Source organism: Fistularia commersonii, chromosome 26 (assembly GCF_037954325.1).
Source record: "Fistularia commersonii isolate RoL2024-O1a breed Wild chromosome 26, RoL_Fcom_v1.0, whole genome shotgun sequence".
In the NCBI taxonomy this organism is placed as follows: Eukaryota; Metazoa; Chordata; class Actinopteri; order Syngnathiformes; family Fistulariidae; genus Fistularia; species Fistularia commersonii.
The window spans coordinates 1,272,211-1,414,123 of record NC_141309.1 but is presented as its reverse complement, the minus strand read 5'-3'; the positions used below and the strand labels follow the sequence as shown (position 1 = coordinate 1,414,123).

At 45.6% G+C, this 141,913-nt stretch overlaps 9 protein-coding genes across 12 annotated transcripts in view; 6 read left to right on the top strand and 3 right to left on the bottom strand.

Annotated features, from left to right (window-relative positions):
* smyd1b (SET and MYND domain containing 1b) overlaps nt 1–4,118 on the top strand; it is a 5,937-nt gene extending 1,819 nt beyond the window's left edge. For 2 of the 3 annotated variants that reach the window (XM_086173379.1, XM_086173378.1), the window contains 7 exons: nt 323–453; nt 579–617; nt 1,066–1,261; nt 1,789–1,881; nt 1,949–2,112; nt 2,184–2,352; nt 2,432–4,118. In XM_086173379.1, coding sequence (XP_086029505.1) covers nt 323–453; nt 579–617; nt 1,066–1,261; nt 1,789–1,881; nt 1,949–2,112; nt 2,184–2,352; nt 2,432–2,596 — 957 coding nt within the window. In that variant the 3' untranslated portion in view covers nt 2,597–4,118. The remainder of the gene's footprint in view (nt 1–322; nt 454–578; nt 618–1,065; nt 1,262–1,788; nt 1,882–1,948; nt 2,113–2,183; nt 2,353–2,431) is intronic. The other variant, XM_086173380.1, reaches the window with a different exon arrangement.
* LOC147218214 (fatty acid-binding protein, liver-type-like) lies at nt 2,502–3,594 on the bottom strand. The gene is made up of 3 exons (XM_086173384.1): nt 3,528–3,594; nt 3,281–3,453; nt 2,502–3,196 (listed from the first exon to the last, which is right to left on the bottom strand). Exons 1-3 carry the CDS (start codon nt 3,592–3,594, stop codon nt 3,047–3,049), a joined length of 390 nt encoding a protein of 129 aa, XP_086029510.1. The 3' UTR covers nt 2,502–3,046.
* A 385-nt stretch (nt 4,119–4,503) lies between the features above and the next one.
* On the bottom strand, nt 4,504–5,874 carry LOC147218212 (isotocin-neurophysin IT 1-like). The gene is made up of 3 exons (XM_086173383.1): nt 5,613–5,874; nt 5,325–5,529; nt 4,504–4,810 (listed from the first exon to the last, which is right to left on the bottom strand). The coding sequence occupies exons 1-3, from the start codon at nt 5,730–5,732 to the stop codon at nt 4,665–4,667; spliced, it is 471 nt and encodes a 156-aa protein (XP_086029509.1). The 5' UTR covers nt 5,733–5,874; the 3' UTR covers nt 4,504–4,664.
* Nucleotides 5,875–11,524: 5,650 nt separating this feature from the next.
* Nucleotides 11,525–19,673, top strand: znf366 (zinc finger protein 366). The gene is made up of 8 exons (XM_086174312.1): nt 11,525–11,630; nt 11,906–12,014; nt 12,946–13,954; nt 14,031–14,198; nt 14,717–14,867; nt 15,913–16,104; nt 17,863–18,037; nt 18,115–19,673. The coding sequence occupies exons 3-8, from the start codon at nt 12,954–12,956 to the stop codon at nt 18,717–18,719; spliced, it is 2,292 nt and encodes a 763-aa protein (XP_086030438.1). The 5' UTR covers nt 11,525–11,630; nt 11,906–12,014; nt 12,946–12,953; the 3' UTR covers nt 18,720–19,673.
* Nucleotides 19,674–24,232: 4,559 nt separating this feature from the next.
* On the top strand, nt 24,233–35,138 carry mrps27 (mitochondrial ribosomal protein S27). The gene is made up of 11 exons (XM_086173375.1): nt 24,233–24,323; nt 24,556–24,633; nt 25,954–26,024; nt 26,186–26,244; nt 26,770–26,884; nt 28,956–29,034; nt 30,203–30,318; nt 31,845–31,947; nt 32,021–32,163; nt 33,471–33,623; nt 34,775–35,138. The coding sequence occupies exons 1-11, from the start codon at nt 24,251–24,253 to the stop codon at nt 35,021–35,023; spliced, it is 1,239 nt and encodes a 412-aa protein (XP_086029501.1). The 5' UTR covers nt 24,233–24,250; the 3' UTR covers nt 35,024–35,138.
* Nucleotides 35,139–46,781: 11,643 nt separating this feature from the next.
* ptger4a (prostaglandin E receptor 4 (subtype EP4) a) lies at nt 46,782–53,146 on the top strand. The gene is made up of 2 exons (XM_086173374.1): nt 46,782–47,684; nt 50,096–53,146. Exons 1-2 carry the CDS (start codon nt 46,914–46,916, stop codon nt 50,606–50,608), a joined length of 1,284 nt encoding a protein of 427 aa, XP_086029500.1. The 5' UTR covers nt 46,782–46,913; the 3' UTR covers nt 50,609–53,146.
* A 17,996-nt stretch (nt 53,147–71,142) lies between these two features.
* Nucleotides 71,143–99,997, top strand: loxhd1b (lipoxygenase homology PLAT domains 1b). Its single transcript, XM_086174372.1, has 43 exons — nt 71,143–71,217; nt 71,317–71,431; nt 73,447–73,561; nt 73,649–73,660; nt 73,774–73,854; nt 73,924–74,108; nt 74,638–74,736; nt 74,816–74,964; nt 76,593–76,716; nt 76,876–76,985; nt 79,789–80,065; nt 83,064–83,224; nt 83,323–83,409; nt 85,027–85,162; nt 86,707–86,861; nt 86,929–87,089; nt 87,160–87,236; nt 87,310–87,506; nt 88,053–88,245; nt 89,820–89,980; nt 90,041–90,356; nt 90,444–90,595; nt 91,602–91,732; nt 91,804–91,943; nt 92,017–92,121; nt 92,199–92,327; nt 92,396–92,560; nt 93,830–94,011; nt 94,089–94,205; nt 94,278–94,440; nt 94,883–95,037; nt 95,123–95,332; nt 95,392–95,515; nt 95,699–95,907; nt 95,992–96,177; nt 96,246–96,373; nt 96,447–96,564; nt 96,667–96,844; nt 96,920–97,105; nt 97,231–97,401; nt 97,493–97,625; nt 98,168–98,323; nt 99,139–99,997. Exons 1-43 carry the CDS (start codon nt 71,143–71,145, stop codon nt 99,617–99,619), a joined length of 6,705 nt encoding a protein of 2,234 aa, XP_086030498.1. The 3' UTR covers nt 99,620–99,997.
* Nucleotides 99,998–100,743: 746 nt separating this feature from the next.
* ark2cb (arkadia (RNF111) C-terminal like ring finger ubiquitin ligase 2Cb) lies at nt 100,744–112,705 on the bottom strand. Of its 2 annotated transcripts, XM_086173373.1 has the most exons (8): nt 112,506–112,705; nt 108,562–108,886; nt 108,340–108,468; nt 106,824–106,953; nt 106,575–106,679; nt 106,154–106,249; nt 105,766–105,869; nt 100,744–104,349 (listed from the first exon to the last, which is right to left on the bottom strand). In XM_086173373.1, the coding sequence occupies exons 1-8, from the start codon at nt 112,564–112,566 to the stop codon at nt 104,232–104,234; spliced, it is 1,068 nt and encodes a 355-aa protein (XP_086029499.1). In that variant the 5' UTR covers nt 112,567–112,705; the 3' UTR covers nt 100,744–104,231. The 2 variants fall into 2 exon arrangements, 1 of the variants encoding a protein (XP_086029499.1); XR_015108766.1 differs by lacking the exons at nt 100,744–104,349; nt 105,766–105,869; nt 106,154–106,249; ... (2 more) ...; nt 108,340–108,468; nt 108,562–108,886 and adding an exon at nt 110,270–111,556.
* Nucleotides 112,706–118,433: 5,728 nt separating this feature from the next.
* LOC147218206 (ATP synthase F(1) complex subunit alpha, mitochondrial-like) lies at nt 118,434–123,976 on the top strand. The gene is made up of 11 exons (XM_086173372.1): nt 118,434–118,569; nt 119,036–119,111; nt 119,751–119,920; nt 120,007–120,180; nt 120,861–121,027; nt 121,113–121,413; nt 122,008–122,232; nt 122,315–122,422; nt 122,499–122,643; nt 123,316–123,466; nt 123,564–123,976. The coding sequence occupies exons 1-11, from the start codon at nt 118,510–118,512 to the stop codon at nt 123,640–123,642; spliced, it is 1,656 nt and encodes a 551-aa protein (XP_086029498.1). The 5' UTR covers nt 118,434–118,509; the 3' UTR covers nt 123,643–123,976.
* The last annotated feature ends 17,937 nt before the right edge of the window (nt 123,977–141,913 follow it).

The following is a 141,913-nucleotide window of genomic DNA, read 5'->3' as shown; positions in this document are numbered from 1 at the left end:
AATCCTCCCTGACGCTGCTGTTTGCTCCATCAAAAGGAAGGAACCCATTTAATCCTCCTTATCAACAGGAAATCCACCGTTCTTCTTGACGGCAAGAGTTCTAACGCGAAAACTCGATAACAGCTGGAACAGAGTCTAGCGATCAATCGCTAAACGTTAAATATTGACCGACGTGTCGAAGGTGACCTAAGGAGGTGACGAGATAGACTTGTATGTTTAAAGGTCGGGACCATAAATCAACCGAGCGCGTTGTGTTCGGAGATCTTAAACGACGTTTGACCGCTTCCTACGGAAATGACCATGATTGTGTTCCAACGTCCAGATCAACTGCAACGGCTTCACGGTTAGCGACCAGCGGGGCCTGCAGGCGGTGGGCGTGGGCCTTTTCCCAAACCTGTGTCTGGTCAACCACGACTGCTGGCCGAACTGCACCGTCATCCTCAACCACGGCAAGTGAGTTCAACAACATGACACGGGATGTCCGAAAGGGTGTTTTTCTTACATATTCCCATCGTGTGTGTGTGTGTGTGTACGTGAGTGTGTGTTGAGCGTAAACCCGCTTCCTGTTTGTCTTTCAGTCAATCCGCTGTGAATACTATGTATCATTCTCAACGGAGGTGCGTTACGCCCCAAAAAAGGGAAATCTCTAATGTGTGTCACCTGTTTCCAACGTCCCGTCACGACTCATCAGCACCACCTAACCTTCTCTCCACCCCCCCCACGCCGCTGACAGCCTGCGAGGAACGTGTCATCGCGTGTCGCTTGAATGCCCTAACATAGTTTAGCGTCCACAAAGACGCCTCATTCTCCGCGGCAGCTTCACCACGCACTCGTAACCCGGATCAGCATCCATCCAGACCCCCCCTAAACGCCCATCCCTTAAACCATGTGTCCACACAAAAGTGAACCCGAAGTGAACCTGGTGTGTCACTTTTGCAGGCGGCCCTTGTGTGCTCCACAGAGTGCAGCTCTAACAGACCTAATCTGATGACGCGTCCTCCTTCCGGTTCCGAAATAAGAGGGATGTAAAGGTTCGAATCAACCGGGTTTCTTCCTCGTCCTCAGGATCGAGCTGCGGGCCTTGAGCAAGATCCCGGAAGGCGAGGAGCTCACCGTGGCCTACGTGGACTTCCTGAATTTGTCCGAGGAGAGACGGCGGCTCCTGAGGACGCAGTACTTCTTCGAGTGCACGTGCGAACACTGCAAGAACGGCATCAAGGACGACGTGAAACTGGGAGGCAGGGAAGTGGACGGAGTCAAGGTTTGTGTTTTCTCTCTTTGTGTTTGTGAGATTGTGCTTTCCCTTCGGTACTCCAGACGAGGTCGCACCTCGATGTAGTCCTAACGGCGACTTTTCAGGTCAAAGATAATCCGCGGTGGCTTCTTCGCTTCACCTAAACAATCCCCCAACTTGTTTTTGTCGACGCTTTGGCTCCCTGTTCTCGCTTTTCCCGTGCAGGGAGGTTCATCTGGCCCTCTTTTCAGTTGGACAACAGTTCCACATCCTGTCTCCATGCTGTGCTTGTCACAAGAGTCGTAACCCCCGCAGCGCTTATCGTGGATTCTTTGAATAAGTAACCCCAAGCATCGTAAAAATAACGCAGATTGATTCGGTTTATAAGATTATAATTGTCAGCGGATCAAAGATCTCAAGGTTAAAGATAAAGTAATCGGACCTTTCACCTTTATTGGTCTATTAAAGGCCTAATTTCTCTGACACGTTGCGGTGGACACTAAACAGTTTACATTAATGTCGCTTCGCCTGTCCTTCCTCTTTGCTTCTGGAAGCCGTCCGACGAGCAGGTCAAAGAAGCTACCGATCATTGCATCGAAATGCTGGAGAAGTTGGAGGAGGCTCGCTTGAAAGGCGACTACCACGAGGTGACGCAACGGTAGCAGATCTCAAATGTTACAAAACGGCCTTTTCTCACAGTACTCTGCTCTCCAGGTGGTGAAAATCAGCAGAGGGTGTATTGAGAAAACCGAGCCGGTGTTGGCCGATACTCACATCTACCTGCTGAGGATGTGGAGCACCCTGAGCGAGGTGCAGGCGTACCTGCAGTACTTCGAGGACGCCGCCGAGTACTCCCGCAAAATGGTGGAGGGATACATGTGAGTACGGCGTCGCGGTATCGGCCGAATGCAGAAACGTTGCTTACGGCGTCGCCTCCCGCGCCCTTCAGGAAACTTTACCACCCGAACAACGCCGCTCTGGGCATGGCTGCGATGAGGGCCGGGGTCAACCACTGGCAGGCCGGGCTCATAGAGGTGGGCCACGGGATGATCTGCAAAGCCTACGCCATTCTCATGGTCACCCACGGCCCCACGCACCCAATCACCAAGGATCTGGAGGTAACCCCAGTTAGTTCCTGCCGCCACCATGTGGCCAGATGCTGAAATGTTGACCTTTACGGTCCTTCTGTTTCCACAGGCAATGCGCATGCAGACGGAGATGGAGCTGAGGATGTTCAAACAGAACGAGTACGTTTACCACAGTATGAGGGAGGCGGCGCTGAAGAACCGGCCGATGACCATGATGCACGAACCCAAGTCGGTGGAGGACGGCATCAAGAACCTCTTCCACCGGAGGAAATAAGCCCCGGTGGACCGGCTGACGCTGAAGACCACCCACCCCTCACAGAGAGTCCACCATCTGGATTTGAGTCAGTGAAAGATACCAGACCTGCGCTTTGCCAAGAGCTATTTGTTTTGGCCGGAGTTCCACAACTCAAACAGTTTCATCCTTGAGGTATTAAGTTGTAAATTTCAGCCTCGGGGACACCCGTGTTCTGCCAGCCGAAACATTTAAACCGGAGACGGTCAAACGGCTGAGTGGTCAGGTAATTCGTCGAAAAGTTCCGGGTGCGACACGCGGATTCATCACGCCGGGAGACGAGGTCGGTCGGTGTGAAAACAACAGAAAGAGAGTGGTTTTCAAAAAAAAACAGTGTTTATTATCCCAAGTGCAGAACATCAGATCCTCTTGCTAATCCTTTTGTACACAATTCCACCGAGTGTCATTGTCTGGGAGGGGAGAAGGTCAGGGTTAGATGAAGGTGGCGGAAAAAAAAAAAAAAAAACTGGCAGAGAAGCAGCAACTCACATTTACAATCGTGTTCCCGTCCACCATCTCGGTGACCGACTCCATTCCCTTCAGGGAAACTCTCAGCTTTTTGCCTTCACGCCGGGCGACCCCCTTCAGAGAAGGACGTCGAGAGCCGAACGTCAGAGAGAAAAAATCATCACCACGATAGTTTGATTTCAGATCCTAAGCGCTCACCTTGACCTTCTCCCCGGTGATGGTTTCCATCTCGGTCTCCTCACCGACGGTGAAGGAGTTGAGGAGGACGTTGGTGCCGGTCGTGACGGTCACTTTGAAGTTGTCGCCGTTCTCCTCGATCTCAGTAACGCTTTTGATGTCCTTGCCTTTCTGAATGAGCTCATCCGGGACACCTGATTCACGGAGACAGCCGGTGGAATTCGGACGTTCGGCCGATGACGCGCGGCGCGGAAAAGCGGTCACTCACCGATCGCCTTCATGAAAGGCTCAAAGTTCTCCTGCGACTCCAGTTGGTACTTCCCAGAGAAAGACATGGCGCCAGACACCGAAGGTGAAGCTACATCTGCTTCTCGCCAATCTTATACCCTCAAAACCCCCGGCGGTGCAATCATTAACCGCAGGTGTTTCCAATTGATGCCGGTCCGGCCCACTCGCGCAAGCAGAGTTCATCAATGATAAGACAATCTGAGAGATAGCTGCAGGGTTGCCTGGTTAGCGCCGCGTATCCTGCGACACGGATGATCTCCAAGCGGGGTTAGCGGTCACGCCTGACGTGCACGGAAACAGAATAACGGCAAAGCGCAGGACGAGTTTTCTTCGTCTCATCCTTCTTCACGCGAATCCACGTTTACATCTGGCGCACCTTTACTTTTCACAGATGCCCGACCGATCGCTTTTGAGATTAATAAATAAACAGAGGTGATAACTCACATTTTTCTTCCTCCTATTAACCTCTAATCTTGACATTTATGACACTTGTATTTGGCAAACATACGAACTCACCGAGCATCACTTTTAATGTGTTTGAGCTTTTAAAATAAAATGTTCCCGACCCCGTCCGGCAGCAGCGGCTCAATCATTCCCCGGTGTGATTTCAGAGTGTTAACTTGCTCGTTCTTGTGCCGCACTCGGTGTTCTCCTTCCGGGAGCCACGGTTCAAACCCGAGGTGAGCAATCTCTGGTCAAAGGTGACGACGGCCCGGCGGAGATAATCATCTCCGCACACGCAACGGTGACATCGTGTCCTCTGGATTGTCATCAAACGCACAGACGCGGGACGAGATCCTCCGGACTCACACAGTGGTCTACAAAAGGATTATGCAAAGCCGGACGGGCGATACGAAGGTATCTGCATCTGATAAGGTTTGTGCTGACTTGCGGGCGAATGATCTCACGGGTTCTCCCGAGGTCAGGTTGACGATCAAAGACCGACAGCACGAGCGTTTCAGATTCCCTCAGAACTTTATTTCATGCAGGTGATTTGGACAGCCGCGGTCAGGATTCTCCCCCGATATGGTGCATAAAAATATTCTGACGAAGGGGGGAGGAGCCGGACGAGAGCGAGAACCTCCGCGTTGTCGGGCTCCTTGGTGTCGGGCGCAGCTCATTGGTGGATTCGATGAGGAGATGCGTGACCGGCCAACTGCAGGAGCCTTAGGATGATGTCACTCGGGTCGCCGCCGTCGTATTGGCCGGCCTGGTCGTCTCCATCGGCTTCGATGAGGCAGGATTGGTCCGACACGCAGCTTTCTGGGGTACAAAGGCGGATCTCCGTTACGAGGGCGGTCAACACTGATGCCGGCTTTGGTGAACTCGCCAAGTGGCTACTGAGAACTCACTTCGACAAGAAAGCATTCATGCAGCTGTTCTCTCTGTTGTTTACGTATCTGGACAATTAAAGGTCTCCGATGAACCTCCTGCTTTTGGACTATCCGAGATAAAGAAGGGGGACAGCATGGAGAGTCCACACAAGAGAGCTTCCAGTTGGAATCCAACTGGACGTTCTTGCTGTGGGGTGGAATCGATAACCACTGTGCTACCGAGTCGCCCCGACAAGAAAGCATACAATTCGAGATACCATTGGAGCGTCCACACAAGAGAGCTTCTAGTTGGAATCCAACTGAACCGTCATGCTGTGGGGTGGGAACGATAACCACCGCGCTACCGAGTCGCCCCGACAAGAAAGCATACAACTCGAGATACCTACATCACTATTGGTTCCCAGGAAGGTTGAAATAACACATCAAGGGGTCAAAGTTCTGACCTGCATCGCAGCAGACACCTGAGGCGGCGCAGCGTCCGCCTTCAGATCCACAAGGCCGCCCTCCGGCCTGGCATGGGGTGAGGAGGTAGTTCTCCTCCAGGCAGTGGGCGGATTCCGGGGAGCCCAGCAAGCAGCCGATGCCTTCTCCGCAGCAGATGTTGGGGCCGAAGCAGTGGCCCCGGTCCCCAGGGCCACAGGACATGCACTGCAGGAGAAAGATCAAATTGAAATTACGGTTAGATGTTAGTCCATTCAGAGATGCGGGCCACACCTTCTGAAGAGACTCACCTTGCGAAGCGGGCCGTCGATGAGGGAGCGTTTCCCCCCGATGGGACAGTTGGAGATGTAGCATGCCGAGCAGGCGGACAGGACGAACAGCAGACACAAGGACACCGCGGTTCCGGTCATCTCGGCTGAGGAGGCGGGAGAAAGACGGATGGGCACGGCGGCGGCACGGTGGAAATCAGCGTCAAAGTCGGGATACTCCCTTGCTGCTAAGCTAGCTGGCGATGAGGTGTTTCGGGCGGCTGTCCGGATGGATGTTCTTGCACCGTGCCGACGACTCGCCTTAAGTACTTCCAAGGCTTCTTTCGGGAGTGACGTAGAAATCCAAAAGCCACTTAAAGGTGTCTAATGAGGCCATCGTAGCCGCCGACGTTGCCCTCGGCGATGACTCCGACCACTCTGCGGGTCAAAGGGCCGGCGGTTTCTGCGGCCTGGTTAGAGGGCGGTGCGTGACTGTGCATGCCCGACGTGACTGGAAGTCGGAGAGGCCGTGAAGAAGAGGAAGGTGAGGTGAAATTATGAAAAGCAGGGAGGGACGTCACAGTGGCAGAACTGTGATCTGTAATTAATGGAAAGCATATTTTAGGGCGACTGGGTTTTCAAATGGCGATTAGATTCAAGCTCAAAGCAGTGCGACACTGGTGCATGGAAAGGTACACGGACGGGTACAACCATACCTTCGATCTCGTTCGTCCTCTTAGAGGTCATTTTTACATCTTCTGCCGCTGGGAAGCAGCTTATTGGCCGGTGGATGAGCAGTTCCTCGCTGGTCCATCCCAAGGAAGGTCACCCCTTTCGACTTTAGTCACTTTCGTTCTGCAGGGACTTTTTGACAGTTCCTTTAACTTTTTTGGGAAGGTTTATCTGTCCACTCAGACAGCAGAGAAACCAGGACCCTCAGCTTCAAGAAGAACCAGTTGGGCTCCCACTCCAAAGCAGGGTCTTTTTCGGGTGCCATAGGAACTCGTATGACATAAGTGCCTTGTGATTGGTGTAACTGATCAGCGGCACCCAGATACTTCCTGCAAACCCTCAGGGCGCCATCTTAAAAAAAATCTGGGGTTGGCTAATGGCGGGGCGCTTCACACTTCTTTGCAGTGTAGGGAGAAAATAAAAACACTTCAGCCCATCTGACAGTCCACTGGCTGAAGGGTTCTCCTGCAGGAGGGGACTTCCTGGAACGGAACTCCAACAGGACAGTTCTTGCTTTTGAGTTCGTAGAATTATGTGGTCCAAAAGTGGCCATGGTCATGTGGTCCCGATTCGCAGGGGGGCAGGATGCATTTACGCCCCTTCGGAAATAATACATGTACAACAACATGGTCTCCTCTTGTGTAGTGTCATGCAAGGTGGCAACAAGACCATCGGGAGCAACTGGGTGGTTCAGTTCTTTGCCCAGGAACATCAGTTCGAGCTAAGGATCAAACCTCCAACCTTCCCTTTGGATGAACGCCTGCTAGACCAGCAGAGCCACAGCTGCTGCTTCACCCAAAGAAGTTCTCCGTTGCACTCCAAAGACTCTGAAGGCTTCATGGTGATCGGACGCCTCACCATGGTCCTACCACGTTGCCAGACCGGTCTTCTGTAAAAAATGAGTGGCCTTCTGAGACGACTACATCGAGTAGTTTGGGCTGGTTAGACGGGTTAACAGCGCGACATCGCGGTGGTGAGAGCTTCTGCCTCGCAGCAAGGAGGTCCTCGGGTGGAGTCTACATGTTCTTCTTGTGAGGTTCCCACAGGTTCTCTACTTTTTTGCAAAAGTAGAGAGTCCAAAGACATACAGGAGGTTGATAAGAGACCCTCAATGGTCCAGATGTTTGAATGAGAGGGGGAATGGTTGTATGTCTATGTTTTCCTGTGATTGTGAACCCCTCCTCTCGTCCAATGAGAATCAACGAACGAATGAATGAAAACAGTGCTAAAATGAGTACAACAGTCAAAAGAAGTAAAAGGGGCCTTTGGATTTGAAGCCACGTTGATGGTTTGGCAGTTCTATCTACTCAGAATTTGATGTTTGTAACCACATAAATAATGATGTTGAACAAAATGTTCAAACGCACACCCACACATACACCTAATTTCCTCTCTTTATTTATAAACCGCTTAATCTCTCACATGAATGGGAGCACACATTCTGGCAGGTCCGAGGTTAATTGGCTTCATCTGCTAATTAGCGGCGCTAACGCTCGGCCGCTACGCAGATCACGGTTTCGCTGTTTTAATGATATGAGTTCAATTACAGCCGCCGACTTGTGATTCATGACTGCCACCTCACCCCGATCTGCGGCGTTGTCGGGGAGGTGTGTGTGCGCTGACGTCAGTGTCAAAAGACTGGGTTTGGACTTGGAGGTACCTCCATCGGGAAGTTGACTGCAAAGATCGACCGGTCCAGGCGATGGAGCGTCACCTCTCCGACCTTTGTGGACGGATTCCCTGTTTCGAACCTTCGCTGAACATCACCTGAGTCCCCAAAAGTATTGGTCTCTTCTCCTATCCCTGTCATCATTCAGCTTCCAGGCTTCAGAGTCTGTCTTCTCACTTTTGTCCTCGTGACACACTATGCTATGCTATGCTAGGACTCACTTAGTGAGTCCAGACCAGAAAAAAAAGAAAGTCAGATCTTTTCCACATTAAATTCTGCTTCCGCATGAAAACAGGATCACGTCAACTAAGGAATATTGGTGTCGTCGTGACGTGTTGATCCATGGAGGGACCGAGATGTGACGAGAACATCTGACTCTTCAACATAAAGCTGACATCCAGCTCTGATTTGGGCAAGATTCTTCAGTCACGATCGATATGATCAGGCCTTTTTTGTCAAGTCGAGTCAGGCTTTATTTACGTGGTGCCGAATCACAACCCGGAGGTCTGATGACGCTTGTCTGGACCACATGCTTGGAGACCATCTACAGAAAGCCAACATTCCTGGAGGAAACACTGGCTTTTTACCGATGCAGAAACCTCAGGGGAGACCTGGCTCAATGCCGACGGCCTTCTGCCTTGACCGGTTAGGGTAGAAAAACAGGAGGGAGAAGGACAGAGGGATAGAACACAAGAGTGTGATGGAGACAGAAGGTCTATTGTCAGTAACAACAGCAGTGCTAACAGCTAAATGCTTCCAGCTTCTTCCTCTTTTCCTTTGGTCATACATGTCCTGCCCCCCGGTGAAAAAGTCTTCTCTCCTTTTGGTCTTTTCCTTTCAGGGGTCGCCACAACGAATCAACCTTCTCTCACACCAACTCACTTCATATCCTCTCTTGCAACATCCGTCTTCCTCTGGACCTCCAATTCCTCCTCTGTACATGACCCAACCATCTCAGCTGAACTTCTCTCCAGAACATCTAACATGATGGACTCATTCCTGATCCTCTCCATCCTGGTCACTCCCAAAGAGAACCTCAAGATCTTCATATCTGCGACCTCCAGCTCTGCTACCTGTCTTTTGGTTATTGTCACTGTTTGTAGATCATCTCACCACCGTCTCCTCCACCTTTCCTTTCTGATAGTCTTCTATCTGATAGGAACCCCTGACACTTTTCTCCACCCGTTCCAACCTGCTTGAACCTCTTGTACGTTGGTGAAAGGTGGTGTCTGAGGCCCCTCCTCTGTTCAGAGATGGTTTTTCTGTTTAGACAAAGATGGCTTCTTGGAGTCCTCTCTCCGACCATCTGATCAACAGTTTTAGGGTGCATTTTTTCACTGAAGTGAATGAGTAAGCGAGTCCATGAAAGAGTTCTAATGGCAGGTACTTGATGTCTTCTGAACCCAACATTCCTGGTTGGACTCCCGGCTCCTCCCGGCCTGTCCAAGTGTTGCTGAACGAGACACCGAACCCAAAAGTGCTTCCTTAGCTGCCTCCTGCTCACGATGGGTTAAACCAGGGCTGCCCACACTTTTTCGCCTTGTGAGCTACTTTTCAAATGACCATGTGAAAATGAACTACCTCCACTAAAAATGCTGAATATATATTTAGTGAGTATACTTAACACAAGTTATGTTTGGGGATCTTGCATAACTCTTATGGCCCACTACAACAGAGTGCTTTTTTGGTAAATATGTTATTCTGATGACTTGAATGGAGTCTGCAGCATAGTTGAAGTTAGCTGCGAGAAAAATGACTGCTGTCCTGACAGCTGGGATTTTAGTTCCTTCACCTTTCTCCTTCTCAACTCACTTTTCTGAGGGAAGTTGGTGTCGTAGTTTTTATGAACGGTCTGAAAATGCCGCTCCGCATTTCCCTTTTTTGGTATAACAATGGCAGACCGGCGCATTTTCAAAATGGCAATAAAAAAAAAGTCCACCTCCCATCCCGTTTTAGTCTTTTTACTTACCGCTCATTTTTACACCCTTATGTTTAGAAGACATAAATTGGAGGCTAACTCGCTAGCTAGCTTGCTAGAACGCATTCTATGTGCACATGCGCTGTGACAGAAAAGGTCCGATTGGACGGACCGACTGTCAGTCAAGTGACAAATTTAATAACGAGGATGATAGGCTGACGTCTACGTTTTAACGCCGTGCGATCTACACACACTACCTTTGCGATCGACCGGGAGTTAAATTTGACCGATGCGCTCTACGTGTTACTGAATGTGACGGTCATTTCTGATCCTGTAAGATTCAAAGGTTTTGTAAAATCTCAGTCTCAGTCTCTAAAAACTAGTCTTTAGGTGTGGAGGTAACACTTGTCCATCGGTTTTTCTAAGATAATATAAGATAAACTTCATCGGTCTTTCCAGGTCTTTCCTACCTGAGGCTGTCAGACTTTTTAATTCCTCTTCCTGCGGCCGAAGGGAATATTCAAACCTTTGTACTTTTTAAGACCTTAAAACACTTTATAGCCTTGGCTTTGACACTTTATAGTTTTATTTGTATTTCTTATTCTCCCTCCTACCTAATATTATTTATCATTGTTATGTTTCGCTTGAAACTCTGGCATAACAATTTCCTTCGGGATAAGATAAGATAAGATAAGATAAGATAAGATAAGATAAGATAAGATAAGATAAGATAAGATAAGATAAGATAAGATAAGAACAACTTTATTAATCCCGAAGGAAATTGTTGTGCCAGAGTTACAGAAAATATTACAGTAATAAATGAAAAAGGCAGAATTAGAAATAAAAATAAACTATAAACTATAAAGTGTCTCCGTGAAACTATAAAGTGTCTTAGTAAACAAGTGATAAAACTATAAGTGTCTTAGTAACAAGTGAGGTAAGGAGTGCACAATAGTATGATAAAGGAAAAATTGTTGTGTAGCTGTCATGAAATGATAAATAAAGTTGTTCTTATTCTTATTGATCCTCGTTGGGGAAACTCTTTTGTCACAGCTGTGTGAGTTATAAGTTTCAATAGATAAATAAATGAATTGAAATAGACAGACGATGAATAAATACACAGCGGAGAGAACAATAACCACAACAACAACATCATGGATGAGAATGAACAGAATGGAAAAAAAAGAAATTAAGGGTGAAAATAGACCTGAAATAAACGTCAACATAGACGGAGCGATAATAGAAATGACAAGATTGAAATGAATCAACAAAAACAGGCAGGACGCGAGTCGGTTGAAAGCAATCGGGTTAAAAAAAGCGTGTCGTCCAGCCTGGAGGTTCAGTTCTGGTCAGAAGAAGCGTCGGCCGTCAGGGAAGGAAGGCAGCTTCAGGAGGTGAACAGGTGACGTCCAGCTTCAAACCGCTTTCCTGCAGAGCGCGGCCTGCTCGCACCTCCTAGTGGTGGAAACCGTCTCCAAATTCCATTATTTTCTTCTGACCCTCTCCATGTGCTACACACACACACACACACACACACACACACACACATGGAGAAGGTTCACAGGAACGCAAAAGCTCTTTCCAGCCGCTCACACTTCACTGCTGGAGGAACGATCTAGATCTTTCTTTGGACGTGAGGAGCACTTCATCTTCTGCAGTGAAGTAACTGCCTTCCAGGAGCTTTGATTCTCCTCCTTCCATCTGAAGAATGCTGGTTTTGAAACTGCATATCTTTAAGACGGTAATCTCCTTCTCCATCACCGCCCTTCACCTCGCCGTGCTCGGGAAACACTTTTCCCCGACAAACATCGAATCTCGCCTTCCCGGCATTCCTCCAAAAGCCGTGCAAATCCCTTTTTCATCGAGAAACGGAGATGTCTATCTAGTGTTTCCTTATTTTTCTGCAGGAAGGCACAAGGCTTGTTGACTTCCTCTCCCCTCCCTTCCTTCCTTCTCTCCGAAGGTACTCATCTGAAAAATGAGAACAAAGTGATTGTTCCTGTTCTCTTTCTTAAGTCACTTCAAATGCTCTCCGCGGATGGGCAGCTCATTGTCAGGAAGGTCGCGGTGCGAGCAGGAGGGGAGAGAAGCTGCAGCAGCATCACAAAATAAAAACACTCAACTGGTAAGTCTCACACACACACACAGCTGCAGGCTCGTGCCTCACACACACACACACACACGCCGCCGAGGTGAGGAGAGGCAGTCTGTTTTGATAGTTTTTGGAATGCGTGGAAAAGCGGCGGCTGGTTTGTCGGCGGTGCACCTTGCACGAAAATCTCAGGAGGTGAGGAAGGTGGCGGCGAAGACGCGTGCGCTAGCTTGAAATAATCACACTCTGCATTTTTAAAAGATGCACAAAAGTATTCAAGTGAGGTGGAGATATCCCGTCCACGTCGTCATCCTCGGGGGAGGAGGTTAACTGACAGCTACACGGCTGGGATAGAATTCAGTATTTTGGTCGTTTGTTGCGGCTTTTCAATTTAAAACGCTGCGTCTTCCTGGATTTGTCTCGAAGAAAAATCGTTTTTTTTTTTGGTGTCGGTTTGAAAGAGAAGTCATGGGGACGCTCTCTGCATCTCTGCACAGCAACCAGAAGAACTTCCCGTGGTTCTACATCTCGCTTTATCGCCGAGGGCTGATCTATAAACAGGACCGGGCCTATTTTAAATATCATGCAGAACATAGATAGTTCCCCACCGGCCGCCGCTGTCTTCTCATTCACGTTCTTCATGAGCGCTGCAAGCAGAGAGGAGGCCGGCGGTCGGACGGATGTGTTGGAAATTTGAAATTGATTCCGCCATCTTGCGTGTACGGGTTTATACCGATAAAGACGGAGAAGGGCGAACCTTTCGGTGACGGAAACAGAAAAGGTGAGCCGGGTAGAGAAAGAGAGACGGAGAAGTGAAAAGGATGTGGGTGGAAAGGACGAGCCTGAGCAGACGACTTCCTAATTTCAAGAAGGGACGTGTCGAGGGGGAAGAAGACGCAGGTTTCAGGTTCAGATCCGATCCAGCTAACGGTTAGCACACCTCACGTTCGCCGTGTCTCCTCAGAGAGGAAGATGGAGGCGGACTCTGCGAATCCCTCGCCGCCGCCGTCGTCGTCGAGGAGTCCCGATCTCAGAGAGGAGCTTCCTCCGCCGCCTCGCCGCAGCTTCTATCTGACTCCGCCTCCGCTCCTCATCAAACCCCCGAAGTTCTCCCCTTCCGGGTCTCCGAGCGGCGAACCCTACGCCGCGCTGGGGCCGCCCGACTTCTTCCCCGCGCTCGGCGCCGCTTACATCCAAAAGGAGGGATCCCAGAAACGCAAAACCGCTCCTTTCAAAGCGGACGCCGGCGGGGACGAGAGTCCCGACGGAGTTGCCGAGGAGCGAGAGGACGGCGGGAGGACGGCGGATTCCTCACGCTTTCCGCTCTTCTTCCCGTCTCGCCCGGTTCCCCCGAAGCCCGTCCCCGGTATGATCGAGCTCAACAGGCTTCAGCTGCACCACCGGTCCCTGATGAGCCTCCCGGTGCAGGTGAAACAGGAGCCCCTCAGCCCGACCCCCGTCTGGCCACGCTCGCCTCTCCTCCTCCACCCTCCCTATTTCCCACCGCTCCACCACAGCCTCCTGCCGTACCCCTTCTTCATGCCGGGGCCCGTGATGCACCTCTCCCCCGGCCCCTTCTATCCAAGAGAGGAGCTCGGACGGCGCGCCTCGGCTAACGCGCCTCCCCGCGGCGGGGCGAGCGGCGCCGAGAAGCTCGGTCTGAGCGTCCACGTGGACGAGAGCTACTACGTGGACGTCGGCGGCGACCAGAAACGCTGGAAGTGTCGCATGTGCGAGAAGTCCTACACCTCCAAGTACAACCTGGTCACGCATATCTTGGGGCACAACGGCATCAAGCCGCACGGATGCCACCTGTGCGGGAAGCTGTTCAAGCAGCTGAGCCACCTGCACACACACCTGCTCACACACCAGGGGATGCGTCCGCACAAGTGCCAGGTGTGTCACAAGGCCTTCACCCAAACCAGCCACCTGAAGAGACACATGATGCAGCACAGCGACGTGAAGCCGTACAGGTAGATGTTTGGCGATGCCTTTCTTTGTTTTTGGGACCGCGCTTTATTTCCCGTATTAACCGCCTTGGTCCTCCAGCTGCAGCGTTTGCGGCCGGGGGTTCGCCTACCCCAGCGAGCTGCGCGCCCACGAACTCAAGCACGAGAAAGGCCAGGAGAACGTCTGCGTGGAGTGCGGCTTGGATTTCCCCACGCTGGCCCAGCTCAAGAGGCACCTGACGGCCCACCGCGGCCCCACGCTGTACAGGTGAGCGCGCAGAAGGTCCAAGATGTCATTCAGGAGAGCTCGTCCAAAGCCGATGGAAGGGCGACCGCTAACTCCGTCCATGCGGGCGCCGTCCTTGAGAAAGTAGTCACATTCACACCGACCGACACGCGTGTACGTCCCTGAACTCGGGACAATGGCGGTCAACCAGACAAAAGGAGGCTTTTTAGAAAGCGGAAGCGACGTTCTCCGAAGGTGAAACCGAAAGACATACCGGTAAAACAAGAGGACGTGCAGAAAGTGGACGATAACAAATAAAGGGCACGAGTGATTTTGGGTTCAGCGACGGCGTACGAACTGTACCCTATTCTTCTGGTCACCGGGAAGTGGTTACGGCGCAGCACTCGACACATTGGAAATCCATTGTTTTCTTTTGATTGACGCAGTTACGCGAGCGGCGCAAAAGGGTGGGCGCGAGGCTGCGCCTCTCGCAAGGCGCTCAGTTAAACAAACAAACAACCCTCTCTTTGTTTTTCCCGCCATACCTGATGCGCCCGCAGGTGCTCGGAGTGCCAGAAGACCTTCCAGTACCCGAGTCAGCTCCAGAATCACATGATGAAGCACAAGGACATCAGGCCGTACATCTGCAGCGAGTGCGGCATGGAGTTCATCCAGTCGCACCACCTGAAGCAGCACACGCTCACGCATAAAGTAGGTCTGACTTTTTTGGGGGGCGTCCGGCATCTTTCCCGTCACGTCCCGACGATTCCACGTTTTGGTTATTCAGTAAACCCTTGTTTATCGCGGAGGTTACGTTCCAAAAAGAACCCGTGATAGGGAAAGTCCGTGAAGTAGAAACCTTTATTTTGTTTTTTTACGATTATTATACAATGAAATACTCTATTATACATTGAAAAGAAAGAACAAACCATTTTACAGGCTCAATCATTTGTTTCACAAATAAAAGTACTGTACTTTAGAAACGCTTTTTCTTAACAAATAACTTCTGTACTGTACTGTCAAATAATAATTTTAATCATCAATGTGAACAGAAGGCTTCAAATGGCGGAGATTAGCTCCGCCCACCGCGACCCAAGTAATTGGATTAAACGGCAGAAAATTAAAAATGATTATGAAAAAAAGTGTGGACAGTTGCAACCCTTTTTGCATCCTTATTAAACCTTATCGCTGCTGTCGTCCTTATGTTTGTTTCTTCCTTCTTTATGGAACGAACGGAAGATTCATTCATTCCGTAATGCCGACCTACAGCCGCATAGCTTTTAGCTTCCCTTAGCATGTCCAGAAGTTTAACTTTATCTGCGATAGATAGCATCTTCCGCTGCCTTTTGAGCCCTGCAAGGTGCTTTTGTCGCTCCAGACCGTTTTGTCAACATTATGGGTTTTAGAGAAACTCGAAATCGCGGGAGAATTTGCATGTACGTCGTGTAAATTTGTCAAGCTGTTTTACGTACGTGTACATATTAAACTGCAACGTTATTGACGCACCGGTAGAGAAGAAGCGGAGTGACTTTTTAGCCAATCAGAATGCAGAACACAATGCACCATGCAAATCCGTGAGGTAGCGAAACCGTGAAAAGTAAACCGCGTTATAGCGAGGGATCACTGTAGAGGGTTATTCAAAGAGACGGTAATGGTGGATTTCATTGACGTTTAATTCAGTTAAAGACACGTCTGGAGACGGAAGTTGAGCGGAAGGCTTCCTCTTTCTCACGCTTCACGTTTGGTCCTCACACAGGGGGTGAAGGAGCACAAGTGTCGCATCTGCGGCCGTGAATTCACGCTGTTGGCCAACATGAAGCGCCACGTCCTCATCCACACCAACATACGGGCCTACCAGTGCCACAAGTGTTTCAAGAGCTTTGTCCAAAAGCAGACTCTCAAGGCTCACATGATTGTCCACTCCGACATCAAGCCTTATAAATGCAAGGTTGGTTCGGAAGTTTGTGAAACGTGCTTTTTTTTCGAACCCGTGGGCAGCTGCCTTGGCCGGTTTTCTAAGTGGCTACTTCCTGGCCGCCGATGAGACTTTCTGTCATGACAGCTCCGCTCGGCCGGAAAGGAAAAAAAAAAGGTTGAGACAAAACAGATCTTCGGCCAAGAATAGGCACCCCGCAGCAGAGAGGGGCGAGTAATCCTCGATGAAACAGCCGCTGTGGTTACGAGTTGCAAAGAGCCGCGAGGTGAGGGGTGCATCTCCAGAGCGAGACACTGCAGACGGCTGCAGACGGCTGCTTCGGCCGGGTCGCAAAAATCCGTTTATCAGACAAAACTTTCTTCTTGCGTCGCCACTTTCTCGAAAAGCCTTGACGTCGGGAAGCCGATAAGCGGCGTGTTTTGAAGGGGAAAAGGAAACACTTTGGCATGGCGCAGGACATGTATGACTTTTTGCGTCTCTGTAAAAGCGTCGCCATCTGCAAGACGTGTTTCCTTTCCCTAAAAGTGAGAGCCGCCGCTCTGCCGAGGCGGGCGTCCGCGAAAGTGTAACTCCGCCCGACTTGCCCGGACAATCGCGCGGACACGTCCAATATCGTGAGACTACCAGATAAGGCTCGGTCCATATCAGTCACGGCCAAAGAAGCTGGAGTTATTGCTGCTGCAAAGGGCTTTCTCTGAAATACATGTTTGGGTAAAAAAGCCCCGAACCGCCTGCGAAAAGCGCACAATATTTAAGCGCTGCTGCTATTAAAGGACTTCCTCGCCGCTCTGCGGTGTCTGTTTTGACCTTGACGGTTGGAGGGGCTGAGACGATGACCAGATAGAAAAGAGGGTTTTGGCAGCCGGTGCCTCCTTGTTCGTAGGAAGGATATCGCCGCACAATCTGCCTCTCTAACAATGGCCTCCAGCCTCCCCGGAGAACAAGGCCCGCAAATAGATTTCATCTCGCTTTCTCTGCTGCTGGAGGGAGCTTCCTGTTTTCTCACGGTCCTCTTGGACAGTTTAGAGTCCCTCTCTCCTCCTGAAGGAAAGGACCACCCTAATAAAAAAGAATGGAGAGGAAGGACAGCGGAGGAGTTGCCCTTCCCTGTTCTGTTGCTTCCTCTCTCCCTCCGTCCCTCTGTTTTTCTTGTGTATGTGCTGATGAGAGAGAGAGAAAGGAAGGGGGGACGGGGAGGAAAGGAGGAAAACAAGGACAGCGGGGTGTATCTGGATTCCTCCGCATTCATTCATGATTACGTGTCGCACTACAACTGGATTCTATCATAATTAGTCATCTGGCAGAAAGGGAGAAATAATACGAGCTGGATGTTTCTGTTTCCTCGAATAGAATTTACTACGGCCGCTCCGCCGCGGCCACGACGCAGGCCGGTGTTTTAGTTTTAACGTTTCGTTTTCACCCGGCTTTTTGGCCCCCGCTGAAGGGGATGCACCCCGAGACCCTTCTGAAGGCCAAGACCAGAACCTGCAAGAAGCGGGAGAAGCCCTCGCTTTCCACAATCGATTGGCTTTTATGCAGTCGTGACTTGTATGCTCGTAGCCCGCAGGAGGCAAAAGCTGTCCTGCTTTTTCTGGGGCCTCCAATGTGAAAGCAAAAGGGAGCGGTACTTTCTGAATCCCTGGTATAGCGGAAGAGTCCTTATCAAGGACTAGCCATGACCTGGACGATTGAGAACCCCCATAGAGATCTTTTAAATTCTGCATCGCATGTCTTGCCTGTCCCATCCCGCTCTCTGTGTTTGCCTCTCAGCTTTGCGGCAAAGAGTTCAACAGGATGCACAACCTGATGGGCCACATGCACCTCCATTCGGACAGCAAGCCGTTCAAGTGCCTGTACTGCCCGAGCAAGTTCACGCTGAAGGGCAACCTCACCAGGCACATGAAGGTCAAACACGGGGTGATGGACAGAGGACTTGACGAACGGCGTAAGGACGCATCGCACACCGGAGGCTGCGCTCGTGGGTGCGAAACCCTCAATTCAATGTTGTATTTTTGATTTCAGTGTTCAGGCAAAGGGGGAGATTCTGCCTGTCCAGTCCGATGCGTCTGCTGACCCACTTCAGCCAAAAGGAGCCGTTTGATCTCTCCCAGAAGCCGCCGGGGCTCCCCAGCCTTCATCTACCTCAGTCCGACGGCGAGAGCATACCCGGGAGCTCGTGCCAGGAAGAGGACGAGGAGAGCTTGTACAGAAGGAGCCAGTTCAGCCCCGAGGTGGACCAACACGAGCCGGCCGGCGAGGGCCACTACATCCCGGATCTGGTGCAGAGGGGGCAGGGGTCCCCGACCGAGCCGAGGCGAGGTGAAGAGGAGGAAGAGGAGGAGAAAGAGATGTACAGAGATGACCGGATTTGCAAGAGGGAGTCAGCCGGACCCGCGAGTGAGCCGGAAGAGTCGCCAGACCTGGACGACGACTCCGACTTGGAGCGAGGCGACCGCCGGGAGCCCGATCTGGACTCAGAGAAGCAGCAGAAAACCTTTCTAAGTGGACTTTTGGAGCCTGGGGTAAAGATAGCGGAGGGGAGCCACGGTAGGCTACATACGGGTGCAGGAATGAAAGTTATGTGTCCCAAGGAGGAGGAGGAATGGAAGACACAACAAAAGGAATGAAAAAAAATAAAGGTGCAGGTTTTGGAGAATGTGGAGGTGGGGGGCCGGGGGTGGGGGGTGGACAGGAAAGAGGATATGAAGGAGACACTCCCTCAAGGAGAGAGGAGAACGTTTCATTGTCATGAGGTGATGAGGAGGAGGGTGTTTGGGAAGTGCAACTTCTAGAGCACCAGTAAAATCTGCCTATCATATTTACCATTGAATTAAAAGCTGTGAAAAAGAATCGGCGAGAGTATACGCTGGGGTGGACGTCTCACACACACACACACACACACACACACACACACACACACACACACACATGGCTGGGAACTACTCAGTGAGCTCTTGTAAATAAGATGCCAAATCTATATTTGATATCTTAGGACACAGAATGGCGCCCGTAGTGAGACTTGAAATTCTTCACATTGGGGTTTTAAATTATATTCAAATGAGGAATTGTGAACTTTAAAACAGTTTGTTTTTGTTTGTTTTTTTTTGGAGGGGGGGGGGGGGGGGGGGCGTGTCAAGACAACTCTGATTTTATTTATATGCCGCCAAATCACAACCCAGCGGTCTGATGACCCTTCTGGTCCGGACCGCCACCCTTTTAGATGATCTGGATCGGCGCATCCCGCCTCGATGCGGGCGTTCTTCTGCCTCCACCGAGCCAGAAGGACGGAGAAGGAGACGGGAGGGTCGGGAAGGACGTGCACAAATGATGCTAATAATAACAGTAGCGCTAACAGTTATACAATAGCTGAAATGATACAATAATAGCTTTAATATCCATGAGGGAAATAACAACGGCGTGCGCTCTGCGTTTGCTTTTTCTCTTTCCCAAAAGAAAAAAAAAAAGCTGGACTCGTCGGATAAATCCGCCGCTGTGACGAACTGTGATTTTTGCATTGCTTTGTCTTCCGTCGGTCAGATATGTTTCTGCTCAGTGTAACTGCATACGGAAATAAAAGCTGAATTGCATGAACCTGCGCGGATCCGACCTGGAGTTTGTCAGCGAGGTCCCGACGGACGGCGGTGACTTTCCGTGAGCTCGTCTTTCTCCGCCGGCTGCTCTTTCAAAGCAGAGGAAAAGGAAAACACCTCTGTCCTTCTCTCTTTCAGGCCGCGATCAAACGGCGGCGGCTGACGCAGCGGGAGGTCCAGACAAAAGCCTCTCATTGTTTTTGTTCTTTGCAGAGACTCTCTTTGTGGCACTTTCAGCACAATTAGTCACTATTCTGAAATCGAGATCGCGTTATTAACGTTTGGCATCAGTGGCGTGTGATTCAACCGTCTGATCCATCGAGAGACGGCATTTAACACACACACATGACACACACACACTCTGGCGTGGTTCTTCCATGAGGTGAGTCCCTTGTTAGCGAGAAGCTTATCCAGATAGTAGCTTTCACAAAGTGGAGATTCATTCATTCATTCATCCATCCATTATGAAGGTTCACCCTGGATGAATCCATGACGGGACGACATGGAACGTGGAGACTTGCAACCGTTCACTCCTTCATTCACACATTTTGCCGTTCGGCGCCGTGAGCGGAGGCGGCCTGCAGCGGAACTTTGTCTATTTAAGTTTGCGTCTTCTTAATTTTTTTTTTTTAAGTATTTTTACTAGTAAATCATTTTAATTGTAAAGTATTTTTCTACACCTGTTCCACTTTGCTTGTTATTTATTCCCCTATATTGCTAAATATGAGAGACTTTTTTTTTTTGTTCAAGATTCTACTTTTTCGAGAGTTTATTTATTTTCTTTATTTTTTTACGTATATTTTCAGCTTGTCTTGTCCTTGTGTGTGTTGCCGCTGCTGCAAAGCATTTTCCCAAGCATGGGATCATGAAAGTACATCTCATCTCATCATCTGGACAATTCCACAGGTCCGGTGAAGCTTCTGCATGTGTTTGGACTGTGGGAGGAACCTGGAGAACCCGGAGGAACCTGGAGGAACCCCCACGTGGAGAACGTGGACACAGATTTTGACCATTGTTTAGCATTTGTTTTCTCGGGTTCGGAGATTAGAACAGAAATAGTTCGACTCTGAATGCCTTCATGTCATTTAATTCTGTGTGTGTGTGTGTGTGTGTGTGTGTGTGTGTGTCTGATAAAATGCAGAAGAGCAGCTTCTCTTTTTGTAACAGCGGCGACCACCGTGCGCTAAAAGGGCGAAACTGCAAACAGTTTGGGGAAGTTCTCACATCCTCCTCTCCTTTCCTTATCCTTACCTGTGTGTTTCAATCCTCGCTTCGGAGAGGAAGCGCGGTGCGGATGCACTTCGTGTATCACTGCTATCTTTGTTAGCGCCATGTTGAGAAGTAGAACCGCTCCCAGCCGTCGCAGAAGGTGCCTCTTCCACTCCCGGGGTCGTTTAAAAGAACTGAAACCTCAGAGATCATGAGAGAGTCAAACACACAAAGGAGAACAGGTATTTCCCATCAGAAGAAAAATGCTTTTCGGACGGAAAAACGAACCTGTACTTTTATAAAACAAAAGCCGACGGTGCGGATTATAACCAATGAATGCACTTGTATGTTAGTTTCAACCTCGATCTGCAACATTATGATGCTAATAATCTGCAATACACATAAAATCACCTGAAAACTGCAACAAGTATTTTAATCCAGGTAGCTTTGGATCTCTACATGGCTCCGTGGTGATGAGGACGTTGCAGCTGGTCCTGCCACGGCACTAAATAACAGTTTTCAGATATATATGGCAGGATACGTATGGACACTTTAGTAGACACACTGGATGTGAAAGCTAAGTGGCAACTGGAATCTAATGCCGTGATTGCTGATGGAGAATGGGAGAGTTCTTGGTTGCCATGGCAAAAATGTTTAAGCAGCCCAACATGAAGGGAGTTCAGCTGGAAGTTTAGAATAAGGTATTTTAAAACTCCCTTGATAATAGCGTCTTATGATAATAACTGTTCTCCCCTGTGTTGGAGAGGCTGCGGCGTAACGGGGGACTTTTCCCACATTTTTTGGGACTGCCCTAAACTGATGAAATTCTGGGAAGAGGTAAAAAAAAAAACAAATAAGTGAGATTTTAAAATTAAATAGACCAATTGATCCACAGCAATTTATTATGGGTACAGCATCAACAAGCGATTTAAGGAAAAACCAGGTGTTTACGCTTAGAGTTCTTCTATTAATTGCACATAAAATGATCCCAGTAAACTGGCTCAAACCCCACAAACCTACTGGACCAGTGGCGTCAGAGGCTTAAGGACCCATTAAAAAAGATTTGGAGAGTTGAAGATATTATCTCTATTTGACTGAGTTAGATGTTTTTTTTTGGTTTTTTTTGGTGTTTATTTTTTTATTTTTTTTTATTTTTTTATTTTTCGCGTGCTAGAGAGGAAATAAGTGACCTATAAAGAATATAGTATAATGTGCATCTTGTTATGAGGTTTTGTAAGAATGTGTGTGACTCTGTTAAGGAACCTGTTCTAATAAATGTTCAAAACAAAAAAAAAAAAACAGTTTTGCAGACATTAAAATAAATGCAAAATATATGGGGGAGAAAGAAAAAAGAATAGCGGTGTGATTCCGACACCGAGCATCCTGGGGTTTTGCATCATTCTGACCGTCTGCTAATGTTTGCAGGTGAGCTAATATGTCCATTTCGGCAAAAGACGCCGCCTGAACGTTACCTTCAGAGGGCCTTTTTGCCACGTTTATCTGCTTTTTTCGAAATGACGCCGCATTTCTCCCTCATTTCTCCCATGTTTGCAGACACAACAACGCCGGGGAGCAGAAAAGGACGATGCACGACAGAATAAATGATTTGACATTTCCTGTCATGACTGCATTCGGTTGAATTGTAAAATAAATATATCTTTAAACGAGGAAGACGGCACTATCGCGTCCAACAATATTTACATTGCACGCTTTATACTGTGGATTCCTGGAAATATTAACAGTTTATGTGGAAATGTTTATTTCCTTTGACTTCTCTCCAGTGCAGGTAAGAGCTTCCTGTTTTGCTGGTCAGAGAGCAAACCAGAGGGTGCTAAAATTCTTCCATGTTTTGTTTAACAAAAGTGTCCCACCCCAGATTCAACCTGTCACCTCCTTTGACCCAGAGCCAAAGAGCTGTGCTGTGATTGCAGCACAGGGCCGTCCTCCGCTGCAGTGACGGAGAACAAAAACACCGGCTGGTTTGAAGGACAACACTGCCCCGCTATGCACCAGATAAACAGATTTGTGTTCAAAAAAAAAAAAAACCCAAACAAATTTGGATTTCTAAACAACATAATCAAATATCTATCATTTGATTTATGGTCACATTATTATTTGGAGTTTTTTTCTGCAGTTTTTATGACCACACAGATTTAATGTCCAGACAGAAAGCAGTCTTCCTCAGAACTTCTCTGGGCTTTTAGTGCAGCAAAAAGCCTGAGGGCTTCTGTTCCTGTGCAGCTTGGCAGCACCGTACCTGCTGAAACAGCGCCACCTTCCGTCTCACATCCAATACTGCTCTCTTTTATTTTCAATAAAAATAAAAATAAAAATAAAAATAAAAATAAAAATAAAAATAAAAATAAAAATTAAAATTAAAATTAAAATAAAATAAAATGTAAAACAGAAATAATAATAATAATCAAATAGAAAAGAAAGTATATATTTCTTATATCAATAGTTCTAAGATTTATTTTATTTTCTATTTAAGAACTGACTTAGTTCATATTCAGCCTTACTAAATGTTAAATACAGTCTGATTTCGTTTTATTTTGTCCTTCGTTTTTCTGTTATTGTTTGTTTGTGGCAATTTAGAAAAGGTCGGTGCAGGAATGACATGCTGACAAAGCATTAAATGGTTAAAAGGTTAGTTCAAATAGGATTGAAACATGCTCTACTGTTGTGTAATGTCAACCACAGTCAAAACACTGCCCAAAAAATGTTTTTGGCAAATGTTGCAAAAAATCATTATTTCATTGTCATATGCAGGATAGGAAATGAGTTTCCTAGTTCCTAGTATCAAATCTTCATTTGAAGTAAATTCCAGATTGTGTAACGATATAACATTGCAGAGTCCTAACATAAAACATAGCAGCACAATAAAGGAAATGTCAACCCTATAGAAATATAAAGAATGTCAATGGGACTTAGAAGTTTCACAAATATTGTGCCAGAGTTGGTAATGGTTATGCAAATTAAAGAGTGAGCAGATGGAAAAGGTTAACATTGTGTTCTGTCTGTTTGACTAGTTTTACAACCGTGCAGTGTCAGCGATGAGTGTGCAAACTGGAATAAGTGCAAATTTAAATGTAAAAAGTCAAATACAGAAACGAGTGAGCAACTTAAGAAAAAGTACAGAATTGACGCAATAACATGAATGGACTACCCTGAAAAAATGTAAGCAGTGACGTATGTTTTTATCTTTTCATATTACAGAGTTATAATTATTTTGAAATAACTTTGCACACCTGTGTCATAGATACAATTTATATTTGCAGCTGTCTGTTCTAAGCAGATGGTATGAACCAGCAGCACCATCGCTCCCCCCTGCCTCCGCAAGGAAGTGGTCTCGTCCAAAGATGGCGGCCTCCATCTGGAAACGGTGCGTGACGGCGGTGGTCAAAGTTAAACGCTTATCGCCCTCTCATTTAGGTAAGTACGTTTTACAAATGTTTACCAGAGATGCACGGATGTACCGCCCAATTGGTGTAAAAATTTGAATACTCGGCTTTTAATTCTGACTTTCACACAGATGCCAAACTAGCTAAATGTCAGTGTTGCTAAATGCCATCATGATGCTAGCTAACAGGCTAACCTGCAGCAGCTCAATGTTTTCATTATTTGTCCGATTTTAATTTAGTATAACGACTGTTTGTGTTCGCAGCACAAAGATGGTTACTTTCCGCAGCTTATACAGACACCAAACTGTGGGAGGCGAGAGAGAAAGACCCTCAGAATCTGGGTAAGACCTCTCCAAACATGTCTGCATTATAGGCTTGTTAGCTTTGACAATTAAAATATTGTTTGGGGTCCTGAATGTGAACGTCTGAGCAGCACTGAACTGCTCCAAAGTAAAGTGAGCTTGTAATATTAGTCTTTAAATTTTTTAATTGTATCAGATAAAATTTTGTCCCCAAGGAGGAAATGGTCCAGTTTATGGGTTTGAAAAGGACCGGCCATGTCCTCCAAGCTTGGCTTTATGATATTTGTGACATCCATCTATAAGCTTGGTAGCATCTCATTTTATCCTATAATCATAATGAGGTAACTCATTTGGAAATACATTTTCATTTTGAATGCTTTTCTCCATGCCTCTTGTTTAGTTTAAGACTAAAGCATTTTTAAATTGGCATTGTATTCAGTATATGCTCTCTTGAAGCTCTTCTCTATTTTCTGAATGTAAGAATAAAATCTCCTTTTCAAGTCAAGACCTTTATTGCCATGTGTGCATGTTAACATGGGTCAGGTACTTGGGATTTTGCTGGTGAAAAGCACCAAAGTATAAAATGCAAACAAGTGATGTTGAACTGCAAGCTATATTATGTGGTAAACACTGCGTAAAATAAAGAAATATCCCAAAATAGAATAAAACAAGTGATGGTAGAATTCTCCTGTGCTTGTTGTGTGAATCCTTACCATCTGTCATCATCAGTTTGTACATGGTTTGCTTTTGTCTGAAGAAATAGCAAGTACAGTGTGTGTGTGTGTGTGGTTCTGGTTATGATATGGTCTTTTTTTTCCTTTCTTGCAGGGTTGTGTGTGTGTGTGTGTGTGTGTGTTTAATGCCCATTCTTATTCAAAACACCTCATTTATCCCCTGGGGGCAATTAGGGAGTGCTTTTCAGAAATGAGTCATTATTCAGTTTTACCAAAGTGAGCAAAATGATGAATAATGCTGTCCACTTTCATGAGATGTGAGACATCAACGTTGTTTTTTTAATGTAATTTTTTTAAATGATCTATTTATGTATTTCTTTTTAAGACATCCATGTCCAAGCCTTGCCCCGCTGCTCTGGATGTATTTTCACAAAATCCCCACAGGGTGGCAGTGTAGCATTTCAACAGCGTTTAAATTTAACGCGCGTCTGGAGTTTAAACGAGAGCTAACTGATGACGAAAGAAAAAACACATATATTGGAAAAGCTCTAAAGATGTTGTAAAAAATTGCATGGGATGGCGTTTCGTGCTATTTTGCCTCGACCGAGCAAATTGTTCCACTGTGACGCACGCTTAAAGCATCTTGTTGAATAATATCCCTGATTCTGTTTTTCCTGACTTACAGCTGTGCTGGCCATCAATATGGACCGGACATACGAGAGGAATCTTCCAGTCAGCTCTCTGACTGTGTCACAGGTACGCCGCATTAAATGCTCAAGAAGATCCTTCCACGTCTCAAACTGCACAAGTCCGCTCGTCCGAAAGCCTCTTAAATGTCCGTTTACTCTTGATACCTTGTTTTTTGACAGACGTGGCCCATGTTTAATAATTCAGGTTGGTTTTTTTTTCCCTCCTAGTTTGTTGACAACATATCATCCAGAGAGGAAGTGGACCAAGCAGAGTACTACCTGTACAAGTAAGAGATGCCTCTGCACTCCCTGCATGTCCTTACATCAAACCAACATGTCTGATTCTGCCGGGGTCAATTGTCTGTTTGCTCTCGTTGTTTTTGCCCATGTCGAATGCTCGTCTTTGTTCTGGGCGACCCCCGGACCTTTCCTGTTTACGCCTCGCTCTGGAATCTGCACCCAGTCTTGTGATGAGAAGATTTAGCGTATTTCACAATCGCACGCTTGTTCGGCGTCCTGTTAGTTTTCAGCAAGGCTTCCTCCGAGGTGTAAATAGTAATTCTAAATCGCCGATACCCTCAGCCGTTTCAAATACGCAGACGTTTGTACATTAGTTCCACCTCCTGATTTATTCTGGATTAATTTTTTTTTCCCTCCCAGACGAGTTGGCAAATCACCGTTGGCTCATTAATTCAAAAATGTTTACCGCTGACTGGTGGCATTCAGTGCTGGCCGCACGGCTCTTATCCGATTGTTTACCAAAGTTCTCGGTTGTATAACGTAACTTTTTTTTTTCCTCTCTCTCTCTCGAGGTTTCGCCACAGTCCAAACTGTTGGTACCTTCGAGACTGGACCGTCCACAGCTGGATCAGACAGTGTCTAAAATACGGTGCCAGGGATAAAGCCATGTACACGCTTAAAAACAAGGTACACGACAGGTTGACTTCTGGTTTATTTATTTCTGCTGGATGATAAACAAAGCTTCAGAAGAGACTCGGCATGCTGAGGAGAAAAGCCTTTCGGTATCTTTGTGGATCAGAGACCGCCGGTCAGCGGCCTGAAGGATTACGGATTCACTTCCAACCACACGCATCAAAACCAGCGGCCCGAGCGATGCCGTGCTTTGTGCTAAAAGCGGCTCTTATACACGGAAGAAAAATAATATCATAATATTGAAATGTCCGTTTGTTTTAATGAGGAGTTGTTTAATTTCCCTCAGCCGTCTTGCAGTTTCTTGCAAATTTGAGAATGAGAACAACTTTATTAATCCCAAAGGAAATTGTTGTGCCAGAGTTTCAAGCAAAAACATAAAAGTAATAGAAATAGTAGGAAGGAGGAAGAATAAGAAATACAATGAAATATAAATTGTCTTAACTGTTAACTACAAAGATTTGAACATCTTTGTAGCTGTAGCTGCGGCTGAGGGAAGAGGAATTAAAAAGTTTTAAAAATTAAATTAATTAATTAATTTAAGAATTAAAAAAGAATTAAAAAATTAAAATTTTAATTAAAATTAAAAAAATTGTGCATTTTCTCAGGTAATTTCTTGTTATTTTGGGCAGGGATTTAACCCTCCTGGCATCCTAAGGTGGCTTTTGAGTTGCAGAATGAAACCAGTGAATTTCAAGCCTGAGAAATAAAAGAAAAGAATATTTTTCTGCCAGAATATGTTGTGTTTCGGGTGGCGCCGAGGCCCCGGCTCGGATTCCCACAGTGTTCAGTCGCTCGCTTGGATTTCCTCCGCCTGACGAAAACATGCAGGAGGTTCATCGGAGACCCCGACTGGCCCGGATGTGTGAACGGTGCAAAACCGGTCACCCTGAGTGCAGGATTAGCCGTGTGGATTATGAATGAATGAACCAATGACGTGTGGACTTGTGTGGCTCCACAGAGAAAACAGGGTAGAATCCTAAAGGTGCATCAACGCTCACATGATGTGTGTCACAATATCATGCAAACACAAGTAAATACCGACATTTCTGGACTATTGAGCGCACCTGAATATAAGCCGCACTAAATAAATCTGTGTGAAGGCCGCACTTGTCTATAAGCCGCAGGTTTCCACGTTATAACATGAGATATTTTACACAAAAACATCTTTTTTTTTAACGTTCAATTCAATTCATACTGGTAACATCCACAAATATGTACTGGAAATGCTTTTTTTTTCCAAACAGTGGCTGTAACACAGCTGATGAAAAAGATGAATAATAAACAATTTCCTTCGGGAATATAGACAATTTCCTTCGGGATAAATGAAGTTGTTCTTATTATTCTTAAATAATATGAGGGAAAGCCCATCCATTTTCTATCCCTGCTTTGTCCTCCAGCTGTTCCCTATCTTGGTCTTCCTCCTGCCCACTAAAACCGTCAAAGTCGTCTTCTTTGGCGTCGGAATTGAACGGCCTCAGAATTTCACGCACATTTCATCGATCCGAAATGACAAGGCTAAATGCTTGTTTGCCCCAAAATAATCCATAAATTAGCTGCATTGTTGTTGAAGCTGCAGTTTTCAAAGCGTGTGGAAAAGATAGCGGCTGATAGTCCGGAAATGATGGCACTGAAATAGAGTCCTGTGGAAGAAAATGTGCAGAGTGAAAGTTCACCCTCTTTCTTGTCACAAACAAGAAGAGCACATATTGTGATTTTCTGTCCAGCCGCTCGAACGTCAACACCTGATCCAAGTGCGGTTGCGTAAACAGTTGTTGTTTTTCTGATCTGTTTCTGAGGACGTACACCATATTTGTTGGCTCAAATTAAACACACCGCACCCGGGATCAAGCGTACTCCGACCCTGGCTTATCAGATTATCGTCCTTGGGTTTATTTGTGTGTGTGTGTGTGTGTGTTTCACCCATTTTAGACCCACAGAAAAATTTCCCATAACATAAATCCTTCACTTTTCTGTGTTTGTAACTTAGCTCTATTTCTAATGGTAGAAAGTTGAGGTCATTCTGCCTGAACCTCAGTGTGATGGAACTGTGCTTCTTATTTTGCAGGTCCAGTATGGAATATTCCCAGATAACTTCACCTTCAACCTTCTCATAGACTCTTACCTCAAGGACGGCGACTTCAAGAGTGAGTTATTTGAAAATATAATTTAAGCGACTTTCACCTCTCTCCAACCCCTCGTCTTCTGGACTTTTAATATTCCGCGAGGAACGTCCGATAAGTTGAACGGACGTTCTCTCCTTGGTCTTAGAAAGGGTTGAGGACGTGCCGAACTGTAGAAGTTCAAACGTAAAAAGGCTTCTTTTCGTCTTTTTCACGACGACTATTTACATTTTCATCAATGTGAGCAAAATACCGTATTTTGCGGAGCGTAAGGCGCACCGCGTTATCAGGTGCAATATCAATGACCGGGTCTATTTTCCTTCATAAGGCGCATGATAAAACATAAGGTATATAAAGCAAAAGGGTTTAGTCGAACTTTATTCATCTCGCTTTGTTCCCTGGGAAACTCGGTTTGTTCTTTTCTTGGCGCACTTCATCTGCTCGCTTCCTCCACTTCCGCTCCATTGATTCATTCATGTTGAATGGTTTGGCGGCTGCCGGATCCCATCATCTACTGCGCGACCAATCGCCTTGAGTTTGAATTCCACTTCGTAAGCCTGTCGACAGGTGTCATTTTTTTGGGTCCTCAGTAGAATTCTGTTGAAATACTGCAATTATAATAAGTGTCGGAGGTAAGTTTACTACGAACTGTTCTCTGATTGGTTGATGGACACCTGAAGTTAGTGTGAGGTTGGATCAACGCTGTATTCCAGCACGAGATAATCAGTTATCCAACGTCGTCTGATGTTGCAACACATATTCAACCAAGGACCTGCTTTAATACGACGTCTCCGTGTCAGATGGAAACGCTCTGATAATCGATCGATCGATCGAGCGGAGCGGCTTGGTCGCTCACCAAAGTCGCACTTTTAACATTTTGACAGATGTTTGAGCGCAGCGTGCCACATAAAATTGGTTGGAGGTCAGGAAGCTCAGCAAGAAATCATACAAAAGGCACACGGATGATTTTTGAGAACATATAAGGATTTTAAGTGCGTGTTATAGTGCGAAAAATACGGTATTTATCTTCCCAGTCGGATCGCTTCACCCTCATTGTTTTTCTTTCTTTCACCTCTGAGCTCTCCCAAGGACTCGCTCTCGTCATTTAAGATACCGAGGCTCCTCTGCGGGAATTAGGATGTTTTTATGGAAATGAAAGGAACATCAAATGTGACGTGAAGGTGTTCTTCAGGTGCTTGCTCTGTGGTTGAAGACGTGATGCTACAGGAGGCCTTTGACCTTCCCTCCACGCAGATCCTGTCTCTGCACGCTCTTGGCAGTTACCTAGCAACCGGACCACAACTGACTGTGAGTGAAAAGAAAAAACATGGGCGGGTGTGATGAAATCAAACAATCCTGTAATAATCTTATGCCTGGAACACAAAGCGTGTGTGTGTGTGTGCATGTGCGTGTGCGCGCACGCATAGTGGGGTTCCCTGCTTTTTCTTCACCTCCCATGTTTTGACAGTTATCTCCAGTTGTTTTTTCCCTATGAGGCCCATGTTCAAGGTTCTGCTAACGTTCTACAGAGAGTCTTATTTTCATCTTATCAGAGTTGGGTAATCCAAAATATGAACATCTCAACAACTGCCTTATCACACCCTCTTTCTGGCTTTTTTTTTTTTTTTATTATCAATTGCATTGTAGTGGAATATCTAGTACGGGGGAACCTTGACTTCCAAGTGCATCCACTGACAACACGTGTCAAACTCAAGGCCCGCGGGCAAAATGTGGCCCGCCCTCTCACTTTCTGTGGCCCGCGAGAACGTTTTAAAAAACCTGATTGGCTTAAAATGATCCGTAAGTTTCCAAGAACAGAAAAGTTGATGCAGATTTGTGCTGCAAGGAGGCGGTATGTCTTTTGTGTTATGAGGCAGCGTCGGTGGTCAACGATTATAATCTACAGCGGCATTTTGACACCAAACACGGAGCTTAGTATGCTAAAGTTAGCCTTGCAGAAAAACAACAAATTGTCCCAAGAATTAAAATCCAAAGTACTGTGACAGCAGAATGTGCTCAGGAAAGCGGCATCCAAAAACAACTGCAGCAATGATAGCTAGCTTTGGAACAGAGCAACGAGTAAACATCATCTTTTTTACATCTATTCAAAAGCATATGTAACATTTTGGATTTGAATGATTAATAAATTCACAGTTATTTTACATGAAGGAGTAGTTACATTTATCTTTATCTCAAATCTTTGTACTTAAGACCTTAAAAACACTTCATAGCGTTGACTTGATACTTTATAGTTTTATTTGTGTTTCTTATTCTCCCTCTTATTCGTTCTCTGCCGTTCGGTGACGATTTGATGGTTTTAGAAAGAGGAGCGGCTTCACTCCGTCCATAAATGGAGTTAAAAGTGTAGCGAACTGCACGCTAGATTTAGCATAGCGTTGTAGCATGAAGTGTGGAGATGCTAAGAATGGAGCACCAAATTAAAATGTAAATACACTTCATATTTCTTGACATTCTCTGTAACTATGTATTATTTATTTTCTACATTATTATTGAAGTACATTTTTCCTATTTAAAAACACATCACAAAACCAGGGGGGCTAAAACATCATTTCTAATCATTTTAAGGGTGAAATTTAATTCAAAATACAAATTGAGTTATGAGCTCAGTTACAGAAACAATCATACTTCCATCTTACTGGAATTCTAACCAAAAAAATCTGTAATTTATTGATTTCACGGACGACGACCAAAGAACCGCCGTTAGAAATGAGACGGTTATTTTAAAAGTATCAGCCTGCTCTCCTGTCCACAGGAGGGATCCCAGGAATCATATGCAGGTTCTCGGAGGTGACGTTGCGCCGCACTGTGCTCAGGTATCTGAGGAGAGGTCCTTGGGGGCGTCGCTGCTCATCTGTGGACTGAAGCAGGAGAACACGACCGGCTTCGGCGCCCGGCTGCTCGGCAACGCCTTCCTCGGTGAGCGTCGGTCGCCGTTTCCGTTCAGGTTTTGTCGGCGAGGGTTCTATTCTCCTGTTCCTTCCATGTGCAGGTAAGGTGGAGATGTCGGAGGGCATCCACGCCGTTTTCAAAGGGATGCCGCTCTCCTGGACGCGTGGATATCTGGGTCGAGCGCTGGCCGTCATGGAGAGGGTGGCCGGAGCCCCGGAGGACGTCCGGCTTTCCCCCGACACGGTGAGGTTCCGTGTGTGTTCTTGTGCGAAGGGCAAGAACCTGGATCAGAGAGGAGGTTCTTCTCCATCACAAAGAAAACAAAACAAAAACACAAATAGGAAGGATGAAGGATTCCTTTAGTTTTGCTCGACTAGAATCCCTCGACCTCCGCCGAACCCCTGGGGTTCGATCAAACCCAGGTGAAGAACCGCTTTGCTGGACCTCCGACCCCAGCATCCTTCCACCCAGATCTTCACCATCCCTCCTCTGTCTGTCCAAACCATCTCCGTCCTCCTCGCTCCACAGCTTCACCTCTGCTGCCTCCTTTTTTTTTCCCTTTGTGTCTCCAAACCTGACACCTTGGTTGCTCTCACCTCCATCTTCTCCACCTTCCCTTTTAAACTCTTCTATCCAGCCATTCCAACCTTCTCCTCCACCTTCTCCTCCACCTTGGATGTTGACCCAACTGGTTTCCTCTCATGTCTTACTGCCGCTGACCTCTCCAGGTCACACCTCCACCTCGCTAGATGTTCCTCCACCCGCTATCATCTGCAAACATCACAAAGCGGTTGCAGGTTTTTATCTCCAGGAAGAACACTTGGAACATCAACGCTGCAAATTTTTGCGATCTCCGAGCCTCCTGGGAAGAGCTTCAAGCATGGAATCGATGGATCTCCTTCACTTCTGCCCCCTGCAGGAGGGACATTGTGTCTTAGACCTTTCTTATCATCACCCCACACACACACACACACACACACACACACACACACACTCTACGGCTGCAGACTCCCGGTGAGGAGGGGAAGTGAAGCAGACACTCTTCATCTTCCATGATGGGACACACACTCGCTGTCATATTACTGTCACACACACACACACACACACACACACACACACATGCACGCAGTCCCTCTAATCTTGCCGGCGCTGTCCAATTTAATGGTTCGGCTTTATTTTATTTTTTTTTCCCGTTGTAATGGGTTATTGCGGAGCCCGAGGCGAACGTCTGCCAGCGGTGGCAGTAATGCAGACGGAGCAGGTAACGTCCGAGGACAGGCAGGATGTATGAGATCACGTCCAGGTCCGGGGGACGGACGCCTCGGGTCGCGGCTAATCTTACCTCCGCAAGATATTAAATGGCGGCTGCCAGACATCACCCTCGGCCTCTTTTATCATCCTTAAGCGTATCGGGCGCTGAGAGCGTCGACTTGGGTGGGTGAAATGGCTTTTTAATGCCCTGTACATGCGTAGAATATACAAAGTTGGTACTCTTTCGCATCGTGAAGAACTTTTGAAACCAGATGAGTAATGTCTCCGCCGCCTTCCAGCTCGGGTACCTGGGTGAGCTGCTGCAGGAACTGTCCTCCGCTTCGGACGGCGGCGGCTCAGGAGACCAGTCGGACGCCAAAAGGGACGACGTTGTGGACGAAGATGACCAAGCGGAGCGAGCCAAGCTGCCTGCGTACCTGGACAGGTTCGAGGTAGGAAACATGGAGGCTCCCTTTTCCAATGTTAGGTAGTTTTAAATGGTGGTTTGACTTGTGACATCGTTTCAGACAGCGGTGGGCCGTCAGGGCCTGCAAGGCCTTCTCTGCTGGCCTAAAAAATGAATCGGACTGATTTTAATTCTTTTTTATCCATTAAACAATTCCAAATGGTTTGTCCGCTTCCTTTCATAGCTTTTTCCCTGGCTGTGCTGCTTCCACACACTTTTTTCCATATTAAAGCATTTAACCAATCACATTTCAGCCATTATTTGTCGCCTGGCAGGGTCAAAGTCAAAGAAATCTGCCTGGAGGCCTGCAGAATCAGATTCACAGGCTTCCAGCAAAAACGAGCATCGATGAAACTTTTTCTTCGACCAATCAGATTTCGAGGTCCGACACCAAGGCCTTCTAGAAGGCTTCAGTAACACCAGCGTGTCACCTGCTATTTGATTGGATAGTCAGAGAATGTGCTAGCCAGAGCTAGCAGGCTGCAGCTGTAGCGTGTTGCACGAACACAAATAAAGTTGCGTCGATACAATAGTGATTTGTCAGCCTGTGATGGTAGACGGAAGAGAGGAAATTGATGTGGCTGCAGATTTATTGTGAAAGACAGAGAAACAACAGGGCAGGCTCAACTTGTCGCATTAGCTTTGATGGTGATAGAAAAGGACTTCTTGATGGAGCCCAAGCGCACGGATAACCTATACGACAGAGTAATTGAGCTCTTTTTAAGAAATTAGCTGAATTTTTGGTAAGTAATGTATTTCTATTTTCCAAAATAATATTGCGATTTTATGGGGATAATATTGTTACTTGTTCATCTGAGTCGCAGCTGCAGTAGGAGGTGATTTATGCTCTCCGGGTTTGTTTCTTAAGAATAAGAATAAGAACAACTTTATTAATCCCGAAGGAAATTGCAGTTTATCTTCAGCGTTTATTGTGGCTACACGACTTACCTCTGCGATGTAACGGCTCTTTAAACTGCATTATAAGATGGGTTTTTATCACCATAAAACAGTTTTTGATAAATGGAGCACGACTGAAGACCTGGGATGCGAAAGGCACGTCCCGCCACTGGTCTTAGATGACGTTCAAGTGATGCTTTTCCGGCTAATTCGCCCCTCGTCTCCTGCCCCTCCTTCCAGGAACTGAAGAGTCGGCTGGAGTCTCAAGGCAAAGTGGACGCGGCCTCCTTCCAGACTCTGGCCAGCGAACTGGTGCAGCAGAAGCTGGCGGCCGCCGAGGCCGTGGACCTGGAAGAGTACGCCGACCGGGTGCAGGACTGGGAGGCCGAGAGGAAGCGGCTGATCCTCAGAGAGCAGAAGCTGAGGCTGAAGGCCGAGGAGGACAGGCAGCAGAGGCTGGCTGCTAAAGCCGCTGCCCAGCAGGCTTAAGACGCTTTCTATCATGTTGCGTGAGTCTATCGATGTGTTTATAAAGCTTGTTTAACTTAATTAGGGCGAATTCCAATGTGCTGCGGGAATAAAAATGACCAGGTTGTATCAGGAATGAAGAGTCATGTTGGTTGTCATTGCCGGCATCCATCATCATCATCATCATCGGAGTCGTTTGACCCCGAGTGACCTCGTGTTGTGTGAACGCGCAGATCGCCCGTCGGCTTAAGACGTGCCGCGGCGCTGCACGTTCGAGGCGGTAAATAACAAAGCGACGCCCCAGATGTTTAGACGCGGCAGGGAGATAAGATGGTATATCTCTGCGGAGGATAATGCCGTCATGGGGGAACACGTAACACATTCATTCCAGCGGGAACGGCGAGGCTATTCAGGATTCAGAGTCTTGGGAATGAATGTGCGAGAACAATTGTGATTCTTAGAGAGAGAAGGCCTCTATTCACTGGAAACATTTTTCTTGGCGAGCGGAAATGCAATTTGCCAGATTAGGAACACCGTAACTCCTGGCATCTGTCAATACGGCGGTTTATTTCCTCTCTCCGTCAACCGAAAGCGGCAAAAGTCGAAGTTGCTGTCGTTTTTACTTCATGTCAGTTCGTCTTATTCAAGAGCGTCTGATGAAACACAACAACTTTGTCTGGATTTGTTTACCTCCGGATTACAACCTGATTGACACACATAATGTCCTGATACGGAAATACAGGGATGTTGCTCATCTATTAACGTCCACATGATCTGACATTTTTATAAATCTTTTTTTTTTTTCAGCTGAAGTTTAATTTCCCGCCGACCGTGTTAATAAATATCGCTCAGTAGTCGGACCGGAAATGAGCTTATCGTTGGGAAACAAACCCGCTAACTGGCTGGAACAGTGATAATCAGGTTCCTGTCAGGGGGATCAATAAGCTGAAAAAGCCGTTCAATAAGTGCTCTGGAGAAAGTGATTATCGATTGCTGTTGGACGTGAATACCTAGCAAACACGCTGAGAATCCTTTAAATCAGTTCAACTATAGACCGATCAGCCGATCGATTATCAATCTAGCTCAGAATCATGTGGTGACCGTCACCCTGCTGATAGATGAGCATACATAGGACAATGTCTGCAGGTCAAAGGTCACGGTTTTCTTTCTCAACACCTTGTTTGGGCTTCACGCATGTTTCGGCTTGAATATTTTATCAGCCACACCTGCCGCTTTCTGAGGAAAGCGAGGATATTTCCATCTTGGTTCCCGTGTTTAAAATTAGTTAGCAAAATAGCAGTCAGCCGTGACCTAAAGAAACGGGTTCGAGCTGGTTGGAATGGGCGGAGAGAAGTGAGATAGAAGAACATCAGCCAGAAGGAGAGGAAAGGTGGAGATGGTGGTGAGATGATCTACAAACAGTCACAATGATCAAAAGACAAGAGGCGGAGCTGGAGGTCGCAGAGATGAAGAAGTTGAGTTTCTCTTTGGGAGAGACCAGGATGGGTAGGATCAAGGATGAATCCATCAGAGGGAAGGCACATTTTAGACCTTTTGGAGAGAAGCTCAGACTGAGATGGTTGGGTCATGGACAGAGGAGGGAGAGTGAATGTATTGGTGGACGGATGCTGGAATTGTAGGTCAAGAGGAAGACCAAAGAGAAGATTTATGGATGTGGTGAGAGAGGATATGAAGGCAGTTGGTGTGAGAGAGGAGGATACACAGAATAGGACTAGATGGAGAAGGTTGATTCGCTGTGGAGACCCCTGCAAGGAAAAGCCCAAAGGGAGAGAAGACTTCTCCACAGGGGTGCAGGACATGTATGACCGAGACAAAGTGATGACAGAGATGGTTTGGATAGGTATATTTGGATAAAATACTCCTCTATTCATATTCAAACCATGGTGAGGGTCTGGGTAGAAGGTTGCTGAACGTTGGAGCTGCCAGGCAGGAGGTTTATAGGAAGACCAAAGAGAAGATTTATGGATGTCGTGAGAGAGGAGAATACAGAGAATAGGGTTAGATGGAGAAGGTTGATTTGCTGCGGCGACCCCTGAAAGACTTTTTCCACAGGGGTGCAGGACATGTATGACCGAGACAAAATGATGACGAAGATAGTTTGGATATGAATATTTGGATAAAACAGAAGGTGGATTTGCTGTTGCGACCCCTGAAGGGAAAAGACCAAAGAAGAAGAAGAAGAAAAGCAGCAAGCTGCGGCCCGTCATACCAAGCGGACGGTTCCTGGAAGGTTATCTCCAGAGCACAGTGGGAAAAGGGGTCATCTACCAATATATTTTTAAGGTGTTTAAAGGAGGTAAAGGACAAGATTACTGTTGATCTATCTTCCACACCTTATTAACCGCCGCTGAAGTGTCCTCTCCGTCGTCTCTGTATCCTAGCAATGAAGCGCTCGTCCCCCCGGCTATTAATCCTCTCGTGTGTTAAATGCTAAAAAACAAGCTCCAATTTGCAGTGAAAAATGGATCTTCCATCAGATTCCTTTCCACGCCTGCGAAAAGAGCGAAAACCAGGAAGTCCTCACGTCCGAGTCGCTGCTTCTCTTAGCAACCCCGGTCTTCTGGACGCTGTAAAAGCCCTCTGTGTGTGTGTGTGTGTGTGTGTGTTGAGGAAACGGTGTAATGGCTTATAACCGATAAGTAAATATAAATGTGGACGCATTAGAGGCTGCTTGCGGTGAGGTGGGACAGTATCTGCTGGCTCATCGCTGACCGGAGGTGCGGTGCGGCTGATCTTGGTTGAACGTGTCTGGTGAGAAGGTCATGACGGAGGTGCATCCCATCTTCTCCTCACATCCACGTTGTGTGTTTTTTACGCTTTCTTTACTTTGACCCTCTTTCCGAGCGGCGGCTTTATCACTCCGCAGCTGCAACCTTCTCACCGCCGTAAACACAAACTCTGTCGTGCCGACAGGATGGAGCCACTGCGTGGGATTCAGATCCAATGACGCCTGTGTGTGTGTGTGTGTGTGTGTGTGTGTGTGTGTGTGTCACTTGATGTGACACCCCCACTTCACCGAGAAGCATGTTTATTACAATTTCATCATTCATCAGGATCAGTTTCTCCCAATTTAACCCTGTAAGTGGATCACCCACGGCAAAAATTAATGTTTAGTATTTGTAACACCCATTTATTGACAGGTGATATTTATAAGCTGTCCAGTTGAGGTTCATGTCTGGTGAGGTACTGACCTCTCCACAATTAGGTTTACAAACATATGAACCCTCCAGAGAAGCTAATTCCCCGTTGCTCACCATCTCCAGCTCGCTGTCGCTGTATTCTGCCGCCGAGGAGTCTTCAGAAGAATCCCTAGCGCCCCCTACCATGAGGCAGGGGAACTGCGTGCCTCACTTAGCGGATCCTTACAGCTGTGTTCTGATCGCTCAGCACAAGAAACTAGTAACACACAAGCAGTTGTTGACAAATTGGAAATGTAATTCATAGCAAAAGTGTTTTAGAATGTTTTAAAAGTGACGTACAGAGAGATAGCAATCCGGTCTTAGTGCAGAGCATGCCGGCAGTTAGCCGTCGTTGCGCAATCTCCATTGAGGCTCGACACTCCACAGCCTCGTTGCACGTCTCTTCCCAGTATTTGAACAGTAAATGTAAAAATCCAGGCATTTTGAATGAAAAAAAACTGAAGTTAAATGAAAAATACCTAATGAAAATAACCATTTCATTTTTTTTTTTTCCATTTTCCATTTTCTTCTTTCCAAGACTCCCTCCCCTGACTGCACCTGTCAGATTCACTTTCCTCACATTGGGTCAGGAATAATCACCCCGATCTGTCAAAACCCAAATTTTGCAGCCAGATGTTGCGTGGAGCGGCAGTTTGGCCGTCCTGTGGTGCGTCAGGGGAGGAAGAAGGATTAAAAAAAGGGCTGTAATAACCGCTTTAAAGAGGGTGGAGGAGCTTCTGCTGGACTCACTGGAAACTGGAGAAGATTTGGAGCGCAGAGGGACTAAATGAGAAGAAGAATGTGATGGAGCTTCTCACCCAGTGACAGAAGGGAGAGGCTCCAGCAACCCCTGGAGATTGGGAATGAAGTGCTTCCTGACTTAGCTCAGCTTGGATCTTCTACAGGAGGTCCAGCTGGATGAGTTTACCTTCTGAGATTCACCACTCGTTCATCAATCCAAACTGCAGAGGGATTCATCCATTCATTCATCCGTCGAAGGAGGTCTCGCTCAGCGGGCAGATCTTCTCCGCCGTCCTTTCCGACACGAAAAGCAGTTTGTTTTGCCGTGTAAAGTTTAGACGGACGTAGGAGATGTTTACTCCCAGGCCTGGTGGATTTATAGACGGCATCCGCCCGGCGGAGCCCCGGAGGTCAGACGTAAACAGTTTGAACTGGCAGGCGTTTTGAAAATGGATGTCAGCACGCAAACGGACACATTCGTCGGCTTTATCCGCTCCGGAGAGATGTGGGAACGAGAACCGAGTCCGATCTCCACCGCCGTCGCTGACCTTTAAGCGCCGGCCGAAGTCACGCGACCCTTCGTTCCATTAGCCGGTGCTAATTATTAACCCGCGCCGCTTCGGAGGCTTTTACTGCCCGTCTTTTATTTAACCGGGCCACGGAAAGAACAACCGCCGGGTGTTTAATTGCGCTTTCCACCGACACGCGACGCCTTTAAGTGCCCTTGAGCGAGGCAATTTTCGGTCAATCGACAATTCCGAGCACGCTATTTCTTTCTTCTTTTTTTTTTTTTTTTTTTAACGTAACCTGGTTCTTTGGTTTAATTCCCAGAGGAACGGGTTGAGAGGAAGGATCTGCTCCTGCGAGTCCCGAAACTTCCGGGAAATAACAGGAGGATCTACAGCCTCCGGGTTAGGTTACTACTGACTCTCGTGTGAAGACATTGATCACTGATCGATCGCATACAAACATTAATCTCTTTCTCATTTAAACTAAACTTTTTTTGTACCAGGGGCCGGTTTTATGAATGAAAATGTTTCCGCAGACCGGATAGAGGCGCAGGGGTTCAAATAATAAAATCGTAATACAACGATTACACTTTATATTAGGCCGTTACAATCATTTTGTCTTTAAGCACAGGGTGTCGTGCCTGGTAAGGTCTATCCAGCACTGCTGGAGAAGAAGGTCCGCCGGGTCCTCGAACCTCGGATCAGGAGGAGCGATGTGGTTTTCGTCCTGGTCCTGGAACAGTGGACCGGCTCTTTACACTTGGGGGCGTGGGAGTTCGCCCGACCAGTCTACATGGACTTGGAGAAGGCATTGGACCGTTTGAAATCCTGTTTTTGGGGTGCTCCGGGAGCGTGGGGTACAGATCCATTACATTTACATTACATTTGGCAGACGCTTTTATCCAAAGCGACTTACAATAGAGGACATAAGGACTGCAAATAACACTTGCAAATACAAGATGCACAGGAAATATACAGAACAGTAAGCTGGGGTTAGTTGTTTTTTTTTGTTTTGTTTTAGGACAAAGACGTACACACACACACACACACACACTGCATAGCCTAACTTGCTGCCTAACCTGATCTGGGGCATCAGCGCAGTAAAAAGTCCTGAAAGAGAAAAGTTTTGACCTGTTTCTTGAGGGTTGAGAGAGATGATGCTAGTCTTGTTGCTTCCGGAAGTTTGTTCCACCACTGAGGTAGTAGAACTGAGAACAGTTTTGCCTGAGATCGCTTAGAGCTAGAAAAAGGTACTGCTGGTAGGTTTGTATCTGCCGGGAACATAAGGTCTTATCATTTGGTTCAGATATGCTGGACCTGTTCCTGAGGTGGTTTTGAAGGCCAGGGTCAGGGCATCCTTCTCGATCCCCGTCATACGGGCTGTTCGGTCCCTGTACGTTCCTGACGGAGCTCGGTCCACATTGCCGGTTGTTCCGGTGAGAGTTGGACTCCGTCAAGGCTGCCCTTTGTTACTGATTCTGTTCAAAACTTCTATGGACAGAATTTTAAGGTGCGGCCAGGACGTCGAGGGGATCCGGTTTGGTGGCCGCAGGACCGAGTTTCTGTTTTTCGCAGATGATGTGGTTCTGTCGGCTACATCGGTCCATGATCTCCAGCGCTCGCTGGAACGGTTGGCAGCCGAGTGCGAAGCGGGCGGGATGAGGACCGGCGCCTCCAAATCCAAGACCGCGGTACTCGACCGCAAACGGGTGGAAGGAAGAGGTCCTGACCCAAGTGGAGGAGTTCAAGTATCTCGGGATCTTGTTCACAAGCGAGGGGGAGGATGGACGGGCGGATCTGTGCGGCATCTCCAGCCATGCCGACTCTGTACCGGCCTGTCGGAGTGAAGAGGGAGCTGAGCCAGAAGGCGAAGTTCTCAATTTACCGGTGGATCTACGTTCCCACCCTCACCTCTGGTCACAAGCTGTGGTCGGTAACCCAAAGAACAAGATGGTGGATACAAGCGGCCGAAATGAGTTTCATCCGCAGGGTGGCCGGACTCTCCCTGGGAGACGGGGTGAGAAGTCGGGTCACCAGGAGGAGCTCGGAGTCGAGAGACGAGTCAGATGAGGTGGCTCGGGCATCTGCTCTGGAGGTGTTCCAGGCGAGTCCATATGGGAGGAGACCACGGTGAAGACCCAGGACACGCTGGAGAGTCTCCAGGCTGGCCTGGGAGCGCCTCGGGGTCCCCCCAGAGGAGCTGGACCATGTGGCGGGGCAGAGGGAGGTCTGGGCTAGCTAGCTGTTCACCGCTAATAAAGCATAGCGGGGGCGGAGCTTGTGTGTCACCTGTTGCGATGAACCCATAACGAAGGAAGGAATCTTGATATTTTCTTTCAAATGCAGCTTCCTTTCTCCCAGCGGTCTCGTCGTTTCCTCCCAAAGAAGCTTTACAGGGAGTTTTGTTTTCGTGCTAATTTTTTTCAAGGGCTAGTTGTTTGATGTAGCTGAAATGCGGCGATAAGGCGGAAGCGGAAACCGTCGTTTTTTTCAAAATTTTCGAATGAAAAAACGATTATTTTCGTAGCGTTCCGGTACCAAATGATCCGCCGACCTTCTCTTGGTGAGGACGACGCTCGCTCGCAGATTTTTCTCTCCACTTCCATGTTAGCTCTTCCCGTCAGGCTCTGACACCGAGGCTCGACGGGGGGTTGTTTTCTCAAAAGATGCGTTCGAATGAAAATATTTCCATTCGAACATCAAGCAGGTGAATCAGCGGCCATCCGGTCATCGGAGCAGTGGGACAGCTGCGCCGCTTCCTGCCAGAACATTACATCATGACTAAACACTCGGACATGTGGTTTGTTCACAACGAGTTCTGCAGATAAAAAAAAGTAAGAGTTGGTCGGGAGGCGGGAACGCGACGCAGGGCCGCCAACACAACTCACGGTGTCCGCCGTTATCTCTGGGAAGTGGGCTTTGAGAGAGCAGACTCCAGCAGATAAGGGCAGGAACCCTCCAGAACAGATGTTCCCTGGTAAGAATAGCAGACTTTAATAAAAAGAAACAATCAGCTGTCAGCGGACACAAAGCAGGCTGGGTTCTTAATGGCCCGAATGTCAGAGGTGATGATTAATCTTCCGTTATAACAGCCAAATATCCTTATGTTATTAAATTAAACAATTTTAGGTTTTTATTTATGGGCGAATAAAACAATGGCCGGGCATGAAAACCAAACGTTGCTTTGTCACCAGTGTTTTTGAGTCCATAAAACGCTGGACTTTTGGGACCAGGAGTGGCTGAAACAGAAGATAGAGTCGCTACCTTTGATTCCAAGCCCTGATATTCATTCATTCATTCATTCATTTATTTCCAACAACGCTTGTCCATCTGTCTTCGGTGAGACGGGTTCATCCAGGAACGTCCAATACAGGGACAGAAAGCTTTCGCCTTCTCATCCAGACGAACAATCATTCACTCATTCATTCTCCTGCCATAAAGAGACACAACTATTCACTCTCTCATTCACAGCTCATGTAGAGACATACAGAAATTCACCCATTCATTCAGCTGCCATCTATAGACATGCAACCATTCACCCTCTCATTCGCCCATCATATTTAGCAGGGGTGTCAAACGTACGGCCCGCGGGCCGGTGTCGGCCCGCCAGGCGGTCCAATCCGGCCCGTGGAATAAATCTACAACTTGAAAAAATATATAAATGAACCATTTTTTTTTTTTAAATAGAAATGCAGTTCCTATATTGTCTGCTAGGGTTGCACTGTTTTAGTCAATGTTAGCAACATAGCACGACACTGTGTGACTCATAACTTTCAGCAGGTGGCAGCAATGCAGTTTCCGGGTCTGTAAATAGCATTTTGTCGTATTGTTAGAAATTTGCCTGCTTTTCCGTCGGTCCGACACCCTCATCTGCAAGATGTCGTCATCAAAAAAGAGAAAAGTGGACATGGTGTGGAGGGTTTTCCAAGAAAAATGGACCACTTCTTTTTCATTTGTCGAGGTTAATAAGAAACCTGTTTGCTCGGTGTGGATGCGGCAAGTTTCGGTGCCACTATCAGACTCGGGATGGTGGAAAATACAACAAAATGCACGGAGAACTGAGAGGACAGAACTGAGGCACAGTGTTGTTGAAATTGCACTTTTTTTAATGAATCTCAGGTTGTTCGTCATGTATTTTTAAAAGAACAGTTCATGTCGCATGAAGGTTTTTATAATAAACCTGTTCTGCTTTACACGGAAACAAAGGGAACATTTAGACTTAGTGTTACTTCTTGGTAATAGCGCTATAATTTTACCGGTCCGGCCGCTGGATCAAAATGAGTTTTACATCCCTGATATTGAGACAAACAGAAATGAACTCATCACTTGTCTTAAATAGACATCCAAACATTCACAGCCGTCCATCTTCTCGTTCACTCGCCTGGACCATTCGTGGTCTCCAGTGAACCTCCTGAATGTTACCTCTGATTTCACCGTCCATCTACGCAAACGTTTTTTTTTTTTTTTTTTTTGTTGTCCATCGCCATGACGATGCGTCACCCACCTGTAGCAGACGTGGGCGGGGCGTCCCGACCCGAGCCGGCGGAGCAGACCAACCCTCCCCAGAAGACAATGCGTGAATTGTTCGACGCAGGAATGCGAGACGTGAAAACAAAAGTTATACAAGGAAGTTTTTTTTTGTCCCGGTCGCGTTCCTTAAACCTCACGTTTGGTCACAAACAGAAAACGCGCGATTGTCTCGGCAGGCGAAAACAGGTTATCTGACTTGGACGGACAAATCCAGGAAAAAAGCACATTCACAAAGAGGCTAATCTCTGCAAAGCACTGGCACACCCAGAGCCAAAACACAGCGTCTCCGTGCACGGGATCCTCACACAACCGCCGTGTTCGTCCACCAAGCGTCCAGAAGGCCGTGTGTGTTATATACGACGTCCACGCGCGGCTTAAAATAATGTCTTCCAAGGCCTGGCGGCGCCCGTGACCGGCAGGAATTAGCAGCCGCGAGTGTTTTCCGGAGGCGCAGGGTCAGTCCGGCCGCTGACGTCAGGTCCAAGGTCTCCGGTTCTCCGGATCTCGTCCCGTTGCGCTTTTCCCTGCAGGATCCGAACCCGAGGAGACAGAATGACGGTTGTTCCATGACGTAGGAGACGTCGCTAGAAAATCAATTTGCTCGCATGTCAAATTTAATTTCTAAATTTGGAGTGAATAGAATTTTTTTTAATCCGTTCCAGCTCCTGGGATGGGTTATGTGTTTTTAAATAAGAAAAATGTATTTAATGCAAAGAAATAGTGTTTTTCAAGTGCATTTCATTTGGTGCTCTATCCTTAGCTTAGCTTACTGGCTAAACACTTAATGCAATAATGTGTTGCACTTTGCTCCACTTTATGGCTAAATTTTATTTAAACTTCATTAAAATCAATACTTTGAATTGGGAGTTTAACCAGTCCACTGACCGTAAATCAAATTAAATTTCCCCTCTGAAATGAATACAATTTATTTTAAATTAACACTATTAATGTGTTCCCGATGTGGTTTTTAATAAGAAAAACCTACTTTATAAATAACAAAATAATGAAAAATAACAAAAAATATAAGAGTGTGTAAAGAAATATAAGTTGTTTTTTTTGGGGGGTAAGTTTTTCACACAATGTTACAATGCTATGCTAAATGTAATGTGCACACTTTGCTCCACTTTATTGCTAAACTTCATTTAGGGATGCTGCTCTTCTTTATAAAAAAGGTCACTAATTAACATTAAACTCAATACTTTGAATTGGGAGTTTAATCAGTCCAGTGAAAAAATTAAAGAAAAATTTCCCCCCTGAAATGAATGCAATTCATTTTATATTTACACTATTAATGTGTTCTAGATGTGTTTTTTAATAAGAAAAACCTACTTTATAAATAACAAAATAATGAAAAATAACAAACAATATAAGAGTGTGTAAAGAAATATAAGTTGGGTTTTTTTTGGGGGGGGTGAGTTTTTCACACAACGTTACAATGCTATGCTAAATGTAATGTGCACACTTTGCTACACTTTATGGGCTGAATGTCTTTCAGGGATGCTAAATAACATTAAAATCAATAAAGATAAAAATTTATTTTGTTAGAATTTCAGTAACGCCTCGACTTAGGAGTTAAATCGGTCAGGTGACAGAACTCGTAAATCAGTCTGCTCGTATATTAAATTAAATTCCTCATTGAAATTAATCGAAACCTTAATAATGTATTCCAGATGTGGTTTGTAATAAGAAAAATGTACTTTATAAATAACAAAATCACGGATGAAAAATTCTAAGCAATAAAAGAGACTGTGAAGAAATATCGTGGTTTTATTGGGTGGGACGAAGAAGGTGGAGGAGGTTTAGGGAGTTTTTCATTTGATGCTCTATCCTTAGCTTAGCTTACTAGCTATACACTTAATGCTACAATGCTATGCTAAATGTAACTCTTCTACTCTTCATGTCGCCGATCGACTTTGAACGCTTCTTCTGACGCCTCGTCCGTCCACAACTTCTCCGTCTTCATGGATTTTGCTGGTGTTTTTCCACGATGTCCGCTAGGCTAGCTAGCGACGGCGGCGCGTCCCGCCGTTTTTAAACGCCACTTCACGGACATCGACGTCCACGTGGGTGTCAAAGGCTCCTCCCGCTGCTCCTCACTCCGATTTGGACTCCGATCACGAAGCAGAACATCCACGTGGAGGTCCACTTGGATCTCCAAGTCCATGCAGTCTTAGGTTGGGGCTCTTCAGGAGGTCCTCCTGGATCCAAGTGCACTTTATCATGGCGTTGGTGTGGGAGCTTCTCTGGTGAACCAGGCCTCAGATGTCCTTGGAAGGAGATCTTCTGAAGGACCTTCATCCATCTGCACCAGTGAACGTTGGGATGAGAAGGATCAGAATCAGCTCTCACACACACACACACACACACACACACACACACACACACACACACGTCATAAACATCTGCAGGATAAGGATGTTGTAAACATGGGAAAGTGTGGAGTCTGTGAGAAGGTGCTCCACCAGAGTTCTGGGAGACACAGAAGAAAGTTGGTCCAGGTGGTGTGACGGGTCTGCGGTGACGTTCTTCTCTGGACGAGTGAAGGTCCTGGACAGAAGGTCCATCTGGCAGCTGTGGCTCCTGAAGATCCAGAGCAGATGTTCCGGGATCTTCTCACACGGTGTGAGCTCCTCGTATGTTTGCTGAGCTCTCCCAGAGCCTGTGAGGTGTGTGCGTGTGTGTGTGTGAGTGAGTGTGTGTGTGTGTGTGTGTGTGTGTGTGTGTGTGTGTGTGTGTGTGTGTGTGTGTGGGAGGGGCCGAGTAGGAAAGTTTAAGGCAGAGCCTCGCTCCGGTGGAGTCACAGCTGCTCTGCGTCCTCCTGCGGCTCCTCGCCATGTCGCCCAGGTGTCCCTCCCGCCTCCGCGGCCGCCAGAGAAGATCCCGTCCCAGGAGAAAGTTCTCGCAGCGCCCGTGAGGAAGCCCATCCCGGCCATGAACAACCAGTCCATGAGCGGCAGGACCATGATCCCGACCATCCCGTCCATCATGTTCATCTTCGGGGTGGTCGGGAACCTCATCGCCATCGTGGTGCTGTGCAAATCCCGCAAGGAGCAGAAGGAGACCACCTTCTACACGCTGGTGTGCGGGTTGGCCGTGACGGACCTCCTGGGCACGCTGCTCGCCAGCCCGGTCACCATCGCCACCTACGTGAAGGGATCGTGGCCCGGCGACGACGCGCTGTGCCAGTACTTCGGCTTCACGCTGCTCTTCTTCTCGCTGGCGGGCCTGAGCATCATCTGCGCCATGTCCGTGGAGCGCTACATGGCCATCAACCACGCGTACTTCTACAACGACTTCGTGGACCAGCGTCTGGCCGGCCTCACCTTGCTGGCCATCTACATCTCCAACGCGCTCTTTTGCGCGCTCCCCGCGCTCGGTTTCGGCCGCTTGCGCAAGCAGTACCCGCAGACCTGGTGCTTCCTGGAGTGGCGCAGCAACCGGACCAGCGACGCGGCGTACTCGTACATGTACGCGGGTTTCAGCTCCGTGCTCATCCTCGTCACCGTCATCTGCAACGTGCTGGTGTGCGGCGCGCTCATCCGGATGCGCCGGCGCTTCGTGCGCAGGATGTCGCTCGGCGCCGACGCGGACGCGCGCAGGAGGAGCCGCAGCTTCGGGCGGCTGGCCGGAGCGGAGATCCAGATGGTCATCCTGCTCATCGGCACGTCGGCGGTGGTCCTGGTCTGCTCCATCCCGCTGGTGGTGAGCGCTTTTCGCCTTCTTTTTTTTTTAGTTGGACGCGCGGCTTCCTGCAGCTAAAGGCGCCATCCGTCGGGGAAAGAGGCGAAAACGAAAAAAGGAGGAGGACTAGCCGGAAGTCTGTGGAGGCTCTCAGTCACCCAGGTCATCCACAATCTTCTTCTTCTCCCTTCAGCTTTTCCCTTCAGGGGGGAAACTATCTCATTTGTCTCGGTCATACATGTCCTGCACCCCTGTGGAAAAAGTCTTCTGTCCCTTTGGGCTTTTTCTTTCAGGGGTCGCCGCAACTAATCTACCTTCTCCATCTAACCCTATTCTCTGTATTCTCCTCTCTCACGACATCCATATATTTTCTCTTTGGTCTTCCTCTAGACCTCCTGCCTGGCGGCTCCACCTTCAGCAACCTTCTCCCCAGACCCTCGTCGTGGTTTCAATATGAACAAACGAATGTTTTATCCAAATATCCATATCTAAACTATCTCATTTGTCTCGGTCATACATGTCCTGCACCCCTGTGGAAAAAGTCTTCTGACCCTTTGGGCTTTTCCTTGCAGGGGTGTCCACAGCAAATCAACCTTCTCCATCTAATCCTATTCTGTGTATCCTCCTCTCTCACACCAACTACCGTCACATCTTCTCTCACTACGGCCATAAATCTTCTCTTTGGTCTTCCTCTAGACCTCCAATTAATTCCAGCATCTGTCTACCAATACATTCACTCTCCCTCCTCTGTCCATGATCAAATCATCTCTAGGTCAGGTCGTCCAGAATGCTTGTCGAAATCTTGAATTTCTTCAGAAGAAATTCAAAATTTTCTTTCTGTTAGATATTTTGCAAAGAAGGTCAGAGATGGTTGGGTCATGAACAGAAGAGGGAGAGCGCTGGAACTGGAGGTCCAGAGGAAGACCAAAGAGAAGACAGATGGACGCAGTGAGAGAGGATGTGAAGGTAGTTGTCAGAAACAAAGAATAGGTGAAAGCTGCAAAAAAAGGGCAGCCTTGGACTTTTTGGCACCTTCTAGTGCGCTGAGCTTCACACCACTGAGGTGATATGATATTCAATTGTAAGAATCCAAAGAGTTTCTTATTCCATCTCATTTTTTTTAGAAAAATGAAAACAATTTGAGGTCTTTTCTTTATTTCTGTACGAAATCCAAGCACTTAGACTTCTCCGCAAAAAGCTGTTACATCGTTGTAAACTCCTCTTTGTTCTCTTCTTTATTTAGCTTATTTAGCTTATATAGCTTATTTATGTTATCCTCCATTGCTTTTCGAGGGACGGCAGTCACTAGCTCTTGCCAACTGGCATACTCCCCCTTCAGGTGAGGCACAGTATTGACTGCCTCACCACATGACTTTTCTCTGCGGTTTATTTTCCAATCGGCAAGAATAACTGTATCACATGCTAAAGACGCTACACACCTTGTAGAAGGTGGTGGTTTCTATAATAACATAATAAATCTTCTACAAACATTGGATAGGCGACATGCAGCTCAGTTTGTGATGGACTGCATTTGCAGAGGTGGCTTACATTCGATCAGGAAATGCATAAATTCAGCGTTTTGTTCTTAAGAGCATTCAAAACATAGTTGAAATCATAAAGAAAATACAATTTGAATCAGATCCGTGGAGAAATGAGGGAACGAAATGAGGATATTACGTTATTACTGTTTTATTTTCCATAATGACAGGTGAGGCAGGGCCTCAGCTGCCTCCCCTGACTGCACATCACTGCTTCTAGTTTATCAAATGAAAGATCAGAACATCATTTTCTGAAACTGATTCTGATTCTGCTCAAAGCGGCTCGTCCTCCCAGGGGTGTGCAGAGCTCTGCTGAGGCCCCGGAGCAAATCTTCACAGTGTGAAGGGACTGATGTAACAAAAAAAGATATCATAAAAAAATGGTTTTAGGTGAAACCAGAATGCTGTACTTGATTTGAATATAAATCAATCAAACATATTGAGTTATTTTCCTCACACGATGCTTCTCGTCGCTAATCCTGTTGACTACTTCTGGTCAAAATTTTCTTGTCTTGGCAACTGGACTTGAATTTATTCACTTGAAGAAAATGGAAACAGTCCAATTCCTGTAAGAAGAAGATCTCAACAGGAGTTCCCCATGACCAGGATGACTGAGAACCTCCACAGACAACCTGAACTACTTCACATTTCAGCTGGGAGAAATTCTTTTTTGTTGCTTCGGTCAAAACCACCTTTTCGAAAATTTTCATGAAATATCATCCACCAAAACCCCGTTGCATCCATTCTGGAGCTGAGCTGAGGAGGTAGAAGAGCTGAAGTCAGCTGAGCTGCTGCCTCTGCAGGGTGTGGAGCCTCCAAAAATGGACGTATCGCCGCTGAAATGATAAAATGACCATCTCATGGTGTCCATGTCGTCTCCTTCTCCTCCTTCAGGCGCAGGTGTTTCTGAACCAGCTCTACAAAACCCCGGTGGAGCTGCGTTTGGATAAGAACCCGGACCTGCGAGCCATCCGCTTCGCCTCCTTCAACCCCATCCTGGACCCCTGGATCTACATCCTGCTTCGGAAGGCTCTGCTGCTGAAGCTGGTGGAGAAACTCAAGTGCGTGTTCTGCAGGATGGAAGCGGGCCGGCAGCAGAAAACCGGAAACTTCCACTGCATCGACGGCCACCAGCTCTCCTCCAAGCACGATCTCCAAGGCGTCACCAGCGGCTCCAGGACCTTCCTCTACCTGCCCCGGGGTTGCGGGGTTTACCCCGGCGTTCGCCCCGAGTCCGACCGGCTCTCCTGGCCGTCGTCGGTCGGGGAACCCTTGGGATCGGGTTCGCGGGAAGGCGGTTTTGGCGCTCTGGGTCCAAACTGCGGCGGCGGGAACCTCCACGCCTCCAAAGACACGTCCATCCAGGTGTCGCTGGGAGCCGAGACGGTGGAGGAGAAATGCATCTGAGTCCGGATCCACCGATCTCCAGAACGTCCGACTCAGGGAGAGACGAGAACTTGCACGAAACCGCCGTTTCGTCCTCCGGCGGCAGAAACCGCCTGACTCAGGTGCCGGCCTGGAAAAGACGTCCCGCCGGGATTCAGTCGCCGGCGTGATCGGAGCCGGAGGTTTTGAATCATCGCTCAAGGCGAGTCATGGGATGAACCTCCTCAGCTTCGGTTCCTCGGACCCGGAACGCGAAGAAGGACATCATCTCGCTTCTCGCGAAGGTACAAGCACCGCCGGGCCGCAGCTTGCAGCTATTTTTTTTTTCCAAACATATTTTTTTTGAGTCTTTTTTACCCCGTCCGCTGTGGACCGTCTGCATATGAACTTCAGAGATGTTCCTCAGAAGATCAGTGCTGCTCACAGCGAGTTATTCTTCTCTGAGAGAAGGTTCCACGGGGTTCTTCACATCCGTAAAGAGCAAATGTTCCTCGTCCTCGTGACTTCGAGCAGAATGGATGCTCTGCGGCGGCGGTGAAGGTCGGACCTTCGCGGCGCCGCTGATCTTCTCATGGAAAAGGACTCTCACGGGTGTTACTGAGGAACTTCCTGTCTCGCTCACATGCAAACAAAACACAAAACATCCATAGAAGCGCTGTCATTCGTTATCTAATCATCTTATCCTGCAGTCGGGGTGGAGGGGGGGACGGGAGGCTATCCCGGCTGTGATTGGCCGAGAGGCGGGGTTCACCCTGGACCAATCACAGGGCCGCATACAGAGACATCCAACCGTTCACAGGTCTGGACACTGGAGGGTCTCCAGTGGACCTCCCGCTTGTGTTTGGAGGAACTTGGAGAACGGTGGAGGAACCCCACGCAGACATGAGGAGAAGATGGAGTCTCCACACAAGAAGGAATCCAGCCGCGGACCTTCTGGCTGTGAAGATGCAGCTCCGACCTCCTGCACCTCTGGAGTCTTCTGAAGGACCTGTTGCTCAACTGCTTTCAAACCCCAGAGGTCAACCACCTTTAGGAGTCCCTCAAATTGCAAGACGATGAGGGAAAATATGGTAAAGCCTGTAAAAGGCTGGAAGTCTGCGACGTCCTGGTGGTTCTCAGAGTGGATCTCTGAACCATCTGCGATGTTGTGGAGTTTGAGTTCCATAACACGTTGTGCTTCAGTCTTATCGCCTCCTCACAGACCGAACTGTTTCCCGCTCCGCTGAGCGACGCGTCTTCACCGCCAAACCTCCTCCCCGGTTATTAAATCTGCTCCAGATTACATTCTTGCCTTTCTTGTCTCCCTTGTTAGCATTTTTTTTTGTTTGTTTTTGATTTATTTTGTGCTAACTGGCTGCTAATCACACTGTACCGCCTGCTGATGCATCGCCGCGGCGACCCAGTGTTCCTTATTTATCCCGGGAGGGAGGACGGACAGCACGTTCTGGTTGTTCTGGAAGTGCAAAACAGTGGCGGGTTGTTAAAAAAAAAAAACAGAAAAGCGACGGCCTTCGTTCATGAGATGAGATGAGAACAATTTTATTTATCCCGAAGGAAATTGTTGTGCCAGAGATTCAAGGAAAAACATAACAGTAATAGATAATAGCAGGAAGGAGGGAGAATAAGAAATACAATAAAATATAAAGTGTCAAGGTTAAGGCTATCAAGTGTTTTAAGGTGTACAAAGATTTGAAGATGCTCTGCGGCTGAGGGAAGAGGAATTAAAAAGTCTGATAGCCTCAGGTAGGAAAGACCTCCTGTGGTGTTCAGTGGAGCTCCTTGGTGGGATCAGTCTACGACCGAAAGAGCTCTGACAGGACGTCAGTGTCCATGCAGGAGGTGATGGACATCCATGATGCTGAGGAGCTTCTCTGACACCTGCACAACAGACTCCAGCTCCACTCCCAGGACAGACCCAGCTCTCCTGATGAGCTTGTTGGGTCTACAAGAAGAAGTAAATAGACAAATAGAAGTAGAGGATTTAGGAAAAAGAGACACGAAGGGGAGGAGAAACTCTGGCAGGCAGCTGCCCGAGAAGTAGAAGTTCATTCTAGAATCCTTCATGATCCGTATGAAGCGTATCTGGGCTCGGGGTGTAGAAGCCGACCCCGTCATCTGGCGAGGGGTCGGGTTCATCCGTCACTGAGCCACTTATATCGATGACCGTTCACTCATCGTGTAGAGAAATAAAAATATTCACCCTCTGATTCACACGTCATACAGTCGAACATTCACTCTGTCATTCACGCAAACGTCCGTTCACTCATTCATGCATCTGTACGACGTAGGCCGGGGTGTCAAACTCAAATAAACAACGGGCTAAAACACAAAACTGGGACAATTTCATTGATATTTATTGAAAAAAATCTTCCTCCGGATTCAACGATGAACCTTTTCAGATGGACCCATATGGACTTTTTGCTTAAAAACTGAATAAGGAGCAAGCAAAGCTCAATACCATACAATACATAATTTAATATTGCACACATGCAAAATCGAAATTCAAATAAAAAAGAAACATCAATGGCATTCATTTCTTAAATAAAAATCAAATGAAAACCGTAAGCCTCTTTTTATTTGCCGCCGTCTGAAACAAATTTCAACAGTAACCTTTTTCCTCGGGCTGATAATAAATGTAAAAATAGAATAACAATAGTAAACCAATTAACTAATAATAATATTCAAGCTCATGTCTTGAAGTAGGAAGAAAAAGTGCATAAAGAAAAGGTTAATTATAGCTCTGTTTGATACACACCGATCTTTTTTTCGCCATTTTTTCGGAGGGGCAGCCAGTATAAACATAAACATGACTACAGCCGACAGAGGGGAGGGCGTTTATGAGTCCTGTTGTGATTTTCCAAAACAGCAGCAGCACATTCTGGGATTTGTAGTGCTAGCGTTTACATGTGCTAGCATACCAGGGAGCCAGCTCCAAAAGTTATTTGGTATATTTGGGCTTCGCGGGCCAAATATTATTACACCGCGGGCCAAATTTGGCCCACGGGCAGAGGTTTGCCACCCATGATGTAGGATCTCCACCGGACCTCCTGCATGTGTTGGGGCTGCGGGAGGAACCCCAAGGAACCCCATGCAGGCGATCATCCGCCGATCATCGGGTGTTCGAAAATACGGCGCGGGAACTTTCATCCACATCTGTCCGTCGAAGAACACAAATATTAGCGTTGCACGAAACGGCAGCAGGAGAGCAAACAAGGCCTCTGACACGTCCTCCCGCCGTGTCGGCTCCGAGTGGAAATTAATAATATGAGCACACATTTTCTCACACTGGCCGCTCCGCCGGCGGCGGCGGAGTTCACTCGGGTTGTCTCGTATCGGCCGAGACGAATGGCTGGGAGTCGGGAAGATGCCAAACTGAAGCGAAACGGCTTTTTCTTCAACGTAGGAAACGCATTTGAATGGATGTGGAGCAGATGGGCCATTGTGGAAAACGCCCGAGTTTCCCTTCTGCAACAACAAACACAAACTGAGCCTGCGGTTCGACGCGACGAATCGATGACAAGCGGCGGGAATCACGTCCGGGAGGTTGTCCCTGCGGTTCTCCACCCCTTCGTGGTGACCCACCCTCATCAATCCTACAAATGGAGAAGCGGTGAGCGCGATGTTTGCCGTCTGTGTGAACAGGTGGACGTTCTCATTCCCGGCTCGTCGGCCCCGGCTGACCCACGGCTCCCGTGGCAAGTCATTTATTAAACAAAAAAAATCAACATACATTCATTCATTTGTTATCTAGAAGCACTTATCCTGCACTCAGGGTGCGCTGGGGCTGCGGAGAAGAAGGGTTAGAGACGTACATTCACTCGTCAAATGGAGATAAATGAAAATCCAGACACTCATTTACATGCTTTCATTCGCCCTCTCGTTCACGTCACATGTAGACATTCAGCCATTCACCCTCTCATTCATGCATCTTATAGAGACGAACCATCCAGTCACACATTCGTATCTCATATCGAGACATACAACCGTTCACCTTCTCGTTCACGTGTCTTATATGGACATTTGGCCGTTTACCCTGTCGGTCATGGCACCATTCACCTTCTCATTCACTTCATATATAAACATACAACTATTCACCCTCTCATTCACATGTCATATGGAGACGAACCATCCAGTCACTCATTCATATCTCATATCGAGACATACAACCGTTCACCCTGTCATTCACATGTCATATGGGGACAAACCATTCAGTCACTCATTCATATCTCATATTGAGACATACAACCGTTCACCCTCTCATTCACGGCGACATTAACTCCCTCATTCAAGTCATAGGTAGATATTCAGCCATTCACCCTGTCATTCACGCATCATATCAAGACAAACCATTCAGTGACTCGTTCACGTCTCATATCAAGACATACAACCGTTCATCCTCTCATCCACACGTCATATTTAGACATACAGCTATTCACCCTCTCATTTACATGTCAAATAGATATGTAGGATCATTCAGACACTTTGCTATAAGGAGACATACAACTGTTCACCCTCTCACTCATTCACAGAAACACATTCATTCGTTCATTCATTGGTTATTGAATCAGTCTATCCTGCAGCCGGTCTATCCTATGCCGGCTGCGATTGGCCCAGAGGTTCACTGTGGACCAATCACAGGGCTGCATACAGAGATGTCCAACCGTTCACACGTCTGAACAACGTGGCGTCTCCACGGACCTCCTGCATGTGTTTGGACTGTGGGAGGAACCTGGAGGAACCCTGTGCAGACCATGGAGACTCCACACACAAAGGCCTCCTGTGGGAATCCAACCAGGGACCTCCTGGCTGCGAGGCGCTAACCATGCTAATCGATTGGATCTTTTATCATCCCCCGAACGTCTGCTGCCGGTGAGGAACAGAGGGATCAAAACTACCCTGAACCCGTCACCTCCGCGGTGATGAACGGCAGGGAGGAACTGCTACCATCAGAAACCTTCAGAAGGACAGCAGGAGTGACGCAGGTCCTGCGAGACCCTCCGCCAGATGGAAACCAGGACCGGACGCAGGGCCTCCTCTGCTTTCTCCGGGCATCCTCCAACCAATGTATGTACTTTCCACTTTAATTTATGAGAGGAGGAGTGAAAACAAACATCCAGGCATTAATGTCATGTAAAGCATCAGCTCCGCGCCTGGTAGGAAACAGCCCGAGGCCAGGAATTAGCCACCCTGCTGACCGCTAAGCCCCGTGAAAATATACAGCGTGTCGAGCAGCTGATTTCAAAGGTTTTAAAGCCGAGTCGCGAACGCCGCTAAGTTCCCATGAAATCGACGAGGAGGGGAAAAGAACCCCCGTCTTACGCAACGCGGGAAAAAAAAAAAACGACGCGACCTGCGTGACGAGTGGCCGATCGTAGGCGGGAACGCGGATTTGCAGATAAGCTAATTATCCCTCATTCGGAGCGCGAGACGTCCTGAAATTCAGAGTCGCAAAGTCTGATTTGAGATAAGAGTTTCCGCTCTGCGCGGAGATCAATGAGCCGACGGCGTAAACAGCAGAGACCTTGAAAGTACGAAGCAAAAACAGCACGGAGGGAGACCTTGAGAAGAGAAAACAAAAGAAAAACGATGCGCTAAAAGGGGATTTGACCGGCTGGCGGATGCTTTCCACAGATTTGATATGGAGGTATCGTCACACGATGCAACTCGTGTTCAGATCGGGAACGCGTGAGACTCAATCAGCCCCAAAATATGGAACTCCAGACCCGAAGTGGGATTCGTGTCACTTGGTTGACCTCTTCAAAGATGGCCGCCGGCATCAGGCCACCTGCCAGACGCTACACGGTAACCACTACTACACATCGCGGGGTTTTGGCGAGTTATATTCATCCCGTCCAGGAGCGGCAGGGGGTTCGGTATTCAATTGGAGGAGCGCCTGCTCGGCCAATCACGAGTCAGGTAGCCTTTCCGTCACTGTCACTTCCTGCTGCTCATTGGCTACACCAGCCGTACCCAAACCTTTTTTTTACCGGAGAGCGGTTTGATGCATGAAAATGTTTCAGCGGACCACTTAGAGCTGCAGTGGTTCAGATAATAAAAACTAAATACAATGATCACACTTTTTATTAGGCAATTACAACAAATCATTCTTCAAGTTGATTGGTTTTTCTTTCAAAAAATTGCAAGGGCTTGTCTTTTAGTGCAGGGTGTTTTCTCTGAACGTGGCAAAAGTTTTGAGGGTTTCATAGCTTTGTTAGCTAGCCGTTAGCTAGCCGTTCACCGCAAATGAACCCGCGACTTGGGAAGGAATCTTGATATTTTCTTTTAAATGCAGCTTTCATTTTGCTGCGATGCTTCTGCCATCTCATCGTTTGCCTGTTTCCTCCTGAAAAAGCTCTCCGGCGACTTTTCTTTCCGGCTCATTTTTGTTACAAGGGCTAGCTTGTGCTAGCTGATGTGGGAAATGGAGCAAAGGAAGAAACAGTTGTTTTAAACATAAAATCCAGAAGGTCTAATGAAAAAAAGTACAATTTGTACCAAGAAATATTTTCTTTACAGACCTCTGGTACTCCCAGCCATACTCATCCCTGCTGTAGATAATATACAAACCGAATATATACAGACATGTTTATGTGTATTATAATTTTTGCAAGGCCTCACAATGCACTTTGTGCTATAGCATTGTGTGTAAACAAACGTTGACCTTCAAGTAAAGGTGGAACCTTAAAGTGGAGCATAATGCCTTCTACATGCAAACGGACTCGGCCATTAAAAGCCATCCTGATCCTGATCCTGATCCTGATCCTGATCCTGATCCTGATCCTGATCCTGATCCTGATCCTGATCCTGATTCTGTGGGGCTCATTTTGTCACCTCGAGCCTCCCGTCAAAAAGGGTCGAGCTCGCAAGTAAGATAAGGGAATTTATTGGCGATCTGGGGAAGTTGTGTAAGACACTTTTCCTGCCCGAGGTCGGGGAATCAGAGCATGTTTGTTGACTGTGTTAATTTCCGAGATCGGGTCCAAAGCCCGGCTTGCCAGGCTCCTGTCAAACTGCGATGACAGCCCAAAGAAAGGGTTTGTGTTCTCAGTTCCATGTCGGACTGTGAGGAAACAAGAGCATTTCTAAATACCTTTGAGGTCACAATGCGGGCAAAAGTCCGAGATATATAAGGTCTTTCCGAGCAAAAAGAGATTGTATCTCTTTTCCGGTTTCTTTTCCTGATACGAAACATTGGGGCGGCCGAAACGTCCGAGGAAGGTTTGAGAAACGTCAAATTTGTCGTTAAAAAAAAATTGATCGGAAAAGACAAAAAACAAATCCGGGTGATAAACTATCGTCGCAATGAAGGGGCAAAGTAGTGACGGGGCAGTCGCCATGGCAACGTGAGCTGATGATGTTCAAATTGTTCCTCCGGTTTCTGACAGCGGGTCGGACTTCGCCGGACGAAGGACGTGACGCAGGTTCCTTTCATTCATCATCATCATCATCTACGCTGTCCTTGTCCTGAAGACGGAGGGGAGGTGGGGCTACAACCAGGGTTGGGCGAGACTCCATCACAGGGACACCATTAGAGACGTCCAACCATTCACCCCTTCACACAGCTGGAGAATTCTGAACCTCTTGAACCTCAGGAGGAACATGGAGACTGCACATAGGAAGGCCTCCCTGTTGGAATCCAACCGTGGACCTTCTGGTTGTGAGGGGTCGGGTCAAGAGATGATCACCATCCAAACATCCAAAACATCAACACTGCTCTGCTTACCAAAGTATCCCGCAGGTGAAACCAGTCCTCGAGGTCTGTTGATGTGAAGACCAACACTTGTCAGACTGATATTGTGCGACGGGCAGCAAATTTGGCGAGTGTCTCATTGAACTTGCAAAGTCTGAGCGGGTGAACGGCGAGAAGGTCTAGACATAACAATATGGAAACAAGTCATCTCAAGAGAGGAAGAACAAGGAGGGGAGGCGAGAAGAAACGCTACACGAGGCAGCTTTGCGGCTTGGCATCTGCCGCATCGGCACAAAAACATTCTGTGTTGGACCTTCAGGGATGTTTTTCACAGGTTTGGACGTTGGACTACAGATCTTCTACAGCCAAGACTACATACAGGGTACCGCCAAGAAGGAAAAACAGGACAGAAATGAACCCCCGATATGAATCTCTGGGTTTCCTCACTCCACCTCCCCTGAACTGTGTTTTGTTCTCCCGATGTTCCACATGTGGTAAGTCTCTTGCAGTCAGAAGCAAATTCTGGGAGCCAGACCGGCCTGGTCTGCAGTCCCCAACTGAAGGGACCCCTCTTTCCCCGATGACCCAGGGTGATGAAACTGACCTTCCCTGTGACAAGTGTCTGATGGACTACCTACGTCTACATTCCAGTAGACTTGTATGTTTGAACAATTTCCTTCGGGATAAATAAAGTTGTTCTTATCTTATCGTATCTTATCTTATGTTTGTATATGACTTGTATGTCCGGTATGTTTGACTTGGTCAAGCACCAAGCTGAGGGTCTGCTCTGTGCTGGTCTACATCTCGCCTTCCACTAAGATCTTCTCGAGTACCCGCGAGGTGAAGAAACGCTCCGAGCTTATCCATACATACAACCGATGTAGACTACTTCACACGGCCCAGTCGTCTACCGCCATGCTCCTCGTAGCATTGCTGATCAAACGGTACCTGGCTCTCCCTAACTTTATCTCCAGAGGACATCATCACGGGAGATCTCACACCTCCTTCATTTGATCTCCCAAAGAACGAGCTCCCGGCCATCTCTTTCCAAACCACCCATCATCAGATCCATCGCCAACCCAACTCGCGTCATCGCTCCATGATTGAAGACCAAACAGCTCAGAAGGTTTGTGTAGCATCCATGGCTAAATCTCCGTGATTACTAATCCTGCAGTGCAACAGTGTGTCGCTCTTGGAATATCATACCACACGCTCAGAAATTGTTGGTTGCTCATAAACATCATCAACCACTCAGACAAAATCATAAAAACTTTATAGAACCCGGCAAGGAAATTAGTTTATTAGCGTTTTCAGGAAAGTGGTAGGTGGTTGTCTGCTATGATGGAAACATTCTCGGAGAGCTCTGTCCGACGAGAAGCATTCACTCTCCAGAAGGTTTTGGAGTCAAGTCCATATTGGAGGCAGGTAAGTCTCCAAGAAGTAAAAATATTTGGAAAAATATAATGGAAAATAAATAAATGGAGTTTATTTTGCAGTGTGTGTGTGTGTGTGTGTGTGTCCTGCCTAAAAGATAGGTTGAGTCATATTCAGAGGCCGAATCTCCCTAATGGGATCAATAAAAATAACAACAATATCACAACAATAGCACTCTCAACTTGCAAAATACATATTTCATTGCCTGGTTATATATTGTATAGTTATTTTATTGCCCATCTGTATATTTTATATATATTGTCTATTTTGCACAGTTTTATATTTGTATTGTCCAGGACTACAGATGGAAATTAGCTATGAGCTACAATCTGGTACAAACATCTCTGCCTCTGTGCTTAATGTAATTGTACACTGTCCTAATAAACTTCTAAACAAACAACAACATGAACAAAGCTTTAACTCTAAACAAGCCCTTAAACAGAGTTAACTGCTGGCAACCGCCTGTCGAGTATGTGATCGTCTTACGAGTTTTCGGGTGTGAAGTATTTGAGATTATAAGCCACATGTCGTGTCGAGGTTCAGGGTTGGAGTACGAGTCCTCTGTCCACGTGACCAGAGCCAGACCACCTTCTGCAACGTATGGACGGCAGCTTTGTTCCATGAAACCGATAGAAATAGCAGGTTAAGGTGGAGCCGCTTCGTATTCATACGTTCTTCGTATTCATATCTACTTGGAATGATAACCGGAACATTCAGACCAACCACAACTTGAGATGATTCCAACGCCATCCGAGTTGCGCAATTCTGAAACTTCCAATTTTCCCAGTCCAGTTTTCTATTCCACGTTTTGCGATCGCAGGACAGTTCAGAGCATTGGACGGAGCTTCTGCATCCTCTTCGCCGCTCGGGTCTGTCAATGTCATGGTAAAGTCGTTGTTGGTCCGTGGAGAGGCGTTCCAGCAGAGAAACCACGTGCCCGCGTGTCCTGGAAGCGAGCAGCGTTTTCCAAGCTCATGACGCCGTATTTGCCAAATCTCAGCCTCAGCTATTCTTGGAACACACAGCAGATTTCTCAGTAGACACCTCAAGTAAATATGTTTCTCCATTTCCCCTTAAATGACCCTTATCCCGGACCTCAATTGCTTATTTCACGCAGTTTTTACCCCGAACTCCACACGGCATTAAGCTTCAGAATCTGATTCCTGTGTGTTTAGTCACGGCCGGACCCGTGATTCTGCTCACGTCCTGGTTTGCCGTCAGACTTCAGCACCTCTTGATTTGAACAAACGCTTTCCGATCGTCGTTATCCATCATCGGTCAAAGAATGGAGCGAACGCTGTCGTGAAAAGGGCTGTAAGCTTTGCTTTGGAGGCGCGCCTGAAGGCCCGTTTCTACCCATCTGCACCTCGAGACTCTTGAACGCATTAAACCTTCGGCTGACGTCTGAGTTTGCGAAACGTTTGATTGGGGAGGTTGTTTTTGCAACAGAACGCTTCAACCTGAAGCGTTTTATGGATCACTCAAGAAGCAGAACAGGAAGGTGAGCTAATGGCCTGGAAGGCTCTTGAAGGATTGGAGATAATGACCACCATTCCTCATCATGTAGGGAACGTGTCAAACTCAAGGCCTGTGGACCAAATGTGGCCGAGAACGTCTTAAAAGGTCTGATTGTCTTAAAATGAAGTCAAATGCCTGCATTGACCATAAACTACATTTCCCACAATTCATGCCGAATCACCTTCTCCAGGAAGTGACGGCGTCCCGCCATTCGATCGCAGTGTATCCACATCGATGCCATTTTCTACAAGTGGAACTGAGAAATACAAATGATCCCTAAATGTCCAGGAAGAGAAAAGTTGATGCAGATGGAAGGCTGTTTCAAGAAAGATGGGAAGGCCAAAATGTGCTTCAAGGAGGAAAGTTGTATGTCCTTTGCGTCGGTTGTCAAAGAGTCCAATCTACGGTGTTTGGCACACCAAACACGGCGCTAACTATGCTAAAGTTAGCCTTCCAGAAAGACAACAAATTGTCCAAGAATTAAAATCCAAACTATGATGGCAGCAGAATGTGTTTGCGAAAACCGCATCCAGAAACGCTGCAGCAGTGAAAGCTAGCTTTGGAACAGAGCAACAAGTAAGCATTATTTCTTTTACATCCATGCAAATGCATAGGTAACATTTTGGATTTGAATGAGTAAGAAATACACATGAAGGAGCACTTACATCTATTTTACATTAGCTTACATTTGGTTTCATTTATACTGTTAGCATTCCAAATGGCTCTTTGAAGCTGTGGCGCTCGGTGAAAATGAGTTTGACGCCCCTGAAGCAGGGTTTTGCACACGTTTACCGTAAGATCGAAACTCCGTTGTCTTGAACTTGTTCGCGCAGCCGCCTTCTCCGTTGTCAGTTCTTGACACAGATCAGAGCGAGACACGATAACCGCTTTACCGGCCCGATGGAGATAGAAAACAAGTGTGTTCGCTTTGAACGCGGAATATCGGATGACGCTGCCGAAGTGCCCTTTCAGCAGGGAAACGCTGCCAAAGACGTCACCGTGTTAAGAATTGCAGATGTGGAGTCTGATTCTGTCGAATCGCTTGCTTCGCAGCCACGTTCCATGTAAACTAGTCAGGATTTGGAAACAGGTCCTGCAGCATGGTTTGATTTTTTTTTTTTAATATTGGTACTTAAAAAAATGGATGACCTTTCCTTTACCTGTCCATGTGTTTGTCCTTGTCTCTCCTGGACGACATGAAGTCAAGACGGTGTAGATCGAATCAACACCGGCTCAGCTGATATTGTAACTAAATGTAATTTAAAATTAATGTACCTACAGTGGACCCTCACTTTTCGCAGGAGTTAAGTTCCGAGACCCCCCGCGAAAACTGAATTTCCAAAAAGTAGAGACATGATCATTTTGATCATATTTATAGATGTATTAACTCTGAACAAACCTCACACAACCCTTTACCAACCTCCCGCAAACCTTTATTAAGCCACCATTATACAGCATGCTAACTGTAACGTGCAATAAACACTGAAATACAATCCAAAATGTAATGTATGCTGGGCACAACCTACAAGGAGATCAGCTGCTTCTCTCCATGAACCAATCAGCATGAAGAACGGAACAACGTGCTCAATCAACCAATAGCGTGCCAAGTACGGATCTAATCAGCCAATGTTAATCCGTTTGAGATCTGGCGTGGTTACAACGGTAGGAGCGAGAGTTTACGATGCTAGTATTAGCAAATGAGATCCGTATTAAATTTATTTTCTAAAATGAATTTCAGTTTAATTTTACCATATTTTTATTATTCTCATTAGGCTAGAAGAATATGGATATTTCATCATGAGAAAAAAAATTCAATTACTGCAAAAAAAAAAAAAAAACAATAATCGCAAGAACTGAATTACAAAAAAATCCGCAAAGTAGCGAGGGCCCATTGTACTCCTTCGTGTTAAATAAATCTGAATTTATTACTCATTCAAATCCAAAATCTTACATATGGATTCCCATCTTTCTTGGGAAACAGCCTTCCATCTGCATCAACTTTTCTATTTCTGAACATTTACAGGATCATTTGTATTTCTCAATTCCACTTGTAGTAAACGGCATTGATGCGGATGCACTGCGATCAAATGGCGGGACGCCGTCACTTCGGGGGGAACACGATCGGCACATGTTTGACTTATTTATTTTAAGACAATCAGACCTTTTAAGTCGTTCTCGCGGGCCACGTAGAATGACGTGGCGGGCCACATTTGGCCCGCGGGCCTTGAGTTTGCCTTGAGTAAAGGGTTAATGGACACCACTTTCGTTTCTACACACAGCTGCTATGCTAGGTGCTAACCAGGCTTATTCAAAGCGAAAGGTGAATGTTTTGCTCCACATTAGCAAAAACGGACGCGGTTGATGTCCTGGCGTGGGCTTCTGGTCAAAGCGCCCGAGGAGCTGACCGATGCAAACGGCAGCTGCGGCGGTCGGCATGTTTCCAAACTCATTTACAAACCAAACTGTCCACGCCGGCGATAAAAGAGCCTGCGCTCGTGCCTCATGTGCCGTGTAATTACTTTCGGGAAACATTTTCGCAGGCTTGCACTTCTTTGTGACTTTCCGTCTTCCTGGATCCTTGAAGGACGCGTCACAGGAGGAACTTACTGCCTATCTGTATATTTTATAGATTGTCTATTTTGTACAGTTTTATATTTGTATTGTCCAGGACGACAGATGGAAATTAGCTATGAGCTACAATCTGGTACAAACATCTTTGCCTCTGTGCTTAATGTAATTGTACACTGTTCTAATAAACTTCTAAACAAACAAACAAGCAAACTCACAGAGCATCACTCAGGCTGCAGCCTCGCATAATTTTTGAATGATGATAAAAAGTATAAAATCGGATTTTTGAAGTATTGGACGTCTGGTGACACACATGATACATTCCTTCTTTTACATTTAAGATAAAAGAATCATACTTTATTGATCCCCATGGGGGAAATTCTTCTTTTTTACCTTTGGGCTTTTCCCTTCAGGGTCTCCACAGCTAATCCACCTTCCCCATCTAACCCTCTTCTCTGGATCCTCCTCTTTCACTCCAACTACCTTCATATCCTCTCTCACTACGTCCATAAATCTTCTCTTTGGTCGTCCTCTAAACCTCCAATTCCAGCACTCGACCTCCTCTGTCCATGACCCAACTATCTCAGTCTGACCTCTCCAAAACATCTAACATCTGCGGTCCCTCTGATGGACTCATTCCTGATCCCATCTATCCTGGTCACTCCCAAAGAGAACCTCAACATGTGTGTGGAGGTTCTCAGGTTCTCATGGTGAATTCTTACCGAAATCTTCTTGTCGTTGCAACTGGACTTGTACTTCTTCAATTGAAGTTTCACCCCTCATCCAGTTCACGAACTGAAGAAGTCCAGCTGCCAAGACGAGAAGATTTCAACTCATCAACTTCATCTCTGCAACTTCCAGCACCGCCTCCTGCCTTTTTGTCAACAATAACTATGAATATAAATATAAATAAAAGAGACACTTAAAAGGACAAAGACTTAAAAGGACCACCGAAGAAGTGGGTTCTGCGTCGCAATAGCTCGCCGTGCAGAGGACGGGAAGGATTGTCGAGGATAGCTCCCGGTTTGTCCTTCAGCCTCCCCGAGTCAAGATTGTCCAAGTTCAGTCCCGCCACCGAGCGGAGTTTCCTCACCAGTTTGTTGAGCTTGTTGACCTCGCCGGTCCAGGCGCCAGCACACATCAGAGCAGACCTGGGTATCTTACGGACCGGGGGCCACATTTGGCCCTTTGGGCGTCCCTGTCCGGTCCTCGTGGGGTCGATCAGAACATGAATGACAAAACATTATTGTTGAAATCTTCTTGTCGTGGCAGCTGGACTTGAATTTCCTCCCTTGAAGGTGTTTCAGCCCCTCATCCCAGAGGCTTCTTCAGCGCTAATGACCCGTAGGGAGTTCCCCAAAAAACACTGCCAGGGTTTTGGGCGGGTCTAGTTATGGTGGCTTGTTATTTTGCCCAGCAGAAACTAGGTCCAAGGGAGTTGTTATGCTAGCAGGGTTGTCGTTCGTCGGGGGAAAAAGGAGCAGCTTTTGTGCAAAAGGAGCAAAAGTTGCTCCTTTGCCACCACAAGAAGATTTCGACAAGAATTCACCACGCCCTGGATGAATGAGAACCTCCAAAGATCATGACAAAACATGTATTCCGTCCATGTTACACGAGCGTGTTGCTCTTTCGTTATCGTCAGTTCGGTTTCCACTGGCGTTCAGGCTCCTTGTAATAATTAATTGCCCATCCCTGCTTTAGAGGCATACAAGTATTGACCCTGGCTGTGAAGTGGAAGCAATGCCACACGCAATGCTTTTATTTCACTTTAGAGCTCGTTTTATTTTCAGTTTGCTTTTACTGGCTCTAGAAAACATCACTTGTATGTTTACCGGAGGAGAACCCGCGGCTGGTCTCGGCGGGGGCGGAGGGCTGCACTCTGATGTGAGGGCCTGACACTGGAGGGGATCCCCTCGAGGACGTCCTATCTCAAACGGTTTCATGATAAACTGGAGCCCGACAGGAAGTCCACAGCGGAGGGTGGAGGACAGAAGGTTCAACAGCTCCGTTTGAAACGGAGGGGAGCGGGGATTTGATTTCAGTCAGAGGTTTCCTTTCTTTTTGGACAAAAACTTGCTCTTTTTGGAAACCACAGCTCGGGCCCTTGAGAAACCCCGGACGGGTTCTCACCTGTCGGCCAGAATATCGTGACCGTCACCACCCCGAGTTGCATAAAGGCCGACCTGGAGCGAACCGCCTCCTCAAATAAGTCCGTGTTTGGGTTTCGCCGTGATGCGGTCCCTTGTCACAACACAATCTGACCACAGCTGTGGACTCTTGGAACGGCGAGTGTATCCTGCTGTGACAATGTATTTCCTCTTCATTTCCTCCGCCACATCCTGCGTGAACCAGCGGACCCTCCAGCGAGTTTGTTTTGAGAGTCCTCGCAGAAGTGTCTTCGATGTCGAGAAGCCACGGCTCTGTTATCACAAGGGTCCCTTCTGGACCGGACTGATAATAAACACTCGCCGCTTTTGGAAAACCAATTAAGCTTAAAGTCCGAAGACTTCGCAGGGATCCGAGGCCGGCATCGGAGACGGTTCAAAACTTTTTCTTAATAAGAGCTTCCGTTTCCGGACTGCAGAACATGTTCAGGAGTGCATGGATCCAGATTCCTGCACGTCTAAATGGGACTTGATGGATCAGCTGGGGGTCGTGATTTCAAGGCTCGAATTATCTGTTTTTTCGGAAATACATGGTTTGACGGGTATGTGGGCCGATTTCTGGCTTCCCAGACTTTGGACTCTTTGGGGACCCTTTGTTTGAACACACGAAGGACATTCGACCATTCATCCCTTTGTTTGGTATCCGTGCTGTTTATTCCGCAAGGGGTCATTGGCCGAGAGGCGAGTTCGCCCTCGTAAACACCGTCGCAACATCGCATATGGAGACAAACAACAGTTCACCCCCTTGGTGACATAGAAATCAGTTGGGTGCAGTCAGGGGAGGCAGGAGAGGGCGTGCCTCACCTGCCAATCTTGGAAAGAAAAATGTCAAATGATAAAAAAAGGAATGAGAAAGTTTTATTCATCAGGTATTTTTCATTGACTTTCACCAGTTTTAGATTGTTTTTTTTATTCAAAATGGCTGGATTTTCGCATTTTCTGTTCAAATACTGAGAAGAGACTTGCGGTGAGGCAGTGGACTGTTGAGCCTCAACGTAGATTGAGCGATGATGGCCGACTGCTGGCATGCTCGGCACTAAGACCGTATCGCTGTCTCTCTGTAAATGTTGAAACACTTTCTTATATGAACTTCATTTCCAATGTACAATGTTTTTTGTCAACAACTCCTTTCTTGTGCTTCGTGATCGTAAGCCATGAAGTGAGGCACCTGGTTCTCCTGCCTCATGGTTGGGGGCGGTCGTGATCCCAGGGATTTTTCTTGCAACTCCTTGTCAGGGCCTCACCAGCCACCAACCTAAACCGCACGTCACTGATAGAAATACACCATTCACTCGTTCACGCGGCCAATGGAGGATCTCCATTGGACTATTTGAGGAACCTGGAGAACCCGGAGGAACCCCGGTCGGTCACGGTGAGAACACGGAGGCTCCGCACAGAAAACCATTCGTCAGAACGCGCCGACCGCTGCCGCCTGACTTATTGACGTCCCTCCCGAGTGTCCTGTGTACCTTTGATCGTAAAGGATGGAAGATGAAAGAAGCTTCACAAACATCTTTATCAGTCCTCGCCATCGCAGCCCTGGAGTCTGGGCCTGGCGTCTGACCATTCGGAGGCAATGTTTCACTCCCCCCATGACAGAGGGAGTGCGCAGATCACTCCGTTAGTACCTGGAGTGACAGTGTCCTGCAGATCGCCGCTATCAATAACCCCGCAGAGATCACAGGTCTTTGCAGAAATAATCTCAGCGATTAAAAGCCTTTGAATCTGTGTTCAAACCAGCCGCAGATAAAACGGGGTGTTTGAAGTGCGCTATCTGGCCCCAGTGGATGCAGCCCGAAGAGGCTTATCTGCTCCTCGGCCGTCTCAAACACTTCCTCGCTGTTAAAGAGGCTGCTCGGGATTCTGGCGTCGTGTTTACGTTTTGGCAAAACCGTCTTGAAAGACGTGACGGAACCTGCGAACGCCGAGACGCCGATGGGCGGCTGCAAAACGTCCGATCCGGGGGAAAGGTCACGGAGCAGGGCGGGCGCAAGTTAGACTTTTACTTATCAATTTAATTGAACATGTCTTCTCTTTGGAACCCGGACATGTTGAGCAAGAACAACGTGGCTGTTGCAGAAAAATTAACATCATGTGACCAAATGCGGAGCAGCTGTGGATTGCTAAATTCAGTTGCTGGAGAGAAGTAAGCTAGCGAGAAATAACAAATGCTGTGAATTCTCTTGTGCTTTCCCCCTTCTTAAAGACTAAAAGATTCAAAGATTCAAAGTGTTTATCATTACATGTACGGTGTAGAAACGTGTTTCTCTGTACAGTGAAATTCCTACTTTGCTGTCCGCGGTGCATTTGGATATGTACTAAGAATAAGAATAAAAGTAGGAATAAGAATAAAAGTAGGAATAAGAATAAAAGTAGGAATAAGAATAAGAATAAGAATAAGAATAAGAATAAGAATAAGAATAAGAATAAGAATAAGAATAAGAATAACAACTATAAGAATAAGAATAACAACAACTTTATTTATCCCGAAGGAAACTGTTGTGCCAGAGTTACAAGAAAAACATAACAATAATAAATAATAGTAGAAATTGTATAAACAAAAAAAAAGGGGGAGAGTAAGAAATACAAATAAACAACTGATAGGAAGAGTATAAACATTATTAGAAATTATAAAAGTGTAATAGGACAGCAGCGGCGCAATAAGACATTTGAGGGCAGCTTGGTGCGCAACTCACAAAGTGCAGGTGAAAGGATGCGTGCAATTTAAGTGGGAGGTAAACTTTACACAGCACTTTTTACATTACATTACATTCCAGTCATTTAGCAGACGCTTTTATCCAAAGCAACTTACAAAAATTGCAATTCAATAACCGAAGATCCGAGGGACATGTGGCTCGACCATATCCTGGAGATATGACGGGGCCGTCCCATTCATGTAATTACATGTAAGAACATGTAAAGTCTACTCCAATGTCAAGTCTGCGTATAGAAAATCCCAAATATATATCACATGGTATAGTTTATGTGTAATTTTTTTGTGAAGAATTTCAGGAATGTTTAAAAATCTAAGGGTTTATATGAGGAGCCTGGTAATGCATGTCATTTGAAATATGTTGCGTTTGGCGCCCCCTGCTGGACAAAAGCGGTATCGATCACGGGCTTGCTTGCAATACCAGCATTTGACCACTAGGGGGCAGTGTTTGCATATAAATGCACCTGCAACGCCAGAAGAAGTTTAATGACGGGCAACAAACATTTTAAGAAGGAATTGGCTGTAACTTGGCACCTTCTAGATTGTATTTATATTCTTATCTAATATTTTATTTCACATTTATCTCGACCCCCCCCCCCCCCCCCCCCCGATGGGACTGATACAACTTTTGAACGTCACAGCTGAGCACACAAAGCAGGTAAGAATTTTTTAGTAAATTTACGTCAAAGATGTGTTAAGATTAATTAATCACACACTGACACATAAAATACTGCGGATTATATGTTGGAATAAACGAGTAAAGAAACGATTTAAAGTTCCGGGCCGAAAGGAAAGCCGGTGATTTTGACTTGCAGTTTCTTAAATGGCCACTAGATGGAGACATTTGTAACTCGCAAGTCTCACTGATTTATAAATTCCTTTTTCTCCTCCTGGAAGTGTCTGCACGTTCTTCTGTGGTGCTCAAAGTTTACTCCAAGGTGACTTAGATGAATAGATTCTTAAGTCTGGCTCATTGTTGTGGATCGAAAACTCATTCAGGCAACAAATTAATATTTGTATGCAACCAAAGAAAACAAATTCAGACTGAGAGATTCTTTGACATGAATTATCTTAATCAGATAAATCAGTCCAAATAAAAAATAAAAGCGTCCAAATGGTTTCCAACTATCTCTTTTTTTCATAAATGACAGGATAAAATCAATGGAAATGTAAATTGAAATATGATAGAAATAAAGCCTCTTTACAAAATGTGTTATTTTTTTGAAAAAACAAATGTGACCAACTATTACTCTTTTTCTGCTCATCAACAAATTGCGTTGCACAAATAGAATTGCCGCCGCCGCCGCCGCCGCCGCTGCTCGTTCATGATTCCACTGGCCTCAAATCAGAAGAAGATCCTCTCTCCTTCTAGGATTAACCTTCATGTGGATAAACTTCAAAAATACATCATTCATCATCATTGATATCTACTGTCATCCTTGCTGCTGTTATCCATTTTTTTTGTTTTCTTTTTTTACCCTTGTTGTCCTTCAATTCTCATCCTCTTTATTTTTACCCTCATTGTCATTCTGTTGTCTGTTCTAATGCTTGGTGTTGTTTTCATCCTTTTTCATTTTTCTCTTCTATTGATATTTATATTCATATTTACTGATATCGTCATTATTGCGCTGCTTGTGACAAATGAATGTCCCCTATGGGGATCGATAGAGTATTATCTTATCTATGTGTTGTTATTTATTGTTCAGCTTATCCATCGCAGTTTGCATTTGGATTGTTGTTGCTGCCTGGCTTCCAACCAGCGGAGTTTTATCTGAACATAATTTTAAAAAATCACCCATATTAAACCCAAATGCACCGGAAACATTCTGACCAGTTCCCCTCCTTTGTTGGTTTGTTTGCTTCTTTGACTTCCCGTCAGCGTCCTGAGGCCGAGGAGGGCCTCTTGTTTTGGTCAGGTGATGCAAGTAGATGATAGATATTTTCGATGTCAGGAGGTCTGAGGTCGCGGTTGGACTCAGGGATCCTCGGAAGGGCTTCCACCCCCGGGTCCTCTGCCGAGCGCTGACCTTCTTGGCCGCCGTCACGGGTCATTTTAATCAAGTCTATCCGGAACAGGCGGGGAGTCGGTTACAAGGTCGACCATAAATTAAAGATGCCGGCGAAACAGAAAAAAAAAGGAGGCAGAGCTCGGGTGAGGTAACCAGAGGTGTAAATGACAGCCAGGATTGCCAACCAAAGCCTGAGAAGAAGGGCGAGCAGGAGCGCGAGTCCGAGGAGGACGCTTGAAGACGGCGACGAGGAAGGTTACGGTTCGGACAAATCCAGCCCAGAAGTAGGAAAGAGGAAGAAGGACAAATAGGGGAAAAGGTAAAGAAGAAGAAGAGCCAAGACGTGAGCGAGGATGAGGTGAGCGGTGAGTCCAGACGACGATGACGGTGGGAGAAGAAGCGAAGGCGGGGAACTCCTGGATGTGACCGAGGCCGCGAGGAGAAGATCGAGGGACCAGATGGGCTCCAAGGGGAAGAAACCCAAAGACGAAGACAAGAAATCCAAGAAGGACTCCGAAAGAGAGGAAGAGCAGGCGGCCGGGGACGACGAGGAGGGAAGGAAGAAGACGAAAGAGAAGAAGAAGAAGAGGAAGGAGTCGGTGAAGGAGGCCGGCGATGAGGACAACCGCAAGACCAAGGGCAAGAAGAAGAAGGTGGAGAACTACGTGGAAATCTACGAGAGGGAACTCCGGAACTACGTGCCGGACGTGGACGAGAACTACGAGGATGAATACCACAAAAAGAAGGGTACCGAACGCCCGGTTCACTCATTCATTCACTCACTCATTCATTCACTTTTCACTAATTCATTCACTTATTCACTCATTCATTCACTTATTCACTCATCCATCTAACTCATTTATTCTTCCTTTCACTCATTCATTCTCTTTTCGCTAATTCATCTCACTCATTATTCATCCTGTCATACATTCGCTCATTCATTCATTCATTTATTCACTCATTGACTCATTCATCTCACTCATTTATTCAACCTTTCACACATTCATACATTCACTCATTCATTTATTCACTCATTCATCACACTAATTTCTTCCCTTATTCACTCACTCAGTAATTCATTTATTCATTTCACTCATTCATTCATTTATTCACTCAATCATTCACTCACTTATTCGCTGTCAATCATTCACTCAGTCATACATTCAATCACTCACTCATTCATACATTCACTCATTCATTTATTCAATCATTCACTTGTATATTCACTCGCTTATTCACTCTTTCACTCATTCATCTCACTCATTTATTCATCCATTCACACATTCATTTATTAACTCATTCATTCACTTATTCACTCATTCATCTTACTCATTTCTTCCCTTATTCACTCACTCTTTCATTCATGTATTCACTCACACATTCATATAACACTTATTCACTCATTCACTCACTCAGTCATTCATTTATTCATTTCACTCATTCACTTATTCGCTCTTTCACTCATTCGTCTCACTTTCTTCGCTCATTCACTCAGTCATACATTCACTCATTCATTCATTCATTCACTCGTTCATACATTCACTCATTCATTTATTCAATTATTCACTCATTCATTTCTCTCACTCATTCACTCAGTCATTCCTACATTCACTCACTCATTTGTTTATTCACTCATTCATTCATTCAGTCATTCACTCACGCATTCATATAACACTTATTCACTCATTCACTCACTCAGTCATTCATTTATTCATTTCACTCATTCATTCACTTATTTGCTCTTTCACTCATTCGTCTCACTCTTTCTTCGCTCATTCACTCACTCATCCATTTATTCACTCATTCGTTCCCTCATTCATTTCACTCACTCTCATTCATTCACTTATTTGCTTATTCACTCATTCACTCGCTTATTCGCTCTTTCACTCATTCATCTCACTCTTTCTTCGCTCATTCACTCAGTCATACATTCAATCCCTCATTCATTCATACATTCACTCATTCATTTATTCATTTCACTCATTCATTCACTTATTCGCTCTTTCACTCATTCGTCTCACTTTCTTCGCTCATTCACTCAGTCATACATTCACTCATTTATTCATGCATACATTCACTCATTCATTTATTCAATTATTCACTCATTCATTTCTCTCACTCACTCATTCAGTCATTCCTACATTCACTCACTCATTTGTTTATTCACTCATTCATTCACTCATTCATTCATGCATTCATTCATTCATTCATGCGTCCCAAGCAGCAGCAGGTGGTGTGTAACGTCTCACCGACCGACTTTCCAGCGGTGTGTTTTCTCCGCAGTCTCAGCCGCGTGGCATCTGTCGCTCATTCATCTGCAAGGTGTTGGTCGTACATGTTCGGCCCACACGTCCTGATGGTGTCCAGATGTCCTCCTCAGATGGAAAACCTTTACGGTTCGGAAGTTGGAACACTGACGTCTGACGTCCAAAGATTGAAATTTCGTCTTATTTTATTATTATTATTATTATGATTGGCTGCATAGTTCCCCTGGGTTCCTCCGGGTTCAAAAACTCCAGGAGGTTCACTGGAGACCCTGAGAGGGTGTTTGGTTGTACATCTCCATATGTGGCCCTGTGATGGACTGGTCGAGGATGAACCTCTCAGCCAATCACAGCAGAGATAGGCTCCGCCCCCCTGCGACACTGAGTTCAGGAGAAGCGTTGATGGATGATGAACGAATGATCTAAAAAATCTCCTTCTTCTCCGTTTCGCCAACGCTCTCTTCTTCTGAACCTACCGAAAACCCTCCTGCCCTCCAGTCTACGAGGTGGTGACCATCACGGGCAACGAGCGAGGGGCGGGAACCGACGCCAACGTGTTCGTCAGCTTCTTCGGGGAGTTCGGCATCACCGCCAAAGTGCATCTGGCGAGCAAGTAAGTGGAGGCCTCCTGTGATCCACGTCTGGCCTGGTGGTTTCAAAGATACTAACCCAGGCTTTCTCTGCTCTTCACACGTCACAGCACCGAGAAGAGGTAACCCTTTCCACGCTCCCGGTGACGCGCTCGTCTTCTCCGCATTTGTTTGAGGTGACCTCTCGTTTCGTAGATGTTTCAGCGCGCCGTTGTCCACCGTTTCCTCATTTCAGGAGTCGCACTGCGTTCGAGAGGGCCAAAACGGACGTGTTCAGAATCAGGACCAACAACGTCGGGCATCTCAAGAAGATCCGGTTGGTAGAAACGTCCCGTCTCCGCCGAGTTTCCACCTCAAGCGCCTGAGTGTTTCTTGGACGCTTCAGGATCGAGCACGACAACACGGGCCTGAACCCCAGCTGGTTCCTGGAGAGGGTGGTGGTGACGGACGTGATCCGGCCTCACCTCAGGTTCTACTTCCCCTGCAACAACTGGCTCAGCAAAGTGGAGGGAGATCTCCTCAACGTCAGGGACCTGCTGGGCTCCATGGACCCCATGGACATGCCCAAATGTAGGTAACCTCGATTCAAGCGCTTCCTTAAAACCGGCGAAATGGCGCGCAGATCAGTGAGTCCAAGGCTCTCCTGTGGACAACCTCAGGATCCAGGAGGTCTGTCCTTCTGTCGGTCCACTATCCAAGGTGTCTGCACCGGTAGAAGGCAGGTGTTCCCTCACCGCTGTCCGTTCCTGGATGGATGTTGGGTTTCTGTAGATCATCTCAAAGAGTCCAGACCTTCTCACGAATATAACTATCATCATCTCAGAGCTTCTTAATCCAGCACCAGAGATGTGGCCGTCGCAACTTCCTATTTCTATCAAGCGGCTTGTTTTTCTTTAGGTTTTTACTTGGAGTGGTTGCGTTGGACTGAAGAACAACAATTCGGCGTTTCCTTTCTGCTCGATAATCTTTTGATGGTCCAAACTCCTGCAACAAGCGCCGCAAACGTTTTGTTCACGACTCAACAAGTGACAAAATAGCGGTTCATCCCAAGAGTGACGTCGTGGTTCAAGTTCTGTTTCCTTCTGAATTTTTTCCGCAGATAATAAATACGTTGTGATCGTGTTCACTGCCGACCTGAACGGTAGCGGGACAGACGCCGACGTCTTCATCAACATCTTCGGCGAGTTCGGAGACACGGGTGAGGCAAAGTTCTGTTGCTCTCGCAGAGCCAAACCTCTCTCGAGGGCTGTAACTTCTCCGGCCACCTTTTTTTTTAGGGGAAAGGCTACTCAACAGCAACAAGAACAACTTTGAAAAAGGCACGGAGGATAAATTCACCGTCGAGGCGCCAAACCTGGGCAAAGTGAGGAAGATCGCCCTCGGCCACAACAACAGAGGCTCCTCGGCGGGATGGTTCGTCGACAAGGTACCCGAACGCCGGACTTTATTTCCCCATGAATTAATCATTCCCTTGAAATCATCCCCAACTCTTACTCTTACGGCGTCTCCGGTGCTTTTTGATCACATCATGCATAACTTAGGGGTTTCTACGCAGCCTTATCTCCAAATGAAGTTCTGCTTTGGATCCCGTTGTTCCCCTTCCTGCCCGCCGGTGCCTCTGCTGAGGTACTTAAGACATGCGATCCATTGCTTTCCTCTCTCATCTGAGATTAATGCCCTCGCTCCACACACACACACACACACACACAGGATCAGGGTCGTCAAGATGAGGTCACCCCCCCACACACACACACACACACACTCTCAAACACAGATGGGATGCACATGATGTCATCCTACCCAGTTTGTAAAGGGAAACCGGGCACCATTAGGGGATTGCCTTACACCAAACAAGGGTGTGTGTGTGTGTGTGTGTGTGAATTTGTCACCGATGGTCCGACGCCAAACATCAACGTTAATCACGATACTGGCTACCAATTAGCATAATGGCCGGTGCCGCCTCCAAAAGTTCATGCCGCTCCAGCCAGCGATGACTACATCAGGTCAAAGGTGACCAGTGACGATACGTGATGTCGGTTTATCTTTGAAAGTTAATATTGGAACCTGACTTGTAGTCCTTGTGTTTTTATCTTTGCGTACAACCTGAGGACAGTGAGTGAATGGTGTGTGCAATTGAAAGGTCTGCGGTTCAATTCAATGCTGAGGCGTCCTCGGCAAAGACCCCTTAGCCTTACCAGGCGCTCCCAACGGTATGCTTAGCGTGAACGGGTGACCGTGGATCGTTTCAATCGCCTCGGGCCAACCGGTCAAACCGAGAGAAATTGGATTTTATTTTAATGGCGCCACATCGCAACCCAGTTGTCCGTCTGAAGCTGCCCATACTTCAGAAGACTCGGAAAAGATTTGGGAAAGACTCCTTGAAAACTGACATCTCACATTAGCTCGCATCTAAAGGCTAGTTTTTAGAGTTTTAATTCTGAGACGAGGCTGAGACTTTTTACAAGATTCCAATTCCATTCTTTCAGCTGTTTTTCCCACCATGCAATGTTTTCCCCTGGGATCTGCAGAGCCTCTGCTGCTTCACTCCATCACTTTTACGTCGGAGAGTCGGTATGCTTCAAGCCGATGCTGATCTGGTGATTGGTTGTCCACCAGGTTTCGGGTTCTGTCGGAGCTCATCTGTTGGTTTGATGGTGTTCCGTCACCCAAAAGGCTGAAAAACTTGCAATGACAGACACGTTTGACCCTGTCGTAAGACCAAGACTTGGAAAAGACTGATCTGTGACTGGGCTAAGACTTTAAACGGCAAGCAAGCCGAAAAAGCCATGACCTACAGGAACCCGGCCGAGCAATTTATTATCATGACTGTAATGGATCACGTCAGGAATAACAGAGCAGCAACAAAGTAATTGTGGAATTAAATTCAGATCTTCCTCTGAAAGTCCCTTCTAGATGAGGATTTTGTCGGAAAACAACTCAAACCGTTTGGAGTTTAAACGTGAAAACATTCAGAGCGATACCCAACAAACGCCAAAGGCATCTTCGGTTTCGATCCACCAACTCACCAGGGCTTCTTCTTGTTCTTGCGTGTAGGTGGTGTTGGACGACTTGGGAAACAAAGTCGTGTACGAGATTCCCGTCAACCGTTGGTTCGCAACCGACGAGGACGACGGAAAAATACAAAGGGATATTTTGGTGGGCGGGAGCCAGCCCACGGGTGAGGGGGTTTGGGGGGAGGATTTCATGAATTCAGAAGCTGTAAGGGGACATTTCCAAACATCGATCCGCGATACTTTCTTTCCTCTCGCCGCCGCTCTTGTTTCTGACGCTGCCGACCCGGCGTTTTGTTCTCTTGACATGTAACTATAACCGTCAGGTATCGTGTACAACATCCAGATAGTGACGGGAAACCTCAGGGGCGCCGGGACCAATTCCAAAATCCACATCGTGCTGCACGGATCCAAAGGCCTGAAGAACAGTGGCAAGGTAAGGACTTTGTAGACTACCGTAAATTCCAGACTATAAACCGCTACCCTGGGAGGCCTCCTGAGCAGATGCCCGCAGACTCCGAGCTCCTCCTGGACGACCCAACTTCTCACCTTGTCTCCAAGGGAGAGTCCGGCCACCTTGCGGAGGAAACTCATTTCGGCCACTTGTATCCGCCATCTTGTTCTTTTGGTCACTACCTGCAGCTTGTGACCTAAGGTGAAGGTGGGAACGTAGATCCAGCGGTACATTGAGAGCTTCGCTTTCTGGATCAGCTCCCTCTTCACCACGACAGACCGGTACAGAGTCGCCGCAGGGATCCAACTGTCCATCTCCCGCTCCATCTTTAGAGATACCTGAACTCCTCCTCCTTGTTTCCGTTTGAGTACCGTGGTCTCGGATTTGGAGGTACCGATCCTCTTTCCGGCCGTTTCGCACTCGGCCGCGAACCGTTCCAGCGAGAGCTGAGGATCACGGACAGATGAGGCCGACAGAACCACATCATCTGCGCAAAGTGGACTCGATCTGAGAAATTCTGTCCATAAAAGTAAAATCGGTGACAAGGGGAAGCCTCGGCGGAGTCCAACTCTCACCGGAAACAAATCCGACTTGAAACCCGAGCTCCGACATACAGGGACCGAACATCCCATATGACGGGGTTCGGCCTACATATGGACACATGGATTCGGCTTATATTCAGGTGCGCTTAATAGTCCGGAAATGACTCTATCCTTGTACAGTAAATAAGGTTTTACAGTGATAAAGACATTAAACCCTTCAGATCTAAACCGCTTTTACCCTTCTAGATTTTTCCAAAGTGTTTTCGCCATCTGTCGGTGCAGGTCAGCCGTTTGCCATGATATGTCAGGTCCGTCTCGGAGGTGCAGGGGAGTGTGAACAGGGTCACTGCACCCTCATCGAAAATAAAATCTCACTGCTAGAACTGCTTTTTTGAAAGAAAAAAATTGGATTTTTATTTTGAACATGTTCAATCATTGAAAAATTGAGTTATGAATATATATATATATTCATAAGTCAATTTTATATATTTTATATATATATGAAATATATAAAATATATAAAATAGACTTATGAATATATATATATTCATAAGTCAATTTTATGTATTATATATATATATATATATATATATATATATAAATATTCATAATAAAAAAATAAAAATCAATTGTTTTTCTTTCAAAAAAGCAGTTCTAGCAATAAAATATATATATATATATATTTTATATATTTACTCTTTTATTCACTTTTTTCACATGCACATTTCCCTCTCCTAGCATGCTAATATATATATATATATATATATATATATATTTTATTGCTAGAACTGCTTTTTTGAAAGAAAAACAATTGATTTTTATTTTTTATTATGAACATTTATATATATATATATATATATATATTAGCATGCTAGGAGAGGGAAATGTGCATGTGAAAAAAGTGAATTAAAGAGTAAGTAACATTATATATGTGTGTATATACACACACATAGATATATATTATTACATATATAACATATATAATGTTATTTACTCTTTTATTCACTTTTTTCACATGCCCATTTCCTTCTCCTAGCATGCTTAAAGCGGAGCAGGCAGAAGTATAACCTCATATATGCCTACAATGTTACATGACGCCCTTTTATATAGTTATCATTCACATTTTTGAACCGTTTCAAACAACTATTTATTCAGATTGTACACAGAAGCAGCAAACTGAACCCAATATAAACAAAAACGTCAACAAACAAACAACAACATCTGTGTGTGTTGATATTTTTCTTTTCATAACAGTGCTGGATTTAACATTTATCCTTATATTTGTGCGTTTGGTTTATTTCTTTAAACTGAATTATGTTTAAATGATTGATATTGTCCTGACGAAAGCAGGGGCTACAGTGAATGGGAAACATTGCATCGGTCCAGATACTTTTAAAATGCTTTTTCTCTGATCGGAGCTTTGACCGAACATGCGTGTCCCTTTGGTTTTTGCAAATAATGAACGAGTACTTCATTAAAATGTATTTTATTTTGGTTTGTTCATCTTTAAAATGTCATTTTAATTTTGAAGATCATGGCGATCTTGTAACATGTAAATAAATCGTGTTAAAAATATTTTTGTCGCATACAGAGTGAGGACGGTGTTTCTGGTTTGCTGCCGGTGGTTAAGTTTAAAATCTGCTTTTTTTTTTTTTTTTTTTTCTCCAGAAATACAAGAAGGACTCAAATAGATATTTAGCCTTAAGTAACCTTCAACCCAACAAGTTTAAATTTTGTTGCAAGCAGAAATGTTGTTTTGTTTTCCCTGCAGTTGTTCATTGATTTTATAAAATGGTCCATCACTTTTTTATAAAATTTTAAATATAAAATATTAATTATAATATTATATATTAATTATTATTAATTATTTTATATATTATAAAAATATTAAATATAAAATTTTATAAAATTTTATAAAATTGATAAAATAAATTGAAAAAAAAAAAAAAAACACATTTTGTTTATGCATAGCATAAAGTCCAAAAAAATGACATTATATGCCATGTTAATTCATTCAAAATTTTTAAAAGATTGTGTGCCCCAACTGCTGCTCGGGTTCATCCATGATGTCAGAATTCGCCGATGATGCTGTGCTGTGTGTAGAACTGAACGGCACAAAATGAAATCTTTCCAACTGCATGCACGCTTCTAAAAAAAATCTGCCAAACCCTGTTTGTTGAATCTTAATCAACCAATTCAAGGTTTCCCTCAAACTCTTTCCCGTTGTATTTTTTTTTCCCCAGGTGTTTTTGGAAGGAGGACAGTTCGAGCGCGGCCTGACGGACATCTTCAACGTCGAGCTCGCCGCTCTTCTCAGCCCTCTGAGCAGAGTGACCATCGGCCACGACAACGACGGCGTCAGTGCGGGCTGGTACTGCGACAAGGTGGTGGTGCACTGTCCCTTCACCGGCGTGGAGCAGACCTTCCCCTGCGGCAAGTGGCTGGATGAGAAGGAGAACGACGGGCTGATCGAGAGAGAGCTCTACGAGATGGTGTCCCTCAGGCAGAAGAGGCTGAAGAGTAGGTCCCGAATCATCTCCCTCGTCGTCCACAGGTGTTTTCGTGTTGTGTATCCAGGTTTTTATTCACTCCAGGCAGATATTGAAGGCACGATTAAGGAAACCGGGGTTGGAACGGGTGGAGAAAAGCATCAGGGGTTCCATGAGATACAAGAACATCAGCCGGAAGGGAAGGAAAGGTGGAGGAAGCAGTGGTGAGATGGTCTACAAACACTGACCACAGGTCGCAGTGATGAAGATGTTGACCAGGATGGAGAGGATCAGGAAGGAGTCCATCATGTTAGATGTTTTGGAGAGAAGGTCTGAGATGGTTGGGTCATGGACAGAGGAGGGATTGTGAATATATTGGAAGAGGTTTAGAGGAAGAACGAAGAGAAGATTGATGGACGTAGTGAGAGAGGTTATGAAGGTAGAGAGGAGGATCCAGAGAATTGGGTCAGAAAAAGATTAAGGAAACTTCATGTTTCTTTAAAATCCGCTATATGAGTCACTTGTACTTTTCATATCTTCTACTTTCCATTGAGGGTCTTTTATTTCAAATAGCAGAAAAAGCATATCATAAAATAAGGAATCAGCAGCAGAAGTTAGAGCTGAGGAGTCCAAACTTTTTGCAAAGAGGGTCGTACTTGGTGAGGTGAAAATGTGCGACCGTTCAGCCTGACGTTCTTGGAGGCATCTGCACTTTCGTCGCAGGTTCTCAAGAAAGAGTCAAACTCTGTTCCTTCGGCCTCGAATCGTCTCTTAACGTCGGACGAAACGTCTTCGATTCTCCGTCCTTCGGTGTTACCACCCAGGGAAACATCAGCAAACATCTCGCTTCTTCTCAGGGCTAATTTTCTCCACCATTTCCGTCAGGCAGTCTTTAATAAATTCACGGCGTTGCAGACACAGTTGTTTTGTTTTGCGGCGGAAAAAATATTCCGATTTTGCCCTGAAAGCGACGGCCCTCGCTGTCAACTTTTGAAATGGGCTGGAAAGGATCTCGCAGAGTGTCTCCACAGGTCTACTGTCATCTTCTGGTGAAGAGCTGAAGGATAAAAAATAAAACTACAGACAAGTCGTACAACTGAACATTCCCGGTTGGATTCCCGGCTCCTCCTATTGTGTCCAAGTGTTGTTGAGCAAGAAGCTTCATTGCCTTCATTGCAGAGAACCAATTTCCCCATAGGGATTAATAAAGGATCAATTATAATAATGATTATATATATGTGTACAGTAAACCCTTGTTTTTCGCGGGGGTCGCGTTCCATAGGGAAAATCCGTGAAGTAGAAACCTTTATTTTTTTAATTATTATACAATTAAATACTCTATTATACATCGAAAAGAAAGAACAAACCATTTTACAGGCTCAATCATTTGTTTCACAAATAAAAGTACTGTACTTTAGAAATGCTTTTTTTCAACAAATAACTTCTGTACTGTCAAATAATAGTTTTAATCATCAATGTGAACAGAAGGCTTCAAATTGCAGAGATTAGCTCCGCCCACCGCCACCATATTGCTGTTGCGAAACTTCTTGCTGCTGTCGTCCTTATGTTTTTTTCTTCCTTCTTTATGGAACGAACGGAAGATTCATTCATTCCGTAATGCCGACCTACAGCCGCTTAGCTTTTAGCTTCCCTTAGCATGTCCAGAAGTTTAACTTTACCTGCCATAGATAGCATCTTCCGCTGCCTTTTGGGCCCTGCAAGGTGCTTTTGTCGCTCCAGAGCGTTTTGTCAACATGATGGGTTTTAGAGAAACTCAAAATTGCAAGAGAATTTGCACATACGTCATATAAATCCGGCAAGCTGTTTTACGTACGTGTACATATTAAAATGCAACGTTATCGACGCACAAGTAGAGAAGAAGCGGAGTGACTTTTTAGCCAATCAGAAAGCAGAACACAATGCACCATGCAAATCCGTAAAGTAGCGAAACCGTGAAAAGTAAACCGCTTTATAGCGAGGGATCTCTGTAGAGCGGATGGCATGAAGGGTGATATGAGTACGACTAAAACAGCTTTTTGTGCACTGCGTTTTATACTGTGGTTACCAGTGCTGTCACGTGCATATTATTGTTTTTATGACAGAGTCTGCGGGCCGGTGGCAATTTGAAAATGGGCCGCCTTTGGCCCGCGAGCCGGACGTTGGACATGCCTGGGTTAGAGCTTCTGTCTCACAGCCAGAAGGTCCCTGGTTGGATTCCCACTGGGAGGGACCTTTCTGGGTGCAGTCTCCATGTTCTGTGACTTGTTCCTAAGGGTTCCCCGGGTTCCTCCCACAGTCCAAACACATTCAGGAGGTTCACTGGAGACCCGACATGGTCCAGACATGGATGAGAGGGTGAATGGCTGGATGTCTCTAAATGTGACCCTTCCTGGGTGAACGTCCCTGTTCAGGATCAGCGGTATGGATGGGAATGAGCGAATGAATCAGAAGGGTCTGCACTTCTTCGCCTGCTGCATCACGCAGAACATGCAGGTAGAACGTGTTCTCCATCCAGTCCAGCTGGTTCACTGCAGTGAAAGATGCCTCGGTGGAGGACAAGCTGGAAGCTTTATTTATTAATTCATAATAAAAGTGGAGGCGGACAGTTTAAACATCAGGCGTGGAAGTTCAGAGAGCGATTCAGCCTCCCGAGTGAGCCAGGCGACGGCTTTTATTAGACAGAGTAAGCTGTGTTTGCTCGGGGAGGTCGAACCCGCAGCTGATAAAAGGTAATTAATCTGCGAGTGGCCGAGGAGAAGACGTACAGCGGGTGGGCGTGAAGGGAAGATCATTTGTCTGTGGCCGGGACAGAGTATGAGCAAACAGGAGAGGACTGGAGGGGAAGGGAAGAAGGGAACATGGGCTTCCTTACACCGTCCAAAAACATGCAGGAGCTTCTTCACAGACCCTAAACTTCCCCTGAGAGGGTGAACGGTTGCGTGAGTGAATTCTTGCCACCGGCCTACGTTTCCCCCTGCAAGACTTGAGAATCATACAAGTCACAGAAGCATTGAATGTTCTCCTCCCAGAACACCCCTGGTCCTTGTGGATCTGGACGTCGGACCTCGCCAATGCCGGGAGCGACGCGGACATTTACTTCCAGGTGTACGGACAGAAGGGCAAGTCCGATGAGATCAGACTGGACAACAAGACGGACAATTTTGAGCGAGGACAGGTGGACAAGTTCATGGTAAGTATCCGGTCTTTATCACTGATAAACTGCTACTAGTACTTGTTGAAGTCGTTCCTTAAAAGAGCATCAGCTGTTTTTGTTACGTGCCCCGACAGGTGGAGTTGCCAGATTTGGGACAGGTGACCAAACTGCGCATCTGGCACGAGAAGAAAAACCCTTTTGCGGGATGGCATTTGAGTAAAGTGAGTGAAATCTACATTCTCTCACACACACACACACAAACACAGTGGCCATGCAAGGCACCAATCAGGGCATCGGGACAACTGGAGGCTATACCAACAACTACTACTGCTAGTAACAGTACTCCAACCACTCCTACTGCTTGTTTACCAACTGAGTCTCAGCCGCCCCTACCACTAGTGCTAATAGTACACAACCACTGCTACTAGTACACTACTTCTGTGACTTGTACACAACCACTGCTACTAGTACACTACTTCTGCGACTAGTACACTACTTCTGTGACTTGTACACAACCACTGCTACTAGTACACTACCACTGCTACGAGGACACTACTTCTGTGACTAGTACACTACTTCTGCGACTGGTAGACTACTTCTGCGACTTGTAGACTACTATTGCTACTAGTACACTACCACTGCTACTAGTACACTACAACTGCTACTAGTACACTACTTCTGCGACTGGTAGACTACTTCTGTGACTTGTAGACTACTATTGCTACTAGTACACTACCACTGCTACTAGTACACTACACCTGTGACTTGTACACTACTATTGCTACTAGCACTCTACTATTGCTAATAGCACACTACTATTGCTACTAGCACACTACTACTGCTACATGGCTACTGCTACTGGCACACGACTATTGCTACTAGTATACTACCACTGCTACTAGTACACTACACCTGTGACTTGTACACTACTATTGATACTAGCACACTACTACCGCTACTAGTACATGACTACTGCTACTAGCACACGACTATTGCTACTAGTACACGTCTGCTGCTACTAGTAAACTACTACTGTGAGGACTATAAGCTACTACTTTTTCCCCACGTTTTGAACACTGCGGCTTAAACAACGGTGCAGCTTATTTATGTATTTTTTTCGGGGCTAACTAGTTTCATGACGGTTAAATATTTAGCCCTGTCACATCGCACCGATGAAATTCTGAGGTTGTTCAATTCTGACGCCGAAGAAGACGACTTCAATGGTTTTCGTGCGCGGGAGGAAGACCAAGATAGCGATCAGCTGGAGTAGGACAAAGCGGGGATAGAAAATGGATGGATGGATGGACTTTTCCTCGTGTTATTTGTTATTCATCTTTTTCATCGGCCGTATTACAGGTACTGTTCGGAAAACAGCATTTCCAGTAGGTATTTGTGGATGTTACCGGTATGGATTTAATTACATAAAAGTTTCTGTGCAAATATTTCGTGTTACACCGTGGACACCGGCGGCTTATAGAGAAGTGCGGCCTATATATGAACACATAGATTTACTTTGTTATTTTTAGCCGGTGCGGCTTATATTCAGGTGCGCTCAATAGTCAGGAGAATACGATACTACAACTACTACCTCAACAAGTACTCCGGGTATCGCACCGCCAACCAGCACTCAAATGCCACTAACCATTGAGTCATCCTTAAATTCATAGATTACTCATTGCTTTGGATACTTTTATTCCTCCCTTGTAAACTAAAACTCATCGTTGAGAAGATAACGAGGCGGCTCAGATACCATTTCTATGCGCCGATTGTTCCATCTTCTGTTTTTGCGCGAATGAAAGATCGACCGTGTTCCTAAACATCACGTCTCCGCCCATCAGGCTACGCTAATGAAAACACTAACAAAGGACAAGTATTCCTTCCCCTGTGAACGCTGGCTGGACACAAACGAAGACGACAATGAGGTTGTGAGAGAACTTCCTGCCACCGGAGAGCTGATTTCCGAAGCACTGACCGGTACGTGCACGCACCTACATATAGACGATCATCTATACCAGTCAAACTCAAATACACGGTGTTTATATGGCTTTTTGGAACATAGTCTGTTGTGAAACCAAACCTCTTCATCTAGTCCACTTTCTGGCACCTTTGAGTCACGTCCAGTTCCTTGTGCTCCTCGGTTGTAGCCACATTGGCTCGACATACAAGACAAACAGGTCTGTCTTTTATATATGGACACAGATTTTCTGCTTCCTGTCCAGAAAGCTCCTGTTTTCTCCTTTTCTTTTCCATATTTTTCAGAGGGCTAGCACAGTGCCAGTATTAGCATAAGGTTGCTATGACTACTGTCAACAGGAAAGAGGGCGTTTATTGGTCCTGCTGTGATTTTTTGCTCCAAAACACCAGCAGGGCATTCTGGGATTTGTAGTATTAGCAGTACATGCGCTGTAGGCTAGAACACCGGCAGGCCAGCTCTAATAGTCATTTGGTATGGATTTGCGTGCCAAATATGCCATAATTTCCGGACGATAAGCCGCGACTTTTTTCACGTAAACAATGATGCAACTGATATATGGACTTTTTTGGGTGGGGGACGCTAACGAGCTTCACGACGCTAAAACGTTTATCCTCGTCACATCGGACCGATGAAACGACCGGGAAATTCTGAGTCCGTTCAACTCCAACACCGAAGAAGACGACTTTGACGGTTTTAGCGCACAGGAGGTAGTCCGACATAGCGATCGGCTAGCCCAGGGGTCGGCAACCCATAACTCCCAAAGAGCCATTTGGACCCGGTTTCCTCGGAAAAGAAAACTCTGGGAGCCGCGATTACTTTTTGACGTCTAAAATAAAGGTACCACTGTATATATTGCTTTTTATTACCTTTACACTTTGTATAAACAATTGTGTAGTGTGTTGCTTCTGAAATTCACAAAGTATTGCGGAGAAAATTAAATTTTATTTATGTAATGAACTCATTTTGAGCTTTCAGAGCGTGTAGCGGCGCCTTGACCTGAATTTTAAAAATAAATCAGGAAAAAATCACTGTGTCAGTAAACAATAAAAAATAAGGATTTGCAAAATATCTTCATAAATATTTCTTTTACCTGGTTTATGGGACTTCTGCTCCTGAACTTCTGCGCACAGCATCTGCAAATCGGGACTTCACCGGCTGGCGGGTATACCGGCTTCGACGAGTGTGATGTTATTTTGTGCAGCGAAAAATAATAAATATAATTTCATTTAATATTTCAAGATCACAATAATCCTCCAACTTAGAACTAAAAGTTAAAAAAAGGAATTAACACAAATAAAATACACTTCAATTAAATATTTATAATTCATTTTCCCAAGCCGCTCGGAGCCGCAGTGTAAAGATGGAAGAGCCGCGGGTTGCCGACCCCTGGACTAGCCGGTGCGGCTTATATTCAGGTGCGCTCAATAGTCCAGAAATTACGGTACAAATTTGGCCCGCGGGCCGGAGTTTGACTCCTATGATCCACACATACTGTCTCCTTGCACGGTGATGCTTTGGCTGCAGATATCGTCGTGTCTTGCAGTGATAAAGTACAGAGTGACCGTTTGCACCGGGACCGTCGGCGGCAGCGGCACCGACGCCTCGGTGTTTCTCAATCTGATCGGCGACCAGGGGGACACCGGCGACCGGCAGCTGGTCAACTGCAAGAACAACATCAACAAGTTCGAGAAAGGAAACGTGGGTGGAGCCGAGGGTCGTTTCTGCAGAAACCGAAGCGGCGTGGTAACGTCTCGTTCTTTGACAGAATGACGAGTTTATTTTGGAGGCCGTGGCCATCGGGCAGATCCGCAGGGTGAGAATCGGCCACGACGGCAAAGGCGGCGGCTGCGGCTGGTTTCTGGACAAAGTGGTCGTCAGAGAAGAGGGGCAAACGGAAACCCAAGCCGTGGAGTTCCCCTGTCGCAGGTCAGCGTCCGAAACGCCCACAGCTTCGCTTTGTGTGAATTCCAATCCCGTCCTCGCTCGTACTCCGCAGGTGGCTGGACCGCAACGAGGATGACGGGCAGATTGTTCGAGAGTTAGTCCCTTTCTCCAACGGACAACGTCTTTACAGTAAGCCGGGGAGGAACCGCACTGGCTTCTCCATCCTCAACTTGATGTCGCCTCATTGGTGCGTTCTCTCCAGACGTCAGCTATCACATCGAGGTGAAGACGGGTAAAGTTCCCGGTGGGAGTTCGGACTCGGCGGTGTACGTGAAGCTCTACGGGGAGAAAGGCGACACCAGCAAGATGATGCTGGTGGTCTCTGACAACAACCTGGGGAACTATTTCGAGACGGGTCGCATCGACATCTTCACGGTGGAAACCTTAGACATCGGACAGGTGAGATGGTGGAATGTGTGGATTTTCCTCTTGCCCTCTTCTTGTAGAAGGACTTTCATGTTCAGAGCGCTGAGAAACCATCTCCATCCCATCTCCAAGGTGAGGAAGGTGTCTTTGGGTACATTGGAAATCGGTGATGAAACGAGGTTGCACGGTGGCGCAGTGGTTAGAGCTTCCACCTCATCGCAACCTTTCTGCGTGGAGCCTCCATGGTCCTCCGGGTTCCTCCCACAGCCTCACAGGAGGTTCATTGGAGACCTTCTGCAGGACAGAGGACTTCAAAATATATTAAAATAAACAACAGTGTCGTCAGCGTATAGAATCTTTGCAAATGTTTAAACTGGTGTTCTTTCTAGGTTGTCCACGTTGTCCAGAAGGTTTTTTCTGTTTGACGTTTCCCCCTAAACGCTGTTGGACTCGTCTGCTAGATTGTTGAGTGTTTGGTGGACAATGAGGCCTCAAACTACAAATAAAATACGCCTTCCTGTACATGACGGTGGTTTGAATGTGAAAAACATCTTGTCGAACTTCTCATCCAAACCCCAGATTAACCGCATGGTGATTGGCCACAACAACGAAGGGATGCGTGCTGGTTGGTTCCTGGACAGCGTTCAGATCCTGGTTCCTGTGAGTGGAAAGCACTACATGTTCCCTTGCCACCGCTGGCTGTCCAAGGATGAAGCTGACGGAAAGACCGAGGTGGAGTTTTACCCCAGCGAGATCCTGGACACGGAGCAGCGTAAGCAACATTCGGACACGTATGCTTTGTGTGCGTGAAGAATCCTCCGGGATGAGTGGTGGAACATCTACAAGGAGACGAGCTCAGTCCAGATGCATAAGATCTGAAGGTCCAATAGGTTTCTCTGCACCCAAATGGTATTCTCTGAGTTATAGCCCTGGGATTTTATGACCCCAGTGGTGTCTGCCTGTTCTTTTTCCACGTTGCAAGTCTTGATCGATGTGTACAGGTCGTTCTTCTGGAGACATTTTGAATCTGTCACTCCATGTTTGGCACTGATGACGCTCCGTCGAGGAGACCAACCGGTGTCCAGTTCTTCACTCACAAGAGCATTTATTCAAAATGGACAGCCCTAAAAAAAACTAGGTCATTAAAAAAGAAAACTGTTTTTTGTTACACCAGAACTCTTGTCTTTCTACAAGAAAATGTGAATAAGTTAAATGAATCATATGATGAGAGAGTAATTGGTTTATTTACTAATAGTGTCATATCAAGCAACAACAAACAATAGAGCTGTTTATCGGTAATATATTCAGAATTTTTACACGTTCTTTTATTAATACATCCGTTTGTTTTGTCTCGTAACTTTGAAGATCCATCTCAATTCATCTCTTAAAGAAAAAAAAGGAAGCCCTTAATTTAGTCACACATACAGCAAACAAAACAACGTTATCAGCAAAATGTGACACTGCATTGAACCACCGTGGATGGAGATGGTCGCCCTCTGAACGCCGGTCGGGGTTCAATGTCGAGCCAAATATGTTGAAAAATAAAATCACATAAAAATATCAAATGAATAAAATCTATTCCGTGAGTAGGATGAGCGGCAGACAATGGATTGATGGATGAAATAAAATATGTCCTTAATATGAGTAAACACACTAGTAGCTCATAATCGGATAATAATTAGCTGTTGTTCACAAAGACTTGTTTCTTATTTCTTATTTATTTTCTAATAAATGCACCTTCTGTTATGGATTTGTTTTGCTTTGTCACTCTAGAACAGGGGAGGGCAAAACTACGGCCCGCGGGCCACATCCGGCCCGTCGGTCTTTTTAATCCGGCCCGCCAAAAATCGGTACAGAATTCATACTTAATGTGAATGATTGAATGATTGGATCAATGAATGCCAGAGCTCAAACAGGAGATTATTTTCTTTTTGGAGCGACTTGAGAGTTTTCCTGAGCTGAATGACACGGATTAGCTTTGTGATTTAGCCTCTACTGTGGACGTACCCTGGACGTGAAGCTACGAGGGAAAATCTGGTTCGTGCATGAAACGCAAGCAAACGTCAGAGCCTTCAAAACCAAGCTGGTTTTATTTTCAAAGCAAATTTCAGACGAGTCTGATAAGTATTGTTAACAAATGCGTTTTTCATTCTTTTTTATTCTTTATATGTATCGTACCTTGTGCTGACCCGGCCCGTCTGTCGAATTTTAAAAGTCAACACGGCCCCTGAGACACAAAGTTTGCCCACCCCTGATCTAGAAGAACCACCTTGGAGGAAGTTAATAGGCCTTTTATTTGCAAGTGACAGCTTTGCCAAACTCCCTGTCCCGTCTTTCTCTTGCCAGTGATCAACTACGAGATCACGGTGGTGACCGGGGACGTGATATTTGCCGGCACGAATGCCAAAGTGTTCATCCAGATCTACGGCGACGGAGGGAAGACCGATGTTCTTTTGCTCAAAAGCAGATCCAACGTCTTTGAGCGGGACTCGGCGGACATTTTCAAGGTAGGCGAGGACGGTAAACCCGTGGTTGGAACATCTGACCGAACTCCCGCGTTTTCCCAGATCGAGGCCAAAGACGTCGGGAAAATATACAAGATCCGCATCGGTCACGACGACTCGGACATCGGCGCCGGCTGGTTCCTGGAGGAGGTCGACGTGAAGCGTCTTACCGTCGCCATGGTGCCCAAGCAGAAGAGGAAGGACGACAAGAGGAAGAAGAAGAAGAAGAAGGAGGAGGACGAAGACGAGGACGGCGAGGAGGAGATGCAGGAAGTGGTGTTGACGTATCACTTTCCCTGCTCGCGGTGGCTGGCTCGCGGCGAGGAGGACGACGAGCTGGTGGTGGAGCTGCTGCCTGAGGGCGAGGAGGAGCTGGAAGGTACGTATGGACGGCGTGCGTCGGTCGACCCGTTGGGTCGGGTTAAAGCGCCGTTCGTAATCCGTCCCCCCTTTTGTCTTTCACCAGTCAACACCTACGAAGTGAGCGTCTTCACCGGGGACGTCCTGGGGGCCGGGACCGACGCCAACGTCCACGTTAATATTTACGGGGACAACGGAGACACCGGAGAACGTTATCTCAAGAACTCGGACTACTTGAATAAGTTTGAGCGAGGGCAGGTACGCGGCGCTTATCGGTAATGCTACGCAAATCAGCTAACGATAAGAGATAAGACCTCCCGTTAATTACCGTCGCAGACGCAGCGGGAAGATACCGAGACGGAAGTAGTTTTGCTCCGTCGGAAATCAGGAGCTGAAAATGTAACGGTCAAAAGGTCTTCTTCTACCGAGGTTCTGGTAGAGCGACGCTCCCTCTCCTCATGGTGTCAACGCACCTGTCCTACTTCTGCTGACCTCCACAACATTAAATATTCATCCGAACATCGCTCCATAGGGACATAAAACACGTCCGCAGACAATTAGCCGGGTTTTTTCCCTCCATAGATCAAAATCTAGTCTTGCCTGATGTCGTCCAGTGATGGAACTTCATGAATACTTAACAACCGTGCACTATCTCATGTGTCAATTTAACCAAAGTATGAATCTAAATTAGAAGTCTTGGTTTAAAAAATAAAAAGGAACACGGGTTTAGATTTGCTTCTGTGACTACGAACGGGAGAGTTTCTCTTCTGGGGCTGAATTTCCTGCTAATTACTGTGAGAAAATGAACATTTTCATGACGACCGTGTTAAAAGTCGCTGATGACCTCCAGTTGGACGGCCGCCAGTGACCTTTAACCCCCCGTTTCATCCAGGGATACCAGACAAGGTCACGGAAGATGGAATAACAGACCCGGAGACATCGGATTCTAGAAATGTCAAAATGCAAGAAGTAAAAAAAAAGAGAGAGATAGCCTTATTTGTGATGTTTAGACCAAATGAATCAGAAACGCTCAGAAATCCTGCAGCATCGACTTCAAGTGAAACTCTTTTCTGAGTGATATTTTGCTGTCTGGTCTCGGGGTTTCATCCCAAAATGTGGAATCTGCACCCAGACTTCACAGCTTCTTCACGCTCCGTCACCTTTCATCTAATTGGACCTGCGGTTCCCGCGGACAGGCAGGCGAACCTTCTCCGTCACGGAACCTCGGGCAAAGAATTCCAGAAAAGAATCTTGTGCTTCTCAGGAGGACGTATTCACGGTGACGGCCATCGATCTGGGCCCCCTGAAGAAGCTCCGGATCCGTCACGACAACACCAACTGCGCGTCGTGGTACCTGGACCGCGTGGAGATCGTGGACACAAAGGACGACACGACGTAGGCGCAGCTCCCCTGAAGCGCCGGCTAGCGTAGCCGCTATGTAACGCCTGTCGTTGTTGTTGTCGCAGGTACTATTTTCCGTGTAACCGCTGGCTGGCGGTGGACGAGGACGACGGGCAGATAGCGAGGGAGCTGGTCCCGGTGGACGAGGCCTTCATGAGGAAGGACGAGGAGGACGCGGGCGCTACACTGGGCCTGGAGCAGAAATGTAAATGTAGTGTCGTAGCAGCAAAAAGGGGATCCCCTGTAAAAGTAGCCATTGTTTCACGTTTACCTTTCAGCAATGTCTACTACGTATACCATCAAAATAAAGACCGGAGAAAAGAAGAACGCCGGGACGGACGCCAATATCTTCATCGTTTTATTTGGAGAGAACGACGACACCGGTAAAAACGCCGAGCCGCGGACGCCGCCGAATCCTCGCAGCCCGATTTATGACGGACCAACCTCGCCCCCCCTCCAGGGATCGTCAACCTGAAGGCCTGCAAGAAGTACAAGAACAAGTTTGAGCAGGGGATGATCAACGAGTTCACCGTGGAGGCGGTGGATCTGGGTGATCTGGAAAGACTGCGCATCGGTCACGACAACGCAGGTGTGGGACGGCGGACGGTCTCGCCAAAAGTAAGCCGTGGCATTTACGTGACCCGTTCTCACCCCCAGGAGGGTCTTCTGGCTGGTTCCTGGACTGGGTCGAGGTTGACGCCCCCTCGCAGGGTCAGAGGCTACGCTTCCCGTGTGGTCGCTGGCTGGACAGGAGCGAGGACGACGGCGCAATCGTCAGGGATTTGTATCCCGCTGAGCTCCAGACCGAGCTGTACACGCCCTGTGAGTGAAACCAAATCGAAACTCATCGGTAAAACAGAGCAAGCTTTGAAGGTCTAGAGGTCCCAAGGGGTCTCAGAGATGCAGTCCAGAGAAGACATGCAGTTCTACCTTCTTCTTCTTCTTCTTCAGTCGGCTTTTCCCTTCAGGTGTCGCCACAGCGAGTCAACTTTCTCCATCTAACCCTATTCTCTGGATCCTCCTCTCTCACACCAACTACCTTCATATCTTCTCTTACGACGTCCATAAATCTTCTCTTTGGTCTTCCTCCAGACCTCCAATTCCAGCATCCGTCTACCAATATATTCTCTATCCCTCCTCTGTCCATGACCCGACCATCTCAGTCTGGCTTCTCTGACCTTCTCTCCAAAACATCTAACATGTGCTGTTCCTCTGATGGACTCATTCCTGATCCTCTCCATCCTGGTCACTCCCAAAGAGAACCTCAACATCTTCATCTCTGCAACCTCTAGTTCTGCCTGCTGTCTTTTGGTCATTGGAACAGTTTCTAGTCCAAACATCATCTCTGGTCTCACCACTGTCTTGTACACCTTTTCCTTTTATTCTGGCTGATGTTCTTCTATCTCTTGGTGCCCCTGACACTTTTCTCCACCCATTCCAACCTGCTTGGACCGTCTCTTCACCTCTTGTCCACACTCTCCTACGCTCTGGACTGTTGACCCTAAGTACCTGAGATCCTCCAGCTTCTTGATCTCCACTCCCTGTAGCCTCACCGTTCCACCCGAGTTCCTCTCATTCACACACATATATTCTGTCTTGCTGCGACTAACTTTATTAAACTGAAACCAGGTGGCACATCGGTTAGCGCCTGTGCCTCACAGCTAGAAGGTCAGAGCCTGCAGGCCGGTGGCAATTTGAACACGGGCCGCCTTTGGCCCGCGAGCCGGACGTTGGACATGCCGGGGTTAGAGCTTCCGCCTCACAGCCAGAAGGTCCCAGGTTGGATCTTTCTGTGAGGAGTCTCCATGTTCTCCCCGTGTCTGCGTTGGGTTCCTCAGGGTTCTCCGGGTTCCTCCTGCAGTCCAAACCCATGCAGGAGGTTCACTGGAGACCCTGAAGTGTCCAATATGTGTGAATGAGACTGAACGGTTGAACGTCTCTACAAAACCCCTTGTGATCGACTGAATCAATAGATTTCAGGTGCTAAAACCTTAGTAGATGACCTTCCACACGGGTGTGAGCGAGCGCCAACCCGTTCCATCTCCTCACAAAGCGAGTGAGAAGCTGCCTCGTTGTCCTCCGACTCCCCAGTCGTGCCGTACGAGGTGAAGGTTTATACAAGCGATGTGTTCGGCGCCGGGACGGACGCCGACGTGTTCATCGTTTTATACGGACAGAAGGGAGTTTGCACTCAGCAGAAGCACCTGTGCGTCAACAAGCGAGAGAGACGGCTGTGCTTCGAAAGGGGAGCCGAGGACATGTTCATCGTGGAGGTCAGGACTTCTTCTCGGAACGAGCGTCCTGGAGAAAAACGGTAGTACGTAATAACGTACATGTTTGTCTCACCCAGCTGGAAGATGTGGGTGATGTTATAGAGAAGATCAGGGTCGGGCACGACAACCGCGGCACCAACGCGGGATGGCACCTGGACAGAGTGGAGATCAGACGCCAGTTGAGGAAAGGAAAGGTCTGAGAAGGTCCGACAAGCCGTCTCCCGTCCCCCGGATCCGGGTTTGAGGGTTTATCTGTAACTCGCCAGGGTTCGGAGACGACCATCTTCCCCTGCGAGCGTTGGCTGGCCAAGTCCGAAGACGACGGGGAGACGGTGAGGGAGCTGGTCCCGTCGGACATCATCACCCAGAAGCTGCTGAGGGACGGCACTCTGAAACACTCCGAGACAGAGGTGGAGGACGCTCTGGAAAGTAGGTTTATCCCGACCGCACGGAGCTACCCAGCTTTTTAGAGATGCGGAGATGATGTATGGATGAGAAGGTGAGCGGTTGGATGGTTCCATAGGACTTCTGAATTTGCGAGTCCACGTCGGACACAAGTTTGAATGAGTCCATCTTGTATGTCTCCATGTGGGCCATAAATCCATCCATCCAACCCCATACAAGGTCTTGCAGGTGTCAAAACTCCAAACATTTTCTCTCTAATTCCTTTTAAACGTATCGATTAATTGACAGAAAGTTGGATTGATCGTTGAACTCAGGATCAGTTGAGCCAGTATCCTTCCAATCCGAGCCAGGTGTTTCCCGGTTTTCTGGGTTTTGCTGTGGGTGCCGTTCAGGAAACAGAAGGCCTCGCAAACAAAACCTGTTCTTCATCTTCTGGACTCACCGCCGACCTTCTGTTCCACCCCAGCCCACACTTACCAGGTGTCTGTGCGAACCGGTGACATGTACTGCGCAGGAACCGACGCCAACGTTTTCCTCACCCTCTTCGGAGACCTGGGAGACACCGGCGAGCGGAGACTCGCCAAGTCGGAGAACAACAAAAATAAATTCGAGAGAGGAGAGGTATGGGAAGAGAGGATTGACGTTCCACGTATCACAAACCGGGTTCGGTGGTGTCGCCACTCGGTATGTCCCACGTGCTTCTCAGGTGGACAAGTTCACCATCGAGGCCGTGGACCTGGGCGAGGTGTTCAAGATACGTATCCGCCACGACAACTCCAAGATGGGAGCCGACTGGTACCTGGACCAGGTGGAGGTGCTGGACGTGGAGACCGAAGAGGTCTACATGTTCCTGTGTGAGCGCTGGCTGTCAAAGAAGAAGGAGGATAAACGCGTGGAGAGGGTCTTCTACGCAAAGGTCGGTCCAAGTCTTTAGCCCTTCAGCCGGTCTCGTATTTACACGAGCATGCGTTTCAGGGCTTCAGCGGGGAAAGACATTTGGATTCTAAGAAGATCACGCCGGGCAAACTGGAGCTGGACAAGAACGCAAACAAGAAGAAGAAGAAGAAGAAGAAAGCGGCGGCGTCGGAAGAAGGTCCAAGTAAGGTCATACCCGAAGGAAAGGGTTTCCTTTAAAAAAAAGAGGGTGAGAACTGACTTTGTCGTGAAGAAGGAAGAGACAATCGTTCACACGTCAAAGACACGCAACCGTTCTCCCGCTCCTTCTCATGATTTCACACCATTTAGCATTTAGCATAGCATTCACGCGCTTCCGTTTTCCCAGTCATCCCCTACCACTTCACTCTGTGCACGGGGGTCGACCGCGACGCCAGCACGACGGCGAGGGTCTACGTCATCGTCCTTGGGCCCGGCGACGTGGAGACCGACCGACTGTGGCTGGACCTGCCGGAGGGGAAGCGCTCGTTCCGGGCCGGCGCCATGGAGCATTTCACGTGTTACGGAACGGACGTTGGAGAGATCAAGAGGGTGGAGGTCAGTCCCTCCGGGCCCGACGTGACCTTCTCGCATCCAACCACGTGGTAGACCCAACCGAACCCGACCCCGTGTCCTCCTCAGCTGGGCCACAACGGCGCCACGCCGGAGAGCTGCTGGTTGGTGGACGAGCTGTCGGTAGCCGTGCCGACCAAAGGTATCAAGTACATCTTTCCTTGTAAGTGCTGGTTGGCCAAAGACAGAGGGGACGGTCTGACGGCGAGACTCTTCAACGTGCTGGACGCCAACATGATCAGCATAAACCGCAAAGTGAGTCGCGACGGCGAAAACAATGAGGACCAGGAGCGGTTTGACAGGAGGGCGAAATGTCGTGGCAGGTGATTTACTCGACCACGGTGGTGACGGGCGACACGCAGTACGCAGGGACCGATACCGGCATCTTCATCACCGCGTACGGAGCCAATGGCAGCACGGAGGAAATGCCGCTGCCCAAGAACGGGGTCAGGTCGGTCCTGGAGCTCCGGTTTGGTTGCTTCAGATGACGGAGACACCTCTCAGGAATGTATCTACTCATTCAGATTTGAGAGAGACCAGGAGGACACGTTCAACCTGGAGATAGACGACATCGCTCCTCTGAAGAAGGTCAGAGTTCGGATCGACGGCAACGGGAGTCGCCCCGATTGGTTCCTCGACCAGGTAGCTCTTCTGCGTCGTCCGCCTCCACGGAGATCCGAGTTGAACTTCAGTTGTCAAAGAGGCGTAGCGGGAAACGCTAAATGTCCGGCAACGTCCTTCTAGATCCTGATGAGAAACCTCAACACAGAAGAGGTTTACGTCTTCACCTACAACAACTGGCTGTCCAAGACTAAAGGCCCGAGAAGGACCAAGATGTGTGAGCTGGCTGCCGTGGTGGATGAAGAGGAGATGGTGGAGAGGACCACCTATGCCATCCAAGTGCAGACCAGCGATATCGGAGGTGGGTGGTCGGATCTGAACCGCAGAGTCCCGGCGCTAAAGATGGACCGACGGTGCTTTCCGATCGACGTTCCAGGCGCCGGCACGGACGCCAACGTGTTCCTGATGGCGTTCGGAGAGTTCGGAGATTCGGGGACGCTGCCGTTGAAAGAGAGCACCAACAGGAACAAGTTCGAACGCAAGTCCAGGGACGTGTTTCGGTTCCCCGACATGCTCAGCCTGGGCGAGCTCTCCAAAGTCCGGGTCTGGCACGACAACAAAGGTGAGCAGTGAGCAGATGTTCTCTCAGGGTGGAACCAGACCATTAGCTTAAGGCGCATCTGTCGGTTAGCCAGCTAACGGCTACATCTATTCATCTACATGTCCTTCTCCTCCTTGTGGACTCAGGGCCGGCTCCAGGCTGGCATCTGGAGTACATTGACGTCCGGGACGAGGCCATGGAGCAGAATTTTCGCTTCCCCTGCGACCGCTGGCTAGCCAAAAACGAGGAGGACGGCCAGATCATGCGGGAGCTGGCTTGCGCCAATAACGACTCCGTAGACCTCAGCGACAAAACCAGTCAGTGGAGATCGGATGCTCATCGGTGGAATGAAGATACTCCATGAACCGGGATGAGAAACTCAGATAAATTCTCCCTGCGTTGTCACAGAATATGAAATCGTCACCGTAACGGCGAACGCGGAGGATGCCTCCACCGCCGAAAACGTCTTGATCATTTTGGAGGGGAGGAAAGCTCGATCTAAGGAGTTTGTCCTGGAGAACAAGAAGAAGAAGTTCTTGTGGTGAGTTTCCAGACGGCTGGTGGGTAAAATCTTATTACGCCGGCTTACATAATCTCCCCCTCTTCCTTTTTAATTCTCTTTCATCTTGTTGCTTCATTTACCGTTCTCCGAGCTCCTTCGGTTTCCCCCCCGGAGACCGGCTCCCACGAGAGAGCGCTGAAGCAACCGGTGAATTTAACCGTCAAAGCTCCTCCCGACTCTCCCATTATTCACATCTCATCCTCTTCATTTCCCTCCACTTTTTTCTAACTCCGCGTCCTTTTTCCTTGCAGAAAGATCTGTTTAGAAAAATCGAAATGTTCCGCTTTTCAAGGCCTCGTACTCGGCCTTGACGGGGTCGATGTTTTTTGAGGAGTTCTCAGCTTAAAATACGTGGACGGTTTCACAGTTTACAGTGTACATTTGGTGTCGCTCCAAAGAATACGAAGGATGTGAAGTTCAGATGTATGCTCGAAAGCCCGAACTATGTCTTCGAACACAACCGACTCGGACGCCGTAGTCGTAAATAGACATGTATGTTCCCCACGCTTGTCTTTTCATAGCGGCGCCACCGACACCTTTGAGTTTTCGTCCAAGCACGTGGGCGAGATCGCCGGCATCTGCATCGGCCACGTCACCAAGGACGGCAAGAAGGTGAAGGCCGAGGCTCTCTGGCACGTCATGGAGGTGGTGGTGACGGAGAAGGAGCTTGGAAACCAGTGAGTAAGACATGGTCAAAGTGATACGGAAGTAACCAAGTACGGTCTCTATGTGACGTGGAGAATGAGAGGGGCAATACTTGTATGTCTTGATGTAAGGCAAAGTCAAAATGATCTGCCCACAACAAAAATACAAAACATTCTCTATACGTACAATGCATGTTGCATAACCGCATGAGCCAATAATGCACAACACAAAATAATAATATACATTTTTTGTCATGGCCCACGTTCACTGTGATGACTTGCGCCGAATTGAACGGTAGTCCGGACAGTAGCTGCTGACGGCCAGCCTTAGTGACCATGACGTCACTCACTCCGAACGATGCTTCGGTGGCGGCTTCCGCTTTTGAAGTTTGTCGTGTGAAAAGTGACCGCAAGGGGGGATTTTAGTTCCTTCACCTTTCGCTTTCTCGGTTCGCTTTTCGGCGGGACGTCCGTGTCGTATTTTCCACGAACGGTCTGAAAATGCCGCTCCACGTTACCTTCTTCAGTATTGTGACGGTAGACCTGAAGATGTCATGAACGCACTTCGAAAATGCCATCATGAAAAATAAAGTCCTCCCAAGTGTTTGTCTTCTTACTCGGTCCAGCTCCCCGACTCATTTTATACCCTTTCTTAAGTTTAAGAGAATAACGGAGGGCTGAAAATCGGAGGTAACTTGCCGGCCAACTTGTTAGCTTTGCTGCACTTCGCGCCGTTGTTTGCGCAGTGACCTCGGGACGGACGATAGGCTGACGTCTATTTTTTTAATGTCATCCGATCTACCAGTATTGCGTTTGACGTATTGACGTAAGGCATCCCTCCTCCTCAGATATTTCTTCCACTGTGACGTGAAAATTCCCCTCACCGCCAAAAAGGACCAGTTCCAAACGTTTGAGTGCTACAAGTCCATCGAGAGCTTCGCGAGTAAAGTGCGCAGCCTGGTGCCGGTCCGCTACGAGATCATCGTCATCACCGGGGACGTCAAAGACGCCGGCACGGACGCCAACGTCTTCGTCACCATCTACGGGGTCAACGGCGACTCGGGGAAACGTCACCTACGCAAGAAGTTCCGCAACCTCTTCGAGCGAGGCCGGACCGACCGCTTTTTCCTGGAGATGCTGGACCTCGGGGAGCTGCTCAGGGTCAAAGTCCAGCACGACAAGAGCGGCACCAACAGCGGCTGGTTCTTGGAGTGCGTGGAGGTGACCAACACGGCCAACTCCGTGACCACCATCTTCCAGTGCGGAAAGTGGCTGGACACGGCGAAGGCCGACGGGCAGATCCAGCGGGTGTTGTACCCGAGGTACTAGGAGCACCGCGCAAAGAGCCGGTAAGCCTGGACTCGGACGTGAAATATATGTCGATTCGGCCAAATATTTGCTACCATCCACTTGAATGTGCAGATATTTTTTTTTTTTTACAAAAATCCAAATGGGTGATCATTACGGTGACTCGGAATCGGACTATTTGGCATGTTTTGCATTTTATCGTGTCCGTGGAGGTTCTCGGTCATCCGGGTCACGGTGAGTTCTTGTTGAAATCTTCTCATTTTGGCAACTGGACTGGAATTTCTACACTTGGACGGCAGCTTGCTGCTCATGGTTCGTCCATGATGGCTTCATGGAAGAGAACGAATTTCCCCACGAGGGATTAATAAAGGATAAATTATAAATTATGGGGAGTTTCCAAATGAGGAGTATTATATATATATATTATATATATATTATATTATTTTATATTATTTATATATTATATTTATTATATATATATATTATTATATTATTATATAAAATTATTATAATATGTTATTATATAATATTATTATTTAATATATATTATATTATATAATATATATATTGTATAACATATATTCATATTATATTATTTATATATTATTTATATATTATTTATATATTATTATATATTATTATATTATATTATAGTATTATATTATATTTCTTTCCTGTGCATCTTGTATTTGCAAGTGTTATTTGCAGTCCTTATGTCCTCTATTGTAAGTCGCTTTGGATAAAAGCGTCTGCCTAATGTAATGTAATGATGATATTCTGAATATTCCAAATAATATTCCATATAATGTATTCAGAAACTTCATTAGAACGAAAGAAGCCTCTGGGATGAGGGGTGAAACCTCTCGAGCGAAGAAATTCGAGTCCAGTTGCCGAGACGAGAAGATTTTGACAAGAAATTACATTTTATCCTTTAATTTTATGTTTCTGCTTCACCGACTAGTTCAAAATGCCGTTGCCTTTTTACCTGCGCAGCTAAAATAAACAATTAGCGGACAGTAATGGACTCAATGCTCTTATATCTTGTTTAAACCCACGCAGTAGATGTCGAGACACCACACACACACACACACACACACACACACACACGCACGCACGCACGCCCGCACGCACGCCGGGACTTTGTCGTCAGCATTTTAGGCAGTTTATTTGAAAAACACATACAAAAAGATCATATACAAGACAATAAATAAAAAAGAGACAGAACAGTTTGGGTTAAGCTATGCAACTTTTTGCATCGTCATTAGTAATAAATACAGTACAAAATCCACCCGGAGTGAATCTAAAGGTTTTCCACAATATTCACTGATCATGTTATTCTTCATTATGATTTAGCTATTGCTTTCATATTATTGATACATACTTCTACTTTTCTATAAAATACTCAAGATCATAAAACATTGCGCGGTTACAGCAAAACAGCAGTGTGTTGTACAAAGATGGCCACTTCCCTTTTTCACTGGCAGGTTAATCATCAACATTATTTTTTTTTTTTTTCAGCAGCAAAGAAACATCCGAAATATTCAAGAAGGTACAGCATCATATTAAACACATCTACAGAGCTACTCCCACATACACATAGGAAAACCTGAGAAGGACATGCATTAAAAAGCTTGTGCTTTAAGTTCTACTGTTCATTCCGGTTCATCAGCTTGAGTTAATACTATGGCTACTGTCCAGTTCGCTCTGGAGTAATGGGGTACACTGTGGAGGACACGGGGTAAGGCCAGTGAGAGCACGAAATGAAATAAGAATAGTAAGACCCACCAGCTTCATTCCAATCCAATACTTGTTATAATAATTTGCAGGATTAGTAGAGTATTAATAGGAAATGGACACTGGAAACGCAGTTAGCTTATTATACCCAGGTGTAACACACGCTATCTATATTGTATAACCACAGTACACCAGAAATTTCGCTCAAAAAGATCAATGGCTCAAGTTAGCATGTTAGATACTTCCCCAAGTCCCACACAAAAAGCCAGCGATACATTAAAAAACGGACGCACGTCATTACGCGAGTGCTAAAAATAAGAAGCCGAAACACTGGAGATCCAGATACGATGGAACATCATGAGCGAAGTCGAAAAAAAAACAAACAAACAAAAAAAAAAATAGCGGTAATATACGACAGAAGCACGCTAACTGTGAAGCCATACTAAGACGCTTTGGACCAAAGCAGGGATGATATCTCATAACATAAAACGAACCATTGAATTTAAAAAAAAAATGAAATCAAGTGATGGCATGATGGAATGTAATCCACATCAACAGCACCTGCTGGCTAGAGAGTGCGTCGTGAACGACTCCGTCAGTTATTCCACAAATTTCTTCTTTTTTTTTTTTTTTTTTTTTTTGTCCTTTTGAAAAAGAAAACACAGACGACATGCAAAAGCATCCCCACCGACCAATGCATAATGAGGTATTGTTTTTTTTTTAATATTTTGTGTTATTTTAAATAAATATATTGATTAAATTGCAAAGTTATGAGATAGAGACATTAAATATTCCACCACAATAGCTAGCTAGCTACAGTTAGTAATAAATAATGATTGTTAAATACTTAAGGCATCTTTAATCACAGCATTCTATGTGAACTAGCAAACCTCCATTTTCATCCATCTGTAGTTTTTTGGATGGAGGTTCTTACAAAAGAAAAAAAAAATTGCAACACAAACTGTCAAGTTACCCTCCAATAATACACGAGGAAGCATGAAAATACTTGGAACTGAACAGAAACACAAACTCTAGGACAAGAAGAACCCACACCACCAAACCAAAAAATCAGGCAACTCCATATTATAGTGCATTTACAAAACACAAGCTACATTATAACAACAATAAATATGTTTTTGCAGCATTGCAGCTTTTTCTTCACTATGGTTAAAAAATGGACAAGGACTCGGCATATTAGTACCATGTCCGAATTGGCATGTGAGCTAAAAACAAAAAAAAAAAAAAAAAATGAAAAAAGAAAATGGCAGAAAAAAAACAACTGAAATCAAATCGGAACTCAAAAAATGTCAAGAACGTTTGTTTGGTATTTTTCGAATGGATGGCTTTTAATCCCTTTCACCCTCCTTCAAGTGAACTGCGGCGCCACGGTTGCTGCGCGAGAACGACGGCCTCCGTCACTCGACGCGCTGCAGCTTTTTTTAATCTATTTTTTTTCATTTTTAATTTTTTCCCCCCAGCGATAGCGCGCTGCAACCGTGAGGAGGGTCGGGTCGGGGGACGCAGTCATACACATTCTAGCACATAATCACAGGCAAATCAGTTGGTATTGTCCCTGTAACGGCGGGCGTCCGCCCTCAAAACAGCGGGAGCAACTCAGGTTGAAATGAATGGAGCCGACGCTCGTCTCCCCGAATCGCGCGCTTGTTCGATAGGCAATAAGGTTCCGGTAACGGGCGATAAATGTCACGACTCGGTTCTCTTACGAACGGCGACGCTCCTCGAGCCCACGCTCGGGGGGGTTGCCGTTAGAAACCGACCCACAAGCAGCTCTTGGAGAAAGAGAGGTGCTACACTGGCCCTCGGGTCGGCGTCTGAGGGCAACGGCGGGGGGGGAAGGGTTTTGTTTTTTTTCGTTTTTGTTTTTTAGGTGCATTCTCGTCGTCCTCTATGAATGAGCGGCGTCATCGGAGTCATAGTATACGGTTCACATGCACAGACACAGTCCCTGTTTCTACTGCTCCACAAATACGACAACAGCCCAAGCCTGCCATACAGCATGCACATCTGAGGCCTCGGCTCTAGATTATAGAGGCCCTACTACGACACTACACAGATCACTGGAAGCCATGCCTGCAGTTAGCGGGATTCAGCATCAACTCTGATGACATCGACTAACTGGAAATCCAAAACCATGTCATGACCGAAGAGAGGGTTCGTTTTTTGTTTTTTTCGGCCTTTGTACACAACTAGCTCCTCCTCTCGTTGCCCGTGGAGACGAATCACGCCGGATGTTTCCCGCCGTCGTATTTACCCTCCTTGCGGATTTAGTTTTTCACACACATGTTCTCAGAGCGAAAAGGCTTTTGATTGCTACACAACACTGTTACTCTGTAAATACTTATTCAGTACTATACTCCATTACACCACAAGCGTTCAGCTACAAAGGTTCACACCAAACAACCTCATGCTAATCATTGGATAATGTTCTGTACAGATGTACTGAGGGCTTGGGCAGAGTGCATCTTAAAGGACTTTTCACAGGCCTGGAGCGGGTTTTTTTTTTTGTTTTCCTATGTATTGGCAGAGAAATGGCTTTTATACACCACGCAAGCCGGGCAGGTTGGCAGTCAGAGTGTCTTCAATTGGTAGCCGTATGGAGGAAAATGTACAGTCCGACAGAGTCGCGCGAAGCCTCGGCGCATCCATGACACGCGTCCGCCTTTACCTTCTACATCCGGTAAGTCCGTCCCGCCGACCCTCGCTACGCACCGACCCCCAACCCTCCCCCCGTTCCCCGGTTGTGTTGTAGGTGAGTGTGCTTTGTTGATCCCTCCCTCGGCGATGCGGAGGGTGAGGAGGGGTTGTTTGGCGGAGCCCCACGCAGACACCGGGGAGACGTATGAGAACGGATCCGAAGCTCCAGAGTCGACGGGAGCTATCAACTGTCCGGGGTCAGCTGCGTCTCAATGTCTACTCTGCATATGGGGCACTTCCTGCTGGTGGCCAGCCACTGGTCCACACACGCCTGGTGGAAGAGGTGCATGCAGGGTAATCTCCTGGGGAAAGAAACACGCAGGTATGACGTAACGCCAGCGCTCGCTTTCCCTCATTTCTACAGCCAACGGAAGGGTTTCGGTGTCCGCGGAGGTTCTCGAGTCGTCCGCGTCTCCGTCGCTTCCTGGCAAAATCTTCTCCTCGTCGCAGAGGGAGTTGATTTTCTTGCCTCGAAGGCGTCTACGGGCCTCGTCCGAGAGGAGGAATCTCTTCAAGGGAGGCAAATCGGTTGCGACGAGAAGATTTTGCCAAGAATTTAGGGTTCGCTGGTTTGTTATGAAATAATATGTGTCATTTTAATATAAATAAGTCCATTTGCCATGACAGGATATGTGTATATTTATGTTTTAAATATAATAACTAAATGCAATAATCTTAATAGCCCAAAAAAAAGAAAAAAACAATTTAATGTATCTGATCCGCATTTATCCCATTTCATGCATATATTTGTCATAATAAGATTTATCAGGCTTTAATTTGGATGAAACACCAAAAGACCAACACTCATCGAAAAATGCCAAAAAATAAGTCAATATTTCCATCTAATATATTCACACTGTTAGAAACCAGGGAAATAAAAGCAGATATAGAAATATATATAGAAATAAAAGCAGATATAGTGAAATTCATGCTCCGTTTCATTTTGTATTATAGATTTGGTATCACAGCATTGGGTTTTTGCATCAAACGAATAAAAAACCTTTACATTTAAGCACTTTTGAAGCTTTATAACACAGTTGTGTGACAAAATGCAGGACCGCCGTGAGCAAATCACAGTTTGCGAAAACAATTACATCGCCGGCGTGTGAAGTTAATAAACATTTTTTTTTTTTTGTTCGTCTAGAAACTCGTTTCTCGCTTTGTTTTCCTGAAACGGACTGATGGTATTTTTAGCGGGCTCCCAACAGGACGGAGAGTCGCTGGATTCCAGCCACAAAGAGCCGCAGGAACAATGTATATCCACAGATTTAATGAGCAAAACATCCGCGGCGGCATCGCACAATACCTCGGAGAGTTCTCTGCGTACGGACCGCTTTCATCACAAGCACAATCCCAACCGCCTCCCCTGGAAGTAACACTAGAAAACCCGACGTTTGTCAAGGACGCGTCGGGAAAAAGAAAATATCTCCGTCGTTTTAAGAGATAAGACCGATCACGAACGCGTGAGGCTTTGTAAACCGCTCGTGTCGCGATGCAAAGCGCGCAATCGGGAAAAGGAAAAATGCCGAGAATGAATAACGCGCATCGAAGAGACCGACTGTCGAGATAATTATAAATCCGACGAGCGACATGAACCAGCAGATTCACCGACGCTAAATTGAGTTTGCTTGAAACGGGCCGCGGTTCCGAGACGTAACTCGGTTAGACCTGCGACTGCATCGCGAGCGTTTCCCGGATGGCGAGCGGCGCGGTCGTACCTGACATCCTCGCCGTCCTCCAGCATCGACAGACAGATGGTGCATTTCTCGTCGGTGTCCAGCTCCTCGTCGTCCAGACACATCTTCAGGTCCTGGGGTATTCTCTGCGGAGACGGCGGGATTTTCATGATTTAAGCGCTACTTTTACCACGTCGGCCGAATAGATCTCGGCTTCTCCTCGCTCCGTCCCGGAAGAATGATTTGAAAGTCTCTCCGAACTATTTTGGGTCACGCTCTCCAGTCACCCGGCGCCGTACGCTCGCCTGGCTAATACGCTCATGCAAATGAGTTTGACCTTTGACCTCCAGCCGTCACTCGCGATGCTCTATTTCCGGCTTTCGCATTTCAATGCCGATTATTTCCCGTCGCTCGGCCGCCTCGATCTTACCTTTTTGTACTTGTGAGGGAAGGTGAATCTCTCGATGGTGGTCTGCACCGCGCCGCGGTTCACGCTGCCCAGTCTATCCTCCAGCTGCAAAAGCTCCTACAAGAAAAAAAAAAAAAAAAAAAAAGAAATGACGTGAACAATCGTGAGGTTTACGGCGCGTGAAATTTAATCGGGAGGTTCTAGGAACAATAGAGGGCCTTCCAGGAAACAAAAACATCAGTTTCAAATGGAAATGAATATCACGTGATTAAAGGCAGATGGACCATCTGAGGCAGCTGGAACCCGGAGTAATTGAAAATGAGAAAATCAGTTCCACACTCAAGCTTGTCCAGACCATTGGTCACACAGAAACAATGATAAATGATTGTAGATTAGCGTGTCTGCCGAGGAGAGACAAAGAGGAGGAAGTGGAAGCGCAAACCTCGTAGCTTTCTCGGACGGCGGACGCGTGGCGGGAGGGGTTGAGGCTCTGCAGAGCCAGGAGATGCAGCTGGGGATACGGGTAGTTTCTGATCTCATGAACGACCTGAGAGATGACACATGACAGAGGCCTCCAGTTAAACTCCGCCGCAGAAATCGCAAAGATGCAGCGACGGGAAATTATTCCTCGGGAGTGGTGCAGAGCCGGGAGGGACGATAACGCGGCGGCGGCGGCGGCGGGCCGACTCACCACCTGCGTCGAGGCATTGTTTCTCGGAAAGTGGTGCATCCGAGGAGAGGTCAGGTAGTGCTGATAGTGCTGCGGCAGTGGGTGGATGTGGTACTGGTGGGGCGGCAGTCCCGCATCCACACTCAGGTCCCTGGAAAGGAAAACAAGCAATCAGAAGCGTTAGGATTCCTTTCTACGAACAACATTTGCGAGGAGTAGGACTGTTTAGCGCACGAGGCCGTTGAAAATGTTTTATTCTGGCTCGTCGATCACCAAACTTGTCGCGAAAGAGGAAAATGCCGTGATTTAAAAAGACATTAGCTTTATTCCTCGACCTGTTAAATGAACATTTGACAAACCGGGGTCCTATTTTGGGTCGCCGTTAGCGGTCCCAGTCAGGACCTTTGCAGAGCAGAGCCGTAAACTCACCCGTCTCTCGACTCTCATCGCCGCCGCTTAGCGTCTTTACTGCGCGGGCGCGAGGCCGCGGAGGCTCGTCTTCGGAGTGCCGCCGCTGAATTTAATTAAATAGCACCGGTCGTATTTTTCGATAATAGGTTGCAGACGACGGTCGGATTAGCCTCCAGACCGCCGTTATTTCGGTGAATATTGAGAATTAGAATCGCCACGACAACAAGCTATTTGTGAATAACAAACAAATAATACATGTCTTAGCTGATTATTTACGTCCTACAAGTCGCGTGGAGTAAAAATTAACGTTATTCTTTTAAAAGTCGTCGCGTCGAACTTTCCTGTCCGTCTCACAACAAGCTGGTGTCACAGCCGGTGAAGGCCGGTTCCGACGGACGCGCTAACGGTCTGCCGCTGACTGACACGCGTCTCCAGCGTCGCGGTTCCTTTCAAAGTTCGGCTTTACGAGAAGATAAGTCGCTTCCCGTTCGTTAAATGTCTTTCCGGGTTTCAGGGAACTTTCAAGCGTTCAGCACGGGAACCTCTTTAAACCGATGTTGCTTTTATCATTTTGCGTCGTCGTGAAACGGTTCTGCGTCTCCAGGACGTCTAACAAGTGCCGTCCCTCTGATGGACTCGTTCCTGATCTTCTCCGTCCTCGTCACTCCCGAAGAGGAACATCGGCATCTTCGCCTCTGCTACGTCCTGTCTTCTCCTCAGTGTCTCCAAACCAGACACCACGGTTGCTCTTCGCCTTTCCACTCATCTTCTCGCTTTTCTCCACCCCCTGCAGCCTTACCGTTTCATTCACACGCGCTTGTATTCTGTCTTTCTGGAGCTAACCTTCATTCCTCTCCTCTCCACCTCCCTAGATGTTCCTCACCATCCATGGAGATCCCTGTGTGACCTCATCTGCAAACAAGAGAGGCCCCAGAGACGATCCCCGATGCACCTCCACCTCTGTCTCACAGGTTCTCGTCGGTTTTTACACCCGTAAATATCTTTTAGTGGTCACGGACACGGCTGGTCCTTAGAAGGACGGAAGATACGGAACCCCGAATCCAACTCTGCGAACGTACGCTCATGCAGAAAATGATGAAACCCAGACAAACTGCAAACGTCTTACCAGTCCGTGCCCTCGGCCAGGTAGCGCGGCTGCTGCACCACGGGCTGAGGCGGCACGTGGAGCGGCGGCGCAAACTCGTAGCCCGGTCGTAATCTGTGCGGCTGGTGAGGAACTCTCTCTGGGGTGCGTCTGGCCACACGAAGGGAAAAGCGTTTGACTGCGCGGCGCCCGGAAATGCAAAACAACAGCGTTGCATTTCATCGACTTTGCGTCGGCAGTTACCTGGAGGATGGCAGGATGTGTCGGTGCTGGGCCTCGAGGATCTGCTGCTGGAGGAGGTATTGCTGGTGTAATGCCTGAGGTAGGAAGGGAGGGGCGGGGATGTCCTGGAACTGGGGGGCCGGAAGAGGGTTGAGGGGCGGGTGAAGCGGAGGGCCGTGCTGGTGGCCGGGAGGGGCCAGGTGGGGGTTAATGCCTGACTGCGGCTGCCCGGGGTGGGGCATGGGGAAGTCCATGGGCAGCGGGGCCTGAGGACCTAATTGGAAGTGCCGGCAAGAGGTAGCATGGCTGTGCTGCTGCTGTTGCTGTTGCCGGTTGAAATGGGATCCTGCGAACGATAAGGAGAAGCTGTCAGGCACCCGGGGAGCAAAACGAGCTGGAATTAATTGTGGGTGAAATGTGGTGTCGCTTGGGTGTGTGTGAGATAAAAGCATGTTAATGAAGCCCTACCTCTTACCTATGGTGAAAAATACGTCTGTGAGGGAGGGGGGTTGGGAAAATGATGGTTACCACAGGTACCGTGAGAAAATGAGAAATTTGGGCTCCTGCGCACAAAACGTGAGCTTTCCTTTCTTTACATTCACTCGGGGCCTCCGGCTCGTTTCCCCCGGTCTTCTGAATCACAGAAAAAGGGACCTGGCTCAGAAGAGCCGACGTCTCCGACTATCGGGGCGGAGGAGGGAGAAGGATTTTTCGACACGACTAGATCATCGCGGGGTGTCGGCGCAGCGTTGCTCTGGGGAAACGCGGTTCTAAAAAAGTTCAAAAACTTCTGTCTGCCTTTAAAAAAAAAAAAAAAATCCCGCCTTTCCATGCAATGAACCTTCACGTCGACCGACTAGCTGTGTTTTATTATACGTGTAAAGCTCCTGTCCTTTCTGAGCATTAGTACGACTACACCGAATGCTTTTCCACCCCCTCCCCCCCCCAACCACAGCTATTTGGCAGCTGCGGTGAACAGGCTGCTGTTGAGACTTGACTGGGGGAAAAAAGAAAAGAAAAAAAAAAAAAAAGACAGGTTTACTGGGATTGTGTTGCAGCGGATTTTAAAACGGCACTCTGACCCTCTCGGTTTCGGACGTCAGTAACATATTTGGTCTCGGCGCGGGCCTTCGAGGTAATCTCTGCCGGGGTCGGTGGAAACGGAGCGCGGTCGAGGCCATGTGGCAAAAAACGGGGGGTTAAATTTCCGCCTTTTTATGTGAGAGGAGTTTTCCGGCTGTCTGTAAAAGGCATGAGGATCGGTGCAAACTGTTTTTTCGTTTAACATGACGACATAGGCGACGCCTACATCGCATTTACTAGGACGGCGCTCGAAAAACGCAGCATAAATCCAACACACTCTGGTTTAGAGGCGATTTCTCCCCCTCCTCCCCACCGTGATATTTTCAGCTCGCCGCTGCGCTCGGCTCGGGCAGACGGAGGTCGACCTTCCTGCCGCGGGTCTAGAATGCAAGCTAGCGTACTACGTTTTCAAAACATCTCAGCGAAACGATCACCATGAATGACAGCAGATAGACTCATTCAGGCCCTGTGATGGAGGAAGCGTGGAAATCATCTATCTTTGTCACAGCGGGAGAAGGAGGTGGGTGGGGGTGGAGGGAGGGAAGGAGGGAGGAAGGGAGGGAGGGAGGGAGGGAGGGAGAGGGGCAGGTAGGGACAAGGGAGAGGGAGGACAATAAATGGAAATCAGCAAGAAGCACACTGAAGGTTAGGAAAAACACTATATTCTTTATTGAAAAATATTAGTAATGTGTAATTTGTGTTTTCTTTCTTGTTTGTTTGTAATAATAGTATAAATCCATGCAACAAAAATAAACAACATAGACTGAAGGCAAGGCCCACCATGCTCCATATAGGGTTAAAAAGAACAAAAGCGGCATCCAATGAGCAGACGTGTTGGCTACAGCACATGATTCCAGTACAGCAGGGTACATCTTTACTACAGAAAGATTACATTGGATTTTCACTAGTCAATGTAGAAAAACAAAAAACAAAAAATTATGAATCATAAATGTGACCATGCATTGAAAGTACTATTACCAGAACAAAAGGTAAAGAGAGACCACAACCAAACAATAAAGACGTTATTACTAATAGAGGATCTCTTTAGCAGTGCAGGAAAATAGGCATCCCTGTGAAATGGATAGCATTTTGGCCTCGTGTTAGTGGGGAAAATTTGGGAAGTGATGAACCACCAGTGAGCGTGTTTTGCTTGCTTTTTACGCTGAGAATTTCCTTTGCCAGTTTTTTTTTTTCAAAGGGCAAACGGCCCTAACAGTTCAGTGTGATTCGCAGCTCATAATTTGCCGAGGGAACAAAAGGACTACACAAAAAAATGGAGACAGTTATGGCAGGTTGTTGTGTGCAGGTGCAGTGTACCTTCAGTCATTTCCAGCGATCACATGGCTTGCGGAAATGCTGAGCGTAAACGAAAAACAAAAGCGGCGTGCACAAAGTCCCAATTAGCATGTTTGACTTTTCCAATGGGAGTTCACTTGGATTGTGTACACTGCACCTTGAGTGAAGAGAAGGAGGATGAGCCAAATTCTGGTGTTCAACAATGCAGTGCGGTATCGGAGATCATGCAAAATGTATCCACTTTACAGGAATTTACAGCATGTTGTCTATCAAGACTGGATGGGAGGTACACAATGACATTCAACTGATATCTAAAAAGGAGCTAATATGTTTACTCAGTGCTACAGCAAATTGACAGAAAACAGACAAAAGGTGCTCTGTTCTAGATGTTAGCTTTTTTTGTTTTAGTCTTAACATGGAAAGTCTATGGCTGAATACATCTCGGGAGGGGGTGCTTTTTAATACCAATGTCGTCTTCTGATGGAAAGAGGAAATGAAGAAGGGATTCACAATACAGCTAAATGCAGAGAACAGGCAGAGGCCACGCCACACCACACAGCAGCAGATGATCATTAGCTACACAATGGGGGGGACGACAAAGATCTGATAAATGCAGAATGTAGAGCCAGCCTCCATACTATGAAACAGGGAAATAAGAACAGAAATAAAAGCACAATGAAATCACTGATGCCACTGTTATGAAATTAATGTTACACTGTAGCTTCATTATTGTTCGACCGTCGCCGCTTTGCTCGGTGCAATTCGGCAGCTACAAACAAACAGCTGCCGAATGGCTAATTCGCATAGAAGGGGGTGGGGAGGGGGTAAAAAAAAAAAAAAAAAAAGAAAAAAAAAAAAACAGATGACAAATTTATGGATGATTCGGAAGTCGAGATTAACTGATCGATCGGTCGTGTATCGATTGCCACTTTGGCCCGAGTGTCATGGATATTACACACTTATCGCGGTGATGGAAAGCGACGGCAGCTAGCAAAAGCGAATGATCTTCAAATGACATCATCCAGACACAGATAAGCTGACTGGCTGGGGAGGCTACGTCTATTTTGCGGTATTTTACAGTGCAAATACACGCGTTTCGGCGTGAACCGTGTGTTACAATGGAGTGGAAAATGAACGCGAAAGTCTTCCGTAATGTCACATGAGATGCCGCAGATTGCCGTGCTGCCTAGAGATGTGGTTTTCGTGTCGAGTAACGGAGTACCGTGTGTCCAGGACATGTGGAATCCTTTGTCGGGAACGATTGTGCTCCAAGATATAGCCGGAGCCGACGAGCCAGTTAGCTTATCCTGAGCGGCGGTATTTTACCTTAATTTTACTTAAAAGACATGTCGTTACCGCCAGAAGAAAAAAAAAAGAACATCATAATCCAGCGATTTCATCATCACTCGACGCGAGTCGTTTGAATTTCGTGATTTTACTTAAAAAAAAAAAAAAAAAAAAAAAGACGTAAAGTTAACGCATGCTAACCCAGCGGCTGGGAATCGAGCTAGCTAGCCAACAGCTGCAGTGAATATTAAGATAAACAGGGCACATGTTTTGGATCGATATGAATATGAATACCGTACCTCTGTTTCTTACTGAGCCGAATACGGGAAGAACCAGGTATCCGACATGCACTAACACCATCCTGGGATCCTTGTCTGATGGTTCCGCCGGGTTATTTGAAGAGATAGCAGTAGCCCATGCGGGGGTACATTCAGGCGGCTGCTGGCTGCCTGCTACCGCTAAGCACCGCGAACCGAGCGACTGTCTGCTGCCTCGGCCGGCTGTCGTTGACAAAAGCAGACACGTCGTATCATTTCCGAGGCGAAGGAGGGCGATGTTGCGTCGCCGAGAAGCGAAAAACAAGAGCGAAGGTTACTTGCACACTTTATTAAAGAAATATATTATTTGTTAAAACCAAAAGCCCATCGACGCGTGTTTGGTTTCAGGTTTTCTTCGGGCGGTGCTTTGCACGTATGGAAGACCCGGGGTGCTAAACGGAGAGCATGCAATAGAGCTTGAATTATCAGTAAAAATAAGATAAACTTGATTGGAAATTACTTTGTCACAGCAGTGTAACAGTTATAATGTCAAAAAACTTAAATACATTTGAATGGAGAGATAGAAGATAGCAAGACACCCACGAATAAATAGACAACAACAACAACGACAACAACGACAACAACAGCAGGGATAACAATGGAAAACAATGAGCGTGAAAAATACACAATCAGAACTAAATGACAATGTAAATGGAGCGACAATAGCAATGAATAAAATAGATAAACAAAAGTAGGCAGGATGCAATGAAGTGTGAATGGGTGAGGTAGTGAGATTGTGGAAGCAATTGAATACCTGCATTTCAAAAAGAAATTATCCAAATTTTATCACATATGTGCTGCTTTGTGGAAATAGTTATTCTCCAAAAAGATAGCGGTAACGTGTGGAGGACCACCAGTGCAACAGATTTTTTTTTTTTTTTTCATACAGTTGTCTATTTTTAGTATTCTTGTTAATTTTTTTTGTCTATTTTTGTGGCTGTCTTTTGCTATCCTTTAATTGTCTCTTTTATTTATGTTTATACTCACATTTATTGTTGCACTGTTGTGACAAAAGAATTTCCCCAACAGGGATCAATAAAAAAATTTAAAAAGAATTTTTTTTTTTTTTTTTTACTGATTTAATGCCTGTTACAAATTATCTATTTAGCACCGTCAATCGAAGCAAATTACTTGCAGTTGCAAAATTACTTGGTGAATAAAGCAATTCTGAGTCTGAGTCTGCATAGGGTATTATCTTAAGTCTTATCTTCCATCATGACAAATGGTGAAATGATAATGATGAGCATGCATAAGAAAACAGGTGTCATTGCATGATATTTGGACCTAAGACAGAAGAATTCACTAATTGTTGTTTTAGCGAGCAAAAATGAATGAGAACGACTGAACTCACAAAAAGTTCTCCGATTGATGTACTTGTTGCCTCTATCGTAAATCCTGCGAATTGGGTTGTTTTTGTCTTTTTGATGATCAAAAACAAACATTTCAATTGGATTTTCATTCACAATACTATAGTGCCTTGTACTGGTTTCTTTTGTTCAAGATCTTGTGTTACTTTTAATACTTTTTCTGTTTTTTTTTTTTTAATAATCGTACTTCATTTTTGGATTTACTGATCATTCATTGGTCATGCCAACGATGCAATGCATCAGTGTTTACTGTATCTACAATTCTGTGCGATCTGTGCAGCTCAGCTCTCTTGTTGTGCTGCAATTCATTATTATTTAGCAATTTTTTTAAAGAAACTTTCCCTTGAATTTTCTGCTTTGAAATGTTCTACTGAGGGACTTATAAAATAATTATCTTGAATATGTGATGGCATTTTATATTGGATTCAAAGTGTTTATTGTCCTATGTCCAGTCTTGAAACGTGTTCCGCTGTACAATGAAATTTTTGTTTTGCTGTCCACAGTGAAGATAAGATAAGATAATACTTTGTGGATCCCCATCGGGGAAATTCGTTCGTCACAGCAGCGCAACAATAACAATATCAATAAATATGAATATAAATATAAAAGAGACAATTAAAAGGACAAAGAGGATAGGAACAGATAACAGCAAGGATAAAAATAAACAGGATGAGATTGGAATGGCAAGCATATTATTGCAACTAAATGTAAATAGTGCAAAGAAATGTAAACAATACAAAAAGCATATTGTATAGAAAATGGGTCATTCATTTGGCTTGAACTTTTGCAGTAAAAGTAGTATTCCTCAACTAAAAGTCACTCATTCTTTAACGATATTTATCATTTAAATGAAGTCTGAAGATATTTTATTCAGCTTAGAACAGGGGTCAGCAACCTTTAACACTCAAAGAGCCATTTGGACCCAGTTTCCATAGAAAAGAAAACTGGGAGCTGCAAATAATTGTTGATGTCTAAAATAAAAGTACTACTGTATATATTGCTTTTTATTACCTTTACACTTTTGTATAAACAAGTGTGTAGTGTGTTGCTTATGATATTCACAAAGTGGTATAGAGAAAATTAAATTTTTGTTTATGGAATTAACACATTTTGAAAATTATGAGCTTTGGGCTTTCAGAGCGTGTTGCGAAGCTTTGACCTGAATTTTAAAAATAAACTGGGAAAAAAATCACTGTGTCAGTAAACAGTAAAAAATAAATATTTGGAAAATATCTTCATAAATATTTATTTTACCTGGTTAATGGGACTTCTGCTCCTGAACTTCTGCGCACAGCATCTGCAAATCGGGACTATATCGGCTGGCGGGTATACCAGCTTATTTTGATCGGCGAAAAATAATAAATGTAATATCATTTTAATTTTTCAAGATCACAATAATCTTCCAACTTAGAACTAAAATTAAAAAAGGAACTAACACAAATAAGATACACATCAATTAAATATTAATAATTTATTTTACCAAGCCACTCGGAGACGCAGTTTCACTCAAAGTCCTGGAAATCTCCGCTTCTCCTGCAGACCCCCCTCCCCTCCCAAGAAGTGTTAATGTTATAACCTGGTTGTTGCGGTTTAAACTCGATCAGTACCTTTCCCCCCCTCTCTGGTCGAAAGACAAAAACGGGTAAAAGTAATGAGAAGGCAAACAAAAGGACGTGAGTGAATAAGAAAAGCCTTTACTTTGTAATGAAAACTATTCCAAATAAATTGCTCTGTAAACAAATTGTGAGCATATTCCACACCTTTTTTCATTTTCAGCATTTTTTAGCAACCTTTACACAAGAATGGAGATCCTTTTCTGTTGCAACACGGACGCACTTGGCATGTTGTCGTTTTCCCTACAGAATCCCTTTTCATTTCACGTAGCGCCTGCTTTCTCTCTTTTTCCTGTTCAATAACCTGTACGTGTCTATTTCTCAGTTCTTCTGCAAGCTTGAACTGGAATGTTCACTTTGACTCGTTTGATCCTGTACATTTCTTATACAATACACGTGCATTTACAGCAGCCATGTCTGCAATGGGCCATCTCCGTGTTCCGGTGCGCACATTAACACCACATTTCAAGTGGTTGTGGTCTGTGATCACGTTCAGTTTTCTTGCTTGACTAACCGGACTTGAGGATGTGTCTGTCTTTAAAATGGGGACTGCATGCAGCATTAACATATATTTGGAAGATGAGTGAGTGAAATGCATGCAGTAATAACATATGTTTGGGAGATGAGTTGGTGAAATCATCATCATCATCAAACCTTCATTCATACTTGTAAGACCACTGAGGTCTCCCTCATTTTCAGGGTCGACAAGTTTACAAGCAAAGCAGAGCACAGCACAACAATAAAATGAGATCAAATTAAAAAACAGTAGATAAACTAAAAGCAGGTGAAAATGAGATTAAATTAAAGACAGTACGGAAGCAGTAGATAAAACTCGAAACAAGTAAAAATGAGATCAGATTAAAAAGTACAAGGGGGTGGATAAAACTAAAAACAAGTGCAATTGGCAGTACAAATTTAAAAAAAAACAGTAAATAAACTAAAAACAGGTGCAAATGTGATTAAATTAAAGACAGTACGGAAGCAGTAGATAAAACTCGAAACAAGTAAAAATGAGATCAGATTAAAAAGTACAAGGGCAGTGGATAAAACTAAAAACAAGTGCAATTGGCAGTACATACATTTTTAACCAAGTGTTTAAAAACAGCGGCAGAGGGGAGGGCATCTGATTTTAGGGTTTGTTGCAGAGTGTTCCATGTGTTGGGGGCATCAATACAAAAGGCCGTTTTACCCAGATCCGTGCACGCAAGCGGAGCCGTAAGAGTAAGCCAACAGCTGGATCTGGTTTCGTAAGTACCAATAGCCCAATACATGCAGTATTAATATATGTTTGGGAGATGAGCGAGTGAAATGCATGCAGCAATAACATATGTTTGGCAGATGAGTGAGTGAAATACATGCTGGAAAAACATGTTTGGAAGATGAGTAGGTGAAATGCATGCTGGAAAAACATGTTTGGGAGATGAGTTAGTGAAATACATGCAGTATTAATATATGTTTGGCAGATGAGTGAGTGAAATGCATGGTGGAAAAACATATGTTTGGAAGATGAGTGGGTGAAATGCATGCAGCATTAACATATGTTTGGAAGGTTTAAGTTAAGATAAGATAAGAACAACTTTATTTATCCCGAAGGAAATTGTTGTGCCAGAGTTTCAAGCAAAAACATAACAATAATAGATAATAGTAAGAAGGAGGGAGAATAAGAAATACAACCAAATATAAATTGTCAAGGTTAAGGCCATCAAGTGTTTTAAGGTCTGAAGTACAAAGATTTGAAGCCTAGTGGCTATCAGACTTTTTTCTGACTATCAGGCTTAGTGGCTCATTAAGGATCTCCTCCAACCCCAAACCTGCCTGCACAAAAAAGCGCAGTTGCAGGACTTCGAGTGTGGATGAAAGAGCCACGGGTTGCCGACCCCTGGCCTAGAATAAGGTGAATACAGTATACCCTTGTTTTTCATGGGGGTTACGTTCCAAAAAGAACCTGTGATAGAAAAAATCCGTGAAGTAGAAACCTTTTTTTTTTTTTTTTACAATTATTATACAATTAAATACTCTATTATACATTGAAAAAGTGAATGAAATGAAAAAAATTGAAAAAACTATTTATATTTCATTATATATCTTATTCTTCCTCCTTTCCACTATTGTCTATTACTGTTGTGTTTTTACTTGAAACTCTGGCACAACAATTTCCTTTTCGGGATTAATAAAGTTGTTCTCATCTCATCTCATCATCTCATTGAAAAGAAAGAACAAACCATTTTACTGGCTCAATCATTTGTTTCACAAATAAAAGTACCGTACTTTTGAAACGCTTTTTTTCAACAATAACTTCTGTACTGTACTGTCAAATAATAATTTTAATCATCAATGTGAACAGAAGGCTTCAAATTGCGGAGATTATTCAGCAAACTTATGGTGCTGCAAAACTTATCGCTGCTGTCGTCCTCATGTTTTTTTCCTCCTTCTTTATGGAACGAACGGAAGATTAATTCATTCCGTAATGCCGACCTACAGCCGCATAGCTTTAACCTTCCCTTAGCATGTCCAGAAGTTTAACTTTATCTGCGATAGATAGCATCTTCCGCTGCCTTTTGGGCCCTGCAAGGTGCTGTTGTCGCTCCAGACCGTTATGTCAAAATTATGGGTTTTAAAGAAACTCGAAAATGCAAGAGAATTTGCACGTACGTCATGTAAATTTTGCAAGCTGTTTTACGTACGTGTACATATTAAACTGCAACGTTATTGACGCACAGGTGGAGAAGAAGCGGGGTGACTTTTTAGCCAAAACCCAATGCACGATGCAAATCCGTGAAGTAGCGAAACCGTGAACAGTAAACCGCGTAATAGCGAGGGATCACTGTATTTCGGAAGTCGCTTGCAATACTTGATTTCGGCCAGCAGAGGGCAGCATCGTGGTTCAGGGAGGTTGAGCGGCGGCGCCCATAAAGAGAAGAAGAGTTCATTCAGCCATTACATTGACTTGCAGGCAGCTTGAGAAGCCGCTGGTGGTGGAGGACAGGTCATTAGCTACACGTCAAAATGCTATCCGTCAGAGTTGCAGCCGCTTTGGCCAGAACCTTGCCCAGGAGGGCCGGATTTGTAAGTGAAAGATGATTTGTTTTAAGTTAAGTGCTCTGAGATGTTTGGTTAATGTGGACGTGTACTTTACAGACGTAAAGGCTAATGTTAACTTAATGTCACAGGCCGCTAGCTAACGTTTCTCCCTCGTTTTAATGGTTGCTTTAAAATGCAATTGCACCTTCCACACGGATAATCAACTGTAGTTTATCTTTAAATTGTCAAAATAAACATTTCTCGACATTGCCCTTGCGAAGAACGGTGTTCGTCCTAGCGAGAGCAATGCTAATGTTAGCACGCAAGCGGATGCTAGTTGCTAGCTGCTAGCTAGCGGCTCATTCAGCCACGCTTTGAAGGTCAGGAAGCCAGACAGCGCCTGCAGTCGCTGTCGTCCACAATAAGCGCTCCTTAGGTTTCCCTGACCGATATCGTGTGTGTTTTCGTGTGCAACAAGCGTGTATTTGAACCCTTCTGTTACGGATTCCAGGTGTCCAAGACCGTGCCGGCCGCCTGCGTCGGGGTCAACCACCTCCACACTCACAGACCATGGCTGCAGAAGACAGGTGAGCTGGATTTAAGAAGACCCGGTCGGTTCTGCTGCTTGTTTACGCCTGGAGGCGGTTGAAGGGCATCGACTAAACCATGTGTCAGTAAATGCACCTCGCCAAATAAGCATTATCAGTATGACAGAGTAGTCATTTAAACAGCCGTCGTCTTTGCAGATCATTTCATACATGCAATCGCTGAGGTTAAAAAGCTCTTGTGCAACCTATTATTTCATTAATATAGTACCTCTGGGAACACCACAGTGTATTCAGATGAACTCCAATACTGAGCAGTTCATGACTCAGATGGTTCGGTCATGTCCAGAGGAGGGATAGTGAATATATTGGTAGGCGGATGCTGGAATTGGAGCTGCCAGGCAAGAGGTCTGGAGGAAGACCGAAGAGAAGATTTATGGATGTAGTGAGAGAGGATATGAAGGTAGTTGGTGTGAGAGAGGAGGATCCAGAGAATAGGGTTAGATGGAGAAAGTTGATTTGCTGTGGCGACACCTGACGGGAAAAGCCGAAAGAAGAAGACTGATCAGTTCATGAAAATATCCCAAGTTAACAACTGATGATTTTGTCTCTCAGTATAAAAATGCATTGATTTTTAAGAGTTGTGTTTATACAAGCAATGATTTGTTGTGCGTTTCAAAGGTACCGCCGAGGTGTCCTCCATCCTGGAGGAGAAGATCATGGGAGCGGACACCTCCGCCGACCTGGAGGAGACCGGCCGCGTGCTGTCCATCGGTGACGGTATTGCCAGAGTGTACGGGCTGAGGAACGTCCAGGCAGAAGAGATGGTGGAGTTCTCCTCCGGGCTGAAGGTACGAGTGCAAAGACACTTCTTAAAACACACTCAGATGTTCTGATAGTCCCTCATTTGGAGTGTTCCTGCGGTTGTGTCCCCCAGGGCATGTCTCTGAACTTGGAGCCGGACAATGTCGGCGTTGTGGTGTTTGGCAACGACAAGCTGATCAAAGAGGGAGACATCGTCAAGAGGACCGGCGCCATCGTGGACGTGCCCGTCGGCGAGGAGCTCCTCGGCCGTGTCGTGGACGCTCTCGGAAACGCCATCGACGGAAAGGTATTTGTGTCGTTCTCAAATAAAAATATTATGTACTTTACAGCTGATAGCTATCTTACCTTTTCTGCTCTTGTAGAAGTGAAAACAAAAGTGTGTGTGTGGCCGTCTCAAAAAAATAAAGGGAAAAATTAACAATAAGATGTAGCTATAAGTCAATCACACTTTTGTGAAATCAAACTGTCCACTAGGGAAGCAACACGGATTCATTTTGACTTGTTTTAAGGACTTTAAATCAAAGTTGGATCAGCCTGTTGTGTGTTTTTCCACTTTCATTTTGAGTGCGACTCCAAATCCAGACCTCCATGGGTTCATACATTTGATTTCCATTGATCATTTTTGTGTGATTTTTGTTGTCAGAACATTCAACTATGTAAAAAAACAACATATGTAATAAGAATATTTCATTCATTCAGATATAGGACGTGTTATTTTAGTGTTCCCGTTTTTTTTTTTTTTTTTTTTTTTTTGAGCCGTGTGTGTATTTTGATAATACACTACTTTTTTGTTCCCGCTGTTTAATTTTTTTTTAATTTTTTTGGCATGTCATTGTCTGCTGCTAAACAATTTCCCAATTCTTTGGATGAGTAATGTACATTTCATTTTGTTATAAGTCTGTTTCTTCCTCAATTGTTTCCTGCATTATGCACATTTTATACAAATTTTTTTCTTCTTTCTCGCAGGGTCCTCTGGGCTCAACGGTCCGCAGGCGCGTAGGTCTGAAAGCCCCGGGCATCATCCCCCGTATCTCCGTGAGGGAGCCCATGCAGACTGGAATCAAGGCGGTGGACAGCCTGGTGCCCATCGGCAGGGGCCAGCGTGAGCTGATCATCGGTGACAGGCAGACCGGGTAGGAATTCGCAGACGATCCCGCGGACAAACAGACCACCGCGTTTTGCAAGGCGTGAATATTTGTTTCCGCCCCCCCCCCGCAGCAAAACCGCCATCGCCATCGATACGATCATCAACCAGAAGCGTTTCAACGACGGCACCGACGAGAAGAAGAAGCTGTACTGCATCTACGTCGCCATCGGCCAGAAGAGGTCCACCGTGGCCCAGCTGGTCAAGAGGCTGACGGACGCCGATGCCATGAAGTACACCATCGTGGTCTCGGCCACCGCCTCCGACGCCGCTCCTCTGCAGTACCTGGCCCCGTACTCCGGCTGCTCCATGGGAGAGTACTTCAGGGACAACGGCAAGCATGCCCTGATCATCTATGATGATCTATCCAAGCAGGTGACCTTCTCTTCCTGTAGCTGCCGGCATATGAGATGAGAACAACTTTATTTATCCCGAAGGATATTGTTGTGCCGGAGTTTCAAGCAAAACATAACAGTAATAGATAAGAGTAGGAAGGATGTTTGGAAGATGAGCGAGTGAAATGCATGCAGTATTAATTTATGTTTGGAAGGTTTAAGTTCAGATAAGATAAGAACAACTTTATTTATCCCGAACGAAATTGTTGTGCCGGAGTTTCAAGCCAAAACATAACAGTAATAGGTAATAGTAGGAAGGAGGGAGAATAAGAAATACAATGAAATATAAATTGTCATGGTTAAGGCTAGCAAGTGTTTTAAGAGGTGATGATGAGATGAGAACAACTTTATTTATCCGAAGGAAATTGTTGTGCCAGAGTTTCAAGTAAAAACATAACAGTAATAGATAATAGGAGGAAGAATAAGAAATACAATGAAATATAAATTGTCTTAACTGTTAACTACAAAGATTTGAAGATTCCCTGCGGCTGAGGGAAGAGGAATTAAAATTTAAGAGGCAAAAAAAAAAAAAAAAAAAGGCTCCTCAGTTTACCGACTTCCCTGCCGTCTCCAGGCCGTTGCCTACCGTCAGATGTCCCTGCTGCTGCGTCGGCCGCCCGGCCGCGAGGCCTACCCGGGCGACGTGTTCTACCTGCACTCCCGTCTTCTGGAGAGAGCTGCCAAGATGAACGACAACTTCGGCGGCGGCTCCCTCACCGCCCTCCCCGTCATCGAGACCCAGGCCGGCGACGTGTCGGCCTACATCCCCACCAACGTCATCTCCATCACTGACGGACAGGTCGGACCGCCGCCGCTGCCGCCTGGCTGGCCGTCCGTCCGGTACCTGATGCGGTTTAACCGGTCTACATCTTATGTTCTAGATCTTCTTGGAGACGGAGCTGTTCTACAAGGGTATCCGCCCCGCCATTAACGTCGGCTTGTCCGTGTCCAGAGTCGGCTCCGCCGCCCAGACCAGAGCCATGAAGCAGGTGAGCTCCCTGCGGGTGAACGTCTACCACGCGTTTGAGGAAGCAGAAGGTAACAATGCGCCGATGTCTGGTCCAGGTGGCCGGTACCATGAAGCTGGAGCTGGCCCAGTACCGCGAGGTGGCCGCTTTCGCCCAGTTCGGCTCAGATCTGGACGCCGCCACCCAGCAACTCCTGAACAGGGGCGTCCGGCTGACGGAGCTGCTCAAACAGGGCCAGTACTGTGAGTGTCCCGCTCCTTCTTCCAACCCCCAGCTGCAGTCAAACTTTTAAAATAATAAACTTTATTGATCCCCATAGGGGAAATTCTTTTGTCATAGCGTAACATTTATAAGATAAGATAAGATAAGAACAACTTTATCAATCCTGAAGGAAATTGTTGTGCCAGAGTTACAGAAAATATAACAGTAATAAAAAGAAAAGGCAGAATTAGAAATAAGAATAAACTATAAAGTGTCTCCGTGAAACTATAAAGTGTCTTAGTAAACAAGTGATAAAACGATAAGTGTCTTAGTAACAAGTGAGGTAAGGAGTGCACAATAGTATGATAAAAGGAAAAATTGTAGTGTAGCTGTTATGAAATGAAATATTGCACAGTTCTGAGTCTCACAGTCTCTTATATAGAGACAATTAGAAAATAGCAAATACATTAGAAAGCAGAGAGAACAACATCAAGGATGAGAATGGACAACTGAATGTGGGGAAGAAAAAAAGAAGATAGTAAGGGTGAAAATAGTCAACAAAAACTAAACAACGATTAAAATAAAAAGGCAGGATGCGAGTGAGCTGAGACCAACAAGGATAAATAAGACAAGAGTTAGGTCATGGCACGTGAATGTGTTAAGGTTTTACCACGACTGCATCTTATTCTACAACCGTCCGAATCCTCCTGCAGCTCCCATGGCCATCGAGGAGCAGGTGACGGTCATCTACGCCGGTGTCAGAGGTCACCTGGACAAGATGGAGCCCAGCAAGATCACAAAGTTCGAGAAGGCCTTCCTGCAGCACATTTTGAGCCAGCACCAGGACTTGCTCGCCGCCATCAAGTGAGCCCTTCCGCCGCTCCGCTCTCGGCAGATCCGTCGTCCTCCGAGCGGCGCTTTAACCGATCTGCTCTGGTTTCGCTCTTTTCACCTTTTTCAGGGCTGATGGAAAAATCTCAGAGGCGTCGGACGCCAAGCTGAAGCAGATTGTACTCAACTTCCTGTCCAGTTTTGAGTAAACGGACCGCACTTCTCTACACCTATAGCGACCCACCTGTCCATCTCTTCATTGTGCTTCTACGTGTGAAAGGCCGAAACCTCCATGTACAGATTTGTCAAAATAAATATTTTACAAACCTACAGAGCTGTAGAAGTGTTGAACTCCGGTAAGATTGTAGCGCGGGAAGACTTCCCGGCAGGTCGATGAGCCCCAGGAGAGGACGCTAAGGAGGCCTTGAGTTTCTTGTCTCGTGTGGAAAGCTTGAGGAGGGCGAGCAGCCGGAGAAGAACATTTCCTCGTGATGGGATGAAATGTTTGATACAACGGTAATAAATGTTTGTGTCGGAGCAAAACGAAATGCTTTTTTTTTTTGTGTGTGTGTTTTGTTGGAATTAGCTGTGTCACTGGTCTATTTAAGGAAGCTGATAAACCCCTTTAGGGTTTCGAAGAAAAAGGTCCGAAGAAGGTGGACAAGACCAGAGAGGAGGTTTATGGATGGATGGAGGGAGAGAAGACGGGAAGTTTGTTGTGAGAGAAGAGGATGCAAAGAGGGGTTAGATGGAGGCGGGTGATTGGCTGTGAGTGAGACGGAGGCAGGTGATTGGCTGCTGAGACCCCTGACGAGAGCACCCTAAAGGAAGAGACGACTGGTAAGAATAATTCCTATTCTAGCTCAATGTGAACGCTGTTTTTTCTTTCTTTTGAAATTTAAAAAGTAAGTTGTCTTGAAAAATTATTTGGAAAATTCTTATTTGGCTGTTGGGGGTCGTAGGAGCGCTCGCGTCACATTTAGCTCAGCTTCTGGGTCGTCCACTAGAGGACATCATCACCACACTGATCCAGTCCATCTTCACTCCTCCAAAAACACCAAGTGCCTTCTTTCAAATATTGTTATCGTCTGTAAATCACTGAGTTACTTTGTTTAAATTTTAATGCAAACCTGGAAACCGCTCCAGAAAGAATATCTTTTAATATTATTTAATTCTAAGATTGATAAGATCAATAATCTTCCAAATCACAGGGAACATTTTAGCTTCCGTGATTTAAAGCTGATACATTTTTAAAGACGTCATTGTTGTACTTTGAAAAGTTTGCAAACTTTTTGGTCCCTGTCATCCAGAAGCAGGTGACATTACAAAGCAATGATTTCATAAATATATAACCGGTGCAGAATTTTGGACAGACATTGCAACAAATGAATGAAGATATTATCATGTTGAATCAAGATAAAATTTGTCTCAAAACACTGTCAAAGAATTGAATACAGGTTTAAAAAAAAATGATAAATTGATTTCAATTAGTAGATCAGATTCAGACTAGATTCAGAGAAAATATGAGCAGAAATTAATAAAAGAGATAATGAAAAATATGTATAAAATAAGATTGTTTCGTTGTACTATGTATGTGTACGTACATATGTACATACATACATACGTGTGTGTGTGTGTGTGTGTGTAAATAGTGCAGTATATATTAAAGGTGTATATAGCAGGGATGTGCAGTCAGTAGAGGCAGGGGAGGCCGGGCCTCACCTGTCATCATGGAAAGAAAAAAATGCAAAATTTATTCAGTGATTTGTTCTATAAAGTCATTTTCCACATGGCTTCACCATTTTTAGTTATTTTTCTCAAAATCGCTGAAAAAATAATTCACATTTACCGTGCTCAAATACGCAGAGGAGACGTGCGTTGACATGGCAACCAGCTGAGCCCACTATGAACTGCACAATGATTCTGCTAACTGTGCTAGCATGCTATGCACTGAGACCGCATTGCTGTCTCTGTGGATGTCACTATTAAAAAAACACTTTAATATATGAACTAAATTTCCATAGTTTAACTGATGTGTCGAATGTTTTTCGTCAACAACTGTAACGTGTTTCTCGTAATCATAAAACGACTGCGAAGAGACATCAGGTGAGGCACGCAGTGACGGTGCCTCATGGTAGGGGGCGCCGCCGATCTTAGGGATCCTTCTTACTACTCGGCTACAGAATAATAGAATTAGCAATAGCAAGCTACAGTAAACAGTTAGCAAGTGAAGTGCAGCCATAAGGCCATTTTTTCCCGATCTCATGGGTCTGTATAGCTCACAAACGCTGAGGGATGAATGTAAATCTCCTGGGCAGCTTCTCAACTTCTTAGCCCAGAAGGATCTCATTCAAACCTTTCCTGAGGCGACAAAGTTAATCCAGCCGGTGGTCACCGTTCCAGCTACGACAGCATCGGTGGAGCGCTCGTTCTCAGCACCGATCGAAAACATACAGTCGGAACAGGACCGATCAAGGACGACTGTCTTCACTGGCAGTGATTTTTTGAGACAGAGACTTTTAAAACCGAAGAAAGCTAAGGAAGACTTCTACAAGCAAGCTATCGATGCTTTTCTTTAGAGGGAGTGGTGCATGGACTTCATCGATAAGTAATGGTAAGAGATAATAACGTTTTTTTAAATGTGCTTTTTTTCCATGCTACAGTTTGTACATGTCAAAGTCATGGGAATATGGAGTAAGACGACTCGTGACGAGATGGATCAATTTATATATATGTGTTTATTAAGCAAAGCTTCTTCAAAAAACCCTAATACAAAATCATCTAATCATCAGCTTCCCGGGCTTGTGCTGTTTTCCCTCAAGCCTGCAATAAACGGGTCTTATGCCTGGAACACCCGGCAAAAAGCACCCTTCTTTCCCTGCCCGGCGGTTACATACAGTTGTTACATGAATATGCATTGGAGGCGTGACGGGATCTTCCACGTGTGCGTTGTTTCCCACGCGTACGTCATCTTTCCACGTTTCCCCGGCGTTTCCCCACCGTCTCTGGGTCAGCACAGATCCTCACACTGATATCTGTAAAGAGAAGAAGACAACCTGGCCTCCCTAAAAGCGATGACCTGGGAGAAGGAGTTGTTAACGTCACACCACGTCTGGCTGGCCGACCTCTCGCGCTGTCCATCCGGGCTGTTTTCTGATGAGATTATATGTTGAGCAAAGCAAATGTAATGATTACTTCATGAGCAAAGCGAGTATATTGATTTCTCCTTTCCCCCTCTTGGCCTCTGAAAAGAGGCCACCCCAAAGCTTAACAATCATCGCATTTTAAGCTGTGCACTTCCGGTATATAAAAATCAAATAATAAGTGAGACTTTTCATTTTGACTAACATATATTGTCCCTTTGGATCTCTTTCTATAGCGTTTTTGATTAAGCGAACAATTAATTGGCGAATGGAAGGAATAAAGCAGCACCCGCAACAAGTAAGCAATGCGGTAAACAGCTAGAGAAATAAGACTAGAGGCCACTAGAGCCTTGTATTTTCCAAAGGTGTTAAGCCACGTGTCCCACATGCAGGTATCTACTCCAGAGTGGTCCTTCATCTTCACCAAGACCACCGACAGTTTACCACCTGTGGCCGTGTTGTTTGGAACAAATGTACAACATTGGTCACCAAATATACCGCTAACTCCTGACTTTTCTGCTAATAACATGCCTAACGCTTGTATGAATATGATTCTGGAAAGCCATCAGGGATGTGGCCTTGAGTTGCTCATGTATGGCCGCAAATCCAGCTTCGGGATAATTGCCCAACTTCTGTATGTTGTACATTATTAATACGATCCATGTTTTTATTCGGCGTTACCCAGAGGAATATTGATTCGAAGCCTGCTGCCACTTGATCGACTAATTTGTTTTGGTCAGGGACTCCACTCGGGACTCCTATGGAGTCGATGTGAGTCGGATCTGTAGCCGACAACCAAGGTTCAGAGTTGGCTTCTCTCTTTTCCCGATGCCAGTTATTATTAATTCTGAGGAGGAAATTTGCATGACGGAAACAACTGAGTGATATCAGAGCGAACAGTCCCGGTGTATCTCTTAGGATTCTGTTGTATATTTTATCCTCACCGCACCACCACGCATCCACTCTGATGATGATCTTGCACCAATTCTGTGGTATTGACCCAATTGTGCTTCTTGTTCCTGTAAAATTAACACAAGAAAAATGATTCGCAGCCACATGTTTGTCAAATATCGGGTTTACTTTTACGGTTGGAACCACCGGATGAGGGTCAGCATTTGTTGGCATTCTGGTAATTATGGTCGCGTTCATAACGTTCCTACAGGGATACAGAACGCTACTCTTGTACCCGAATTGGCTGTTTCTTGTCCACAGGCGCCGGTTATCGTACTCCTCCTCGTCCTAACAAGATTTGTGTTTGTTGTACCTGTACTTGTCTGTTGGGGACTCGTATATGTGGAATTGTTCGATACCCCATTCTTGTGTCGGGTACAGAATACTAGAACGAAGCATATTACTACTACAGCTTATGATACAGCCTATAAAACACCTCCCCCTCTTGGAGAGGGGGAACCCCAATCCACCAAAAAGGGTCATAATTTGCGAGTAATGGTACCACTTTGATGCTCCTTTCTCTTTAAGCTGGACGGCCCTGTCAGTTGGAGCCGTGACGGTGAATGGGCCCGTCCACCGTGGTTTCTGACACTTCCTGGGCAGCGATTTAAGGAACACGTGATCCCAAGTTGCAGGGTCTTCGGCTTCCCGTTGGCGCAGCTCGATCGGCAACCTGTTGGGAGACACTAGAAGCTGGAGAGTTTAGTTTTGCCCAGTATGCTTTATATGACAGATTGGGGATTGAGACTTCAGAGGACGGTATAAGACCCGGCATTAGCCGACCCGTCAATAACTCATAGGGTGAGAAACCTGTCCTAGTGGACACGGCTTGTCTGACTGCCAGCAGGGCAATGGGAAGTGCTTGTAGCCAATTCATCCCCGTTGAGTAGCAGATTTTAGCTCATTTGTCCTTAAGGTTGCGGTTCATGCGTTCTACGCGACCTTGACTCTGGGGATGATGGACTGAACCAAACCTGTGACAGAGACCAGACAATTTTTCGACCTTGTAGGATTGGCTATACCTACACAATCCCAGGACGGCCAACATGTCCTTTAGCACCACAGGTTTAGGGTGTTGCAGTATCGCTGTTCGATGGGCGGGAGAGAGCACCCTCCCTAGAAAGGTGACAACTCTCCGGCAACACTGTAGATTTTTCCGGGATACCTTGTACCCGCACTCCCTCCTTGTAGATGTGGGCCCAAAGAGGCTAGACAGCGCTGGGGATCTGGAACCGGTAAGACAGGAGTGGTTGTAACATCATTAATAGCTTTTAGGTCATGCGCCATCCTGTGGTCTGTCAAATTCGCCTTCAAGACTGGCCTCAAGGGAGTGCTCCAGTCAGAAGTGGATGGTCCTATGACTCCCCATTCCTGAGTTGGCGGCCGTTGGCCATGGGTATCGCTTACGATAGATTGGATCCGATTCGTCTACTTGTAACCTGATTGGGTCTACGTCTGCGCAGAACCCAACGTCAAAGGGTCCCATCGACCACAGCCCCTCCGAGACCGGTGCCAACATTTCCCAAGATTTGTCATGGTCAGTCAGTTCTCCACCATGTTCTCGTGTCAATGTGAGATGCTCTAACACAGTTCCGTCAGAATGCGACATGCTTTGGTAGATGGCGAATATTGGATGTTGGGGATTTCGGCATTTTCCCAATCGGCGATATTTTGGAGTTTCTTTACCATCGGTCCAAGTTCGCTTCATGTCCAGGGGCCAAGGTCAAAGAAACATGAGGAAGGGTGGGGTCACCCATCATGTACCATGGGAGCTGGTCGCTCGTTAACCTGCAGGTAGCTGCCACGCCTTCCTGTCCTACATAAATCTTTTGGGAGGGTAAATTCCATTCCTCCCCTTCCATCAATTGGAACTCGTCCACATAGACATCATTGCCTTCCCTGTCATAATAGAGTGTACAGTGGAGGGTGTCGGCTGGAGCGCGGTAGGGGTGCAGAGTTTCGAGCTACGGCCTCCATAGTTGGAAGACGGCTTCCACTCCTCCTCCTGGTTCAACTTTGATCCAGTAGATCTCAGGAGGTGGGGGTTTACTGTGGACATCAGGTACTGAGTGTCCGTTTGGGAAAGTCACTATTAACCCATCGGGTGAACATAAGATGGTCGCTCCGGATGCGATCAACAAGTCCCTCCCAAGGAGGGTGACAGGAGTTTTTGGAGAGTGCACCAAGGAGCGTCGGAGTTTCCCTTCAGCCAGGTCAATATCCAGTGGTTTAGTTGGTGGCAGATGTTGTGATGTCCCCGAGAAGCCCACCAATGAGATCGTGGGGCTGGAAAGGGTGCATTTTGGCAACGGCATATTCAGGGTGGAGTATGTGGCTCCAGTGTCTACCAGACCACAGATGTCAAGTCCGTTCACGACCGAAGGAAGCATTGGTTCTGCCCGTCCACTGCTTCCCGCACTCCCGAGCACCTCTATTGCTGTTCCTCCCCGTCGTCTTGGCAGTATTGAGCTCGGGGGTTGGACTGCCACGGGGGTGGGGTTTTCCCTTCATTTCTTGCGGTCCTTGGGGGTTCACATGGTCCTTGATGCTGGACGTGTCCCATCTGGTTAAATGGACACTCTCTTGACCAGTGTGTCAGATCTCCACATAAGAAACACGCTCCTGGCAGCCATCTTCTTCCACAGCCCCTTCTTCGTGGAGCTCTGAATCCTCCCCTTGCCGGGGGTCCAGGATAACTGCCGTACGCTCTCCGTTTGCCCCCCATTCCGCTGCCTCCGGGGTAAACCGGTCCCCGCCACATCATACGTTTCTTCTTCTCTTGTTTATTCTTATTCAATTTGGCTCTGGCTACAGCTAACTGCAGTTTAAGGAGCTGAAGTGACAACTCTTTGGTATTTCCTTGCTCTTTGTTTTTCTTCAATATGTATTGCTTAAGGTGATGCATTACGTGTCTTTTGAAGCGTTCCCCCGTTCCCGTGTACAGGTCGGGGTCGTTGGCCAGGGCTTCCTGTACTTCTTTTGGGGGTGCCGCCACTATCATGGTTTCGAACAACATCTCCGATCCCGCGTCTCACGCATGGTGTCTACCGGTTTTGTCCATCCAGGCCTGCTCACAGGTGGAGATGAATTTGCCAGGATCGACTTCATCGGTCCACGAGTCGAACGCCGGCACCCACAAATTGGGGAATGTGTCCCTTATGGCTCTGAATACCTGCTGGCACACCTGTCCCAGAGGTGTGTCCGACGGGAGCCCGCTGGTCGCCGCCGCCAACTCTATGGCTTGTGCTTCTCCTGCAGAGCAGCACTGCTCGAGGGCCTGACGCAAATCTCCCAGGGCCAAGTTTTGTCCAGACATTAGAGCGCCATATTTACTCAACCACACTCTGCCACCCCCGGTTAGAGGAGGTAGTTTGTCAGTTACCAGTTCCAGATCCCACTTAGGTTGCCATGCCCCCGCTATTGCTTGGGTGTTTTGTCCAGCGGATGTGACCGGTGTTCTGGTTTCACCGTCGGCGTCACCTCCCTCCGAGCTTTCTGGAGCTGCGCTGGTGTCGCTCCCTTCGGTGCCGGTATCTCGGAAACCCGGCCATCCTCCTCTGGCTCCCTCAACCCTTCTACTGGTTCCCTCTTTTGTTCGTCTGCGTTGTTCATCTTCTGATTTCCTTTGCCGCCTCCCCTCCCGACGTATTTCCTCCTCTTCTTCCCGGAGTGGTTTTTCCATTTCCAATCGGCGCAATCCCTCCACCAGTTCCTCGTTCTTCTCGTCTCGTCCATCCGGTTGTTTCACGAATTCCATTCCCCGCTCAACCAATCTCCCCGGTTCTCCGGTTCTCTGTTCCAGCCGGTCTTGAATGCTCACCACCGCCCCCTGTGGGGTCCCAAAGTCCTTCCACCCCCTTCTAGTGGTTGAAGTATTCATGCCGGTGGCTGCTCGCTTGGGTGATATTCCCTCCCCTTGGAGGACTGCTCTTATCATTCTCAGTTGTTTTTCTTCCATCTGTCCTTCAGGATCTTCAACATCCATGGCCAGTTCGCCTGCTACTCGCAGCACTGGTGCCGTAAGCGCCACTCCCTCTTCCACCCTCCCATACGGGGGAGGCGGAGCAGAGGGTGAGGAGGTTGTAGTCCTCTTTTTCCCCTTTGGGAGGCCGGGGTAGATGCCGTCACCTTTACTTCGCTTTTGTTCCCCCCCCTTCTCGGCGTCTCCTTCCCCATCTTGTGTCGACGGCGCCCCCTCTCGCACCGAACACAAGGCTGCCGTGGCCAGACACATCATGTGAACGGTTTGTCGATAACGTTCCTCAGTTTCGTACATCCTCTTTCTCTTCCAACGTTTCAACCAACCCTTTTCTCTCTCCTTCTTCTCAAGCTCCCGCATACGTTTCTGAATATTTCCCTCTACGCCTCGCATATCCGCTGCCAGGCGTTTCCACGTCCAGCCTCTCTTACTCTCCACGTTCAGTTCTTTCCGTACTCTTACCCATTCCTTCTGCAACTTTTTTTTTACCCTTCGTCGCCCCTTCCTTTCCACCGACAACAAAATCTGCTCTTCCATTGTCTCGTACATCTTTTCTAATGTTAAACCAACACAACCGCCGTATTCCTCACACTCCCTTTCAAATTCGCCCTCCATCGTTTTTTTTTTAGTTTTATATTTTTTATGTATTATTATTGTTATTTTTTTTATTCCCACCTTCCGCTTTAGGCCCTATCTCTAGGTCTACGCAAAACTCGCAATGTGTCCAACACCAGCGTCGGTCTACGACGGGTCAATACGGCACTCGAACCCGATCCTCGGCTGTTACTGTACTTCTGGGATGTTAACCCTGTATGTTGCTTTCTCTTATTTTATATTTTACACGGTCAGGGAATAGTACAATTCTGTGTCTTAATTTGATGTATCCAATGTGGAGATATTGGGTTCTAGATGAACAACAGGTTTTCTCCTTACCTTTCAGGCGTGCAGCCGCAGACACAGAAGGGCACGATTCTCTTCTCGTGCAGGTCCCGGTTCCTCCAAAGCCTCCTGGTTTTCTCAATCTTTATTTTCCCCCTTGTTGTCCTCGTCCCGTCGACGCCCCTCCAGCCCCACGTTGGGCGCCAAAACTGAAGTCGTGGTAATCCTGCTGCAGTCAAACGATTCACGACGAGATGGATCAATCCATATACACGTGTTTATAATCATCTAATACAGCTATATGCTGTTTTCGCTAGCTTGCAGTAAACAAGTCTTATGTCTGGAACACCCACCAAAAAGTGTCCTTCTTTCCCTGCCTGGCAGTTACATACAGTTGTTACATGAATATGCATAGGAGGCGTGACCGGGTCTCCCAAGTGTGTGTTGTTTCCAACGTGTACGTCTTCTTTCCACTTTTCCTCAGTCCTTCTCTACTATCTCTGTGTCAGTACGTCCCGTCTCACGCTGATATCTGTACGGAGAAGAAAACAACCTGCCCCTACAATAACCAGCTGTTTATGCTACGTCTTGCTCGATTCCCGTGGGCGCCGACCTCTGGCGTTGTGTCTGTTGTCTGATGAGATTATATGTTGAGCAAACCAAATGTATTGACTACTTCATGAGCAAAACACGTTTATCGATGACTTCAAATTCCAAAGTGTTCGATTACAATTAAATGTAAATGTTGTGCAGCGGTCTTTCTGAGGTATTTGCATGTTAGTCTGCATTTTGGCAAATAATTCCCAGATTCCATCGTGATGTGTAGTGGGACCAGGGAAGCAAGGTGAAGGTTTGCTGCAAAAAGACATAATACATGGGTGTGAATGAGAGGACATGAGAGGAACGCTGAGGCTACAGGAGGTGGAGGTTTTTAAGTACGTTTTCAACAATGCAGAGCAATGCAGGGTGTGGAGGAGGATATTTGTGGATGGATTGAACGAGGACATGATGTTAGTTGGTGTGAGAAGAAGTAATGCAGGGAAGAGATGGATGCAGATGGTTTGCTGAAGGGGGAAGATGAGAGGGTTCCCACAAAGTTTTAAATAGTAAAGTAATAAACTTTATCTCCCCAATTCTTGGCACTCCATCCTGTTAAAGCATTCTTTTTCATCTATCGGACCTGGAAAACAGACAGTTCATCTAAATCTTGCTGCGACGGTCTTAAGTTAGTCAGTTCTTGTTGTTTTGTCTGCAAGTTTTTTTTTTTATTTTTTGTTTTTTTTTCCCCAGCAATATGAATGGCAAAATTGACAATGATTAAAAAAAATGACTCAGGTTTAGGGTGGGATGGAAAGGAAAATATGCATTATATTTCATCATGTCATCAAATTGGCACATGAAATGATTCATTTAATCTTTTTTTAGTTTTCTGAATGAAGTCTAAAAATGAGGCCAACGCTAACTGTGAACATTTTTAAAACTCATTTAAATTAGCTCCCAAGTTGTCATTGAATGTTGTTCAATCAGTGGTGTAACATCTGCTGTCATCTCCTCCAGCAACAGTTTAGTAAGGATTCGAGCCTCAGTGACTGGAGAGTAACTTCATTTCTCATTTCCTTACATCAACGGCAGCCTCTGCTCTGCTGTCCAACCTCAACATTGAATAAAGTTCCTTTTCATCATTTTGGAGCCGGTGTTATATCTATTTTTCTGTGCTTTTTGTGTTATAAATCTTGTTACAATTATATATCTCAAATTTTAATTCTGATTAAAAAAAAATCTGTCTCCTTTTCTATCAGGGACCATGTAGGACCATCATAAATTCTGGTCAGTCATAGCTACATACATATTTCCTCACTTTCTAAGAAGTAAAATAATGTATTTCTCATTGTATTTTCCTATGGCTGTTAAGTAATCACATTTTGTTTGTTCATATAATAATATTTACATAATGTGTCAATTAGTTATACCTTTGTTTTATTGTTCAAAATAATACTGGCCTCGTCAAAATTAATGATCTCAATTCAATATCTACATTTTCTGTTTCACTTTGGAATCTAAACGTAGAAACAAACATTTGGCCAAACAATTTTGCACCGGAAATGACGTATTTCCTCTTGGTTTTCCCCAAACGATGTTATAAATTAGGGGGCGTGGCCAGCGAGCGGACCGGAAGTGGAGTCGAGCTAGCTAGCGGTAGCAGCTGAGTGGGGCGCCGACTACGTGACACAAACAAATTTAAACGTTTTTCCTGATGATATCGCCACAATTCGATGAACGAGTACACAAAACAAAATTCTCAGAGAGATGTAGTGAAATTTGTAACCGTAACTCTGTTTCTTTCAAAGGTGAGACGTCGGCGGGCAGCAGGTAAGAGGCTAGTAGCATTAGCATTTGCTATCTCTGGTCAGTTCAGGACAGACTTGTTGACGTTCAATTCTAAAATGCCCGATTACAATGTCATGTAAATGCTGCAATTGCTGAAGTTACGTTGTAGAGCAGTCTGTAGCCCAAACCTTTCGGAAATATTTGCACGTTAGTCTGCATTTTGACAATAAAATCCCAGATTACATTGTGATATGCAGTGGGAGCAGGGCACAAGCAGAAATGTGAAGGTTTTGTTAGAATATTCTGTCATGATTATAATGCATTGTGTTGACATATATTAATTTTATTTACTGTTTATTTCGATTGTAGTCCTTGTGTGACGTGAGGACGCTCACGCCAAGAGAGGGACTTGCAAAATCACCTACATCAAATTATAGAATCTCCAACCTTACACCATTAATTCACTATCAATTGCAAAGACTGTTAAAATGTAACTGTGAGACCCCATCATGTAATGTGAAGGAGTGCACTACCCTGCTGTTCCAATGACATGCCCCGGGGATAATCGACCAGAGCCGGGATATCTCGTAAGTGATTTTTTTCTGAGTTTGAATAAACCATTCTTGCTTGATTAGTTCCTGGCCGTTGTGATGTTTTTCCCTGAATGATAATCTGAACACAACGGGACAACAAAGTCCGGTCCCGTGGCAGGAGCCACAAAAATGGACAGTTTGCTGCAAAAAGACAGAATACGTGTGTGTGAATGACAGTGAGAGGGATTTTAAGTTTGTTTGTCAACAGTGCAGAGCAATGGAGGGTTTGGAAAAAGATATTTATGGATGTATTGAACAAGGACAGAAAGTCCCAAGTTGTAAATGGTAGAGTAACAAACTTTATCTCCCCAGCACTTGGGGAACACTTCAATGCTGTTAAATCATTCCTTCTCATCAATCAGACCTGTGAAACAGACAGTTTATCTAAAAGTTGCTGTGACCATCTGAAGTTAGTCATTATGTTGATCTGTCCGCAGGGTTGTGGGATATTGTTTTTTCCTAGCAATATGAATGGCAAAATACAAACATTACTCAGGGTTTGGGTAGGATTGAAAAGAAAATATGTTCTATTTCCTGTTCAGCACATGAATTTTAAAATTTTAATTGCAATCATGAAATGATTCATTTTCCATTTTTTATTTTCTTAAAGAAATCTAGAAATGAAGCTAATATTAATATTTTTAAAATCTAAATAAAATAGCTTGGAAGTTGTCATTGACACATTGTTGTCCAATCAGTCATGCAACATGTGTTGTGATGTCAGATGGTTTGGTGTGGATTAAAGTGTTTTTGGACCAATGTTGAATAAAGTTCCCTTTTCATAATTTTGGAGTCTGTGTTCTATTTGTATGATTTTAATGATTGATCGGGAAAAAACAAATGTTTCCTTTTCTATCGGGGACACACTCACACATGAGCCCCCCGCCTCCGCGGGTGGCGAGGGGTGGCTGGTGCCCATCTCTCAGCCTATAGGGCCGCCCTGCATTGCACAGGGCCACAACATTCATTCCTAGGGACACTTTAGAGTTGCCGATCAACTTAAATGCATGCTTTTGGCCAGTGGGAGGAAGGGAGGAACCCACGCGGACACGGGGAGAACATGCCAACTCCACACAGAGGCAACCACTCACAGTGATTGATGTGGGGCTTGAACCCGAGTTGCTTTGCTGTGAGGCAACAGCTCTAACCGCTGCGCCACCGAGCCGCCCAACAATGACCTGTGCGGATGTTATATTTGTTATATATGTTGAAAATGATACATGTGATTGGCTGTCAGCACATTCAGCTATGTAAAGAGCAAAATTTCATGAGAGTAGCACATTTATTCAGATCTAAGACGTGCTATTTTATGGCTCCCGTTATTATTTTGAGCTGTGTATTTGTGTGTCAATTTGACCTGAGCTCTTTCTAGTAGTGGAGCAAAATAAACTGATACACTTCTGTTCCAGTATTACTTTGAATGTTTGTTTTGAACATAAGCGTCCCTCACAGATAAAATCCAATTTGACTGTTTTGCATAACTCAAACCTTCAAGTCATTACTCATGACCCACATATTATCCAAACAAACATCTCAGTATTTCACATCTACGAAAATACGAACTCATTCTATAAGCAAAACAGGTTTTGTTTTATTATTCAGTCCAATTTTATTTCAGTTAAAAGTTGACTTGTGAACACTGAAAAGGAAATGTTAAGCCTAGCAATGCGTGGAATCGCTGTCAGGCGGCCTTTTGCTTCTCGTCCACGTGATCCATATAGACATATGAACATAATTATAGACATACATACACATATATACATAGATACATACACACATACATCCGTAGATACACACACAGACATATGCATACAGACACACAGATATAATCACACACCATATATCTGTACGGACATACATACATATAAAGACACAAAGACATACATACATACATACATATGCACATACACAGAAATGTATACACACAAATTTATACATACATTTATTCATACACATACAAACATAACTGCATAGATACATGCTAACAAATATATACATTCATACTTGTACATACATACATTTACACATGCATACATATACACATACATTCATACATACAAACTCACACAAACATAACATTCAAACATACCATCATAGTCAGATACTCACACACATATATATATATACATGCATACATAGAAACACACACATGCATACATACATACATATATATATACATGCACACATAGAAACACACACATGCATACATACATACATACATACTCATATACATACACATGCATGCATACATACATACATACACACATACATATATACAAATATGCATGGACGCATTTATACGTATGTAATATGCATGCATATATAAATAAGTACATGAACATATACATATGAGCATACATACACACAAACACATACATATACATAGTCATTCCTACAAGCATATAAACATACATACCTACATCAAACACACATACACTCACACATACCTACATTCATACATAAATACACATATTCATACATGCATTAACAAAATCAAATATTCATACATATACGCATATACACATCTTACATGTAAACACATACATACAAACATAACTAGATAGATACATGCTCACACATACATACATTCATGCCAGTACATACATACGACAGCTATACATTCACACACATACACGCATACATTCATACATACATACATGCATACGAACACTAGTATAACATTCATACACATACCTACATAGGTATATACCCACACATACACATATATATATTTATATATATACATGCATACATAGAAACATACATGCGTACATTGTTACTTGCCTACATAAATTCATATACAAATACATACACACATACAAAAATATACATATACATACACAGATGCGTAAATACATACTTAATATACATCCATACAAACACACATATATATACATAAATGCATATATACATCAATACATACATGAACACATAAATGAACACATACATACATACACACATACATGAGCATATACATATATACAGACATATATGCATATACTCATCAAAATACAAACATACATAGATTCATCCATAAATACATAGATGTATGCATACATACACATATACATGCATACAGACATTCATACAAACATACATATATAACCACTTACAGACCTATAAATATATATATATACATGTGTGTGTATATATATATGTACAAAGATACACACATACATACAAAGATACATACATACATAAATAAATAGAAAAGATATACACATACATGCATATATACATGCCTACATACGCAAATACATAAACACATAAACATACATAAGTACATACAAAAAACATATATACATACAAACACTCATACATACATACATACGGACACACAATTACGTTTTTATATAAATACATAAATAGATACAGAAATTAATCCATCCATACATCGAAATACATACATATATATGTACACACATATATACATACAGTTGCATACACATATATACACATACATATATATATACATACATACATGGAAGCATACATAAATACTCAGATGCATACATACCCGCACAGACAAGCTTACATACATACATATCTACATGCATATACACATACATACATACATTTATACCTACAAACATACATATATAGATACATACACACATACATATACATAGTTATATACCTACAAACATATATACACACATATATTCAACATACTTACATGCATATATACATATATATACATAGACACAGATTAATACATAGAAAGGCACATAGATGCACACACATACATGCACACAGGTATGGAAACATACCAAAATATATAGATACACAAATTCACACATGCATAAACAACACTCAAATATTTATGCATACATACATGTATACATACATATATGCATAAACAAATTTCTACATGTATACATACATACATAAAAACCAAATACAAACATTCATAGATTCATCCATTCATACATAGATACATATTTACGTGCATACATACACACACGCATACATACATACATATACATACACATACATGAAAACATATTTTAATCTACAAACATACATACATACATACATATATATACAAACGCGCAGAAACATACATACTAACAAAGTTGCATACATAGATACATAAATACACACATATATACTTAGATACATACATGCACACAGACATACATATAAAGATACATACATAGATAAATACATACATACATACATATGCAAATATATACATACACACATAACTTACATAAATACACACATGTATACAAATACATACAAACATAGATAAATACATACATATATACATGTGAACACATATACATATATCGACATACATACACATTAACATGCATGCATACATGCAAACACATACCTACATACATAGATACATACACAAAAACATACATACATACATACATACATAGATCAATATATATATAAACAAAGATCCACACATACATCCAAAGATACATACATACATACAAAGATACATGCATACATACAAATACATACATACATGCATACAAACAGATAAATGCTGTACATGTATACATGCACACAGATATACATATATGCATACATATATACTTACATACATAAATAAATAAACATAAATACATACACACATACATACATATATACATACGCACGTACATGATACAAACATTTGGAGTACATACATACATACCTACACACATAAATACCTTTTTTATATACATAAATTACATACATGAATCCATCCATTTATCCATAAATACATACATATATGCCAACACATATATACATATATGCATACAATCAAACATACATGCAAATAAATACATACATACATACATACACAGAAATACACAGACATACATGGATTCATACATAAATACAGATGCATACATACATGACACACACAAGCATACATACATACATATCTACATGCACATACACATACATACATACATATGAACATACATTCATACATACATACATATATACATACATATATACATATTAACACATACATAGTTATATACCCACAAATATATATACATACATACACCAAACAATATACATACATACACAGAACACACATACATACATACATACATCAAACACACATAGTTACATGCATACATACATACAGACAGACACATACATGCACACATATGTATGGAAACATACCAAGACACATACATACACACATTCATACGCACATAAACAAAATCAAATATTTAGAAATATATATATATATATATATATATATATATATATATATACACACATACGTACATATATGCATTTACACATACATAAACACAAAAATACAAACAAACAGATTCATCCATTGATACATAGATACATGCATACATACACACTCGCATACATACATACACACACACACATACATCAGTACATATATTTCTATCTACAAGCATACATATAAAATACAAACACATATATACTTAGAAACACACATACTTGTATGCATAGATAGATACATAAATACATACATATACACATACTTACAGACATGCACACACACATACTTATAAAGATATAAGTATGTCCATGACCGTCCATCCATACATACATACATACACACATACAAAGATACATACACACACACACACATACATACTTATATACATACACACATACACACAAATATACATATATACATGCCTACAAAGAAACATACATACATACATACAAAGCGACATATGTACAAACATGGAAACACACATACACACTTCTAAAGATTAGTACATATACACATATATTTCTACATATATACCTAAAACATCTCAACAAATATCCATATATACATACAAACATACATACTTAAATATAAAAATAAATACATCCATGCATCCATACATATATACATACAAACACATATATACACGCATACATATGAACATACATAGATGGATTGATACATATATACATACATACAAAGACATATACATATATACATACAAACCTAAACACATAAACACACATACATACACACATACATACATATATACATTCACACACATACATATATACATGCATATATATATGCATACAAACATTCATACAAACATACATAGATACATATATAAACACTTACATACCTATATACATATGTATTTGCACACATACAAGCGTACACACCTACATTCTTGCATATACACATACATACATAGATCTACACATATATAGAAATATATACACACATGCATACAAACATAGATAAATACACACGTGCTTCCATGCATACATATATATAGATACATACATACATACATGCATACATACATACATACATATATACCTACACACATGAATACCCTTTTATATACATACATACAAAAATAAATCCATACATACATACAGATGCATACATACATAACACATACAGGCATACATACATACATATCTATATGCACATACACATACATATGAACATACATACATATATACACATATACATACACATATACATATGAACATACAAGCATACACACACACATATATACATACATACATACATACATATATGCATGCATCAAACATACATATATAGATACATATAAGCATACATAGATACATAGCATACATTGACAAATAAACACAGACAAACACTCATACATACATGCTCACA

Bases quoted from the DNA above. Each gene is read 5' to 3' on its own strand.
- LOC147218214 (XM_086173384.1), bottom strand. From the start codon at position 3,594: ATGTCTTTCTCTGGGAAGTACCAACTGGAGTCGCAGGAGAACTTTGAG. The intron at 3,454-3,527 runs GTGAGTGACCGC...TCCGTGAATCAG, and splicing joins GCCTTTCATGAAGGCGATCG to GTGTCCCGGATGAGCTCATT. The intron at 3,197-3,280 runs GTGAGCGCTTAG...CCTTCTCTGAAG, and splicing joins TCACCGGGGAGAAGGTCAAG to GGGGTCGCCCGGCGTGAAGG.
- LOC147218212 (XM_086173383.1), bottom strand. From the start codon at position 5,732: ATGACCGGAACCGCGGTGTCCTTGTGTCTGCTGTTCGTCCTGTCCGCC. The intron at 5,530-5,612 runs GTGAGTCTCTTC...TTTCTCCTGCAG, and splicing joins TCGACGGCCCGCTTCGCAAG to TGCATGTCCTGTGGCCCTGG. The intron at 4,811-5,324 runs GTCAGAACTTTG...TTTGTACCCCAG, and splicing joins AGGTGTCTGCTGCGATGCAG to AAAGCTGCGTGTCGGACCAA.
- znf366 (XM_086174312.1), top strand. From the start codon at position 12,954: ATGGAGGCGGACTCTGCGAATCCCTCGCCGCCGCCGTCGTCGTCGAGG. The intron at 13,955-14,030 runs GTAGATGTTTGG...TTGGTCCTCCAG, and splicing joins AGCGACGTGAAGCCGTACAG to CTGCAGCGTTTGCGGCCGGG. The intron at 16,105-17,862 runs GTTGGTTCGGAA...TTTGCCTCTCAG, and splicing joins TCAAGCCTTATAAATGCAAG to CTTTGCGGCAAAGAGTTCAA.
- mrps27 (XM_086173375.1), top strand. From the start codon at position 24,251: ATGGCGGCCTCCATCTGGAAACGGTGCGTGACGGCGGTGGTCAAAGTT. The intron at 24,324-24,555 runs GTAAGTACGTTT...TTGTGTTCGCAG, and splicing joins CTTATCGCCCTCTCATTTAG to CACAAAGATGGTTACTTTCC. The intron at 26,245-26,769 runs GTAAGAGATGCC...CTCTCTCTCGAG, and splicing joins GCAGAGTACTACCTGTACAA to GTTTCGCCACAGTCCAAACT.
- ptger4a (XM_086173374.1), top strand. From the start codon at position 46,914: ATGAACAACCAGTCCATGAGCGGCAGGACCATGATCCCGACCATCCCG. The intron at 47,685-50,095 runs GTGAGCGCTTTT...CTCCTCCTTCAG, and splicing joins TCTGCTCCATCCCGCTGGTG to GCGCAGGTGTTTCTGAACCA.
- loxhd1b (XM_086174372.1), top strand. From the start codon at position 71,143: ATGGGCTCCAAGGGGAAGAAACCCAAAGACGAAGACAAGAAATCCAAG. The intron at 74,737-74,815 runs GTGAGGCAAAGT...CTTTTTTTTTAG, and splicing joins CGGCGAGTTCGGAGACACGG to GGGAAAGGCTACTCAACAGC. The intron at 90,596-91,601 runs GTACGCGGCGCT...TGTGCTTCTCAG, and splicing joins ATAAGTTTGAGCGAGGGCAG to GAGGACGTATTCACGGTGAC.
- ark2cb (XM_086173373.1), bottom strand. From the start codon at position 112,566: ATGGTGTTAGTGCATGTCGGATACCTGGTTCTTCCCGTATTCGGCTCA. The intron at 106,680-106,823 runs GTGAGTCGGCCC...GTCATCTCTCAG, and splicing joins ACAATGCCTCGACGCAGGTG to GTCGTTCATGAGATCAGAAA. The intron at 104,350-105,765 runs GTACGACCGCGC...TTCTTTCCCCAG, and splicing joins GAGGACGGCGAGGATGTCAG to GAGATTACCCTGCATGCACC.
- LOC147218206 (XM_086173372.1), top strand. From the start codon at position 118,510: ATGCTATCCGTCAGAGTTGCAGCCGCTTTGGCCAGAACCTTGCCCAGG. The intron at 118,570-119,035 runs GTAAGTGAAAGA...TACGGATTCCAG, and splicing joins TGCCCAGGAGGGCCGGATTT to GTGTCCAAGACCGTGCCGGC. The intron at 120,181-120,860 runs GTATTTGTGTCG...TCTTTCTCGCAG, and splicing joins GAAACGCCATCGACGGAAAG to GGTCCTCTGGGCTCAACGGT.